This window comes from Teleopsis dalmanni, chromosome 1 (assembly GCF_002237135.1).
Source record: "Teleopsis dalmanni isolate 2A chromosome 1, ASM223713v2, whole genome shotgun sequence".
Taxonomy (NCBI): Eukaryota; Metazoa; Arthropoda; class Insecta; order Diptera; family Diopsidae; genus Teleopsis; species Teleopsis dalmanni.
Window position 1 is genome coordinate 79,005,737 of NC_051846.1, and position 137,601 is coordinate 79,143,337.

General features: G+C 28.2%; 4 protein-coding genes across 5 annotated transcripts; 2 read left to right on the forward strand and 2 right to left on the reverse strand.

Annotated features, from left to right (window-relative positions):
• Positions 1-3,333: 3,333 nt before the first annotated feature.
• On the reverse strand, positions 3,334-71,617 carry LOC119685622 (bicaudal D-related protein homolog). The gene is made up of 8 exons (XM_038099968.1): positions 71,224-71,617; positions 5,430-5,552; positions 5,160-5,333; positions 4,909-5,097; positions 4,181-4,246; positions 3,928-4,105; positions 3,560-3,816; positions 3,334-3,384 (listed from the first exon to the last, which is right to left on the reverse strand). The coding sequence occupies exons 1-8, from the start codon at positions 71,548-71,550 to the stop codon at positions 3,334-3,336; spliced, it is 1,365 nt and encodes a 454-aa protein (XP_037955896.1). The 5' UTR covers positions 71,551-71,617.
• A 17,813-nt stretch (positions 71,618-89,430) lies between these two features.
• LOC119667872 (dynactin subunit 1) lies at positions 89,431-94,404 on the reverse strand. Of its 2 annotated transcripts, none has more exons than XM_038077211.1 (4): positions 94,196-94,404; positions 94,003-94,096; positions 92,557-93,947; positions 89,431-92,120 (listed from the first exon to the last, which is right to left on the reverse strand). In XM_038077211.1, the coding sequence occupies exons 3-4, from the start codon at positions 93,913-93,915 to the stop codon at positions 89,733-89,735; spliced, it is 3,747 nt and encodes a 1,248-aa protein (XP_037933139.1). In that variant the 5' UTR covers positions 93,916-93,947; positions 94,003-94,096; positions 94,196-94,404; the 3' UTR covers positions 89,431-89,732. The 2 variants fall into 2 exon arrangements, with proteins under 2 accessions (XP_037933139.1, XP_037933138.1); XM_038077210.1 differs by having other exon boundaries at positions 94,016-94,096; positions 94,196-94,403.
• Positions 94,405-94,488: 84 nt separating this feature from the next.
• Positions 94,489-97,703, forward strand: LOC119667873 (G patch domain-containing protein 1 homolog; the record flags this gene model as incomplete). Its single annotated transcript, XM_038077212.1, has 4 exons — positions 94,489-94,619; positions 94,676-96,136; positions 96,201-96,429; positions 96,485-97,703. Coding segments are annotated over exons 1-4 (2,967 nt in total), but the record flags the coding sequence as incomplete, so codon positions are not given.
• Positions 97,704-121,722: 24,019 nt separating this feature from the next.
• LOC119685632 lies at positions 121,723-126,747 on the forward strand. Its single transcript, XM_038099978.1, has 2 exons — positions 121,723-122,156; positions 126,250-126,747. Exons 1-2 carry the CDS (start codon positions 122,154-122,156, stop codon positions 126,745-126,747), a joined length of 501 nt encoding a protein of 166 aa, XP_037955906.1. The 5' UTR covers positions 121,723-122,153.
• Positions 126,748-137,601: the final 10,854 nt, after the last annotated feature.

Consider the following 137,601-nt stretch of genomic DNA (forward strand, 5'->3'; position numbering starts at 1 on the left):
TTTTTTTTTTTTTTTTTTTTTTTTTATTATAAATTGTGTTATTATTATATATGATTTTAAAGAACAATAAATAAAACAAAACAAGACATAAAGCAACTAGTTATTAGATAACTAACAAGCAATTTAAATTTAAATAAATTAGGCGATTCCACGCAATAATAAATTAATTGTACTATATTTCAATGATTTAAGCCCAAAGATCGCACGGCTTTCGGCGCTTTAGACGGCGTATTGGCTCAGTTGTCGCTAGTAAATGCGCCTCAGCATTTATGTGACAACTAAGTCTATCTTGGTGTGATTTGGCTTTGGTATGAATTTCTTCCTGTACTGTTGTCACTCCAAGGTCACGGTGTAAGTCAGAATTTCTCACGTACCATGGCGCGTTTGTTACACTCCGTAGCATGAAATTTTGGAATCTTTGGATGATGGAAATTTGTGTTCTGCTTGCGCAACCCCATAGCTGTATTCCATATGTCCAGATTGGCTGGAGCATTTGTTTGTATAATACAAGTTTATTGAAAAGCGATAGTTTTGATTTTTTGCCGATTAACCATTTCAACGATTTGAATTTAAGATCTAATTCACTTCTTTTCTTTTTTATGTGCTCGCTCCATCTTAGTTTAGCGTCCAAAGTCATACCCAAGTATTTCGCAGTATTCGCGTGAGGGATTTGTGCTTCATCGATGTAGACAGGTATATGACTGATGCTTCGATTTGTGAAATTTACATGCACTGATTTTTCTTTATTCAGATTAATTTTCCATTTTTTTGTCCAAGCAATTATACTGTCCATACTATTTTGCAAATTATTAGCTGCTATTACTGCGCTTTCTCCAACTGCAAGGACTGCAGTATCATCAGCAAAAGTTGCTGTGAACGTTGTTGCACTCGTTGGCAAGTCGTGTGTATAAATCAGATATAAGAGGACCCAAGACACTACCTTGCGGAACTCCAGCGTTAATTTTATGCAGTTTACTATAGGTATCACCGTGCTTTACTCGAAAGTAACGATCAGATAAGTAAGAGGAGATTATGTCATAATACTCCGTTGGGAGAATATTTTTACTTTGGTAAGCAATCCGGAGTGCCAGACTTTATCGAAAGCCTGCGACACATCTAAAAACACAGCTGAGCAGATTTTTTTTTCCTCAAGAGCTTTTTCTATTACATTGGTAATCCTATGGACTTGATCTATGGTGGAGTGATTGCACCTAAAACCAAACTGATGTAAAGGTATTATGTTTTGACTTTCAATCAGAGGAAGGATTCTTTTCAGTAAGACTTTTTCAAATATTTTTGAAAGTACAGGCAGAAGTGCTATTGGTCTGTAACCACTTACGTCATTAATATCCTTTCCTGGCTTATGTACCATGATAATTTCAGATACTTTCCACAGGGATGGAAGGGTTCGCATTTGTATTATAGCGTTAAATATATTCGTAATTTTAACTAGGCATTTTGCAGGAATTTCTTTTAAAATTTCAGCACTTATCAATTCATAACCTGGGGTTTTTTTTAGCTTAAGTTCATTTTTAATAATCATCATTACCTCAAGCTCGGTGGTTGGTGGAATACATGATGAATGTGCTGTCCTAGGAGGGCAGATTACTGCATTGTTAACGTTTTCGTCTATGGAAAACACTTTTGACAGGTGTTTGGAAAAGACCTCCACTTTTTCCTCATCGCTTTTAGCCCATTGATTAGCGTGATTTTTAATTGGAGCTTTGTGTACTAAAGGTCGCTTAAGGTTTCGTGTGCATTTCCAGAGAGAATAGTTGGTAGCACGATCATTACTTAAGTTAGATAGGTAGTAGTTGAATTGATTATTTTTAAATTGCTTGATTTTTAGGCTGAGTTCTTTTGCAAGTCTGTTAAGAATGGCTTTGTCTGCTGGAAATCTGGATTGCTGCCACTTTTTCCGCATCTTTCTTTTTTCCCGCATAAGATCCACAATGACTTTTGGGTATTTATGAGGATAGGTTGCATTCCTTAATGTGGGCGTGCTGCACCATGCCGCATGTTGTAGTAAATTTGTAAGGTTCAAAATTTCGCTTTCAAGATCATTTTCTTCACAAATTTCTTTTGAAGCAATGGTGTTTTCATTAAGGATTCTTCTGAAGTAACTCCAATCTGTATATTTATTTTCAAGTTTTAGACATTTTTTATTTATTAAGGCAGATTCGAAGAGGGTTATGTAGAGAGGGGAATGGTCGGAGCTTAGTTCTACTCCATCTGTTATTTTTAAATTGTAGGACGAAATTTGCTTGGTTATAAGTGAGTTATCTATTGACTAATGAATATTCGCTAGATCATATGATTAAAAGTAAATAAATTTGTGCGTTTGTGTTAAAAATCATTAAATAACTAGGTAAATTTGAGGATTTATCAAATCAAATAAATTTGGATATGGTGAAATTAGTTTACTGATAAGACCAATCCTAATGTATGGGGCAGAGTCCTAGACTATGAAAAAATCTGACGAAAGCAAGTTAAACATCTTTGAACCCCGTATACTTGGTCCAGTAAGAAACTTCTATCGACTGAGAATTTGGTGAACCAACAATAAGCAAACGAGTCAAATTAAAGCAAATACAATAGGCTAATCATGTCCAAAGAATAAACATAGATAACCTAACAAATAAAAAATTTCAATCTGCAACCGGATGAAGAAGAAGAAGTCGAACAAGTTTACGTTAGATTGACAATGTTGAATAATCAGTGGAGTTGCTTGAAAGATGAAACTGGAGAACTGTAGCAAGTGAGAGAGATACAAAGAGGCAATTACAAAGAATGGCCAAGATTCAACTAGGATCGTTGCGCTATTAATTATAATGGTAATATTAGTTTCCTCATATGTTCATTACGAAAAAGTTGGGGATTTTATATAAGCGTTAAAAGTACTAGGCATAGTAAGTGGGATCTTGATAATCTAATCTATAGCTATACATTTACAATGCAAACACACAACCAAAAAAGTATTTTTAAGTGTATCCTACATTATCTTATTGTATATACTTATCTAACATTTATACTGATTTTAAATTATATATGTTAATGGAGATATATTAATAATCCAAAAACTTTTTGATATATTAAGATATTACTATTATGATTTGCTAACATTTAATATAATGGATCAAAAACTTAAAGAGCCTTATTCGAAAAACCTGGAAACAACTTGATAAGTGTAACTTAGAGAGATGTAGTATATATAGGAATATATATAGATTGTGCGTACAAAGCTACATAAAAGTAAGAGATAAGATAAGCAAGAGATTTATATAGTATATCTAAAAACAAAGGAAAATTATATTTAAGCAAGGTATGGATGCCTCATTCATTATTAATGGGTATATATGGTGCAAAAACAAATCGCATTATCACCTAAAAAATGGATCATTAACTTATATCATATACTAGTTTGGTATATATATATATTATATATATTTATACTGTTATATAATATAATATAACAGTATAAATAGTATTTAAAAAAATACTATTTATGTCTGCTTAATTGAAAAAAAAAATTTTCATATAAATTTTCATATTTTTGTACCTTTGCTTCTAACTGTTGAACAAGTTGATGGCTACGTTTGATTTCATCTTCTTGTTCCAATACAAGATTTCGCGTTTGGTCTAACATTTTTTTGAAGTTGCCAGCATCAAGGTTAAGTAATAAACGTGTAAGTTCGTCCGACATAGCTGACAACATGCCTTGCCGAAACTCAACAGCTTCACTGCATTCAGTACGTCCAGACGATGAAATTGTATTATCCATAGATTCCAGATCTAATGAAATGTCTGAGTTTAAGCCTATAGGAGAGAGCATATACATTATTTATAGATTATAGATTATTTAATTATAGAAATAAGAAATAGAAATTATTTTAGATAGAAATTAATTTTATATTAAAATTTTTTTACCTGAATCATCATCATGACTTATTTTTAGTGAATCAACTAAAGATTTTAATTGTATATATACTGAACGTGCTTCCACCCACATTTGACTGGGTTTTCCTTCGGAATAACTGGAATCATCTTCATCACATTCCATTTCAAATTGTAATGATTTTTTTCCATGTGCACTAGAGTTCGAATCCTTTAAAAATAATTAAGAAAAATATATATATTTTATAAGATTCAATTTAAATAAATAATCTATTAAGTTACTTACTGATCCAATTCTTTCACTAAGCACATTATTTTCACGCTGTGATCTTTCCAGAGCTTGCAAAGTTGTCTATAAATATTGGAAAATTTGTTAAAGTTAAATATATTTGCGTTTTGCTTATCATTTCAATTTAAATTATATATGCAAAAAATAAACATTAAATTTATATTAATATAAAGTTTTATTATATTAATGCAACATGAAGAGAAATATAATAAATCGGGTTCGGTACAAGACTGCTTTTGCTGTTCGTAGGGTAGGATTATCCATTGTTTTTTATAACTGCTTAGTTAAACAAATAATTGAAATATTATCTAGAGCTCCAAATTGAAAAAATCGGATTCTTGATCCGAATTTGATCATGAGGAAAAATTTTGTGTTTTATCAAGACGACGAAAACATGCACTTTCCGAGACCCGGGAAAAATAAAGAGGCTTAGCTGGAACACTTTGATGTATTCGTTATATAATTCTAATATTCTATCAACAGACAATCAATTATTCTTGTCTTTGTGGCGTTATTTTTGTGTTTAACTAAAAGGATGCGATTATTAAATGGATACTCGATTTAATCGAAAAATGTTAGAAGTAGTAGTTACTCAGGGTTCAAAAAAAAGCACAGTTTATTTAAAAACATGTCTAGACTATTTTTAAACATTCTATAATAAATTACTATATACATTTAATATATATTTAAAATACATGAAAATATGAATTAACTGTAGGGTATACCTCTAATTTTGTTTCTTGCTCACGAGCGTGTCGTTCCAGCATATGTATTCTATCAGAAGCCTCTTCAAGTGCAGATGTTAAGGACTCTTTTTCTTCTTGTGCTAATTGTAGTTGTCTTTCTAAGCCATGCCGTTTTTCTGTTGTGAGGTTTAGTTCGGTTTTTATAGTTTCTAAGCTATTCACATGTTCCTAAGATTAAAAAAAATTATATTAAATGTGCAATGATATAAAGTATTTTATCATTATCTTACTTGTAGACTTGTGTTTCTGTAACTGTACTGATCCTTAAGTTCCTGTATCTGTGACATTAGTTTCATTTCTGTGGCATGAGCTTCTTGAATTTGCTCGGTAAGCCGTGTGTTTTGGTGTGTTAATTCATCGATTAAAACTGTTTTTTCCTTTTCGGCTTGACGTATTGCATTATCCTAAAATAATTGTATGGTTTGATGTTATTTAATAAAAGCTTTATAAAATATTATTCTTAAATTAAACATGTAAAATTAAATTAATATTTAAATTACTTGCGCTTGTAGTTTATCCTTTAGTTCACTGAGATCTGATTGTAATTCCAGGACACGTTGATCACTTTCCTCTTCCGCTATGGCTAGTTTTTGGCGGAGTACATGTTTTTCTTGTTCCAATTTCTGAAAAAAAATTTAAATATTTTTAATTCGAATATTAAATTAAATAAAAATAAACAAATATATAATATTACTTTAATACTCATACGTATATAAGACGCTTACTAGCATAATAGATCATTTATAAGTCATAATAGATCCTTTATAAGAATACCATTTTATTTTTTTCTTAAACATATTTTCTTATATATTTAATAATTAAATTAAAAAAAAATGAATGAAAAGAAGTTGATATCTTAGATTTTTCAGGAAACTGCATTTATGCAGTGTTTTTTCTAGTTAGTAGAGAAGTTTTTTCTAGAATTTCCTCACTTTAACAAATTTTATTCAGAGTAGCTCCATATCAAGAGTCGTTCTTAATCATTTAGTAATATTTACTAATGTGGTCTGGTGGTTTAACCTAAGTTTAATATTACTACTCGTATGTATATTACTGTAATGTTTAGCAATTAGAAAATAATAAGGGGATCAGAAAACAATCTTTTGTGATATTTTGCTTTTGTTTCATGCAGGTAAAATTATTACTTTTTTTAACTTAAGAAATTCATAAAATGTTGAATTCACAAGAAGTGTTTTAAAAAATTTAAGAAAAAAAATTACAAAGTTTGCAGTGAACCATAGAATAGAAAAGGAATTTATGAATTAAATTAGATTCTCAGCCCCACGACCATATCATACTCTTTCTTCTCCAAGTTAACCCAAACAAATAAGTGCAAAAATTCTAAGTATAGCGGTGCCATATACACTAGTAAAGGTGATCATCCTTTATTAGCAATGCATGCTATATAAATCTGAACCTATTTCAGTCCTAGCTTCAAACATGAGACATCAAATTTAAAACATACAAAATATTTGTACCTCCGTTCTTAAGCAATATGGAAATTCAAGTTCACAGACTAAGAGCTTTCTGTATGAAAAGTACTTAGAAAATCTATGGCCCAAAGAATACATCTGTAGAATTCACTACAACCTCAAAGTAACACTGCCATAGACCTAGGAAACTTTCATTAATTTATTAAAAGAAGAACGAATAAGAATTAATCTGGTTTAACTATGTTATTTGAAAGACGGATGGCAGCATACCTAATTAGATTGTACAAGAAAAAGATTCTATGTTTGGACTTTTAATACATTTTTGCACAGTTTTGGTTTTATTGTTCCATTGTTTATATGGGGGTCTAACAATATCATATAAGTACTAAAGTCTACTCATTTTTAAGCGTTTCTTTTATATTATTGCTTTTAATTTTGAAATTGCCGTTTAGGTACCGACGATATCTACTCATATTTTTTTTAAATTAAAATATGTAACTCTGTGCACTTCCAAGGCGTCATAGGATGGTCATGTTCAGGAGACAAGATGTACACAACTGTGTCATTATTTTTAATCTTTATTCTGACACAAATAACAAAAGTGTGGTTCTATTAAAGATAGGACTTTCGTTATTAATTCTCCTTCTCCTAGTAAATGACACTAGTGCAGTTTTACTACAGACGATTTGCTTATTCGTAAAATAGTTTTTTTGCATGTCGGTTTACTATTATACATCACTAGGTTATCCGCGACTCCTTGAGTGAAAAAATCTAGATTATTTAATTCGTAAAGAACGTTTTCTTTTATTATAGTCTAGTGTCAAAAATTGAAAAGAGTACTTCCCTGTAGCATAGCTACTTATAGCTGTGATAGTTTCTAATAATCTTTCCAACTTAATATGGATAGCTCCACATATATTTTTATACTCTCTGATGTTCTAAATAAAATCCTATGAATTTTTCAAATTTCTGATTTATCAGATATGTATTTATCTGATTTTTTATTTATCTAGTTTCGTATTTATCTGATTTTGTAATTATCTAATTTTTTATTTATCTAATTTTGTATTTATGTGATTTTGTATTTATCTGATTTCTTATTTATCTAATTTTGTATTTATCTGCTTTTGTATTTATCTGATTTTTTATTTATCTGATTTTGTATTTTTCTGATTTTATCAGATATTCCAAAATGTAAACTTTGGTTAGCATTACTGAGTTAGTTATATAATCTCATTTTGATTTTTAGTGTGAAAGATTCTTATTCAGTTAAAAACAACAAGTTATTTAAATTAATTACTCATTTTATGCTGGTGTTTATCTAAAAAATTAATCTAGATAAATTTATCTATGTGAGTTTATTACTTTTATAAAACTGTCTTTTTCAAGGTAGGTTTATCAATTAGCAATTTATGACAGAAAGTAATAAATATTTTAACAGACATATATTTAATAGACATGCCGTAATAGAGTACCATTTACTGATATATATACGTATATATATTTATGATATGTATGTATTTAATAGCTGAAGATTAAATTGCAGATGAATTTGCAGTTAAATTGCCTTCTATTGTAGGCAGTAAAAATTCCATTCAAAGTTAATTGCATAGACAAAACAGAAACAATGCCATTTCGTTTACTATTATTACACAATCTGAAGAAAAAAAAAGTTTTACTCACATTTTATTTCAAAAATGGAATGTATCTATATAAATTTGAACAATTGCAGTGAAGGGTTTGAAACAATCACCTCAAATTTATTATTAACAGTATTAATTATGAAACCTTTATTGAGTTGGTTTTGGTATTTGAAATTATAAAGTTCAAGATATTTTTTTGTTTTTTAAATACTAGAATCTACAAAATCTACATTATAGTTATGCACTTGAAGAATAAACATAATCAACTGACTTGAATTATTTCAAAATTAAAATGTTATTCAATATATCTTAAATAAATTGACAAGAAACAATAAGGCTTTAAAATTCAACTTGTCACTTTTAATTAATTGCATACCGTGGCTTAAGAGGGGAAGGGTATTATGAGTATGAGTAATACAAATCAATTTGATTGAAAATACAATTTTTTGTATCTTTAAGGTTTCACCTCACATATTTCAATTGAAAAAATCTTAAAAAAAAACAGGTATTCAAATGGCAAATAAATTTGTCACGATAAATCCGGTAATTGCGGGTAATCGACAACAAGGTTATCAGAATTTTAAAAGTTATTATGTCGATGGTATATTAGAATGTTTGTATCGTAATAATCACATTTGTGAGAAATAATTGTCAAATACAAATGTATTTTATTATGATACTCTTAATATTTTGCAAAATCAAGTAAATCAAATCATAAATTTATATAATTGTTTTTAAAATTGTAATATTTAATATTCTTATTAATATCAATGTCATTATGTAAAATATGAATATAAAGCTCTAATAATTTAAAAATATTCTTAATATTTTAAAGTTTGAATTAAAAACAGTTCTAAATGAAAATTTTACAATTTCGATATATATTTCTTGAAGCTACCCTACTTAGCACTATGCACTCTCAGAATAATCTTTAGCCGCACGAGCCGGTACGCAGCTCTTAGATCAGTTATCGAATAATTACGAAGCTTTTGAGAAATACATAAATTAGACATTGAGAAGGGTGGGGTTCTGCAGAAACTCCCCAGCTATCAAAGAGTAAAAGTGCCCAGATGCACTAACTCGACTCAACATGAACATGAACAAACACATTGTATATAATTATAAATAAAGTTTTTAGCATAATAAACATATACTAGGTGGATTGATAAAAACTGAATTCAAAATAGGTTTTTACAGGATAACGCATCCGCTCACACATCAATGAAAACCGTGGCAAAATTAAATGAATTACGGTACGAATTGCTTGCGGACCCACCGTATTCTTCAGATATGGCTCCCAGTGAGTATTACCTGTTTCCAAACTTGAAAAAAGGGCTCCAGGGAAAGAGATTTGCATCAAATAATGAATTGAAATAGAAAACTGAGGTATATTTTGTAGGGCTTGATAATAAATATTATTTTAAAGGAATCCCAATGTTGAAAGATCGTTGGATTTGGTGTGTCGAGCTAAAAGAGGAATGCGGTTTTATTATTTAGGTCGGATATTTAACTATCCAAGTAGTATGTATATATATTTTTAATATTATTTACAATTATTTTAAATATTTTAAAGATATATGTATAATAATAGAAAAATAAAGAAAAATATCATAAAAAATGAAAATATGATTTATATATTTTGTTCTAACGTCGCAGTGGTTTATTTCACAAGTTATATATTGTAAATAGAAAATATATCATGACTTATAAGATCAATAATGTGAAAAGCATATTCGACAGTGTAATTTCATTTAGTGAGAGTGTAAGTTGGCAACGTCAATTTATCTAACTGTTGCAGGTGGTATTTGCATGGACAAGAATATTTAGAGATAAAATTTTTATTAAGTATTACCGGACTACTGAGATATTCGGATTACGGAAGTCATATATAAAATTCAGTAAAATCCAGGAAACTTCTTATATGTGTTTATATATTTATTTTAACAAAAGAAACTGAATAAAACTGAAACTCCACGCCCTTCACATATAAACCGAGCTCTTCCTAAATGAATACGACAATGCTTTTTGGTCTTTGATAAATTCTAAGCCTATATGCTCTTCTCTCTGTCTTTCAATACTGAAATGGGATCTTCCACAATCATTTCTAAGTGGTGGTTTTAGTCGGTTCTAGAATCACTTTCGATGCTTTCAAAAAAAAAAAACAAAAAAAAAACTATAAAAATAAAAACTAAATAATTCACTGTACTATAAATTATACCATAACTTAAATGACACATTCACATAATATATTAGGTGAAGCAAAAAGTACCCCCGTTTTTGGACACATTTTGGACACGTTTTTTATTTTCCGGGTAGGTTCAAAATTCCATCGATATAGAGCATGTATGTTTTATTGGCGAAAAATTTTGCTAAATAATTTTTAGCGGTTCTTAAGTCGGTCAATTTTAGAGAGTTTTGCAGTGACTGAAACAAATGGTAGTAAGATGGTGTTAGGTTCGGGCTATATAGTGGATACATCAAAACATCTTAATCAGAGGTCCGTCAACTTGTTTCGAGTCATCAAAGATGTGTATGGAATAGTATTGTTATGATGTACGCAACTTCTTTTTTGTTGATGAGTTCTGGTCGTACTTTATTGATTGTTTCGTTAAAGCCGTTGAATTTTGAGGAGTAGAGGACCGAAATAATCATTTTAACAAGCTGGAGAAGCTTGTAATAGACAATTTGGAGTAGACAAATTGGTGTAATAAAGAATATGTGGTAAAATACGCTATCTTCAATAAATAACACAAAAAACAAAGAAATTGAATACAGACTTGGATTTTAAGTCTTAAAGTTAATGAAATTTAACTTGTAAATGTACAAGTATGCCTCTGTACAAGTAAAGTACTTACTTACTTACTTCACAGATATATTAACAGATCAAAAATATTAAGTATATGTACTGAATATTTAGGTATCTAAGCGATGTAATTATTACACTCATGTAACAATCGTGACGCTCTCGCTATTATAACATTTATAGGTTAAATGATAAATGATTTTTTTTGAAGTTCTTAATAATTCACTATTTGAAAGAATAGAATGAACAGCTTTAGTAGAATAAAGAAAGACATACAATTATAAATTACGATAAATTTATTACTAGGAATCCTCCCATCGAGCTGGCGAACGATAGAGTCATATGTGATTCAAGTCCCTAAAGCAAAGAAATTACACCTAGAAAGGAGAACCCGAAATTAGGCTAATAAATATAGCAGACACCAAGAACATGCAGTGAAAAAGTGGAGATCTGGAAGCACATCGAAAATCACAAGAACATGGCTTGTAATGCCAAAGAGATCTTTTTCGAAGTAATGCGAAAGCAGTTCTGAGGGGGAATAAGTCTCGCTGTTTTAGTCCGTATACTACATATTGGACACACCATTCCGACGACATGCATACAACATTCCACCTCCTCACCACAAAAAAAAATAAATTACTTAGTATCTTTAATTTAGTGTTTACATCAACTGAAATAAGACATACATTATTCAGTGTATGAGTAAGACACGTTCAAAGTAAGTATGCCCAGGTTGTCATTCACTTTCATAGCATCTACTGTCGCGTACAGCACCCGCAATAAGAAATTGTGTCATACGATCATGTAAAACATTCATTGATGATGATTATAATTTTGATGATCATTATTTGGACAATAATAACAACGACGTTGTCAACGTTTACGAGGTAATCTTAGCTGATGATGTTAGCTGGTTGATGACTAAGTAACTAAGTGACTAAGTTGTATTTGCTATAGTCACACTTACTAGTAAGCAGTTACATGCATGCGTGTTACTATAGATAAAATTTTTTATGTGTCCATTTGTAGTGGGTTTATGGTCCGGTAGTTGTTGAATGTCGAATTTATGAAGAGAAGGAAAAGGAAAAATGCGCTAATTGAATTTGGTTTGGCACTTTTGACATCTGCGGTAGCACTTTTAAATTTTTTGTTGTAATTGCTGCAGGCAAGTGGGTCGTTGGGCATTACGTGCAAATACCAGGCTTATGTCAGCGATGAATTAAGCAAAAATAATTAAACTTAACTTACTCAATGCGTGAGCGAACCTAAGCAAGTGCGCATTTGAGGGAACTTTTTCCAAAAAGAAAAATTGAAATAAAATCATTTGTGAGAAATTCATTTATTTGCGTGAATCTGTTTTTATCTGCTCAAGACATTGACTGACATTTGATGTGCAATTAACCAGAGAGGTTTTGTTGCCAATTGCCTAAACGCATGAGTGTTTGTTTGGTTGGCAACTTCCGCTACAAAACAATGCGAACATAGCGAATTTCATTGTTTTGTGCATTGTTTTAACTGTGATTATTTACCATCAAGACATTTCATTGAGCGTGAAATGAAAACAGAGAAAGTATTACCCAGCTGTCTTAATAAATAGTAACAATTCGTGTTGTTGGTGCTGCTGCAATTGCTGCTGGTGTTGCTGCTGCTGATGTTGCTGCTGTTGGTTGTTGCCTAAGTGTGTAATGCAAATTGTTGCAATTGTTTTGCGTTTAATTTGTCTTAACTCGGTTTGAATTGTTGGGTTCACTTGAGTTTCTTACACCGCAGAAACATTTGCTTACCGCGTACACAATTGCCGCATCCACATGTCTTCTTCGATAGCAGCAAAAGTGTTATCAGCATCATTAGGATCAACAACATTTGTGGTTATGTTTCATCATCTCTGCAGCTATTTTCTGGCTGGTTTGTGGTTTTATTAGCTAATTCTCTACTGTTTACATATTTCATTTACTGCTAACTGTAATCAAGAGATAAATCTAATAGATGTAGTGCTAAGATTATACAGAAAGTATATGCCGGTAGTTAACGCAAGATGTGAATGGGGTATTTGTTGGTTCAAAGTTGTTTTTTTAAAGCTACCAAAAATTAAAAACTGAAAACTTAACTTAGACAATATATTCTTAAATTAATTATAGCTTGATCTAAGTAGCTTTTTATTTTGTGGTTAATGGATAGTCGGTGTTGCATTTTTAACTATTCCACTTAACTTACGTTCGGTCTTCAATGTTTTGCTTTCACATCATATTACGTTTATTCGTGTAAGTATGCCATAACATTTAATTGTTAAGTTTGTTTAAATAATTATTAAATTATAAACATCAGAATCAAAATACAATAAAAACTGTACACCATGCACCCTTAATGAAACGGAAAGCATACAATACTTCTTAGGCTGTTGTCCTATATAAGGGCCTTTTAGACGAATTTGTTTTGAAATAGAATCTTTAGGGGAAGAAGAAGTAATCAGTGTGCTTAATGGGGAAAATGATTCTGATTGGAAAAGATTGATTAGTGCTTTGAAATACAGACACTAATTATAAATGAATTTGATACTTTTTAATTAAAATTTTAAATATAAACTTTTAATTTGAATTCTTTATATTTTTATTTATGAATTGTGCATAATTTTAAGCTAGAAGTCAAATTAATATAAATCTAATATCTCGGACAGACGACTATCAAGTCATGTCATATTCTTTATTTTTCAATATATTTTAAAGTAACTCTAACCAATGTTTTTAGATTTAAGGCATAATAATTACTTAACATATGTTAAAAAATTTTGAAATTGAATAATAAAGAAGTATCTATCTATATATCTTTACATCGAAATCTCTCAAATCATTGTTAGAATATACTAATTTTTTACTATAGAATATATAAAATTTATATGGAAGCGAAATTGATTTCATTTTGATTATCTTTTGGCAATAATCAGCTTTAGCACTTTCTATGCATTATGGATTGTAAAACAATTATTCAACTTAAAATGTTAATAATTATAATCATTATGAAATTTTAATAATTTTTATAGTTTTTCAGTTTATATTTTATTTTTCACACAACACTAATGATGGTCACTCACCGTTAGTAAGCCGTTAAGCCCACAACATCCACACGTTTGCGCTGCATTATAGTCAAATAAATTATTTAACGTCATAGGCTTGAGTACACCGGTGTTTTACATTATGAATTTGAGGCACCAGATACTATTTTTGAGCTTTTCACTTTTGCGAAATTTTATTTGCTGGCAGTTTATTAAAATTTAATAATTCAACTATGTACACATAAACGTAAACTTTTTGCAGAGAAATAACTAATTAATTGCAAATAATTGTTTTTTAATTATAAAATTGAATTAAATTATTTGCATAAAAAATGTGGTATAAAAATGATTAATTAACTTGAATTGCTTGATAAAAAAAATATATAAAAACTCAATAAATTTTTTTTAATAAAGCTAACATATTAGATATATCAAAACTTTTTACTAATACCCCAACTATCATGATTAGGAGATTAGATACTTTTTTTTTGGAAAGCTAAAAGTCAATGTAAAACGGCAAAACTCGAATTTACATGAAGTGAGATGTTGTTAATTAAGTGTCCAGACTTTGAAAGGTTAATATGAGCAATTATGGTGCTTGTATTTTATATAGATATACAAAAAATGCCATAATCACTTTAAAGGTTAGGTTATTATCTGATTTTAATATAATATAAAAATAAAATTAATTGTTTTATTTGGAAAATTTCAAATGCTCAAAAACGAAAATAATAAAAAAATATAAAATAAAAGTGTCAATTGGTGAGGTGTCTTTCATTAACATATTGTATTTATTATTATAAAGCCTTGGTTGGGTATCTACAATTTGCCTCCATATTTGCATTCTTTCTATCACTTCTCTGAGCTCAACAATATTGATGTATGATCTGCCAAGGTGTGTGGATTGGCGGTTGATCTGCGCCAGGTAATCTTAGGCCTTCCTCTTCTTATACTGTCTTGTGGATTATACGTAAGGACTTGAAAACGAAGTTCACTTGATGACTTTCGTAAGGTGTGACCAATTCATCCAAACTTTCTCTTGCGGATATTTATGTTGATGTCGTTTATATTCGTTCTGTATCACAGTTGTTAGTTTGAAATTCGTTTTGGCCAAAAGATGCGTAATATTTTCCGAAGGCATCGGTTTACAAACGCACGCATTTTGTTTTGAGCCATGTTTCGCAACCATATAGCACTACGGATAAAACACATGCTTTGAAAATGTTAACTTTCATTGTTAACCTGTAAACGCTAGATCTCCATATTGTGTTCATCTTTGTAAACGCGCCAATCGCCTTTCGTATTTTTCCATTCACGTCCTGCATTGTACCACCATCATAGTGAGTTCAATAAAAATTAATCATCATTATAAAATTTGAATATTCGGTTGAAATGCGATAAATTGAAGGTTTGGTTATCAATTAGCAATTTTTCACAATTTTGCTACCACATTCCTCGCAAGAACCCTTGGTATATAAGAATAAATCCATTCCGTCGAAATTTAGCTAATTTAATAGGTCTTCCACCTTCACCGACGAACAATCTGATAAACTGTCAAAGAAGTATTTTCCTAAAAACCTATTTCTTCTGAATGCCAAAGCCGGACATTCATAAAGGAAATGTGTTATGGTTATTTTTTCCTGCAGGTTTCCACAACTTTTGCAGTGAAGATTATGAGGAACGCACAGTTCCATCGCGTGGAAATTGAAGGTTTATTCTGTTCAATTTTGGCCCATCTTTGATTCACGCATAGTTTCGATCCATTATCTATTTATTTAGTATTATCTATCTTTTTAATAGTTTTTAATTCGCATAATTCTTAAATTATACCACGCGATAACAAACCATCAACATATACTTGGTTTACCAATTAAAATATAATGGAAAAAATTATAATAAAAATAAATTAATTGTTCGATGATCATTTCGGTGTATCAATAACATTCTTCAGATGCAGTCTGCTTCTATTCGTCTAAGTTTTATGAAATTTAAACAGTATTTAGTAAAAGTATTAGCTTGTCAACGCATGAAATAGGCCTTGAATGGTCTCACTTTAATACCTATTTGTATTGCTTACTATGAAAACCACTTTATATTTTTAAATCTAATTTTGCATTAAAACTGCGATCTAGGTATATGTTTTCTTATTAATTGTAGGTTGTTAACTTAAGATTTTTTACTGGAGTTCTAAACGTAACCTAATTTAACCTAACCTGTGTATGTATATTTATAATTACGTTGAATATATTTTCCTTCACATTATCTAATTGTTTATGTTAAAAAAATTAGCAAATTCTTTAGTGTTTTTTTGTTTTTGTTATTTGAATGACGTATGAATAATATTAGATATAACTTAGTTATAAGCTTAAATAAATCAACAAAATATATGGTATATTGTACTTTTATTTATTTTCCTAAAATATACTGAAAATCATCCAGTTATTTGATATCATCCAGATATAACATCGATGTTACTTGTCTATCAACAATTACTGCTCTTAAAAATTTTGACAGGAGCAATAACTTTATCTAAGACAGTGTATATATACGACTGCGCAAAGTCATTCAAATTTAGTTATATTCTGGATGCCCAACTATCAGGGAATAGTAGGGAATGAATATGTTGTTGCTGTAAAAAGATATTTTAGTTAAGTTTTCTGTTTAACTCTTCTTCGATATTGCATACAGAACTTAAAAATATGTTATATATGGGGAGGCTTTAACCAGAAATTTGCGCAGCATTTATTTGTTTTAGAATCGGGCACATCTAACTAAATCATCAATATTTATAAGCGGAATTTCAATATTATTACATTTAGATTATTAAAATTTATTTCGAATTTATATATAAATAGGGGACCCGAAGATTTTTGATTTTCTGCTAGCTAAAGAAGGGTACTGATACGTGAGATGGAGCATGATCTCCTCCTCATACTCAGAGCCACAGCCGCGACAATTATCATTGTAAAGTAGACTCATAGTATACCTTCCTAGTTGAAGTAGCTTATTAGTGTGTTACTTGCCCGAATTAGACCTATTCAACCTAGATATCTGTTAATGGGGTTCATTAGTCCTGTATTGCTTGGCGACGCTTAGGTATTTTTATGTAATTGCCAATTTAACTGTAGCAAGTTTAACGCCAACATCTGAGAAGTAAATGTTAGAAAGAAGAGCGCCTGACTTGGCAAGCACATCCGCCTTGCAATTGCCCGAGATGTGCCTATGTCCAGGAACCCATGCTAGGTGCGTTAAGGTCCAACGCCTTATATCTATATCAAACAGATTTAATTCATAGCTATATTATTGTCTAATTGAAGTTCTTTTTCAGCTTAGCGCATTGACTACTAATGCTGTGAATTTATTTAATTTGGAATTATTGTTAATTTAATGAAAAATTTAATATGTTGTCAGTGGTCGTTTAATAATACAATATATTTGTATTTGATATGGTATATAAATTCTATATACTAATTACTGCTAAATATAGTAGAACAATATATTAGAGCTCTGAAAATTCTTATATTGAAAATTATATTTATTACTCGTCTACTTATTACTTGTAGCATTATTATTTTCATAATAAAATTTTTATATTATACCTAATAATATACATTATACATATACATAATAAACAACAATCAAGTGATGTGATGACCAGAAGTGTGTGCGGTGATGCATTAAAGGAGATAAAGGGAAGCCAAAGTAGGTTAACATAAACATGGAAAAATATTATAAAAACCACCACACTATATAGAAGCGTGAACGAAGACCCAACCCACGATCGTGTAACCTGGAGATATCGCATAAGAAGAGTTGGCTCCAAATGGAATAAAGCATTGAATATGTGGAAAACGGAGTTTGTTTTGTTTTTAGAGAACATGATAAATAATAATATTTCTTCCCATTTTATTTATTTTTATCAATAACAATTGTAAATAAATATTAATTATAAAATTTAATTATTGATATATACACTAAATCAGTTGGCATTTCTAATAATTAAGACCTAATAAATTATCAGCAAAAAATACTGCATAATAAATAATATAACATTAAAAATAATTTCTAAACATCAGATAAATGTATATTTCCTGTCTTTTTATCTCACTGCAAAAATAGTTATTATTTCATAGAATATTGTAGTATCTTATCTACCATATATTTAAGTGCATTCGAGAAAAAAGAATTTTAGTATTTATTTTTGCACATTAATTAAAACAAAAAAGAGGGGAAATAAAAACAAAAAAATAAAAGTAACAAAAAATAAATTGATAAAAATAAAAATGAAAACAGAAATTTTGATTTATTATGAAAAAAAAAAAAATTGTAAAAAATGCGCGTTCCAGATAAAAGTAAAAACCAAATGATAAGATAAAAGTAAACATTGAAGTGAGCAAAAAAAAATATATATATAAAATACTTCATGGTATGTATATGTACTATATACATATGATATAGTAGAGATATTTATATATATACATAGAAAAAACATTACATTATTAACGATTTTTTAGTAAATTAAGTTGGCTTGTGTGAGTTAAGGTGAGTCACTTAATTTATATTTGACTTAACTAAGTTTTTTCAACTTCACGATTTGATTATGAGTATTTGCTTCAAGATATGTAAAAACGATAAGTTGAACTGAAAATCGAATTACGCATAAAATAGTAATTACAAAATTAAAAACTTGTAAAATTATAGTTAACATTATTATTAAAAATGCTCTAGTTTTGCAATATATGATTGGCATTACACACAGATATCGCGACTTTATAATCAAATTATCAATTATTTTCAATAATTCATAATGAATCAATGCCTTTAATTCAACTGTAAAAGGTCATATAAATACAAAAAACCTGCAGACGATAGACAAAATCACTTAGGTTATTGTCTATTATATGAACATGTAAGAAGTTAATTGATGTTATGTGATATATTATTTTCGTGGTTGTGAAATATTTTCATTATTTCGAAACTTAAATAGGATTTCATTTGCCGTTATAATGGCTTTTCACACGTCTCAATGTCAAATTCAACTACAATATTAAATGTAATACATTTTTGAGGTACTTACAAGCCTAGTTTTAATTACGTCAAGAAAAACAAGCTTATCAACTTAGTTTGACAACACATCAAAAAGTTGAGTAAGGGCATCAAAATGTACAATTAAGCCGAAATTTGCACTTCATATTACATTTACAATAAATTTTGTCAAATGACTTTAAATTACTCTTTTAAAATTAAACATTTCTGTTATAAGTAAAAATAAAATACAAACTAAATAAAAGTTAAAGAAATAAAAAAAAAATATATATTCATTGTATTATGTTACTGTCAAGGTCAGAGGTAGCCGCAGTCATGTGCATCATTGGTTATTTTACAAACAAAACAAGAGATTATATATAACTAACTGGGTAACCTGGTTTATTTTATCTATGGTACTGTGTTCAAATTATTGTAGTGTATTCTAATGTCTTGATTAAAATATATAAAAATTACTATCGAAAACTGATTAGATGAAAAAATTTAGAACAAATTGTATACGACTGAATACAATAACAAAACTATTATAGTTAATTAATTTTTATATATCTGTAGTTTATGCGTTTCTTGTAATAGTAACATAACATAGCAAGAGAATTTGGTGATACCGTTTCACCCCTACTTGTAATGTTGGTAATAATGATATTAAATGTAAACTTTATTACATATTTGAGACGAATTTTGTAGGCGGGTGTAAATTTAATTAAAATTCGTATATGATGTGAGACGTCTTAGCTCATTCAGTCCGAATTAGTACTTTAAATGGCATTTTATATTATTTGAGATACCAGAACTACGTTATGTGGTGTACAATAATGCACTAATTAAAGACAATTTTTACAAGAAGTTAACGTAAGTCGAATAACACACAAAGTGATATACATATTTATATTTTAAATGATAGTTAATTTAATTTTTTATAAAACACAGATGTTCTTTATATATATTCTTTATAAAACAAATACTTGAGTGCAATATAGACAATAGAATAAAGAGGATGACGTAGATATAGTTTTATTAATATTAATTTATGTTATAACGTGATCTTGATGATGACTCTCAAAGAGAGTTAAAACATAGAATTAAATTATATTAAACAAACGTTGAATTATTTAACAAAATGTGACCTATAGTCGGATAAAAAAATATATAAAAACCATTACAAATACTTAATATTAAAAATTTTTTTTGTTCTTCAAACAAAAAGAAAGAGAGCGATAAAACAATAATTGCATTTCTATAATCAAGAACAGTTTTAAAAACTATGTACGTAATGCATTAATAATTTACTGTGTAAGAAAGCTTCTATAATCTATACAACTATATACCAATTCTAATTGTACATCATTTAAAAGATGCAATCAGTTCAGACTCTACATGAGTTTTTAGCTTTTAGAAAATATCTACATAGAAACTTCTTCAGTATTGCAATTTTCCTATAAAATGTAGATCCTTTACTTCATGTGAGTTACCATTCGTATGAACAGATGTAAGAGTTCTTACTTTAGCGTCAATTTTCATTTAGCCATAGAAGGTGACTTTGGGCCTATATTATTATATATTATATGTATTATTATATATTAAATGTATTATATTATATATACTATATATTACATTATTTTCGCAATTCAATATAACTTTCATATGTATATTAAATAACGTGTATTCTAATGTATTAAATTAAATGTTTTTTATTTTTTAATATATTTTCATATTTTTCATTTTTATTTTTCGTAATTATTCATATTCACATTGTAAAATTTTGTTTGATAAAAGTTTTATGATCATCGAACATTGATGTCATTTTAATGGTATTGATTCAATTATATGAGTATATGACTCACCTCAATTAATAATCAATATTTACTTTTACTGATATATAAAAAAAAATAATAAACATAAAAATATTCTGTCATACACAGAATTTTGAATATTATCAAGGTTTCGAAATTAGAGAATAATTCAAAATAAAACATCAACTAAAGAAGGGAGTATTAAAATCAAGCTTTTATTAACTAAAGAGTATCTTATATTTATTACTGATTATTTTATCAAAAATAATCTTTATAAGCTGTTGTAAATAAATTAGTGAGATCTATTGATAGGAGCTAGAGTACAATATCATTTTTAATAAAAATACTTTGAAATCAAAATATGAAATAATTTCATTTATATTTTTAAAATATCTACAAAGGAGTATTAAAATAAATGTAAATAAAAACATATTTTAAAAAACTCAATTAAATATAGTCTTATAAAGGTTATTCTTTTATAAGCAGAACGGATTTTGACAAACATTCAGCTCATCACTTCAGATTTGGTTAATATTTTTTTAATTAATTTCTTTTGTAAAATAAAAACAAACGTATTTTGAAAAAAAAATTTTAATTTTAGAAAATTTTTAATTTTGAATTTTAGACTACTTTTTTTAAAAAGGTATATCTCAGGCTTTATGAGTGAGAGAGACAAAATTTTTCGCGTTAAAAAGATGATTATATGAACTTATTGAAATAATATACACAATCATTTTTGTATATATTTAAGTCCTAATATTACCCATTAATTTAAAAAACGCATAGTTTAATAAATTTGCATTTTTTATTTTAGGTTTAGACTTATCATAAAATTTTTTTAAAATACTAGAATTTTTGCGATGACATTATCTTAAGAGTATTTTTAAATATAAATTTATCGGTTTATCTCATATAATAAGTATAGGTACAAAATTCCCATTAAATAAAATTTTGCAAAATATGTTCAAAATATAGTTATATATATAGTATACAATATACAAATATAGAAAAATTCTCACAAAGTAGTTCTTAGAGTTACTACATAACACTGTGATTAAAAAATAAGATTGTTCATAACTTTTTAAGTCTTTATTCGTTCTTTCAAATTTTTTTTTCATTACCTTCAAAGTACTTCTCATCAGATACAATACAAGTATGCCAAACTTTTTTACCAACTGTAAAAACAACTGTTATAATCGATATTCGGAACAGTTTACAAACCTCGCAGCGGTATAGTTTCTATCTCCTTAATCATAATGAAACGGTGACTTCTGAGTGGTCTCTTGATCTCAGGGAATAGGCAGAATCAACATGAGTTAAATTTTTTATGAATAATGTGATAATGTGAGATGGTGCATTATACTGATTCAAAAGCCAATAATTGTCGGCCTATTATTTTGAATTCCTTATGCTTATATGTTCACGCAAATGTTCCTTAACTGTTAAATAAAGTTAATTCTGAACAGTTGGGCCTGGTGAAAGGAATTCATAAAGCACCATATAGCAATAATCGATGACAACAGTTAATCTTATTTCAATTTTTGAGCGACTATGGTGCATTAAAAATCATTGAAGATTATTAAGATCTTCTTCAGCTTAATAAACTAAACGGTCTTGGTACACGCATATACACTAACTAGTCCTCACTAACTAACTTCACTTTAAAGAATTAAGTGCAGTTCGTAGCAGAATTCCAGTTGACAGGCAGTTTTCTAAATTTACTAGTTTTATTGTTATTTTATTTGTTAAGTTCAAATAATGGAAATTATTGGGTTGGAAATACTTTTGATTTTAAAGCGTTTTTTAATTTTTTGAAGTTTTTCACGTTTCAGCTCAAAACAAAAATAACAGCAGTTTACAGTATATATTTTGAATCTCATAGTAAATTCAAGCACCATGACAGATTTCTAAAAGTATTTTAAGAATTTTTTTATATATATTAAATTTCAGTTCATTTCATAATTAAGTAGGAGATAAAGTAGGAGACAAATATAAGATTTTAAAAGGTTGTATATGTAAGTATATATAACAAATACTGTGGATTTTATTTACCGTTCTACAAATAATTACTATTTTGTGGTTTTCGGTTTATTATTAAAATGCAAACAAGAAAAATAATTAAAACCTTTGCAGTGAACTCTGTTTTACAAATCGTAAATTTCGAGCTTCATTGTGCAGACTACAGCGAATAATAAAAATGCTGAGATGTGTTTAGCCCAAAGATATTTAATTTAATTTTGAACTTATAAGCAAAAATGCAATCAATTTTATAATAAAAAAAAAATAAAAAATTATTTAGATTTATGTTAATGTCGCAAATTTATATAAATATGAGGTCAATGAAAATTTTAAAATATAATATTAAAATTCTCTCGTATACATATTTTAATTATTATAATTAAAAGTTGTCAAAACAACTATTATTTTCATGTTTTTTACTTAAACTTTATTTATAAAACAATTATGAAAAAATTTTCAGTGTATAATGCATTTAAAGAAAAATATATTAAAAAATCAATTTTCGATCTATTGATAACACTGGTAGCAATATATAGTAGAAGTACAAATTATATGTATATAAATAATTAATTTTGTGCTTTTATAGAGCATTATTGTGGTACTGCAATTTTAAAAATCATTGAGATAAAACTATTATCTAACATTTCATTATAATATAAATGTAGTATAAATAGTAAAAAATAAATAGTAAAACTTAAACTAAATTATTAAAAAGGAAATTATAAATGAATTTAAATAATTATTAGTTTTACTTTTATATTAATTCATAACAAACTTCGGGTCATTGTACCGATGTCATGAGGTTTATTTGCCATAGTTGCTCTACCTTTCAAAGTAGCTTAAATTTTTAATACATTAACTCTTTATAAAAAGAAGTAATTTTGCTCGTCAGGTGTAGATGTAGAATTTCCAAAGTTTTAGGCTACCTGTTGCATCATAAAATATGCAGATTACTCATGACACAACGTCATTATTATTATTTTTAAATAATAGGTTATCAATGCACCCTGATCTAAAAGATCTATTGTGTGCCTAAATGCCAAACTAAAACAATTCTAGACTATTTATAAATCTCGTAATTGGTGTGGGTTTAATTTTACTTATTTGATTTGGGACTAAGATCCCGCTTCCAAGTTAGTCGAGTATACGTTTTGCCGCCGCTGGGCAATTTCATAGGATATGTTCTGATGTTTCCTTCTCCTTATGACAGAGTCAACAGGAATCATTTTCTACTGCACCTATAATCTTTATGTGGTAATTAAGTTTACAGTGTCCTATAAGAAGTTCAGTGTAGATTTTAATATCGTTTCTGCTAAGGTTAAGGATAGCGTCAACTTTGAGATGTTCAGGATCAGTGAATCTTCTTGACTGCTCCATGCTTATTTGGGCTTTCCAGTGTTTAATTAGATTTTCTTTCTCCCGTTTACATAACAAGTTATTTGTGAAGTTATGTGTTACTCCGCAGAAGGGCTCTGAACTAATGAAAGGAGCACATGCATCTTTCTTGTCAGGGAGTCTGCTATTTCATTGTCCCTTATGTCCCGGTACCCATAAAAGAGTAACATAGTTCCTCGATGCTACGGTATTAAGAAGTTGACAGCATTCTCAGACCAACTTTGATTGGAATGAAGAATTTGCTAAAGATTTTAGAACTGCTCGGCTGTCCGATAGAATGTATATTTTAGTACTTTCAGTGTCCTTGTGTAGGCATTCTCTAACACATAGCTCTAAATCATGGACTTTTGCCTGAAAAATGGAAGAGGTTTTTTCCACTGCGATACCTTTGCAGAATTTCGGTCCCATAATTCCTGCTTCTGCACTGCCATCTATCATTTTGGACTGATCAGTATACCATAATTGAGAGCCCTGCTTTAAGATAATTTCATTATTTCTCCAAGTTGATCGGTCACTGATCATTACTAACTTCTAATATTAAATTAAATTTAAATAGATGCTTCACCTGAGAGTGAAAAATCTCATATTGACAAATCTCTTTTGTAATTAAAAATTGTATTCTTTAAAATTTAGACAATAAAAGATGTGATTGAAAATTATAGTTATACTATAAAATATTTCTAAAGATTAGCAATCACAAGAACTTATTAGTTGTAGTTCTGAGAAAATTAAGTATGTTCGAATACTTAAGAAATTAACCGTTTTCAATCTCAGTGAAAGCGTGTTTAATGGGCATTTTATAAAATTTACTTATTATGTATGTAGATAAATATATTCTACATAAAATTAGAAATAATGTTTATGCCATCATTTTTAAACTCAATATCAGTACTTTAAAATTCTATACTAAGTATACAAAATATTGAACTAATTCAAATCGACATAAATCTACTAAAATTATATAAAGTGAATTTAATACATTTTTTTAGTTAGTAATTTTTAAAACATAGTTGACCTCGTCAACATTATTATTTATATAGGCTACTCTACTGAAAACAAAAACTCATTTTCATAGTTTTTCATAGAAAACAATAAAAAATCACAAATCACTGAGGTGAATCTATGCTAAATAGAAAGAGGCGTTCACTTTTTTCAGTACACGGCATATAATTTTTATTATTAGTTTTACTTCTTTATTATTTTATTTAAATTAGTTAAGTTTATTATGTGTCCTTCAAAGTCTTAGGTCATGTGCAGAAAAAGAAAAACATGAAGGTACTCGTACCACACATACTGGATGAGCCGAAGAGGTTTGTGTGGGCTTTCAAACCATATTTTATTTTGTTATGAGAACTAAATATTGAATAGTGTCTTCTGTCTTACGATGTTTTAAAACAATGGAAATATTACATTTTGTTGTGAAAAAAAAATTAATAAACATAGTGTGTATCTGTAAACAACAGTTAAATATTAAAGATATTCAAGTTCCAAGTACATCATTATTTCCAAATATTTGTACTATGAATAAAATGAATAAATGTTTACATAAATAATTATATTATTACTGTTTAATAATAATAAATTAAATGTAGTTATAAATGCTTTTCTTACTTATATACAGATTTGTTTATAACTTTTAAGTGTTAAAACAATAGAAGAGTAATTACACTTATATCGTATAATTGGGATCATATATTTTTAGGCAGTTTTACTCATTAATTATTAATTAAAAAATTGAAGGAATAATACGAGTATAAAAAATCTGTTAGTTTAGTACAATCACATTATTATAACAAAGATTGTTGAGACAGTAATAATAGGACCATAATTTTAAGCTTCCTATGAACAGATTTATTTGAAAGTCCAATTTTTCTTTAACGAGAACTAGCAATTTAATATTATTTGGTGGACAGTCACAACTCTACCAACTGTAGTAATTAAAATGCATTTATTCTACTGGCTTCTTCTACTTATCCAACATATATCAGATTTGAAAAATTCAGCGTGAAAAATATTGTTTCCTGTGAACTTCTTTCTTGTCGTTAGTTATTCATTCAAATTCAGAAATTTAACTAGAAGAGCCATCGTAGAAAATGATTCTTATCGGGCTATATAGAGTATCTTAAGCATGTTTAATTGTAATTATTATATACATCTATTTTGTTAAATAATTTTAGTGCTTTAATCTTTATTTAATTAAGGCTAGGTAACATAATGATTCTTCTTAATATCTTCGGTTCGAACGTATCACGTGGCAAACAAATTTCTCTTAAGAGAAGTATTCTGTAGACGCTGTTATTAATGAAATTGCATTGATTCAATTAATTAAATTGAATTAAATTGAATTGAATTAATTGAATAAAGCGCACAAAAAGCCACACAGCTGTATATAATAATATATTCTGTAGCAAAAGATCCAAAGTTTGGCTTATTATCGTTATTCAGAGTCGAAAAGCAGTAGGTTTTTTCGTTTCTACGCTTGAACTTAAATAAATTTCTATGTTTTAAACTTATTACTTTAAAAAGTACGAGCATACGTAAATAAAAATATATACTTATTTATATATTTAAATATATATAATATACAGAGATTTTTCGAACAGTAATAAACTATAACAACAAAAATTCATTTTATTTTATTTTTTAATTAATTAAATTTTTGGCTGACCATACAGCTGTTTCGAGTATTACCAAATACTTAACCCATCATCAGTGGTCTTTAAAATATTTCTTGTATTTAATGATTCTGTTAATTTGTGTTTTTACAATTTAACTTTATTCTTATCGGAAGTCAAAAGTTAATCTATTTCTATATTTTTACAAAATGTTAAATACAGTTAATCAAATAAGAATAGCCTACTATTCAATTATGATTATACATTTCCAACATTCTCTTGGACCTAATTTTTGAAACCACTAAAGTAATGTTTAACATGACATTGAATTTTGTTTATTCTAGATTAAAACGAACAGGTTGTCTTCTCCTTCTAACCGACCGTCTTAATTGAACTGGCAACTGATCAGTGTGTGTGGACCCATATCTGTCGTCGGACTCCGCTTTGTCGTCTTTCTCTCTTTGATTTTGTTTCAAGTCAGATCCAGTAGTGATTATTGTTTCATCGGTCCCCATTTTGTCGTCTTTCTCTGTTTGACTATGTTCCGGGTCGGATCCCGTAGTAATTGTTGTTTCCTCAACCGGTGGTGTCCGAATACCGAAATCTAAATCAATATCAATATTATCTGCCCTAAGCTGATTTGAATGCGATGACGATAAATTTCGACGTATTTGATTTTGATGTCGTTTTATGTAACCATTTTCAGTTTGAATAAAATACATTTTATTTCCCAGCAATTTCTGTATCACGCCTCTGATCCATTTATGCGATCCCGAATAATTACGAGCTAACACTTTCTCTCCAACTCCGAATTTACTTCTATTTTGAGTTTTCATAGTCTCCATAACTTTCGGGAACAACGCCGATAAAATGGTTCTTGGTTGCCGCCCATGTAACAACTCTGCTGGCGATTTATCAGTTGCTAAGTTTGGAGTAGTTCTATACGTTGTAAGATATTTATACAACGCTTTGTCAATATGTTGTTCCTCTTTCATAATTTTTGTTACTGCTTCCTTAAAAGTTCTCACATGTCTTTCCGCTAACCCATTCGAAGCCGGATGAAAAGGAGCAGACGTGAGGTGCTGAATTGTGTTCATTTCACAAAACTTTTGAAATTCATTGGACGTGAATTGTGTTCCGTTGTCTGTCACGATAGTGCACGGAAGACCTTCGATAGAAAAAATTTTTTGTAGAGCCCTAACTGTTGTTACAGCTGTTATTGTTGATAGTTCCACAATATATGGAAATTTTGAATATGCATCCACAACTATGAGCCACATACGTTTAAAGAATGGACCCGCGAAATCCAAATGAACTCTTTCCCACGGCCTACTAGGTTCTGGCCATGCAGAAAATTCTCGCTTTGGTTGACTTGCACCTTGTTGACAAGGTGAACAATCATCATGAATACGTTCTATGGCTTTATCAATAAGAGGAAACCACACATATCGTCTTGCCATCTGTTTCATACGACCTTTACCCCAATGACCCTCGTGTAACAAATTTAATACTTGAGATTGCAGTGCTTTCGGTAGCACCACTCTAGTATATTCAGCCTGAAGAAGTAACACTCCATTCTGAAATGATAAGCAAAATCTGCGATTAAAGTACGGTTTGATACTACCTTCAGATTTCGGCAATTGTTCAGGCCAGCCATCTTGTACATATCTGCTGACACGTTGAAGAGTGTTGTCATTAGCAGTCATATCCTTTACTAATGTTGCATTTACTGGAAGATAATCCACAGCATTTTGATAAACAGTATCGACATCATCTAACATCACAACTTCCTTTCTATCAAATTGTATGTCATCCCCACACGGCAATCTGGAAAGAGCATCAGCGTTAGCATTCTGAGATGAACTTTTGAACCGTATAATGTATTCATATGCTTGAAGTACAATAGCCCAACGCTGTAAACGATGCAACGCCATCACTGGCAACTTTCTATTCGGATTAAACAGTGTTGTCAACGCTTGATGATCAGTTATTAATTCAAAACGTCTTCCATAAAGATATTGATGAAACTTGGTCACTCCATAAATTATTGCTAATGCCTCTTTTTCGATTTGAGAATAGCGTTCTTGGCTGCTGTTTAATTTTTTTGAAGCATACGCGATTGGCTTCTCTGAACCATCAGCATAACGATGTGAAATTACTGCGCCGATTCCATACTTAGATGCATCTACTGCTAACACTATAGGCTTCTTATCATCATAATGAACGAGTTCCGTAGCTTTGATCATAGCATTCTTCAATGCTTGAAAAGCATCTTCATGATATGCTGTCCATTTAAACACAGCATTCTTTTTCCTTAGTTCATTTAAAGGAGCAGCTAATATGGAAAACTGTTTAATGAATTTGTTATAATAATTAACTTTTCCAATGAAAGCTTCAACTTCTTGAATATTACGAGGACGCGGCATTAATTTGATTGCCTCTACACGTTTTCCTGTGGGCATTAATCCATTCACATTGATTACGTGTCCAACATAATCTACCTGCTCTTGCGCAAAACTACATTTTTCGCTTTTACATGTCAAGCCGTATTCTTCCAAACGTTGAAAAATTTTTAAAACATTATTCAAATGTTCTTTATTATTTCGACCTGTTACGATTATATCATCTAAATAAACTGCACAGTTCGGTATTCCAGCGGTTACTTCTTCCATAAGACGTTGAAATATGCCAGGAGCACTGGCAATACCGAATGGCAATCGTTGAAACTGGAACAAACCAAATGGCGTATTAATGACTAGAAGTTCTTTTGTTGCGTCAGACAATTCTACTTGCAAGTACGCTTCACTAAGATCAATTTTTGTGAAAAATTGTCCTCCTTGAAGTTTATAAAAAAGTTCCTCAACTCTAGGAATTGGATACCTGTCAATCTCAATTTGCGAGTTCACACCAATTCTGAAATCTGCACAAATACGTAATTTTCCATTTGGCTTTGACACTACAACTATAGGAGCGGCCCAGACGCTGCTTCTGATAGCTTTCAAAACTCCAATATTTACCAACCGATCAATTTCGATGCGAACGTCTTCTCTTTTCGCAAACGGCAGGTTGTATGGTTTAAAGAATTTAGGCTTAGCATCTGACTTCAATCTGATTTCAGCTTTGAACAACGTACAACGCCCCAATTTCGAAGAAAAAATGTTAGCATGTTGACATCTGAGTTCATGTAGAGATGCGGTTAAACTTTGTTGACTGTCACAAGGATTATTTGCATAACATTCAATAACAGGTAACTGCAGTTTGAAATTTAATACTGTAAACAAATCCAATCCCAGTATGTTAGTAACATATTCATCGTTAACTACAAGTATCTCAAGGGTTCGAGTAATATTTCCATACTTGACATTTACTCTGAGAGAACCCTTAAGAAAAATAACAGCTCCTCCATACGCTCTCAGAACTTTATTCGTAGGCCCACAACTAGGTCTACCCAGTTGTTTATATGCCGCCAAACCAATTAAGGAACATGTTGCACCAGTATCTACTTGAAATGTTAAAATTTCGTTATTTATATTGAGGTCAACGAAAATTTTAGATGAACTAAGTTGCGAATCAACTGATTTAACTTCCGTTGTTTCATTCGCATTAATAGACTCAAATGAAACATCACTCATAGAATATACATCTCTTGCTCTATTTTGTTCCTGTCTTCGAACCTTAAAATTAGAATTCTGCTGAATACCTGTCACTGCTGATTGACAAACTGCAGTAATATGACCTTGCTTTGTACATAACCGACACTTTGTTTTGTTCTTGTAATGATAACATTGATTTCTTTGATGTGCTTTCCCACAAGCTGGACACGATTGTCCTCCCTTCACTGAATTTCGGGACTTATTATTACTTCGATTCTGTTTAACTTTCTTACTTGAACTGTGATTAACTTCATTAACTGTTTGACTGATTTCTTCACCTCTAATTTCGTTACAAGTTTTAACCATTGCTTCATATATTGCTGCTATCTGCAGTACTTCCTCTAGCGATGGGTTTGTTTTCTGCAACGCGGCACTACGGACTTTATCGTGTGGTGTGTGTATCACAACCATATCTCGTATACAATTATCTATAAACGATTGCTGGCAAGTTTCACTAGTACATAGGAACATGCACTCTTTAGCCGCACCACGCAGTTCTGCCACCCACTCAGCATATGATTGATTTGCTTTCATTCGTATTAAATGAAATTTAAAACGTGCTGCTAATATATGCTGTTTTTCCGCAAAATGATTATCCAATTTTGCTAGTAGTTCACCAAAAGACTTATTCTCTATATTATTGTCACATAACTTTTGAATAAGTTCAAATGTCTCTGTACCTATCCACGAAAGGAAACATGCGCGTTTTAATACATCGTCTTTCACTTGATGTGCCACAAAATGTTGATGCATCTGCTGAATATATATCGACCACTTTTCAACATTTTTCTCAAACCGTCGAAAGGTTGGAGTTGAATTAGCGGATTTTTTCCCGTTAATCACGCTTCTCAATACTTCTTCATTTTTGTTTAATATTTTCTCAAAAAATTCTTGATTTGCTAATGAGAACTCTCTTAGAACTGTCGCGAGTGCCTGAGCATCCATTTCCTCGTCGCCAACTGTTAATTTGTGTTTTTACAATTTAACTTTATTCTTATCGGAAGTCAAAAGTTAATCTATTTCTATATTTTTACAAAATGTTAAATACAGTTAATCAAATAAGAATAGCCTACTATTCAATTATGATTATACATTTCCAACAGATTCATAAATAATTTTTTGAGAATGCAAGTACCAGGAATCGAACTCGGGTCCTGCCAAATGTGAAGCTCAGAATCAGCGCACCTTAACCAACTGATCCAAAGCCGTACTTGACTTTTTTTTCGCATATTTTTCTGGAGTTTTGTTACTATTACTATGAATATTTTTATTAACAATTTTACTTGCTGTGTTTATATTAGAACGAAATCATAAATCAACTGTTGAATTAATGAAATAGTTGAATTATTTAAGTATATTTTATTTTTAATTGTTAAATTTCAATACTATTATGGTATTATTTGTTATATCATTTATATATTCTTTCTTATGTATAGAACCTAATCTAGGAACGTAATACGATAATGTTACTCTACGAGTCGCACGGGCTAGACTACTATTTTGTGAATATGAATATATATATCTACATATATATATTTGTATTGTAAAAAATGTTATAACTTTATACTTAAATAAAACTTTTAATAAATTATAAAGAAAAATTGCTTAAAGTCAATTCGTCTTCCATTCATCGCATCATTAAAAATTTTTTACAAACAAAAATTATTTTGAATTTTATGAAAAACAATACCAAAACATTCGAAATATTTTTAAATTTAAAAAATTTTGCATATGAATTAAAAACTAATTACTAAAAAATGTGTTAAGAAATTGAAATTTAGTCGCGAAATCTCAAGTAGTTGCGTCGTCTGCAATTTGTAAAAAGCCAAACAATTAAGTTTTGAAATGCTCCGTAAATTATATCTACGACTAAAACAATGCCTTGAAGCAGTCAACATTTTTCGATATGCCTTAAAATAACCAAAGAAAAAAAGAGGAAAAAAAAGAAAAACATTTCAAAACAATTAAATTGATAAACTGTTAAGTTTGTGAATTAGTGCCACACTTTGGCACATATTTTCAGATACAATTGGGAATAAACAATGCAGCTAATAGTCGTTTAAAGAAAGAAATCAACTTAATAACGTTAACGACAATGACAACGACTTGCAACACTGCATTTGCAGACAATTAAGAAAAATTTGTTCACTTTTTGTATGCAGAAATGTGAAGAAAAAATCCATTAAAAACGTACGGAACAGCCCACAACTGCGACAAAGCAGCTTACCGCCGACCAACTTAAATGAATTGTTTTATTTTTACGAGTATTGCACGGTGAAGCTATGCGACCCATTTGGACCGCTTACGACGACGTGCGGCTTCTGGCATTTTATGCGATTTTTTTACTTAAATTGGAGAAGAAAGACGTTGGTGGTTATTTGATGGTATGTCAAAAACTATACTGGCACAAAACTATTTATATATTTATTTTTATTTTATATTTGTTTACTCTAAATTTACATTCATCATTTTTGCCATTATTAAATGCAGTTCATTAAGATTTTCATCCGAAATTTAACTAAATTACACCTGTGGACTTTTGAGAAGTTCGGACGAAGTATGCGCTTGGTTTGAGTTTTTATATTGCCCACCTGGTACAAAACTTACCGATGTATTCCAGTAAAAGTTATATAATTTTGTTAGTATTTTTATTTTCATTTATTTTCTGTAGTTTCTTTACCATTGTTTAATATTTCATTATTTAACATTATTTTTGCTTAGTTTTTCCTTTTTTCGGTTTATTTGGAGATTTTCTAAGACATTTGTATTAAATAACTAACAAAATGGTAATTCCTTTTTCACTATAATTAAAGCATTTAACTTAATAAACAGATAAAACATATTTCAATGTAAATTGCTACTGCTGGTATAATCAAAAAATTCCAAAGTAAAATAAACGTAACAAAATACTATTACGTATTATTTGCTTACATTTTCTTCATTTTAATCTGACTATTTTTTATTTAAAGACAATGATTTTAAAAAATCTCCAATAATACATAAACTTCAGCACTACAGTTCTAAGAGTGAAAGTAATCATTTACTGTTTCGATTTGGAATACATAGAGTTCAATATCTATCTTAATATTGTTTTAATAAATCAACTTAATTTAATTTTTTAATAGCATTTATCTCTATTTATCTCATTTATCTCTAATTAATTGTGAATTGTGTTTTAATGGAGCTGGTAACAGCTAGCACCTTTATTCCTTCGTCTGGGTTCGCCCCATTACAATAATGATTTATTTACCCGTATACATATATAAATTATTATTTTATTTTATGCAGTGAAATAAAGAAATGATTGCCGAAATGAAAGACTGTTTTGATAACAAAGATATATCGTTCTAGGTATAACACAGAAATCAATAATTGAATTAATTAAAAAATTCGAATCATTCTTAAGACCTGATCACTGATCACCTACTCACTGATGATGAGTACTTGACAATATTTGAAACAGCGTTGTATGGTCAGTTAAATTTCAATAAAATAACTAAAATTTTTATTGTTGTCTTTTCATTTCTATTCGAACCCCAAAGTTAGAGTAAGATAAAAAAAAACAAAAATTTAATTAATAAAAAAATTGGAATATTTCCTAAGACCACTGATGATGTCTATTTGGCAATATCAGAAATAGCGTTGTATGGTCAGCCAAACTTCAATAAATTAACTAAAATTATTGTTGTTGTCTTTTCATATCTATTCGAACTCTTTAAGAAATCCAAAAGTTAGAGTAAGAAAGGTGGCATTGGAGCGAAAATTATTTTTCTTTGCTGAACGGGCGGCTTATTGATTGATATGTTAACATTAATTTAGATTTTCCCGTTTTTAATAAATTATTTTAATTTTATCAGCTGTCTAACTACTCGTATTATTATATATCGAACATTATTTGAGAAGTTTTATTATAAAGCATTTTATAATATAATTTTATAATATAAATTATTTGAAGTCAACTATGGCGTACAAACCTAATTAACTGATACGTGGGTTTTTAAATAGTAGTGAATTACAACAATAAAATTTTATATTAATTATTTTATTATTTTGGTTAGCCACACAACTATTTTCGGTGTTGCTATAAAAGTCTTTGGTAGTTCTTATTAATTGTTGGACTTCAGTACAAGCTTAAAACTCCGTATTAAGCGAATTAGATGCAATGACAACTGATATTTTTTAAACACTCGAGTTGAAGCTGCATGTAATTTCCGTTGTTTAATTTTTAAGTTTTTTATTATTCAATTTCGGATTTCTCAGAAAAAACTCTTAAATAATGCCATCCATTACCCATTGGAAAAATTATTTCTTAATGCAATTGAAAAATATGTAGTTGTTTTGCTTTTATTTACTAAATTTGAAAGGATTATGTTATTATATACTTTGTAGAAATTTTAAAAGTTAAGCTAATTACAAATGCAAAATAATTACTCTTTTAAGTTTGTATTATTATAAATTTTATTAATTAAATAATTTTTTAATGGTTGATAATCAGTTTAGGGTCCAAAATATCACTCATGTGAGCCTTGGTGCGCAGGGCTGTCACTCCAAGATAATCTCACTTATTTTGTTTAAAGTAAAATTATAATAAATAGTACGAAATTTAAGAACTATTACGGTTGATGAATAAATTTAGCATAGAAAGTTTTAAATACAAAACAATGTAGACTATAAACTATAATTTAATAAACATAAAGTATTTAAAAATAAATATTCATAATAACATAATAAATCATGATATAATCTAAAAGAACAACGTTATGTTACTTAAACTTAAGATTAAAAAAGTAACTTCTAGTTTCTTGGTCACATAAAGGAATTAAATCTTGAGTTCAGCATAAATAAAAATAGTTTATTTGGAATCCAGTCCATTCCAATAAGCATATATAAAAGCATATTTTGGTGTTTTCCAAAGAACAAAAAAAGATACTGGATAAGAATACTGATTTACTTGATGATATGTTAAATTAAATGTTTATATTTGAAAATGTTTTTCTTTTTAATTCTTGGATTATATAATAAATTATAAATTCATCATATTAAGATACTCTAAACTACTTGTCCAGCTTTACTTAGCATGTGCTCGGACTTGACACAGAAATATTTCATCATTACTATTTAATAGTAATTTAATGTGGAAATATTCATCTCTGTGATGTTTTTAGAATTAGAATTTAAAATTCATTTTACGCCGTGGCAAATTACTGATGCCAAAAATGCGCTTTTTTTGTAAAGCATTGCTATGATAAACTATCGTAGACTGCCGTTACTCTAGCACTGCCATTGATGGCTGATCGATAGTGGTAAACCATTGATAGTCTCAATAGGGTCACCGATAGTTTTCCACTTCTACCTCCAACCTATTCAGTGCTTTGTATTTGCCCGCGACTTTATCTGATCTGGATGACAGCCCTATAGCAGGGTTTATTATAGTAATTATATTACTATTATAGATAATAGTAATTATTATAAAGGTATATTTTATTTTTTGTTTATGTTACTGGTAATTGCTTAATTATTTACGTTATTATGTTAAATAAAACATTATACTGAATTAGTAGTTTTTTAACTTTAACTAACAATAATTTTTATATGTTATACGTGTAATTAATTTTTTATTTTGCAATTCCATTTCATGGAACGTATGTCATTATTGATATGAAATGAAAATTGTTAAAAAACGAAAAAAGGAAGTTAAAAGAAAATTTTCTTTATAACATAACTTTCTACTTAATTAGGGTTAATATATTTACATATTATTGTTTCATACGTATTGACATAAACATAAGCATAAGACTTTTTCACTAAGTGGCTAAGTTGAATCGCTCGATTTCTATGCACCCATAATTAATAACAAATTAAACGATACTCACATGCAATGGCAGGCGTTTTCAACTATAGACAAATAATTACTTTGGGATGTAATAATACACAATCCGAGGAGCAATAATTAAATATAAATAAACTAGAAAAATTAATGCAATAGTTATGTGTGTGTTTAAATTATTGTTTTATTGTTATGGGAGAAATATACTAAACATAATGTTTCACAAAATTATAATAATATAAAAGAAATAATAATGCTAAAAACTCCGACAATGCCAAGACAGCACAACAGAAAAAAAAATAACAATATCAGATACTTGAATTGCTGAAGGTGAAAGCATTTTCACTTTCCAAACTAATTTGATGTCATATACAAAATCTTAGCAAAGATTTACAATAGAATTCACAGACATAAAAACTGAATTGCTCCAACGAGTATATGATATAGTATGGATGGAGTCAAATAGCACAATGCTCGTGTAAATATTGTTTTGTGTATAAGAAATGCTCCGGCAAATTCAAGTAAAAACAAACTTTAATAACAATTAATTTCGAGTCTTTAAACTAGAAATTGTTTATTGTGTAATGGCACAAAGGTGGACTGAGTACAACGACATTTTTTGAGCACAAATAAAAATACGAAAAATTATATTTGCTGCTGCTGCGTTCGTATATGAAACATAAAAGTTAATTACAATCTGAGAGTTGGAGATGGAATTGTTTATTCACCAACGAAAAGAAATTTTCGATTTAATCCAATATTCATTTTCTATAAATCTTAACCGCTTTAATTAAAGAGTAGCCACAATATTTGTAATTGCTTTTCGGGTGCTAAGATACGAGTAGCGCGCATAAATAATTTTTTGAACCACCCCCCAAACCAAGCCAACAATTTTGGTCTACACAGCATTTCGCAAAATAATTACAAATGGTAGATGACTTTGTATTGGGTATTTAATTTAAAATAAAATAATATTATATATTTTTTTTTTTGAATTTATTAGTAGAATATTACTATGAAGAGGTTTTCTCGAACTACATCAACAAAAATTCTTTTTTTTTTAATATTATTTTAATTAATTTAACTGACTGACTATACAACTGTTTTAAGTAATGTCAAATACCCATCATCAGTGGTCTTGGAAATAATTCTTGTATTTAATTATTCGTAAATAATTCTTTTGCGACTTTAAGTAACAGGAATCGAATTTGTGCCCTGCCAAATTTGATGCTTCGAGTCTGCGCTCCTTAACCAACTGATTCAAAGCCGAACTTGACTTTTATGTGCGCACATTTTTATGGAGTTTTGTTACTTTGCTGTGAAAATTTTATTAAAAAATTCATTTGCTGTGTTTATATTAGAACGAAATTATAAGCCAGCTGTAGAATAATTAAATTAATTAATTATATATATTTATTTTTATTTGTTCAATTCCAATACTATTCTGCTTGTAGAGACATTATTTGTTGCATGATTTATATATTCTTTCTTGTGTATAGAACCTAATTTAGGAACATAATACTGAGAAAGTCATGCTATTGTTACTCCACGAGCCACATGGGGGATAATATTATTATTATTTTTTTTAATTTTATTTTGCTTTTTTTATTGAATCTTCTAAAAATCAACTTAGAACTAACAATATATTATTATTACTAATTGCTGTATTAGAAAAGATAATAGATAATAAATTGTCTTTAGCCAAAGCTTCGTCCAATTTCGTTTCTAACATATATCGGGCATTATTCTTGAATAGCCGGGTTTATATAGTTCCGTTTGAGTCGCTGGGTTCTAGTGCTTTGGGTAAGATTGCTTGCAAGTTGGTTTTGGTGGTTCCGGCGTTTGATTTTGTTTAATATTATGTCATATATATATAATTATTAAAGTAATTTTATTTTAAGACTTTTTGTGTTACATCAAGGGCACTGCATTTCTGCATATTGCTATAGGTTTTGAGATTTTGAAACTAAAACTGACAATCTTATGACATTCTAATATTTTAACTACTTTATGATAATTAATTGCAAATTTTTTAGTTTACAAAATGATTAGCAATACTTAAATGTTTTCAAAAGCTTAAGTAAAAAAACTTATCGTGACTCAATATTTTGCGATTTTTCGAAAGTGTTAGAGTGTCAATAGGCAACTCGAACGATGATTATTCGTATGGGAAATCAATGTGAAATCGAATTGAAGTATATTTGCAACTATTCATTAATTATATATTGCAAAAAACAAATTGCAAAGTATAAAACACAATATTATAAAAATATATTTTTCAATTAGCAAATTATTAATTTATATGCAATGCACGATTAAATGGTTAATTGCATGATGAAAACTGCGAGTGCGAAGCAATGATATGTGAATGAAAAATTAACATTTAATGCACAATTAACTTTTAAAATACTATGAACTCAGCAATTCCGTAGAATACAAAAATATTATATTTGTTAAGGCCTTTTAACAATTAATTTCTGTCCCTTTGTATATATATTTTTGAATGTAATGTATCCAAAAATTTTTTAAAGTTGTAGAAATTTTAAAAATGCATCATTAATTAAAAGCTTTTTCGTCAAGTTTACTATATAATTAAATTAAATATAGCAACTATAGAAATATTAATACAATTATAATTAATGATTTTATTACTAAATACTAATGATCAACAAAGATAATAATCAAAACATTATACGGTAATGGGAATTATTAAAAATTAATTAATTAACAGCAGGAAAATTAGATAAATTATGGTTGCCTACGTGCATTTACCCCCTAAAAACTATTTTACATCAATTTTTGAGCGCAGAAATCCAAAACACGGCGTATATTAAGAAAGTAAATCAACTACGCAACTCTACTGATTGACATTGAGCGGTACATCAACGTAATGTGAACATTAAGTTCCCAAAAAGAATATAAATAATATCTTATTATATTAAAAAATCTTTTTTATTTCATTAATAATAAGTATTACTGATTTAATAGCAATACTGGACTATAGAGTATAGGGTATTAGAGCAATAGGCACTTGGACTTACAATGGTCAAATGTTGGCACTTGAATATAAAAATTATTAAAGATACAAATTTGTTTAAAATAGAAGTTCAATCTTTAAATATAGTAACAAAGGATTTTTTATGTTAAATAGTACTGCATATATTTGGTTATATTCACTTTCAACTAGAGTACGTATATGTTCAGTTAATAAAGTGATAAGTCATAATAAGTGATATCACTTATTTCATGAAACTCGAAACAGTACCAATATTGTTTTATTGGAAAAAGTCTATAAAAATTCAAATTTTTCTAATAAAAGTTTTGACGTCTAGAAATAACTAAAACTATTAATCATATATCATATGATATTATCATATAAATTAATTACAAATAGTGAGAACCTAATATATCAAGTAAAATATTTGAATTTCACGGTTTTAGTATAAGTACTGTTATATCCACATCTATACTTCATTTGAGGAGTTATACAATCAGAAAAAGATTGTCAAAAAATTTTATTGAAAAAGTAATAATTACGTTTAATAATTTAGTTAAAGAAATAACTGTTTCTTCACTGATCTTATAAAGATCTATAATTTGTATTAACCGTGTGTTGAAAAGTGAAAAAGATAAGAGTCAACCTAGAGAACTGGTAAACGATAGAGTCATATGTTATTCAAGTCTTCAAATAAAGACTTGAAATTAGGCTTATAAAGTAGAACCAGAAACCAGGCTAATAAATAGTCTACACATCAAGAAAATGCGGTGAAAAAGTGGAGGTGTAGATTCTAATATTACAAGAATATGGCTTATAATGCCAACATAAAACAATACCTCCTCTAAGTAATGGGTAAGGGGTTCTGAGGAGGAATAAGCCTGTCCTAAGAGTGGGTATTTTAGTCCGTATACTTAATGTTATTAATGTTAAGGAGTCAGGCACAGTATTCTGACGACGAGCCGTCAAACGGTGCATAAAGCATTCCACCTCTTCACCACAAACGCAAAAAAAAAGAATTGTTCGTGTGTAATTTTCAATTTTCCTGACAACAAAAGATGTTAGAAATTGAACTAACTCCCTATAGGAATGTGTGAAAATTAGTTATAATATATATTTTCTAAAATCGGGTTTAAAGTCATACAAAAAAAATTATATATTATATGTGATGTATATAAATCATAACATTTTTCATCTCATAATATTAATAGAAAGTGAAAAGAGATCATATATTTTTATTGTTTATAGTGCCACTAATGAGAGTTTGAATGTTTCTATTATTTGAGCATATTCTATATCAAATCTATATTAGTTAGTCTATAAAAACTTTTATGGAAATTGTGACTGATAAGCTTAGATTCGTATATAGCTGTTAAATAATCTAATCATTTAGATGAATCTTTTTCTTTTTATTATAGTCTAGTACTTAGTTATATATATATTTCTGGGGAGTATTCTAATTCTATTCTAATTATTTAGTATTCTAATTATTTGATATGTATTGAAATTTGTATTCATTTGATTTCAATTATAAAATTAAACTTTAAATAATTTGTTATATAAGTTAAAGGTTGTGATACAACTTATCATAGGTAAAAATCTTTCAATCGTAAATAAATTATTAATAAATTTACATTATGTAAATAAGCAATAAATTGATTTTAAACCAGATATGATAATGAAATAAATCGATTTAGATACAGAAAAGCTGACACATTTTCAAGAAATATATGTGAAATAAAAGTTAATCTTTTTCTTTTTCTAAGACTTATTATGATTAAAAAAATTTTTGTTCGCATTAGGCAGTTATTTGCCTCAATCGTTATGTTTTACATTTAAACCCACTGAGATATCACAGTAAACTTTAGTTGTATTATTAAAACTTCGTTGCTATTTTATTCTTTGTTTTTAAAATCAAAAATGAACGTCTACACTTAAGGAATTAATAAACTATTTTATTTTTATATTTTAAATAATTTATAAGACTTAGAATCATACAAAAGCATTTTTTTGTATTTCCAATACTAGTAGTAGATATAATAATGATATGCTTTTTAATGTAAATTACGATGATATTAAAATTGAGTATATAATAAATATACATACATATAAATCTAATGTATATACTTACGTTAAGTAAATCTTATATATATTGAATGGGAATTGATTTACCTATAAAGAAAAAAATTTAATTAATTAGCACAGTTTTAATATTGTTTTTATTATAATTTTATTAAAAATAAATACAATAAACAAAAATTACAATAAATATAATCTGCAATGACAAATATACATTATAATACATTACGGGATATCTCGCATTAAACCGATGTGGTCGATTCCTTGAGAATAAATTCTATAAATGAATTGCAATATAAGCTGAAATGTAGGATAACAAAAATTCATCTAGCCGTAAAAAAATATTGTATAAATAAAACTACATAACTCAAATATTTATTCAAATAGTTTTTACTCTAGCTTTTAACTTGTTTTTGAAATATTTGAAATTTCATCGTTGAAGATTTATATCGTATAGATTTCTTTCTGATGCCTTATATCTTTAATTATTTTTTAATTTCATATTTTAAACTGACTGATAAAAAACAATTCTTATTTTGTTTTCGACCAAGGAATTAGTTTCAATTATATGGTTTTGATTGGAGACACCCTGTATATAAAATAAATTGGTATTCAAGAACTAATAATATTAAATATTAAAAATAAATATTAAATTTACAAATATAATAATTTTTAAATAAAGTATTAAATATACTTTATTCTGAGTGGACTTCAGGTTAAGCGTAATATTTAATATAAAAATTTCTTAAGTGACAATCATTCAGTTATTGGTATTTTGTTCATACTACAATTGTAGATAAAAATTAAAATAAACTTTTATATTTTTAAATTTTACTTTTTGCTATTGTTTTGGTGAAACTATATAACGTTTCGTAATAGATAATATACATAATTTCATATTAAAAAATAATACAATGTAGGTATTTTAAGTAACTAGTTTTATTTTTTATTAAATCGCAGCCCTTCTTATTTCTGCTAATTAATATTGCACATATTTGTGTATCTTGTTTTAAACAAAAAACTTTAATATTAACAATTTTGACCAAATATATTTCTATTCATATAAGCATTTTTACTATAAAAAAAAAATTAAATATTTTTCGAAATAAAATTAGTCATCATCATTGTGTTCACGCTCCGCTTAAAATATTCAATTTTTTTAGAGAATGTACTGGGCAATGTTAAATACAAAGATCAGATCATATATATATTTTAGTTGAGTTTTATTTGTTATTGTTTAAATTTTTGACCATTAAAATTATGTTTAATTAAAATAAAATTCATAAGCGTAAACGCTAATGCTTTTAATGACAATCAAATAAATTTTCAAGAATGAAAAATTAATATAAAAAACATTATATTTCTCGGTCTTAGACTCTACCACCAAGAGCCTTTCGCAATACCTCGTTTCGCTTCCGTAATTAAATTTTTTTATAACCAATTTAAGAAAAAAGTGTTTACAGACAAAAAGTTTTAGAGAATATTTTATCTAAACAACATAAATTTTTTTGTTTAGTTAGTTATAATATTAGATATTAAGGTTTGTAATATAAATTTAAATAAAAATTATTCTATTATGTTTTATTTTAAGTAACTTTGCTATTAATTTTTTTTTTTAAACAGCTTAAAACCTTTATAAAGAGGTTTTTCGAATAGTAGTTATTTCATATTATTTTAATTAATTGTAATTCCTATTATTTATTATTCATAAATAATTTTTTTGCGAGTTTAAATACCAGGAATCGAACTCGTGCCCTGCCAAATTTAAAGCTCAGAGTCAGAGCACCTTAACCAACTCACCCAAAGCCGTACTTGACTTTTATGTTCGCACATTTTTCTGGAGTTTTGTTACTTTGTTGTGAAAGTTTTATTAACAAATTCACTTACTGTGTTTATATTTAAACAAAATCATAAACCAGCTGTAGAATAATTGAATTAATTAATTATATTTTTATTATTTTTAATTGTTAAATTTCAATACTATTCTGTTTGTAGACGAAGTATTTCTTGCATGATTTTTATATTCTTTCTTATGTATAGAACCTAATCTAGGAACGTTATACTGAGAAGGTCATGCTAATGTTATTCCAGGAGGCCCATATTTATGTACTACGAAATATGGTTAAAATATTATATATGTATATTTTCAGAACATTGTTGTTTCAAGATAAATTGAAAAGATTGTAGAAAAAAGCTTATTACATGTAATATAATTGTTACTAAGTTTGAGTGTGGAACAAAATATCATGCATAAAAATATCACAGGAAACTATTTTAAATATGCACACAGGGTCTTCCACAGATATATTTAAAGATACATTCCATTTAACGCTTCGCTAATATTTTGGAAATTTAAATTTTAGATTTAAATATGTTTCAATTAAAATCAAATCTTTTTTCCTGAAGTATCCTTTCAGATGCACATGTGATTTATATAATGATAACAAGTGCAACTTAAACCATTTCAATATTGATGTGATTAGCTTGTGATGCAGTGAACTTATTCATTTATGGGCGTTATTTGTAATCTCTTCCTGTTTTTATTATTGTTAACATTGTTTTAGTGTATTTCTTTTACAATATTGTCATATTTTTTTTTCCATTACATATAAGTACTTCCAATTTCATAATATTATATTTAGTTAATTCCCCGAAGATGCCTATTAAGATAGTCGAAACAGAAGTTATTTTATTTATTGAAAATATTATTTGATAAACAATAATTTGAGTTTAAATTAATAAAACAAACTCAAAATTTAAAATATAGTCTTTTTATTGTATTGTAATTGTAGTTTCGATTTTGGTATATTTATGATTTTGGTATAATATGATATATAAATATAAATTAAGATAAAATGAGAATTTTCTGTGTGAACATTTCTTAATTAAATCGTCTCGAATGAGCAAAAGTCCAATCAAAATTATAATGATATGAGCTATGTATTTAAGTGTACTTTGTTTTCGTTTGTTAACATGTAAGTTCACGGTTTATATATATAGAGTTTAATTCTTAATACTTTTAGTCAAAGAAAAAGTATATAGAGGAAAAATTAATCCAATAGACGTTACTAAAAACCTTTAATAAAGCATATTTAGCAGTTTTCGAAAAAAATGGTCTGCTCAAGTATTCATTTCATTAAAAATTATTTATTTGATTTTAAACATTTCCTACTAAGTCCTTCATTAGAAAATAGATTTCAAAAATGGAAAATAGAACAAACAGTTTTTAATTAAACAAATATTTTAATTAAAGAATGTTCAAATTGATCAAATTTATTTTAATTATATATCAATAATACTTCTAGACATTGTATTTATATGAGATTGCAATTCGATTTAATAAGATTTATGAATTAAATATATCAGATACAGCATCTTTCCACTGAGAAGAAAATGTAATCTTAATCAATACTAAATTGAGTAGGTTTCTAAACGATAGATTTCAATTATTCAGTGTTTTTGAATCTGTTGTGCTCTTGCATTTCTACATAATATATATTAGTCGATATAAAGAAAAAAATAGCGAAGGTTCCTAGTACATTCTCCGGTCTTTCTTGGGTATGGTCAAATAAAACAATAAAACGTGAAACCAAAATTCAAATATTTAATTCCTGCGTCAAGTCAGTGCTAATCTATGGTAGCGAAACATGGTACTTAAAACAAAAGTCGATAAGTAAATTACAAACAAACATTAGATCTTTAAAACATCTAGTCGGTATTTGGTGGCCCCGTACGAAAACGATAACTAATGTGGTGAATATCTAAACAAATCTCTATTAAGAAAAAAATAATGCCCAGAAAATACAAGTGGATTTGGCATACCCTTCGGAAGGACGCAAACGAAATAGTACATGTAGCCCTACAATGGAATCTCCAAGGTGCAAGAAACAGAGGACGCCCCAAGATGACATGGCGTAGAAGCGTTAATAAGGAAGTGAATAACACATTTAATGAGTTAAGACATATTGCTAGAAATCGAGATTTGTGGAAATCCTATGTAAATAGACTAAGTTCTTAATTTAGTCCTAATTGATATAATGCTACAACATGTGAATAATAATAATATATTAGTTGTAAGGTTTCTAGGTGGCTGAATTTTCTGGTCACCGTTGTTCCACAAATGATGATGTCAGTTTACGTTTAATTTCAAATTGTCAAATTTAATAATAAATACGTCCACCTGTGTGAGGTGTACACCCCATGTACTTTTATGTATGTATATATCTTTCGCTTAAGGTAATTGTAATTAAGTATTTTAATTTATTATTTATTTTCTAATCATAAAAATAATGGAAATATATAATGAAAAAGTTAAAAATGGAAAAAATTTGAATTTATAACTTAAATAAAATAAAATTTCTCATTAAAGGCATTTCACAGCAGTTCAAATTACCTTTCTGATTGTAAGAAAAATGATTCACACTTTGATTGAAAAATTGCAAAATAACTTTTCTGAAGTTGAAATTCGGTTTCTGGTTCTCTTAATTTATACGGATTGCAAAATCAACCATTATTTAAAACGTAACGCTGATGCAACGGAATCGAGAGGTAGCATACAAAAAAAAGTTGCAATAGTGCAAAATGAAAAAAATTATAGTTGAATTAACAAAATCAACACTACATTTATTCAGTTTAAAAAATAGAAGAGAAAAATGGAGTGTGGGTTGCGAGAAGTCTACGCAACAGTTCCACAAAATTCAGTTAAGCGTCAAAAACGTATTCCATCAGTGAAAGAAGCAACGCTAAATGGAACGTTACGGACTTAACAGTACCGCGGGGGAAGGAAAAGTGCAAAAATCAGTTAAATGACCTGCAAAATGAGATCACACAAACTGCATGAATCATCGATAATTTAAGCAATGAACAAGTTTAAATTTATTAAAAATACTCTTGCAAAAAAAAAAAATATATATATATAAAGTATAATGTGTACATTTTTCATATGTTAACTGTTTTATAATATTAAAATGTTGGCATAAAAAAATTATGTTTTTATTTAATTGTAGTGCACTTGAAGTTAATAACATTTTGCTATACATAAATTATAATATTTTTGTTTTGCAAATATATAATTATCATATAGATAGATTTATAAATACATAAAAAACATTTTTACTTACATTACTTTACATTAAGACCGAAAAGTTTTCGGAAATTCTCATTTAAAATTCGCGCGCTGTATATTTTTCGATATTTTAAGTTTATGTAGTTTGGCAGCACTGTCCTTAATTACTATGCCAAAAATGAGCGCGATCTGTCAGACAGTTCGTTTACGGCAGCTGTTGAAACCAGTTCACCTCAGTAGGGCGTTGCGAAAAAAACAATGGAAAAAAATATTGAACAAAGAGTTTGCATCAAATTTTGTGTTTCGAACGAAATTTCGTGTGCAGAATCGTTGCGAATGCTACAAAAGGCTTATGGGGAATCAGTTTTATCGAAAACTCAAGTTTATGAGTGGTACAAAGCCTTCCAGGACGGTCGTACGACCGTCGAAGACATTTCGCAACGCACTACTGAGGTGAACTGGTTTCAACAGCTGCCGTAAACGAACTGTCTGACAGATCGAGCTCATTTTTGGCATAGTAATTAAGGACAGTGCTGCCAAACTACATAAACTTAAAATATCGAAAAATATACAGCGCGCGAATTTTAAATGAGAATTTCCGAAAACTTTTCAGTCTTAATGTATATATACGTTTCTTTTAAATTTTTATTTATAACAATAAATTAAATTTTTTTTATACGTAAGCAATTACGTATATGTTATATATTAATATTAAAATATTTTAATGTGTTTTTGTTATTATAATGTTGAATATGGACTCAATCAGTAGTTATAACAAAATATTATATAATTATGTATATAAATATTCGTACATAGGAGGGTCACTATTTATATTTTGAGCCTAATAAAGAAAAAATACTAATTTGTCGTTAAAAATGGCTTTATTGTTTCTCGAGAGTGTTCTTCTTCCTTTATGATTAATATACATACTTTTGCATGCGTTCGAACCATTTCTCAAAGCATTTTTTCCCATCTTCTTCAGCTTCAACAATGGCTTCTTTCGCCGAAATAAGTCTTCTTCCGTCCTTGTCCACGCAATTTATTCTTGACGTTCGGAAACAAGAAGTCATTTGGTGTCAAATCAGGACCGAAATCAGTACGGCTGATGATCCATTGATTCGATTTTTTTGATGTTCAAATGGTCGTTTGTTAAACGAGATACATGAGCACTCGAACTGTTTTTATGGAAAACGATTCGACGGCGGTTGTTTGTTTTTCGTATTTTACTGAAGACTTCCGGTAAACAAATGATTGTATACCATTCGAAATTGACCGTTTTATGTTCCTGGTATAGTTGCCACATGACCAGTTTTCTCGAAAAAAACAAGGACAAAGGATCATTTGTTTCGAAGTACTTCGATCGCTAACTTTTGTTGGGTCTGGTTCATCTTGAAATATCCATACAGTCGACTGCTGTTTAAGTTTTGACTAATAGGGATGTTATTCATGATTCTTCAGCTGTCACCTGTTACAATCTTATATATGTTTTTTCAAGCACCGTCGTTGAAGTATTTCTTGAGCATTTATGTGCACCAATAGACACGAGCAACTGTTTGATATTTTGTCAAATGATGATGGATGGGATCTAACGAAAACAAACCTTTCTCAGAGCTAAATAATCGTGAAATATTTTATATATACTCGTGGAACTAATGCTTAGAGTGCCATCGCAACCTCCATCACACAGTATGTCGCATGACGATCTTGCATTATCAGTTTTTGGAGAGCATCAATATTTTTTTGGCACAACAACTGATTTTGGACAACCTTCACAAACTAAGTGAACGAACTACGGCCATGATTGAAATCATTGCATCGACGTTTCACAGTGGCAAAGAATGGACATGGAGCTTCATCGCCAAACATGGAAGTAAGTTGACCGATGCACTCTTGTCTTTATAATCCTAAACCACGTTGATTTTTTACTTTCGTATGGAAATGTCAGATGACACCAGACAATAATCAGTGTTCAAAGAAAAACAAAAAAAATTTTGATTTTTTGGAACTTTAATTTCAATATTCCCAGGGAATGGGAACTATGCAAGAGCAATATAATTTTATTTGGCAATACATCCCATAGTGGACTGCTTTTATCTGTGTCATAACCTTATCTATCTGAAGTTATAATAAGAGGCTGCTTACAACAAAACCGTAACTTGTTAAATGTGATTTAACATATTAAATATCGGTTACGTGGATATGACATACTAAATAGTCAAACAATTGTTGTTTTCATTACTGTTTTGTTAAATGATGTGGAAACTATATACTTTATACGTTTTCTTTCATTACATTATAAATATTTGCATAAATTTAATAACACATTATGTTAGTAAACGTTAATAGTTTAACGCTGTATTTTATCCTTTTTTTAACACATAAAATTTGTAAGTAGTTTAGTAATAAAATAATTGATACTTAGATCACCAACCAGTGGATTTACTTTTACTAATGTTGCAATATTTAGGTGACATAAGAGAAAATTGAATCAATTTAACATAATTATTCAGTTGAATTTGCAATTCCGTTCACTAATTTTCTTATTTCAGATACTTTAATCTTAATCTCAAGAAATAATTTAATGATTACGGAATTTTAATATGAAATGAGTTCATTGTTTAATTCAATTGTTTAATAAATTTATTTTTTTATTTGTATCAATTTTTTATAAATTAGTTATACAGTATTATTAAGAAAATTCAAAATATTTACATATGTACGAATTATAATAATAAACTAAGCAAAATAAATTGTTAATTAAATTGCAACAAAGTAAAGATTACTTTTGAATAATTTAATTCAATATACTATATGTACAAGATTATGAAAATAATAGTATAATTTATATATTAAACAAATGTAAAGCAATAGAGTAAAAAAAAAACATTGACATAATAACAAATACTTTTGTATTCGTATTAGAATGCAAAAGAACAGCATAAAGTGATGTAAAATTTAGTTTACATTTTATTTAATAGAATATCAGGTCTATTAAACCTGATATTATCTAAAAATCATCTCGTATAGATTGGGTTAAAAATGGATTTAAGATAATTGCTAAATATTATAGGTTTAATATCAAATTGTCCATGTAACAAAAAAAAAAACACTGAGTACTTTTTATTTATTTATATAAAACGTCTACTCTACACTGATTTAGGGTTATAACGAATGTCAGTTTTACGGATGAGGATGTGTAGAATGTGAGGTTGCAGATACAGATATTTATTTTTAAATTTCGAAAGATGAGAAAGCAGATATCTTAATATTAAAAAATCTTGGTATAAAAATTTTGGGAAATATAAACAGAAATTTTTTTATTAAATTAGATTAAGCAAGTAACTTTGTAGTTTAAGCATTTTTTATTATAACTAATGATCCAAACATTATTTTGTTAAGCTGATAGTTTCCAGTAATATTGCTACACGAGTTTACTCAAGTATTTTAAAAGTTTTATGATTTAACAATAATTTCCTTAAAGTTACAGAGACTTGCAAGTGCATTTATATTGCTAAAACGTATTTGAATTTAAACTCTTGAACTTCATTAACTTCTAACATTATACCATAGATGTAACTGGGTAGCATCACTGTAATCATGACAGATGTTGACAGTTGGTATAAGGAGTCGGTCGTGTATAGTCAGTTGGAAAGTATATTTAATAAACAGCATTTAATAAAGATTTAATAATAAGCATATTATTATTATTTCTTACGTTAATAGGTTATATAAAATGTTTGTTTTATTGGGAAAGGCTACCAAGACTATCACAATCTAAAATGCTTTTAGGGACTTACAACCTAAAATGCCTCAAAAATTACATAGCACAATCAAAAAATAACCTATGAACTATATCAGGATTATTGACCGGTCACTGTAGATTGAATAATCACCTATCGAAGTTAGGAATTCAATCCAACTCAGATTACAGATACTGTAGAGAAAAGAGAAAAACTGCATACCATGTGCTTGGGTTGTGCCCGGTACTGATGCACAAACGGAAGAAACACCTAGGAGGGTATTTCATAGATCATAAGAGTCCAAGACTAGGTAATATAGTAAGTTTTAATATAATATAATCATAATTAAAAAATTTTTGACAACTATTTCTATTAGCAAAAATCTTTTAAATAAAAATTTTTTGTGAAAAATTAGTTTTATTATAATAAAAAATTTTTATAGGTGTATAAAGGCACTTAAGATGTGTTGTTTTTTGTGGTAATCTATTGATTTTTGGTTAAAATGCAACAATAAAAGTTGCTTGATCTTTTACTAAACATTGTCAAACAAAGTTCTGAGTTGTAAAAAAAGAAAACCATTGATCACTTAATTTTAATTTAATGTTTACTATAGAATATTTAATAAATTGTTTCCTTCAATATTCCTATAAATTAAAAATATTTATTTACTTAATTGTTGAGAAGAAAATTGCACAAAAACTAATTTGTCAAGAAAAGACCAACATACATATAAAAGCTAACCATAATAATTTAATTTACTTCATTTCATTTACTTTTGGATAAACTTATACCAGTAATCCATTTAAATTATAATCTTTTTATTACTTTAGTGAATGGCTACCTTTTTTGTCTACAAAGGAAACATAAATTTTACAGTTTTTTATTTTAAGCCCTGTAAAGTGCGAGAGTATTTAACAAAAGGCCTATTTGTTTATTTCAATACCTTTCCCACGGTTTATGTGGTAAAATGATTAATATTTAAGAAGAAATTAAAACATTTTTATGCTCTTATAAGTACCAACTTAAGTAAAATGTTTTTTAGCACTTTGGCGAGTTCACGTCGTAAATCAAAAAAAAAAAAAATATTTTACTCTAATGAGAAACTCTTGCGGAATACTTAAAAGAAATAAGAGTTTAGCTAAATGATGATTTGAAACAAAACTTATATTACGTTTTTAAAAAAACAGAAATTATTTGTAATTGTTTCATATTACATGAATACTTTAACTGTTTATCTGCAATATAATTTTATTTAAAAATAAATGTAGTTATAACTAAATTTGCCTATTAAAATCCTTAGTCTGATGAAGTAATAAACAATTATCCAGTCAAGGCGTAAAAAGGGTTTTTGAATATACAAGATACCTCACAGTTAATAGAGAGTAAAAGTGCTCAAGTGCACTGGCTCAAATAGCTACAACATAATAATATTAGCTTCTTAAAGAAACTTAGTACGTACTTAAAATCAAAATTTATTATATTTAAAAGTAGCCTTTATTATCCTCTTTTTATTGGTTATTTTTTTAAGTATCGAAGACTGTGATATATTTAATATTTTTAACTAAATAATATTCCATCTTTGAATGTATCTTATATGATTAATGTGCTGATACTAGTTATTAGCTTTATAATTGAAGTTACTAAAAATTCGCGTTTAATTATCAAACGTTTTGCAATAAGTAAGGGAATAAATAGGTAAGTATTACGCCATATATGTGCTCTACAAGTTTGTATAACCTCCAATTCGTTCAATGTGAGATGTCCTTTAAATAAAAATAAAAGTTGATAATTATTATTACAATAATAATTATTAGAAAAGTTTCGAAAACAGTGAATTACAACAACAAAAATTCATTTTATATTATTTTAATTAATTTAATTTTTGGTCTTGGAATTATTTATTGTATTTAATTATTAGTAAATAATTTTTTATTTTTTTTGAGACTGCAAGAACCAGGAATTGAACTGTCATATTGACGTTAAAATCAAATTTAATAAATTATAATTATTATTATAGCGCATTACAAATAATTTTTGTCTTATTATAAGAAATCTATTTGGAGTAGAAAATAGGGTAAGAGTGAAGAAATTTTATATCCAAAATTTTATTTTTTATCAAGGGAATTAGTTTTTACGGTTTTGTTTTTTTAAATCACAAATTTTTTGATTATTGTTTTTAAAGAAATATTTATTTTTAACCAATAACCTTTAGCATAAAGCTTCTTTTGTTTACTCTTAATGTATTGTATTAGTAACTAATCTCTATTGCATTTCAAGGTTCAGTTAAAGTATGACTAAGAAAGTTCGCTAAATATAAGTCTGTTTCTTTGGAAGTGTAAATTATATTCAAGGATTACTTTTAAAACCACACAACCACAAATAATAAATATTTATCATTTGACATATCGGTACTAACAAATACATATTTTAAATTAATAAAAATTGTCATTGATTGTTTTTCTAATATTTATCTTATATACAAATATTAGAATATGTTTAATAAAAGCAAGAAGAATAATAAGAATAGTCACTGTTTGGACAGAATCTTGACAAAGTAATGTTTGTAAAATGTAAACGATTCTTTCAGTTATAGGATTTCTTATAAAAATTAAAAAGAAATGTATGTAAGTCAGGAAAGACCGTTCTGATAGTAATATCTATTGCATAAGGTAGGTTTATATGTCAGTATCTTTCTATTTAAAATTATTGTAGAAAGAGTTTAACAGGTTTTAGATAAATTTTTTCGGAAAACTTCACTTAGTTTATAAAAAAGGAATTAGCTATTACCTAACTGGGAATATACGTCAATATATTCTGACTTAAAGGTAGAGAGAACTTTTAGATTGTAGGTTTTAAAATGAAAATATTCTGTCCGTAATTACTAAGTTTATAAAGAAGCTTTCTAATAGAAAATGGGAAAATTATGATATATAAGAATAAAATTATTCTAAACGTTTTTATACTTTTTATAATATTGTGATTACAAGATTCGTTAAATTTGCGAAAATCTTTGTAAAGCAGTTATATAGTGGGTATAAATAATAAATTCTCTTAATATGCATAACTAAACAAATTAGTTTATTAATGTAGATCTGTCTGTTTGTCCGGTAGTAGTAAACTTTTTACTGCGCTTTTTTTTTATCGAAAATCAACTTCGGTAGATAATGTCAATCGGTCCATCTTCTAGTATATCAAATTTTTGCAAGCCCTTTTTATGAACCCAATCAGATCAAATTGTTGATATATAATTAGCTTAATAAAATTAAATGATAAACTATATTTAGCGCTCAAAATCAAATAAGTTTATGGTTAGAAATATTATATGCATTATACATTATATTAAATTGAAAATGTAACTGAAAAACATATAAATTAATAGTAAATAATAAAGACGTGTGGGCAATATATCAAGTAATGAAAATTGAATCAATCGAAAGCGAAAACGTGTGGCTTCGGAATACTGTCATTTAGGAGACACAATTACTCCAAAAATCAACTTTTTAACACACGTAAGTAACAAAATTGTGTGTATTGAAAACAGCATTTACGCCACCTGGAGAAACTCTCTTTTGAACCAATAAATAGTACTTGAGTTCCAGCAAAACTATTGCACACAATATATTGAACAGTTTAAACATTTATAGCGCAAATTTAGAGCTTAGAGGAATGTTGACTAAGTATATTGTATAACATTTACCGTATCTACTTTCTAGAATTTCACATCGTAAAGAGTTTGGTTGGTTTATAATACTGAAGAAAGTGTAGACAATAGATAGTAAATACCTAAACGAAATTAGCTTTTTGAGAACACATTAATTCATATATTGAGTGCATGTTGAATGCTGCCGCAACAATACTGCAACAAATTCATTGAGAATATATAATCAAGTCAATTATCTCAGAGAAATTACATACATATATTGTGAACGCATAATATTCAATTTAAAATCTGTGCATTTTCAAAGCTGGATGTGATCCAATAGAACTAAATGCAAACAATATTGCTCTAAGTCAAATAAGGTTATGGTCTTTATGTAAGTTAAGTATGGAAGAAACTCGGCAACTTTTTTTTTTGGAGAGTTATCCGGTACATAAATTCTTACGTTTGCAGTGCTTAGGAAGTGTAATATTCTTTGAAATAGAAATATTTAATATTCTAAATCGTTTAGATAATAAAAGAAAAGATTTGGTAAAGAATTTAAAACAAGCTAAGTGATACAAAAATAAGTTAATTAACGATTTTAATTTTAAGTATAAATCAAAAATCATATAAAAATTTAAAATTAAATATGTCTCCACACCGTTAGTACCATGATTGGACTATAGTTTGTTTATCTTCAATATTAATTTTATATCACTGAATAAAGAACACAATCAATAAATAAATTAAAATAAAAAATAATTCACTACAGTCCAATGTGAACCTTGGTCTCCTTCTTTTTTAAAGAAGAATGCGTAGCGGGTTCTTTTTTTCGATGCAAGGCTGCTGACCTTGCGATCAACCCCCAAACGTGAAGAACCAAATCCCCTGCAAATCTGAGGATAAAATTGATGTTTGGTAGCTAAAGAGTTTCCACTCTGCTAGGTGTTTTTAAGTTATACCGCCTGTGCTAATTAATTAATTACAAAGTTGTATACAGAGTGTTAAAACTTGGCAACCTAACATTTTTATGTTCTTCAAACTATAACTCAGAAATATTTATGTGAATGAACATGCGTAATTCTCTAATCTTCTTAAAACTCTTTTTTTTACTGTGAATTAAGAACAAAATAGAAAATAAATGGAAAATATTTTTTATATTAATTATAAAAAATTTGTGTTAGCTACACATGATGGAGAAAATTGCAGTAATTCAAAATTATATCTTAATGGTTAATTACTGAATTATGTTATAACAGTAAATAGATATAAGTTTGATCTACTGTACTCTGTAATGAGTAAATTAATCTATAGTTTTATTTAAAATTGCATAATCTGATACAGTAAATCCAGTTTTTTAATACAAATATTTTTATGTGACCATAATCATTTCATGGTCTTAATGTCTTCATTTACACAAAAAAAAAAATGGTTTTTACATCTTCAATTTCAAACTGTGGAACTAATGGCGCTGGGCAATGCTCATATTAATTTTTCAGTATGAGTTAACGTTCAGAGCCAGTTAGAACAAGCCGCCCGGAACTCATTGAGACAAGCTATGAGCAAAAAAATTTAATTATTTATTATAATTTATTTATTTTCAAAAAGCGTTAATAACACAACTTGAAAGTTTAAAAATATTTATTATTATTATTTTTTTTTTTTTTTGCCTTTTCAAGGTTTACCGCTGTGGCTTGTGCGATAATCGCAATAACTTGATGGTAATAAACCGGACAAACAGTTCAACAGACGAAACGTCTAAGAGTCTAACAAATGGTCTAAAAGGCGGTCATAAGCTATAAAAAGTAACGATTTCGGTATGAACGTGTTGTGAATCATAACGTATACTTATTTGTTTTTGTATTTGAGTTTTATTGTATTCAGGTTACTATGTGCTAAAATCGAACAAAACATACTAAACGAAAATAAAAAAAATAAAAAAATGATTGTAATAATTATTTTTTGTAGTTTTAGTATGGAGCAAATAATATTGTTCCATTAATCAAAAGGTAACAATTATAAATATTTGCATAAAATGATGGTCGAAGCAATTCTGGAGCAGCGGAAAAACGTCACTTGGTCATAGTGTTTCTCCTATTAACTTTGCTAATCGCGTTTAACGCTTTACTAGGTTTTGCCTCACATTTACTTTTTGTTTTCATGTTAAACTTTAATTTCATTGAGGGAAGTAAATGCGATTTTATATTGTATTTCAGTTTTTATGGCAACTAATGTTGTCTACCTTCTTTGCGTTACATGCTCTCTGGCACTATGGCATATGCAAAACAAAGTCTTATACATTGTGACCGAAAAGCTTTCGGAAATTCTCATTTAAAATTCGCGCGCTGTATATTTTTCGATATTTTAAGTTTATGTAGTTTGGCAGCACTGTCCTTAATTACTATGCCAAAAATGAGCGCGATCTGTCAGACAGTTCGTTTACGGCAGCTGTTGAAACCAGTTCACCTCAGTAGTGCGTTGCGAAAAAAACAATGGAAAAAAATATTGAACAAAGAGTTTGCATCAAATTTTGTTTTTCGAACGAAATTTCGTGTGCAGAATCGTTGCGAATGCTACAAAAGGCTTATGGGGAATCAGTTTTATCGAAAACTCAAGTTTATGAGTGGTACAAAGCCTTTCAGGACTGTCGTACGACCGTCGAAGACATGCCGCGTTCTGGACGACCTTCGACCTCTACCACCGACGAAAACATTGAAAAGGCAAAGGAAATCGTGTTCAAAAATCCTCATGTGAGTGTTAGAGAGATAGCACGAGAGCTAGGCATCGGTCGTGAGATGGCTCGTTTGATTTTGGTGGACAATTTGTGTATGCGACGTGTCAACGCCCGGCTTGTTCCGATTCACCTCAATTTGTTCAACATTATCAACGATTTTAAGGCCAAACATTCAATAAATACCATCGAACAGCCACCGTATTCACCTGATCTTGCACCGTGTGACTTTTTCCTGTTTCCCAACCTCAAATTACCACTCAGAGGAACGCGTTTTGAATCCATAGAAGACGTAAAACAGAATTCGCAGAGGGAACTCAAAGCCATACCGGAAAGCGCCTATAAAAAATGTTTAAACGTTGGCATTTGTGTATCGCTTCTAATGGAGCATATTTTGAAGGAGATAAAATAAATATTGATGAAGATTAAGAATTTTGCGTTTTATTTAAAATTTTCCGGAAACTTTTCGGTCACAATGTAAATGGTCTAATGATGAATCAACTTTTGAAGCTTCGACTTGAACTCGTTTAATGGGTCTTTTTAGGTTTCACAATGCTAAATTTTATATTTCTTGATTTTTTTCTTTCGAATGAATAGTAGAAAAAAGTAGAAAACTGGTTTTCACCAGTATGACCAAAATAAAAAAGTATTTACAACAAAGTAGAAAAGAGCTGAGTGTCTTTTGTACCCTCGCATATGCAAATTTAAGTTGCTTCTTCTTATAAGTATCTCCAGTTTTTGCAATAAATTTATTTCAGATTTATTTTAATTTCTTTTTTGTTTCATTTCTCTAAACTTCAACAAAAATGACTTCATTCGCATGTATTTAACAAAACTTTTAACACATTTTTATATGTTTATGTGTATAAAATTTTTTATATAAATAATATATTAAAAAAATTTTTTTTGTTATTCGTCAATACACGATTTTTTTAAAAATAAACATGAGTAGTTTCACCAATTAAGCGTTTCAGTATTGCAAATTTTGTAATTATTTAAATATTTCCTTATTACTAATCATTCAATCAAAGTAATCTACAGGTTTTAAAGTATTTTTCATTATATTGAAGAGAAATAATGATTCTTTATGATTCAGTTTAATATTTTTTGTTCACTTCTTATATACTTAAGTTTAAAATTGCTTAATAATATTGTTAAATATATTAAAATTTTAAGCATTTTTAGAAATTTTATAGTTTCTGTGTTTTTGCATCATAGATTTTACTAACCATGACATCCTAAAATATCTTATATCCAAAATCTAAAATACATATGGTATTAATTTTAGAATTATATAATAGATTATATAAAGTGAAAATATGAATATATATGAAAATATAAACAGAGCAAAGATGAAAGATGTATATGTAGTTTATATCCTTAAACTAAATTTTCAATATCAACCGATGTACAGCAAGACAAAAAAAGTTACTTTAAAAAAATATATATTTTTTACATAAAAAACAAGCCATATCTTTAAAACTGTTCATGCAAATAGTCTAGTTAGTTAGTTAGATAGTTGTGGTGGGAGGAACGTGTTCACTTCAATAAGCTAAAAAAGCCGTTTTGAATCCACAAAACCTCGCAATAGTGGGTAGTAGAGAGATGGTCAAGCTAGAACCAGCCAGAGACATTTATAAAGGCAAGAATCTGGCCAATGCTAATGATAGAGATATGGCCGAGTGTATTGAAAGGGGCCCCAGAAACTTAAACCTAGTTCTGGCCAAACCTGAACATAAATACATCAGGTGTTCTGGTATCCTTTTCAAGTCTAGCTCCATAACGCCCTATGGTCCAGTGCCCTGTAAAGGCAGATATTAACCTATAAACCTCTAATTTGCTTCTATGTATTAAGCCAGAGGTTCAACACGCAAATAGTCTAATTCAAACACTAATTTTTAATACATTAAATATCCTTCATTTTACTTTAAACATATGTTTTTATTCGAAGATTAGTAGATTTTGAAAATTATTTTTTTCGATAATATTTGGGAAACCTTATTTAGGTCGTAACCTTGGTGTGTAGGTCGTATAATGGAAAACTTACAAGCTATGCACTCTCACTGTGTCACTGACTGTAAGATGCGAACAGGACTGCTTATAAGGGATTGTCTGCTACTGTGATATGTCCTAAAAACGATATTGATTGTGAATGACATAAGCAAAAATGCATATGCTGCGAGAAATGATGGATCATATTTATTGCCAGTGTTCAGTATTAATGAGACTAAGGCTAAAACAAATAGGCGATCCATGGCTTAGGTGATATGAAAAAAAGAGTGTTCAGACTGTTGCAATATTCATGTATTGAAAACGTGCCAATCTTCTATGAATTAGTAAAGACTATTTTCGTGGTAATCAAATCTAACATAACCTAAACACAATTTTAGTTGCGATATAGCTTTGGCCCACTTTTGATCTCCTATATAATTTTAATAATAAATATGTTGGAGCAATAAATTTTAAATTAAAAAATGTTTAGTATGAAAATTTTCAACAATATAAATACTATATTATATTTACTGCCTTTCATTTTTTGGTCGTTTAGAGGCAATTGTTAATGTCTTCTTTTAAAATTATTCTACTTTATTGAAAAAAATATTTATAAAATCATCACAAAACAGTTAATAGGTAAAAGTCAAATATAAAATCGATTTTAAAATTTAAGTATTTACAGTTCAAAGAGTCTTAGTTACATTTATTTGAAATAAATATTTTATGTTTGCTCTTTTCATACTATATTAACAATTAAATTTTATAGAGCTCAATAAGTATGTTAAAATAGTAAAAAGCTTTCTCAGATATAGGTTAAATATTTTTTAATATTTTCTTGAAGCAACAGTTGAAGCCTAGTTCAACTTCAGCTTTGTAGAATAAGCTGCTTTTCATATTGTTTAAGATAGAAATATTAGAATATTAAGAGATTTCCATAAATAGCACATATCTTTTTTATTCTAACATAGTTGTAAATTTTACGTAGGTGCTATTTTTTCTATGTAGTTCTATGTAGATGGTGTAAAATATAAATGACAATATGTTCACATTTAACTATTACTCGTACCATTGTAAGATACTTTTATCGAGGTGACCAACTAACCAAACATTATTTTGTAAGATTGTCATCCAAAAGTAGCTTTTATGTAGGTAGCATAAACTGTTTGTAAATGGATGTAGAAGTAATAATGTTATAAAAACTTTGTATAAAGTAAGAATAACGAACTGCACAGCATGAGAACTTAATTTAAAAATTGTATAAACTTTTTAAAATGATAAATAAAAATTAACAAAATTCTGTTTTGTATGAATCCGGATGTTTTTAGCTAAAATCATACATTTTGAATAAATTCAGAGTCATAGAAAATAGTTTAAAAGTAAGTAACGCCTACATAACGTTGGTTTCGATATGTATATTTCGATTTGTATATATATATATATATGTAAAAATAAATATATATAAATACTGGTATATCAAAATTTTCAATTATTAATAAAGTTATTTTTTTTTTTAATTTTTTAACGCTTGACTCTTGTATTGTAGATTACTACTTATTAATAAATAGAGACTAAAAAGCTGTTCAAATAGATTAAAATTAAAATAGAAAAAAATAATTAAATTGCGAATATAATTCATACACATTTGTATGGCATATATACACAATATTACATATTAAAAAGAATACGTGTTAATATTTTTATTTATATTTCATAGACGTAAATGTTGCCTGCTGTGCTGATATTCAAAAATATCGATAAATAAAAGTTGTTGACCAACAACAACAACTGTATGAAATGAAAGGCAACAAGAATTGTTACTATTGTGCTGCCTTTCAGTATTTAAATAAAGTTAGATTTTATATAGTATTAGAATATATTTTAAACTTTTATAGCTACTATTAAACTACTACATCAAACAAAAAAATAAAAATATTACCATAAAATACTATAAATGTGAGCAGTGACAATGGGGAGTTGTTCTTTTAAAACTAGTTTCTAAAAATATCTACATTAAAGCTCTGTGAGATAGTTTTTTATCTGCACTTGTACATGTGAATAAAATATATTATTGTTATTATTTTAATTTTATTTTCTAAATGATAATATATGTAAGTATTGTTGAAGTGCGTATGAATGAAAATATACTTTTTAATGAAAACATGTCGTGGGAAAACTTAAACAGAACATAAGTATTTTATAGGTTTTATATATCAAAATGAATGTGTGTTTATGTATACTTAATCACATGAAATACAGCACACTTTACACGATACATTAACACCATTCCTACACATTGACATTAGGACCTAAAGAAAATCTGAAACGCATTTTTTTTTCGGGTTTGACGTCAGTTGATACCATTTTTTTGGTTCAAGACTATTGCGAGTTAACCCACGTAGATGATGATGGTGCTTTTGCCATTTGAATAAAATTAATTAAAACTGAAATGAAATGAGAAGTTCGTGTAATACAATAACACGCGTTTTTAGACCAAACTAAACGTCCACCACAGAATACAACTAAACTATGCAAAATAACCAAAATATAAAAGGGAATTAAGAGCAAAAATATTAGCAAACCACAACTTCGCGTTATTTTTTGGCACATCTTTACACAAACTTATATATAAAAAATTGTGTAAGTTGACTAAGGCGATAAAACCTAAAAGTATCTCAAGGTAAATTCGCATAAATTCTCAAAACTTACCCATTTTTGCATTAAAATGGATAAAAATGGCTAAATGTCAAAATGGCACAAGTTATTCATCCCACGAGTCCATTAGTTTGATGAAAATATTATATTAAAATATATACATAAAATGTTAAAATATTTAATATAATATAAAACAAAAACTATCGCTATATTTTTTTACTAAAAATTAATTTAATTCGTAAACTTTTTCGAAACACTTGACGGACACGGAATTTTTGGTTATAACTGAGTTCACGGTCGTTCCCATGAGAACATTTTTCAACTTTAATGAAGACATAAATTATTTGCACAATTGTTTTAGTTTCATTTGATAAAAATATTTAGATTATTAGACATAAAATCTAGTAAATTAAAAAACAAAAGTCTTAAAAAAGATAAAGCAAGCAAACAAAACAACATTTTAGATGCGTCATAGCTCAGTTTGCACTTGGGTAAAGTCAATGGAACAAATAATTAGAATTAAAAAAAAAAAAAAATTCGCTGTTAATGTTAATTATTGCAGTCTATATCTTTAAATATGAATTTGTTAAAATATCTAACAATGATAAGAACAAAATTAAATAAAAACATTGCCTCTCCATCTGTTTTTGAAAACTTGAGAGCAAAAGTTCGGTTCATTGGTGAGGTAACATTTTTACATATTATCGAAAAAGATAAGGCAACAGAACAAGATGTGGAAAACAGACAAACTGATAATTGAATTTCAAACAATATTTCTCAAGTATCTGTTTTTTACCTAATATTAGTTTAAAATTAATATTTTCTTTTTCTCAAAGAAAATATTGTAAAACAGCAAAACCAGGTGCTTTCGAAACGTTCAACTTAGGAGAAATAAAGAGTAGTTAAGTTTTTAATATTTGCAAAATTTAGATAAGGTTGTCTGTAAAGCATTAAAAAAATTTAATTTTAAAGAAAATATATAAATATTTTCAACATTTAACATTAAATGTACATTATTTAAATAATTTACTTATTAAAATATACAAACAATCTGCATGTAAAGCATTTTAACAAAAAATAAATTAATTAATTAAAAAGTTAAGAGTGTACTTTTTTATATTATTCTTGAAATTGTTTTATCTATTAATATCAAATGAAGTGTTTTTATTTTTTATTTTTTATTAATATATTAAATATTTTAGTTAATTAATTAAAATTTAATTAGCGAGATGTATTGAGATATCAATATTTTTATAACTATATGGATGTTTTAAATCTCACGATCTCAACAGCTCAAAAGCAGTTCTTCAATTACTTGCGGTTTTTATAGGCATTATTTATTTAGAAACAATATCTAACCAAAACAGATTAAAGAAAATTGGATTAAATACAGAATGAATAAATAGGAATAAGCTTATTCTTGGTATTATAAACATATGTAAATATGGATTGTTTTTCATTTGAATATGTTTTCACTTCAGGAGTTGATTCTTTTATTTAAAAAACAAATAAAGGACTTTTGTTTCGATCTATATTGATTTTGTATTATAAAAAAGATACAAAGGGTTAAAGAGTCCCATATCCAAAAAAAACCTATGATCAAAAAACCGATTAATAACACTGTCTCTCAACAGAGTGAAGCACTGAAGCGCTATGGTTAATCTGTTGTGCTACAAGCGACCTTAACTGCCAACAGAGTGAAGAACTGCAGCATTATGGTTAATCTGTTGTGCTACAAGCGACTTTAACTGTAAAGCATAGAACGCATTTGTTAATATCCAATGGGGATAGAAGTTCACGGTCTAGTATTTACTATGTGGTGCAGAATAAAATCATAGCAGTCATAAAGAATGCGATTAAAACGTCTCATCTAAGACGTTTTATCTATCAGAAGAAGAATTATTTATTTATTAGAAGATATGATTGCCATTATTGTTTTCTATTCAATCTAAAGTGGTTACTTAGAATTTCCGACTAAAGTACAGGAAGACTAGTGTTCAATTAGGAAAAATTTTTAAATTAAATTTTGACTTATAAGACTTCATGTTAAAAACAAATTGCAATCGGGCTGCGGTGGAAACTGCTGTCTTTTAATAAAGAGATACAGAGGATTAAGATATACTGTCAACTCTAATAGTGTTGTGCGACAGTATCTATTATGTTAATACTTTTTGCATGTTATGGCATTTAATTATGGCAGCATATTATTACTGGTTATTTCAATTAACAAGGAATATATAAGATAACATGGGTCTGACCATTGTACAGTAGAAGTATAAGGGAATACCAGGATTTAGTCCCAAGCTCCATCGTGGCACATATGTAGTACATATAGTAATTTTTAATTCATTAAATATTTATTAGTGTAATATTTAATACGTGTTTTTACTGTAGTTTGTTCGGAAAATATAAAGGCCAGAGTTGATTTTTTAGAAGAATTTTCATCATCTCTCCTACACGATTTGTTTCTTTCTTAAGCCAAAGAATCACTTGAAAATACTTTTTGTAAAAAAAAAAGGCATACAAAACTTGAAAGCAAAAAAAAAGCTTATAACTCCCTCCATTAATCCTGTTGTCATTATACTACAGGATTATCTATACGATCTTTACTATAGAACATCCAAATCTTATGTGTTTTTCTATTACAGATACAAAGAATAAAAATGATATTTGTGAGAATAAGTAAACCTGCACAAATTAACAGAGATATAAAGTTAAATTATTGGGGTAAATATTTAGTTATTCAATATCACTATTAATTTCACAGTTAATCTTATAAGAAGCATATTTTGTGCAGATAATTGTGTAATATAATTTCATTTAATTATTTTAAATTAGTCACAAGAGTATCAGAACTGCAGTATATGAAAAAAATATAATTACTAAAAAATTTTTAATTGAAATTGGGTAAGAAAACATGAACACAAATCATATATATTGCACTTATTCAAGAGAGAGAGCCACGACCAATATTAATGGAATTTCTGTAATATTTTTTGTAAAATTTGCCCTAAATACAAAAATTATTAAGAAATTGAATAATATTTTCGGATAATTTTTGAAAATATGTTGCATAAATTTTAGTTATAGTTTTAAATTTCATCAAGAATACACATATTGAAAAAAGCATTTTATGAAAAACTAATTATATCTAAACATTACGACATCACAAAGAAGGACCGATAAACTTTATATAGTTTTCATTTACTTCTCATCGAATCATAGATCAACATATTATTATTTCAATTACCGATAACAAAAATTAAATTGCTTCTAGATTTTATGTTAGGAATTAGAAAATTATCCTGTTAGTAATAGAAAATTGAAAGTTTGAAATAAATAAAAATAAATTTTAGAAATAATGACAGCGTATGGGTTTGGATAAATGTTTATTGGTCGATGGGTGTCAAACTGAGAAGTAATGAAAGCCAAATTTTCAAGGTATCCAGGACACCCTTGATTTAGAACTTCTTCAAAAATAAAGTCTATAGTTGAATGTGAACTACAATATAGGTAAAGAAGTATTAAGTGTGGTATAAATAATGTATTGCCGACTTAGTCGGGAACAGATTCCTTGGTTGCCAAAAAAGAGTATAAATACATAATACATATCATTTAATTTAATTTGAAATTATGATGGTTCAAAGTTGATGTTTTGGAAAATGTGATTCTGCTAAAGAATTTTCCTTATATCATTATCCTTATATTACATTACTTTCTTTCCATCTTTGAAGCAAGTTAATTAATTAATGTTTTTTTTTAAATAAAATTTCTCAATTTTCCTAGTGCGTATGAGTACTAATGAATAATAAAGAAATAATGATTGCAGGTTTTATTTGAGGTAGAGGTGTCTTTTCCATACCCTGTTTATAAATAAATATTGAAAATACCTACTCCATACAAACGATTTTATTATTTTATCCACATACTGAGGAAACATTTACTCATATAGCACATGTCCAATAAAGTGGAAACGATTTCTATATAGATTTATGTGAGAAGTTTAGAAGAGTATATATCTATGTATTAAATTTCATATAAATATATTAAATTTACTTGACGATAAAATAGTGAATAATAAAATCTTTTAAGGACCTTCATGTCCATATAAAAATAGTTATGACCTTTACGACAATAATCAAATCATAAAATATTTATAAGATTATACTTTTTAATTACTTTATGGGTAAATAGCCGAAGGTCCCACGAAAACCACTACGAAACTATGAATTAACCCGCAGTAGCAGTTGTCAAATTACAAATATTCCCGCAGTTAATTCATTTTCCCTACTCACACAGTATAAAATATTGATTTATTTTCTGAAATATAAAAACAAAACAGTAAATATTTTGTATATAACTAATATTTACTGTTAACAACAAGGAACTTTTTGTGAAAGTATGAAGAAACTACTACTACTGTACGTGTGTAGTTATTTATTACTATTCTTTCCATCTAAAAAATATTTTTTTCATTATAATTTGTTTACACAAATGCAATTACTTAAAATGTTTCAGAGGATATATAATATATTCATACGTATAAGTATGTGCGGGAATACAGAGGAGGTAGAAAGTATATAAAACCTAGCACTTAGTATGTGTCACTAATTCAATATTAAATTTTTATCATTTCAGGAAAGTGTATAAAATAAATTTTTAATAGGCTTCATTATCAGTGTACATATATGCAAAAAAAAAAAACAAAAAAGATATAAGTAAATAGACGAACACCCACAGTTTTTATCAGACGAACGTATGAAAGTTACATAGCAATTTTTTCAGGAAGCGCATTTGCTAGAATTTTTGAATAAAATTTAATTGTTGGAACTGTTGCAAGAGTTCTTTTCGAAAATATTAACAAGATACGCCCCTGCTTGTACTTCATTACACATCAGTTTAAATATTCATAAAATAAACATATAACGTCATCCTTCAGTGGCCTTGAACTTTTACATTTACCTTGTTTTTCACCTTTACTAAGCAGAGAATTTCTCTGGAATTATTTATGCTGTTGATAGACAATTTTGTATTGTTAGTCCCAATCCATTAGGTACGAGTATCTCAATCAAATGACAATTTCAATGTGACACTTAATCGATGGTAAGTTGGTGCGTAGTTTTTGCTGGTTCAAGGAGTGTCAACAACATTGGTTCATGGTAGACCATCAGAAAATTATAGTTTATTTCAATAACTTTCCATTATATACATTTATATTACAATTTAATACATTCAAATGAAAATAGAAGGGTTATTCGTTGGTTTTGTTTTAATTTGGAGAATGTTTAAAAATCATGAAAATTTCATAGTTCAATGAACTTTTCTTTTTTGTCGAATTTCATACTATAAAATGAATTTTAGATATGCATTATATTTGTCCATAATATTGAACCTCTATCTATTAATATATATATATGCAATTTCAATTATTCTTATTCGTACCAAATAAACTCCAAATACCATATTTTCACTTGTCTCAATTATACAATGTGTCCACTAGTCGCATTTAGGCATTTTTATTCTGTAAAACCACTAATGAGGATAATTTACCGTACAAAGAGCTTTCATAAAAATGAGCTCATTATAAATAAATCAACTGATTTAAGACGAAAAATGTTCAAATGGAACCCGTAAAATAAATTTCTCACAAAAGAAATTTCCAAAATTTCAAATATTAGTCATATGTTTTATATATAAAATGTAAACAAACAAGCCATTTTACATGCATAAATTAGTTTATGCCAATGAAAACGACCAAATTTTAATTTCATTAACATAAATAGTTTTAGCTGCAATGTAAACATGATATAAGCCGCCAAAGGCATACATTATTAAAAACCCGTCAGGTGATGTATCTCTCTTTGGAATGTTCTATATATATACTCAATACTGTTATCAATGCAGATTAAGTTGAAAAATTATGCAATCGAATTTTTAAATTTATTAGGTGTTTCTGAGCTTTCATTGTACAAAATATTACTAAAAGCTGGAGGTCCTATTAATCTTTTGCGCATCATTTAACTACCTAAACTATATAATTGAACTAGATTAGTTATCAAAAATCTGATATTAAGTATTAGTGTGCTAAACATTTTGAATGGAATCTATGAGAAGATGCTGTTCATACCACCTATATCCATTATTTCTATTATTTATGTATTGTTATTTTATGAACCAGAAAGTCCTTTACATTTTCAAATATATCATTAGAGATAGTAACGAATATTGTGTATATATACAATGTTTATATACATATATAAAATATATGTTTCTTATATGTTTCATATATGTTTCTTATATATAATGCAAATTTTGTTAAAAAACTATTATTCAAATATCTAATAGAGATTCAGGTTTTTGGTATTTTGGTTAAATAATAACTTTGTTATTCATCCATTAAAGATTTAATTAAAAAATGCAATTCAAAACTAATAATGACGTATACGTGTTTAAATAAATTTATAAAATAAAACATGTGATAAACTTCAATTATCTAGTAAATAGACAGTAATTAACATTTTTTCAATAATATATTTCTCAAATAATTGTACATTAACCTAACATACACAGTATTCATTCTGCATTCGATTATGTATTTGTACAACCGATATATTTCTTATATTATTAAAATAATAAAAAAAAATATCATTAACTCATAAATAGTTTTTTTTAACAAGTACTTATATATTATACTAATATATCATATACATGTATATAGTATACATTATCAGGTTTGCAAGTTTTGCAAGGCATTTGTGTATTCAGAGCTATTTTTTCAATTTTTAAAATAATAAATATTTAATATTAATAACAAATAATATTTGTGTAATATTTTCATAAAATAATTTTAAATTAATTTATCTTAATATTTAATAAATATCTTAATATTTTTTAAATATTTGTAAAAATAATTTTTATTCGCTTTTTATATTTTTAAAACACTAAAAAATAATTTTACTTGAATAGGTTTTTGTTATAAATCTCATCCATAAATAAATATATAAATGGATATTATAATAAAAGATTTAGGTATTATTCAACTTTAGACAGCATTAAAGTTTATTATGTTTTCAATGTAGTCAAAATGAGTCAAGCGTACATATCAAAGGTATTAAACAATACTTTATAAGCAGATTAGTAATACTTAGTCTTAGCTGATTTTTAAGTATTAGTGTCAGAAACAATATACTATAAACACTACTCAAATATCCGTCAAAGTTAAACTTCTAGATCTAAAAAAATGTTTTTAATTTTTTGTTTTGGATATTTTTATAAAAAAAGCTTATTAAACAATCATATTCAATAAGAAATAAGAGGGAATATTATAATATATCCAATCTTATTTCTTGATTCTCTTCTGATTGATATGTGTACAAAGGTTGAGTACAGACTTTAAAAAAACAGAAGTACCACGTAAACTTTGGAATCTTATAGAAAATATATAGGAAGAATAAGAACAATAAGATATTATAATGAATATTATAATATATCCAATCTTATTTCTTGATTCTCTTCTGATTGATATATGTACAAAGGCTGAGTACAGACTTTAAAATTAAAAAAACAGAAGTACCCATTGAACTTTGGAATCTTATAGAAAATATATAAGAAGAATAACAACAATAAGAAATAAGAGTCAATATTATAATATATTCAAAGTTATTTCTTGATTCTGCACTGATTGATATATATATATGTACAAAGATTGAGTACAGACTTTAAAATTATTTTAGTTTTAGAAAAAAAAACAGAAGTACCACTTGAACTTTGGAATCTCAGAAAACATATGCATATAGACCTGCAGTAGTTCTGATGATTTTTAATAGTGATGCGCATATATAGGTACAATAAAATGTAGCATATGTTAACTCTATCAATTTACAATCTTTTAGAAAAATATTTTTAAAGTTGTTTCGTTTAAAGGTGTCATACATACATTCGATGAAGACGAAAACAGTCGAATGATTTGTTGAGATGTCAGTAGTGAATATATTCGATGTACACTCCATTTTATATTTATTAAAATAGAATTAATTTGTTTGTCTTTATCTTTTACATACTTGATACAATTATATAATGTCTTTATATCTATATGTACTAGTATAAAAATGTTTATTTAAATGAAATACTCAATAATATCGTTGTTAACTAAAAAAAAAACTAGAAAAGTCATTAAGGAAAGGCTTTAAAATCAGGAGTCTTGAATTCAGCCAGGCTACATATTCATATGACCATACCGTTTATATCGAATAGAAGACCATTAGGCCATGGGTGTCATTTATTCTTTTCAAATATATTACTTCGGTTATACTGCGACCACTGCACATATGCTTCTCTTTTGCTACGCTGAGAACTATAAGTAAAATCTAATACTTCTAAATTGTCACGTAAAATTGAAATTTAACAACGCGAGGTATAGGAAAATATAACATATATAAAAAAATTTGACAATTTTTTCTTTGTAACAAATTTATATAGCATAAGACTATATTCCATATTTGTATATATATTTTCTGACCTAATGACCAAATAAAAGAAATTATGAATGAAATTATGGCAACAAAAACTTAAATGCAGCATTGAAAAAATGTTCAAATCAATGTTTTACGTGTTTTATTCTATATCCTACCTAAAAACCTTTTTTGTTCTGATAATTAAAGAAATTATAATAGTATATGGAATATTTTGATGCTTATTTTGATTGACATAAGTATCAAAATACTTTAATATCTGGATGTATTTCACGATTACTATAGAACGACTCTATTAAAGTAATCAATAATGGTATCAGACTTCAAGATCGGCTAGAATTATGTACGGCAGCAGTTACTCTATGATAATTATCGCCGCTAATTGCTGTCATTTTCAGTTCCAACGATCAAGGGCTATAATAAAAACAACATTATGAAATGGAAAAAATTAACAAGTTTTTCAACAAAAATTATAACATATATATTTAAGAGTAACATATTTACTTAAATATGAGCGTAAAATAGTAACAGGCAGAAATGCAAATTGTTTTAAATAATTGAATCTTGTATATATAATGTTGTCGTCGATTTAAGTAATATCATTCTTTACATGGATGTAGTAGTTACAGAGGAAAACGTGGTGCAGTGAACTCAGAAAAAGTGTTTGCGAGGTAATATTTGATAATGAAAAGCGGACCCACTATAACGAATGATGACTAAGATATGGGCATATGAATTTGTGGCAGATCTATGCCACAATTACAACCAGATTTCTCGTTTTAATACAATAATCTTCACTTTCTATTTTTAGGGAATAATATAATGATTGTTAGGAAATAACAAACAGAATATTATTGAAATTCAACAATTAAAAATAATTATATATACACAGCAAGTGAATTTGTTAATAAAACTTTCACAGCAAATTTATAAAACTCCAGAAAAATGTGCAAACATAGGAGCGCTGACTTTGAGCTTTAAATTTGGTAGGACACGAGTTCGATTCCTGGTACTTGTAGTCTCAAAAAATTATTTACGAATAATTAAATACATGAATTATTTCCAAAACCACTGATGATGGGTATTTGGCAATACTTGAAACAGTTGTATGGTCAGCCAAAAATTTAATTAATTAAAATAATATATAAAAAAAAGGATTTTTGTTGTTGTAGTTCACTACTGATTGAAAAACCTTTATATGGAATAATATAATTATAGACTTCCTGCTGTCTTATTGCATTAGAAACTATGATTCCGTCAGGTTTTATATTTCTTGGGCTTCCAACTCACTTCCTGGACACGATAATGGGTTTTCGTGCCATTAGAGTATTTAGAGATATTAAATTATATTAAATATTAAATTATGTTGTGATAAACTAAAATTTGCTATACTTATGTATTCTATAATTATTTATAGAATGGATTATAATATGGTTTCATTAATACTAGTATTTTGTATAAATATTTAAATTTAAATACATGTACAGAATATATAATATAAAATAGCTTTAAAAGTCTATAGCGTAAAATATTTAATAAAAAAAATGAGAAACTCGACGACTAAAAATACTTTTGTTGTTGCCCTCGAATACAAGTAACTTTTAAAAATATTAAAATATATAAAAAAACTTCTCTGTTGATATGACTCACCTCTATTTTAGATGAATAATCTCCAATCAGTTTCTCTTGTTGTTTTACTAGTTCTTCATTTTTCTCTAGCAACGCTTTGCCAAGCTCAGCCGCTAACAATATATCTGATTCCTTTTGTTGTAACTGAGCCCAAACATCTGTTTCGTGTGAACGATCTATTGCCGTGTTACGAGCCTCCATTGCTGATATATAATCTTCTAAATTAATCGAACCAACACTTGAGTTATGCTGTGAAGCGCTCGTATTATGCGAATGCGAAGGATCTCGATCTCGATCACGTTCGCGATCCGCATATACCGAATTTGAATTAAATTTTATTTTATGCATTTTTGCCAATTGTTAGAATACAGATACACAAATGCAGTTAAGATACTCTTGATAGATTGATTCGTATATATATATATATATATGTAAATGTGATGATTTTTATATTATTATAAGATATATATTATGGAACCAAACGAGTTAAATACCAATTTAGAATTGGTAACATAAGAGAGAAAATGCATTTAGTTTAAGTTTTTTTGTTATCATTTGAATTGCAAACATTTTGATTATCAATTGAAGCGTTCCACAATATTTAGATCAATTTTACGTAAATAATTCATATTTAGTTTTTTTCTAAATTTAATTTATATATATGTATGTAGTTTTTTTTTAAGCAGAAAACCGTCACCACTTTTGTATGTATTACACTTAAATTCTTTAATGATTTTTTTAATGTATTACAGTAATTCCTCTGGGTTATTTACACTTATGGAATGTTTCTGTTTTTATTATACAATGAGAAATGTTAAAAAAAAAAAAGAAACTATGTACCGCATATCTGCATATGGATGTGTATGTGTATTGTATATGGTACGGTTAATTACAATATAGTCACACAGAAATTATAAAAATTACACCATAAGGCTACTCTTCATATGTATGTATATTTCTTTTATACTCGTATGTATGTACGTGTATATGTAAATTTTATAAAGTAAAGTTTTCTTTATTAAACAGAGTTAAAAGCAGCAGTAGTTGTGTTAAGGCCACATACAACAGCAACTTTAACAGTGGGAATATAACAGAAAAGGGGCGCGCAATGCAATCCTAGCAGCTAACAGCTAGCAGCTACGTAAGAAGTAATAAATGAACACGTAAAATGATACTTCTTAATTTTGTTGTTATTTTTGTTGTTGTTCTTATTATTGCAGTTTTCGTTGTTTATACGGATTTAGCTGCTTAAGCATGGCAAGGGGTAATGCACAGGTCACGTAGAAATTTTTAAGCACGATTGGTTAGTTGTTAGTTGTTGTTAAAGTGAAGCAACTTTAGCTGCTAAACTGATACTTGTGCACTTGGTGGGCAAGGGAAGTGAAGTTGGTCAGTTGCCTTAAACTTAAGTTTCATTTAAAAAATTATTTCAACATATGTATGTATTTTTTTGTTTTGAATTTGTTATTGTTATTGCTATTGTTATTGTTGCTGCTGCTGCTGTTATTATGTTATTGTTTGTTTGTTGTAGTTGTTGTTGTTAGTTTAAAGCTTACAGTTAAGTTTTAGCAAGTTTGTTTGCACTTCAAAGTTTCCTTTAAGCCAATTTTTTTTTGTTTGCGTTTTTATTTTGATTATGTTTTTGTTTTTGTTTTTTTGTCTAAGCTGAAATGTTGTTAACCGACACCTAAGCTGAACTCTGTAACGTGCCGTTAGTAGAGCAATGAAATTAAAAAAATATTATTTTTCTTTTTTCAATAAAAAAAACTATTTTTGTTATGAATTTTTAACATATGAGTGTATACAAGCACTAAAGCCGTTAAAAATGTGCTTTTGTAAAAATATTTAAAAATATTTAAGTAACTTTAAATAAAAAACTTGGTAAATCACAATTACTTTTTTTTTGTATATTTCACTTCACGGTTTGTTGATTAAAGTGTAACACTGCCGCCACTGATGCGTCGTCGTCGTTGTTGTTATTTTAACCAATGTTTTGTTTTTGTTTTTATTGAAGTCTTGTTTTGGTTAACAATTCACTACTGCCACCACTTCGTCTACGCCAATTAGATTTTTGCAGTTATAATATTTCCGTTACAGAAATTATTAATAAAACAAATTTTTTTTTTTTGATTTTCTTGTGCTCATAGAATTATTGACAAAACAAAACGTATTTGTATTTGTAGTAAAGCGTATGATACATGCATTTCTTAACTTATTCTATCACAAAATTTTATCATTTCAACTCATAAATAAGCTTTAGTCTCGTAAAAAAACCACAACACAAAAATACCCGCAATTGTTTTTGTTTTACATAGAAGAATATCCGATGTGTTAACTCTTCGTGCTTCGCTTTAACCGCCTCGATTATGTTGAGTTGCTAACGCCGCGAAGGTTTCGTATTAACTGAAATGGCTAAACAACAAGTAACCAAAGTAACATTATTTTGGCTTTAACCAAGCACATCACCACACACGTACACACGTACACACGTACACAAAACGAAGCTAATAGTTGCATTTGTAGTTATCATATTTTTTTGCTCTGTTGGGAGTGAGAGCGATTAATAGTTGTTGTTTTAAATTGTGGACATAAGTTCCACAAACTTTATATTCTGCAGCAAAGAGAGCAACGCACAAAAAATTCATAATTTTTATTGCACCAAACAAATCCAATAAATGCACATTTACTTATGTTCTAATTTTAATTCAACTTAAATATCCATTTGATGCGCATATGATTTTAATTAAATTGAAAAGTTTTTAATTAGAAATTTTTTTTATTTTTCTCACACTTTATTGCACTTTTGTTGCAGTGCGCTTAACTATGATGTGAACAGAGCCAAAAATGTCCTGTCAATAAAACTTCCGTTTTCTATTAAGAATGTTGAACACAATTACACACATTTTTTATGTGCATAAAATTGCAAATACAGGGTCAGACAATTGTAAACAGATACTGTGTATATTTGGAGATATAATTATCAAATTATTTTATAAATAATATAATATAATAATAATAAATATTAAAGTTTTAACATAATTTAAGTATGTACCATATTAATCTAATAAAATCGTGGGATATAATATCGATAGATTATTAGAAGGAATATACCGCTCTTTGATGAACATTTTGATTGACATACAACACTTAGGCCATTTGCGATTTCGAGTAAATTGGGGGAAATAGTAAATTATCGGTATGGCAGCGAATGTTGGTATTTACCAGAATGTCGAGTAGGGTAAATTAGATAAAAATTAGGTAAATTAAGTGTTGCCATTGTGAAAGTTTTAAAAGATGTTTAATAAATAAATAAATAAATTTGAAAACTTAAAAAAAAAATTAAAAATAAGTGCAATAAATAAATTTTTACTTAAGTGCAGTGCAAAAACTCCCTAGGGAATTTCAATTTACTTTACCTCAATTTACTTAAACTCGCACACGGTCTTAGTTAGAATCTAGAGGATTCTATGCAGAACTGTCTTATTTTTATGAAAATTTAATATAAGCTATATTTAAACATTTCTTTAGGAAGTAGTAACAGACATTCCGATAAATTGGGAACTGTTGCTATGTTGTCACATACGAGTATCCCACCGTTTCAAGAAAATGGGATATGTGACATTTTTAGTTTTAGTTGTTAGTGTTTGGTATTTTTTTATGAACATTACTTAGGGCCATGTTATGTAGAGTGTCATGGGCACGGCAAAATTAGCTCTTTCGTGCTTTGACGATAATGTAAGTTATATAGAGTATCACAACAGTATTGCAAATTTCGTGTGTTTATTACAACTTTTGTACTTTTTTTGGACTACAATCCTTCAGAAACATATATTTGCGAAATATTTTCTAAATATGCTGGCTCAGAACAATTTCGAATGAAGATCCACTGAGAGTTACCAACTAGCAGAACATTAATACTGAGAAAGAAAAACAGTAGTATGTGGGAATGGGTCATACTTTAGGCAAGAGTTATGATGATGTTGCTCATGTTATGCTAAATTGGATCCTACTAGATCCAAACAGCGCGAAGAAGAACATTTTCTACTGAAAGTATGAAATCGTTTAACGAACTGCAATTAATAGTACGCAAAAGTTCGAGCTTAATTTTTTTTTTTGAAATCCTTAAGCTTCTAACATAACAAAAAGTATGAAAGTAATAATAATGATAATTATTTTTTTATGCCCTTACTCAGTTTTTGCATTTGAAAATGAAGGCATTAAAACTTGACTCATGTCATTCGAAATTACGCAGCTTTCAGAGTAATTAAACACTGAACCAAAACCATTCAGAAATACTTACTATCAATTTCAGTTTCATATATTTGATCACATTATATTGTTTGTAATAATATTTGCTATTCAAAAGACCATTAAAAATTTAATATAATTTCTTAATAATTTTCATTATACTATATATATTACATCAATTTCTTTTTTTATTATTTTCGAGAACAGGTACTTATTTATTTCGATTTTAAAGAATTTGCGAACTCAAACAGAAAACTACTTTATTCGTTCTTTCTGGCTAAGTCACTGTGTCCAATTAAATACATATAATAACATGTTCGTATAGTTGTAAAAAAATACCTTTTGTCCCGAAAACTGTTACCACCCGTATAATCAGTTTCTTCAATTGTTCTACACTTTAGAAATGAAACTGCATATTTTGAATTTTAATAAAATTTGAAAAATAAGAAGACCCAATACTCGTTCTTGCAAAAAGGAAACTTAAAAGAGTTACATTGATTTACAAAGTCATAAGAGAGTTTGAATCTGTAACAATTTTGTGACTTCAAAAAAAAATATTCTTTCGTTTAATTTCGAAGGAATATCAGAAAATTTTATTGGTACGAGCAATATTATTAGACTTTAGTGCAGAATGGAAATAGGTAATGTCATCCAATCCATATTACTCTAGCATGGTTTTCTTGATTCAAATTTTTTAGTCAATCTTCTCATTTTTTTTGTAGAAAAAAACCGTAGAAGGTTGTATTTATATAACAGAATAAATAGAATAAATAGGTTAGTATAGAATATTACTAAATACGAAATGAAATTTAGACAAAAATACTTACTTATATTGACTAGGGAAAAAATGGAATAAATAATTATACATTCAATAATATTGGGTTTCTTTTTCAACAGCAGAAATAAACATTTGTCTTTACAAATCAAAATATCTTAAATACATTCCAACTGACATAATTTTTTTCTGCTTTAGACCTATAAATCACGCAAGTCACCCTGTAAGTCACGCAAGTCACTTGCATTGGTGCATAGAAAACCTTTAGCGAAGCAGCGCTTCATTGACCTTATTTTGGGCATGGGTTCTTCATTTCTTGCGTTTTTTCGTTTTTTAGTGAACTCTCTTCGGCGTAGCTGTGTTTCAGTTCAGTTCCGGTGTTATTTGTTCACATTCATTAGCTTAATTTTAGGCTATTGCTGGTGTGGTGGTGGTGCAATAGTGCGCCAAGCATGCTACACAGTGTAGGAAATTTTTCTGAACGCATATGGCTAAACCATCAGTATATTTCAAAGTACAGCACTTTATGGCCACAACGCGGTCTTGTATAGACTGGCCTAGTCTACTATAAACAAGAACAAAAATAATGAAATTTAGTAAAACAAATGTGCTGGAAAGGTGAATGTATTATTTAATTTTCATGAATGTCCGGTTTTTTTTAAGAATTTTACTAGTTGTCCGGTTTAACTTTATTTCTCACGAAATATTTTTATTTGTCCATCTTTCGCTGGTAGGTACGAGAGTCAGGGTTCACAAGGTTACTGTGTCGCATATTGCACAATTAGTAATCAGGAGTACAATGCATTAATCCAAACGAATATTATTATTAATGAAGCTTTACGGTTCTGCTGAAATATTTATGGGGTAGCTTAGGTGTTAACAATTCCAAATATACCTACGTAAAACTAAAATTGGTAAATAACGCCGGAATTCGCTAATGTTCTTTAACTGGTATTTATTTTAAGTTATGAGAAATAATTATAATTTTATGGGCTTTCTTATGAATCAAAATATTGATTATTTTCCTCACTTAAAATAATTCCAATACGCAGTTTATTTAGTAAAAGTCGCTTTCATTCCTCATATTAGTTTAAAAGACCTTTTGATTATATGTTATAAGGGCTGTACCCAAAGTTTTGCACTTAACATAGAAAGCAAGGTTTTTCCAATTTTTATTTTTGTTAATATTTTGAAATAATTTTTCCTCAACACGAAACACTTTTCTCAATACAGCTCGAACTTCTTCAATCTCTTTAAACAATGCATTCAAATAATAGTATTCATTTATGAGAGATATCACTTCTTTATTTGAAGAGAGTTTTTGCCAAATAGTGTCACAATTCCGATTTCCCGAACGTGCCCATTTACCATATCTGGATTTAAGTGAAACGATTCGTATTCACAACTTTTTACACTAATCCAAATGAGAATATATGTAGTTCAATTTTCAAGAAAGCAAGGTTTAAAGTTACACATTCTACTAGTTGGATTAATTAGTTACTAGTTGTTTGAGTAATCAAAGTAAAAATTATATGCACTAGTTACCGCAGCCTTTAGTTAATATAATCGAATTAAAAATATTCGATATCTCGAGAAGTAAGCTATATCGGCGATGTGTTTTCTATATCTTTAGCAAGTTCTCCAATTTGTAAATAACGAGAAAAATACATAGAGAAGAAAAAAACATACAGTAAAAAAATACATATGCTTTACATATACTTACCCGCATATCTTGGGTGTTGCTGCAAATGGTAAGACCCAAAATCTTCTTCTGACTTGATCCCAAACAAAAATTGTTCTATTTTTAAAATATCTTGAAAATCAAATTTTAGTAAGATTCTAACAATTTTAAATTGATACGATATCTAGAACTGCAATTATATAAGTTTCAGTATATTCCGGGTATTAGGGCATTGCTACAAAGGTATCAGTAAATTCCGGGTATTAGGGCATTACTACAAAGGTTACAAATGTTCGTTGAAAGAATTTCAAAAATTATTTTGATTATTATAGATAATAATTATTTAATTAATCAATTCATTCAAGTATTATATATCATTTATATATCAGTGTACTGCACTCTTCCAGAATGAACTTCGCCATTTCCTCTTCCCCTTTGCAAATACCTACAGATTTCCTTACAGGACACAAGCCTTACATTAGTCATAATATTATATCAATATGAAGATATTTCTTATAAATTGTTAAGTTGTTTTAGAATTATTAAACTATTATTATCATTTTATGAGGTGAAAAAGGTTCACTCAGACCTGTATGATCCATTGTGCTATCCCAGAAGTGAGTCTCCCTGCTAACCTGTACAAATTAAGGCAATTATTAAACCTAACAATAACTCTTTGGATCAGTTTTGGGAGTTTTCTACGCGTTAGCGACAATTACCGCATCCGAATCAATCGTAAGCTGAACGACCTTTATCACGACATTGATATAATTCAGCGAATCAACATCCATCGCTGGCTTGCTCATGTCGTGGAAGTGAATGAAGATGTTCCAGTGAAAAAGGTTTTTGAAGAGGTAGTTAGAGGAAAAGGTGTAGATGTAGAGCGTGTCTACGGTGGAGTGATTTATTTAAGGGATTACTAACCGGATTTGATGTATAAGACTGGAGAGAGCGCGCACACAGCAGAAGCGCCTGGAGAGACATACTGCATCTGCCCGAAAACCGGTATTAAGTTGTTATGGCCTAATAAGAAGAAGAATATCTCTAGGGTCTAGATATAAGATCCCATTAAGTTCAGTAATATATAAATTGAGGAGCTAGATTTTTTTCTTAGGAATTTTTTACTTAGGACGAACGGAAGTTTCACTCTTCACCTTATGTAATCTGAAGGTGTAGATGTTTGCAATTTAAAACTATTGGAACTATTTATTCTAGACACATTTTTATTGATATTCCTTTTAAGAACTCATAATCTGGTCATGCAATTACTTTAAAACAAATTCTTCTTCTTCCTTCTTCGCTACAAACAACAATTTATCCATGCCATATCAAGTTGACTGATTAACTATTAATTATCTGGTCGTTGGAATATTGTTAGTGTGCTTATTGTTATTGTTTAATATTGTTTGTTGTCATTATTGTTGTTGCTGTTTGTTTACATTTATTTCTCTTTCAGCAGACTGTAACGTTCTTGAGTTACTTTGGCTGCACTTTTTGCCGCTCGCTGCCTCGCTCACTTGTGGGTTTGTGCTTCGATTTTGATTTTGGTTGCTTTGTTCGTGTCTTGTCGTACTTCGTTTTGTAAGACAACAAAGTTACATGTTTCTCGTTGATATTGTTTTCTTTGTCTTTTTTTTCTTTTTTTGGTTGATTGTTGTTGTTTTTTGTTCTTGTTTGGTTGTTTCAATGCTATTTCATTTGCATCGCACGGAAAATAAACTCTTTTTTTGTTATTGCAATTACCGTAGTACTTGTGGCAATGCAACATGAATCAAGTCACCAGCAACGACAACGAATTGAAAAACTACAACAACAATAACACAAACTACAACAACAACAAGACAAACTATAATAACAATAAGACAAACTACAAAAACAATAAGACAAGAAATTGGATATCTGTGTCAGTAGCAAGTTTTTGGCGTTACGCTGTGATAATTATAAAAACTTTCAAGTCTATGCGAATGAAAAACCCCAACATATAATATAAAAGCTAACCTTATATACATACATATGTTACATTCGCAACTGTAATGTGAGGTTGTCTTAATCTTGATTATTTGTAATTAACAAGTTCGCGCAAAAATATGTTTAATATAATTTATTAATTAAAAATTAAAATTATTTATTTTGATTAATTGAATTTTTGACTGATCATACAGTTGTTTCGAATACTGCCAAGTACTCATCATCACTGGTTTTGGAAATATTTCTTATATTGAATTATTCGTAAATAATTTCTTGAGACTGCAAGTACCAGGAATCGAACTCGGGTCCTGTCAAATATTAAGCTCAGAGTCAACGCACCTTAACCAACTGACCCAAGGCCAAAAATACAATTAAATAAAAATAATATAAAATTAATTTTTGTTGTTGTAGTTTCACTACTGTTCAAAAAACCTTATTATTTATTTTAATTAAAAAAATTTAAATACTATCATATATACTCGATTATTAAAAATCGTTAACATTCTGCAGGCTCACTCGAAGTAGGGTTCAATTTGAATAGCTTAAGTTCTATACTTTCTGCTCAAATAGTATCGGAAAATATCATGATTTAAAGTGATATTTATTTAGAAAATATTAGATTAATTTTGCAAAAAACTTTACTTATTTTAAAATTTTTTAAAAGACATTTTTGTTCGTTTTTCATATAAATAACTTATCTTAAGAATTATTTTTGTTAAAGAATTTTATTTCTATAACTTTTCGTTTTGCTGTGATTGGACTATGCAATGAGCTATTTTTTTGCTACAAAAATTCAGAAATTAGACACGATTTATGAGTTCTTAAGAATGAATTTGAACGTTTTAGTTGATAAAAGTAACTTAATAAAAAGAAAAGATTTACATTAACACTATCAGTTTTTCAAAGTCTCATACATGTACAGGGAGTATGAGTGTATACATTATTAATTAAAGAATGATATAGTATAAAATACAAAATTCAGGTTATTAAAGACAGGCTTGGGGACTCCTTAGGGAGATGTTATATGAAAAATGGTAACAGTATTTTCATGCTCTTTTTGGTCATAACCAAAAGCCATGTTATTCAGAGAGTTATATCACTCTCTATATATATAGTTAATTTATTATATAGTTATATAGTTAATTTTCTTCATTTACTGCTATTTTGCTACTAATTTTTTTTTTGCTTAATTTTAAAGATTTTACCTTTAAAGCACCCAGCAGGCGAAAGAATCGATGCATCAGCGATGATTAATTTAATATTATATAAAAAAGAAGTAAAAAGAAGTTATATATAAAAAAATACACAAAAAAATTTTACAAAATATTGAGATGAATACAGCATGAAGCAATTAATTTTGCACAAAGAGTCTTCAAAGCTGCTTAAAGCACCAATAAAGCATCGATGCCATTGTGATTCTTCTGGCATCAATACCACTATAAGCTGCTGGGCATATCTACAGAAATATACACTTACTTACTCTTGATTGGCGCAAATTCTAATATTTATTACTGAGCAGGTCGTCACCATGTCCAATTAATTATTCTGTTTTTCTCATTATCAATTTTATAATTTACATTCAATACAATATCAGTTTTAGATTTGAAGTTACCGTTACTGTCGGTATGACATGATTCCTATATTATATATTAAAAACTGAGGTTTTTTGATATATTGTACCGAAAAGTAACAAAATTATTTGAGTTTCAATTTATATATTTCAAAATATATTTCTATATATTTCAGAAATATATAAAAATTAGTATTCTGTTTACGAATATATATTTCGTTATACTAATTATTGAAAAATTGAAGAAGTAGAAGAATAAGAAGTGAAGGATACTTTTTTTTCTCTGAAGATTATATATAATTCAATAAAATGAACCATTGCAACCACATCTGATCTTTTATGTTGTTAATGCCAAATTTTCAGTTATTGAGGATATCCTATTATATGTTAAGGCAGGTTTAGAAACTGTCAGCCTAAAAATGTTCTCCTGTCTATAAAAAATGTTATTAGAGCTCTCCTCTACTTCCAAGCAGAGCCAAGTGCTTATTTTCTCAGATACATCCAATTTATTATGATTTTGAAGGAGGTCATCAGATAATCTGCCATCATCTGCTCTGTTCTACGACTTATCATAGTCGTATAAATTATATCTTAAGCAACTTATTTTGATTATAAATCACTTTTTATTAAAATAACGAGGATTTTAAAAGAGTTAACTTTATTCTTCAGTTTTACTCAATTTATCTGCTTGAGTTAAAGAAACGGATCTGTGAAAAATTTCATAGGATAAGGCTAAAAATTGAGAGAGTATTTCGTCAATGAAAACATATTTTCTAATGCATTTTAAAAATCTTAACAAATGTCATATACCTTTATACCTTATACCATTTATAAGATTCCATAAAAAACTTTTTCAAATTATAATATTGAAATATTCATAAAAATTTTTAAAGCTGCAGGATATCACAAAAATATTTACAATTTCAAGTCAATGATTCTTGGTTCATTCTACTGTGACATTCTATTGTTATAAAATCACAAATATTCAAAAAATCAAATTAAATGTCTCAGAAGGTATCGTTTCAGTGCGTGTCATTAAACCACATTAAATAGTGTAATACGCACCTTTCGCGATGGTACTGTAGTAATTATTAATAATATAGACCCATAACTGGCAATCTATGAATTACAAATTTATCAAGATGGCATTTCTAAGTTGCTTGATAAACTAAAAAACAAAATTTCTAAAGAAGGAAGCTTCTTTTTCATGGTTGGATTAAGTAAACTATGATAGCACGATATAAATCAAAAAATTATATATGCATATCTACTTAAAATTAATATAGTTGCTACATATAATTATATTTCTTTAATGATTAGATACGCGTATAATATACTTAATCTGTATTGAATTAGAAATAAAAAATTTCGATTGTTTCGATTCAAAAAATATAATTATAAAAATATAATCTCAAAACTCTTAACTAACATCACCATCATCCATAGCTATATAGTCCATATAGGACCTAAGCTTGTTTTATGACATTCCTACCGAGGCTGTTATTTTATATTCATGGCTCGATTGATTTTTACTGGGTTAGGTAGTTGACCTAGCCCAAATAATATATCTGGTTTTATCACGCCTGATGCTAGCGTTTGCCTAAGAAATTGACTTACCATGGACTTCAGAGATATAATCTGAATCCAAACCCATGCTTTTAACAAACAATATAGTCTTAGATTTAAATGTTGGAACTCTACGATCGTTCCAGTCTAAAAACTCTCAAAATTGTTAGTAATGAAGTTTGTTCTTACATTGCATTAGCCGCCTATGAACACAGAGAAGAAAGAAATTAAATTGAAATTAGTTTTTTAAATCTTTGATAGTCCAATAAGATTTAGCCATTAAAGTATTCAAATCTGATTTACATTGTAACTAGTGAATGATTCCTTTAATATTTTATAAAATTAATAATATTGCTCATTATTAAACATATAAGTAAACTGATTGCAATATCAACACTATATTACAAAAAAAAAATTAAAAAAAAAAATATCCTGTCGGAAATCAAATTATAATCCTTATCAATGGATCTGTACATTGTCTACTTGCATACAGTAATCACCGTTTATGCATCCTATTAAAATGAGTCCATAATACTAAACGTTAGTTGAAAATACCATAAATAAAATGACTCATAAATCGTAGTAATAACACAGTTTATGTACCAGATGATCAAAGCTATTTAGCATCAATCGCGGATGTACAGAATTCGTCCAATCTTTTACTTATTTGTTAAGGAAGTGAGACAGTGTTTTTATGTAGAATGATCTTATTATGCGTAACAGTACAACATTTCGATATCAAGCGTCGTCTGAAAAACATCATGTGAAACAGTAATTGATACACCCATTGCTCTATAATTAGAGTGGAGTACTAATAATAACTAAACCGTACAAATCTGCGGATGCATAAGAAACTTCATTAGTATTGAATTACAGCAGGAAGGAATAAGTTTTTCTATCGATCGTTAAAAAAAGCATAATAAGTAAATTGCCTTGCATATACTTGTATTTCCAGCATACATTTTTTTGTTCTCTTAAATTATAGGCTTTGCCTGGGCCTAACATTTTCTAATAAAAAACAGTTCCGTTTGAGTAAACAAAAAATTATTGTCTTTTATGCACTTCCATAGGGTCAGAAAACTTTTCGTTTGTTCTAACCTTCCCCATTTAAAGATTAACTAAATTAAAAACAAAAAAAAATGTTTTAATAATAAATACAAAAGTGGAAACAAAGGTACAAACTCACGAAATTATGACTTCGAAAAACAATGGCAAAAGAACAAAGCGATACAAATTCCTTCCCGTAGTAAGTCTTCAGTCTTCAGTCTTCAGTCTTCAACTCAACTTGAATTATTGCCTATGATACATTTTTTATTGTTTTTAGCGGATTTTTAAGATTTGTTGTGCTTGATCATCTATCTTAAACGAGATAACAAAATGATAAAAGTTTATTGTTGCAATCGCAATCATTGTTTACGGTTTGTGTTAGCCAAAGTCACAAACACCAACGCTCAAGATCGGTCGACTTTGTGGAACTCATTTTAGAAGAGCGAACGAAAATTGTCTCTTTATTTTAAAATCGGCAGAGTTACCAACTAAACTTAATTTGAAATTAATGAAAAAATTCTCTGAAAATGTTTACACATCACAATGGCAAGTAGTTAATATAACTAGATATACTTTTAAAATGTGTTTTACAGACCCAGCTTTGATAAATTTAGCTTGATAAATACTAAGCCTATCTGCTCTCCTTTCCGCCCTTCATTACTGGAAAAGGGTTACAATCGCTAAATGCGGTTGTAATCTTCGATAACCATTCTTAAGAAGTGGTTTTAGTGGGTTCACATCTTACACTGCGACTTTTGATGCCTTCCACCTACTGTACAAAAAGAAGGGTTTTAGCGATGTTGTGTCTTAAAATACATTTATTTTAATACTTCAATAAGTAATCTTCAGAGATGTTTGTAAACATTTGATGACATATAGACTATTATAGATATGTTCTGTATGTTGCTTGGACATTCGTTTCTGGCAGTAAATGACTCCATTGAAACAGAACTATGCTTCGATAATATCAAAAAAGCTTATGCCCCAAAAATCGGTTAACATATACAGGTATGGTACGCCTAATATATTAGGTGTACCGGTATGAAATGAGCGTTTCTCGGTGAAAATAAAACACTAATTATTAATAGGAAAGTAAAAAACATTTTATTCAAAGTATTGGCCATTGCTTTCTACACATTTTGACCACCTTTCTGGCAATTTGTGGATACCACGCCAAAAAAAATTGTTCGTCTTTTAAAGCAAACCAACTAGACACCCAATTTTCGACCTCCTCGTAGGAATCAAAGTGCTGCTCAGCCAATGCGTGTCCCATCGATGAAAACAAATGGTAGTCGGAAGGAGCCGAGTCTGGTGAATACGGTGGGTGGGGTAGCAGCTCCCAGCCAAGTGTTTTGATTGCATCCTGAACCCGTTTTGCTTTGTGTGCAGGTGAACCAATGCATGGTTCAAATTTATTATTTGTTGTTCATAGCGACCAGCATTGACGGTTTCACCAGGTTTTAGGAACTCGTGGTACACCAAACCTTTCTGGTCCTACCAAACACACAGCATTGTCTTCTTGCCGAATCGATCTGATTTTGCAGTCGATGTTGATGGTTGTCCTGGATTAACCCATGATTTTTTCCGTTTAGGATTCTTAAAATAAAACCATTTTTCATCGCCAGTAACAATACGATGCAAAACCGATTTTCTTTCGTGTCTGAAGCAAAATTTCACAAGTGTTTTTTCGGTTTTCCATCTGTCTTTCATTCAATTCATGTGGTACCCATTTTACACACTTTTGGATCTTTCCCATAGCTTTTAAACGGCCAGAAATTGTTTGTTGTGCAACATTTAACATTTCAGCCATTTGCTTTTGACCCAAAGTGTCATCTCCATCCAATATCGTTTGCAATTCGGCTTCCCTGTCGGAACATTTGTATCTTTACGCTCACTTCATACCGGTACACCTGGTATACCGAATAGAGTACAGGATTAAATATTATATGGCATTGATACGTTTAAAAAATAACGGTAGCAATAAAAAACAGTGTTCAGGCAGTGTTCACCTATAAATACAATGCATTGATCACAACTGCTAGTTCAAAAGAAGAATGTTTAAGTAAAGTATTTTTATTTTAATAATATACAAATAATATTTACAGCTTGCTAGTCTTTGATTCATTTAGGCCCAATGATTCATTTAAGTCGTGCTAAAGTGATAAACTTTGAAACTGAAGTTATGACTTTTAAATCGCACAATTTTAGACAAACAATATTTATTTATAGAATAATGAAAGTACATGTTATCTGTAAAATATTTTTTTATTATAGCGGCTTATACTATTAAACTTTTTCGTTTTTGGCCCCACAGACAAGTATAAACTTTAGCTGCGTTGAAGACCAATCCTCATTTTGCAACTTCTATTTGCGCTGATAGCAACTTCTATTTTTTGGTACTTCTAGTACATTATTATTTTTAGGGCTAAGTGCAGAGTTTTTAACTGCTAAAAACAAAATCCAGTTAAAAAAATGTGGCTATATATATCATTAATATATTTTCTTTATTCTAAAATATTTTGTAAAAAACATACGAGTATTGTATTAATGAAAATTTAATTTAAATAAATGCACTCCTTACGAATATGTTATTATACCATAAAATTACTTTTCTAAAGATTTGGAGGCATATAAGCAAATGATTAGACAATTTGAGAAGGCTTGATCCAAATTTTTTTTTCAATATTTAAATAGAAGTCGTACTTTATGAAAACTATACGATCTAAAAGTATATTGTAAAAATAAATATTATATAGTAAATATATAAATATTACCATCCAACTAGTATTTGAAATAGGACCTGCGTGACAAAAAATATACATTCACAAACCTTTTCGACTAAAAATACTAACTTCAAGCAAATACCAACTTATTATGAAACTGATGTTTTCTCAATTGCTGACGAAAAAATGTCGATCTCTTTGAAAAGTCCCGCTTTGATATTAATTGTAACGAATAATGCCATTTAGATTTTTAACATTTTGCATCGAATGCTCCTCGCATAATAACTTCACAAATATAGTGCCTGCATCCAAAGTATTAAAGTTCCAGTTCGAGTTTCTTATCTAGAATATCACAGGAATACCATTGTAGTTTGGTATGTCTATGCAATACATTCCTACGACTTTTTCCAAAAAATAAATTTCCACAAACCTAGTTTCTCAATTTGGCTGACACATAACACCCACTACTACTACTGGGAACACCCAGTAGTTTTTGAATTTTATTTTTGCTAATGATAATACGCAGGCTTTCCATTTCTCCATGATTTGTTTATCTCGGAATAACTTATATTTTATTCCTTTTTGAGTTCCAAGTAGTTTATCTGTGTTTTTGGTATATATTTAATATTACTCATTATTGAGAGAATTTTAATTACGAATACAAAAATGCGCTGAAAAGGATTAAAATAAAGAATTAAAAAATTAATGTATTTTGTACCGAAAACCCAAATATGCTTAAAAGGCGCAATGGCATTTCTTACCATACCTATTTCGGCAAAACTTTAGCTACAGCATTTTTTGTTGTCAACGTCATATTTCTAGGTGGCGTCCTCATATTTTTAAAGCCTTAATTTTAATCTTACTCTGTATGACTTGAACCTCATTAATAGTATATGGGTACTTGTATAATTCTTCTAATTTTTTTTCTTTCAATTGGTATGACTTAATGTTGCTAAAGACAATAATCCAACGCAGACCAATTTAATTAGATATATAGCTATTATATATAATCCATCGAATTCTCATTTGCTAATAAAGCTAATATAATTGTTGAACTTATCTATATCTCAATTCAGTTATAAAATATATATACTTTAGATCATCTGTTACATAGAACATTATATATGATTCATTGGTTTAAATTTGTTTAAAAGAGCATAGTTATTTCTCATTGCTACTGAAAATCGTTCAATTCAGTATACTTTTAGCAATAAATATGAGACAATTAATAACATTTTGCCCTGTGGTGCTTTTGAAAGATAAATCTGTTACTTATTATGCATATGTTGTTCCAATATGTCTTCAACAATTTTCTTATATTTGCTTTATTAAAAATAATTAAACCGACATTACCTAAATTTAAATAATTGAAACTATCATTAAAGAAGATAAAAAATAAATCAAATTAATCAGATTATAAAGGCATATTGTTTTGAAACAGCGTTTCCGCTATTATTTTAGAAACTAACGAAAATATGGATGTGTGAAATAACTAATGTATGATGATATCAATGTACTGATCCTTGCCTTACGACTTCGAGCAATAGACTACATATCACCAATTGAATGGATGATAAGGAACTTTCATCTGACTAAAATTTTTTCATTTCATTTTGTATTTTCGAATTTCATTTAATTACATTCATTGGTACAATTATAAATAAAATACTTTTGGTTTTATCTGATGTCAAACCGGAAGTATTAGATCAGAAGTATGAGACTTTTCCTTCTCTTAGCTTTGAATTACATTAACTTTGAAACGCTTAAGTGCATATGACAAATGTTTATTTATTTGAAATAGGACATAAACGTTGATGAATACTTTACTGAGATTTAACAATACACGACCGTACATACATATGCTGTAAAAAAATGTGATTTGGTTTTATCAACGAAAAAGCATCGTCTCTTTATGGTCATACTTGGATATACACATCTTGATGATTTTCTAGGAGCCGTAGTCATAAAATTGATTACCTTTTGTAAAGCCGCCATTCTTTTTAGTCATGCTTTATTATTGCAATGATGTATTATTTAGGTTTTAGAGAAATCTGGTTTTAAATGAAGAATATAATTAGACGAGCGAGAAGACTTATTAATCGTCGTTTATATTACTTCTACTAGTTGCCTTCAGCTGTTTTTTTTTTGGACAAAGTTTATAATTTTAAAGCTACTACTTCGAGAATCTTACTATATCTACATATCTCTCTCTCTCTTATCCTCATCTTTCAGTGGAGCAGAGGGCCTAAAGATATAGCGTTGTGGAAAAACTTGCTTAGAATGGCAAACATTAAAAAGTAAGTTGTGAAAATACTATACTTTCAGTATTAAAATTGAACTCACATCTCTGATGAGGCTTAAAAATTGATAGATTTTTAACGATTAACCAGACAAAAACCTTTCGGTAATTTGTGTATTTATTCTTTAAATAAAAATTACGGTATAATTTTTATAAACATAGTCTTAAGGACGAAAACTTTTAATAAAATCATTTAAAACCAAGAAGTTATTGCCTGAAATAATATTATTTAAATATTAAATTAGTATTTATTATAAAACATTTTTATTTAAATAAATTTAATTTAAAAAATCGAATACATTAAAATTTTTTTGTTTTTATAACTTGGAAACGTAATATCAATAAGTAATCAAGTCTTAAATAACGCAGGAAAATACATTGCCTGAATACAAAATAAAAGAGCACGTAAAGAACAAAAATACTAATCGCAATAATATTAGAGTTTAGATATTTTAATAAGTTCACAATAATATTACATGTTTCTTTTAGAACAGATACATAACTTATATAAATTTAAGCGCATTTAGATTATAGAGCTTTAAGGGTATACAAAGATACTTGATATAATTTTCCTAAATATTTTGTTATTGGTATGTAAGTATTTAATAAATTATTTCAAAATCAATGATACCAATTCCAGTTTTGATTCAAATCTAAATTTTTAACATCTGCTTTACCTCGATTGTTGGAAAAGCAGCGAATTCACTTGACGCTGCTCGATGTGGGTTGCGTTGGAAATACTCAGTTAAAATTTCCGATGCTAAGTTGTTAGCACGCGCTGAGATCTCGGTCTTAGCTGGTAACAGTTGATTTTTCCGTTGCATAGCGATACAATTGGAAGTACTAACAGCAGTTTTTGGCACGGCCTGTAACAGGGAAAGTGCCCACGTATGCTTCATTTTAGTTAATTCACTTTCAAGTTCTGTAATACGTTTATCCTTGGGCTGTGGGACAAAGATGGGATCAAATTTGTTGAGTTTCTCTCGTATTTGTTGCGCTTGTAATCGTAAGCGTGTGTTACGTTCATTATTAAGAACAGTTTTCAGCAGCTGTAATTCCTCAGCAATAACTGGTGAATCAGGTGCATCACTGCTGAATGAAGTTGAGGTGTGCGCAGCTCTTGCTGGTGACATAGATGAATCTGCTCCACGTTTGGTGCCGGTGTTCAACTTTAATTTCTCACGTAGTGTACTCTTTTCGCTCTCAAGTGCCTCAATATCGCTTTGTAAGTGGTCCATAGTATCTTCGAATTCCTTTTCTTTCTCTTTCAATATTTCAACAGTTTCATTGTACTGTCGTTTCCATTTCTCTACAGCATGCTCATATTCGCTTTGCAGTACAGATAGTTTCTTTTCCGCTAAATCTTTGCGAATTTGCATTTCCGAAAGTTCGTTTTGCTTTAATTTAGCAGCCAACTTCAGTTGTTTTATGTCAGCTTCGCGATTTTCTAAGGTAGCCGCTAAAACATTCTTCTGTTCAAGCTGCTTTTTGATGACCTGTGCCCGCAAAATAATAGGCGATATTTGCTTTTCTTGCTTTTGATTGGCTGTCGAATTAATTTCATATTCCTTATCTAACAAATATTGTGCTATATGTTGTAAATCACTGTTAGCTTGTGATAACAAGCCTTTGAAATTTTGTGACGGTCCACGATCATCCTGTTCATAGATACGTTCGCATGATTGCGCGAGCAGATCCCAGAATTTTGTGTGATCAATTGTATGCTCGGCAGTATTATCATTTTCAATTGAAGCCACAATAATTTGCACCGATTGCTTAGTAGCTTGATGCATTGCCGACATTATGCGACTCAATTGTTGTGTCACAACCCGCATACCTTCAAGTTTGTGTTGTGAAAGGCCACATTTAATAACATGCAAATCTTGCGGTAAGCGCCGTTTGATCAGCTTCACTTGCTGCTTAATGGATTCCGTATTCTCGTTAAGGAATTGCATTAATAAAATAGAATCGCTTGTACTACCGCCCTCACGTATAATAGTGCGTGCTATGGCTGTATCATTTAGTATGGATTCACAGGCCGATCCAAGAGACGCAACACAATCTCTTATCATTTGAGTTTCATTTAATAAGTCTTCACCTGCCAAAAGTACAGAATTCATTGCATTAAAGAATGCCACACACTTTTCAATGTTCTCAGTGGTCGAATTCTCATCAAGTTGATTTGATTTCAAAAGCTCAATTATGCCATCGATCGTCTTTTCTTGAGCTACCATTTCTGGTAAGGAACTACCAGCACGAAGTAAAGTATCTGGCTGGCAACTGTTAAGTCCGTAGAGTATTTGATGCAGTGCACATTGCAAATTGTGTATATAGTGCATAAGGCGGCACTTGAATGCATACTGTTGCACTGCGTGACCTTGTATTATTGTTTCACGTGAAACGTTGTCAACTGCAGGGAAACGTTCACGTGTTTGACTAACAACAATGCCACATTTGAAAACAATGCGTGAGATTAACAAAATAACCAATATCGAGTCATGGTCACCACCACGACTCATAAACGATTCGGGCATAAATGCTGATAACATCTGTACATGCTCATTAGCTTGTGTTACTTCAATTTGACGTAACTGCACATCAATAGCACGTGTGTAGGCTTTCGACTCTGCGAACATTTGTTTATAGTCAATCGTTTCTGCAGTAAATTTAGTATTGGGATCTTGTAGAGATTTTTGATCATTCTCAGCATTACGATCACGTAATTGTAGAAGCTGCTCATTAAGTTTGTGTACCAATTCCCTGAATTTTATGATTGTTTGATCACGGTCAAATATTGTTTCTATAGCAGCATCTCGCTCACGTAATACTTCTTTTTTGGAAGCGTAGGCCATATCGAGTTCCTCACGTAAATCCATTTCGAGCTCATGATTGTGTTCCACCAATTGCTCATGCACTTCTTCCAAAGCTTCTAATTGAGCAATCTCCTCTTCTAGTAGCTTTACTTTGTCTTCCAATTCCATTTTTTTCTCTGCTAGTTGTTCAACCATCTCTTCTGCTCCTAGTGCAGCATCAACTTGTTCCTATAACAAATACAAAAAATTATTAACAAAACTTAACTGGCCTAATCCTAATAAATAAAAACAAAAATAATTTTGTATCCTAATGATTTGTGTTGGAAATGAAATAACAAAACCTTAAATTTAATGTGAAACTTAAATTGAAATTTTGTTACCTCCTGCACCCCATTGGTAGGCCAGAAAAGAAATAGAGAAATGCAATTAGGCACATTGCCATATTTAATGATATCTTTGAAATGAAACAAAAATTTTAGGATAATGAAAATCGTAAACCTGGGAGTTTAATTTTCTAAATAAAAATTTTAATTTTAATTTATTGGAAATTTTGGAAATTTTGGATGTCACTAAAAGCCTATTATAAAAATCACAATAAACAGAAACTCATTTATCAAACAAAACACTCTGATTTGTTAATAATTTCAAGAAATAATTGTTTTACCTGCAAGTCAGCGACTGTGGCTTCGAGTTCGTCAATTTTAGTTGATAGTTTCTCCTTTGTCCGTTCCAATTCTGTTACTTCTGATTTCTTCAATTCCAGTTCCTTGGTAAGTTTTTGTATGTCGTGTTTATCATGCGCTGACAAATCACGTAAACGCACCAAGGTTTCCTTGAGACGCGAATTTTGCTGCTCCAGTTGTTTGAATTCATACGTCGACATACCCGAACTTTCGTTCGAAATATTTCCTATAGAAGTTTCAGCTTTGTTTTGCATTTCAGAACGCAGAAGCTCTAAGTCTACCTGTAGCTCTTCAACCCGCTCCTTCGCCGACTCCAGCTCAAGTTGCAGGGTTTCACATTTCTCCTCAGCCATTTCTTTGTCTAATGTAATGAGTTCAACATTATCAGCCAAGTCGGCCATTTCTTGTGCATGTCTTTCACGTGCTTCGATTGCATCCTTAGTTTCTTGCTTAGCTCGCTGCAGTTCCTTTTGTAAGAGTGCCTGTGCAGACATAATTTTTGTGCGAAATTCTTGCATTTGCTCAAATTGTATTTTCATTTTATCAAATTCTCTCAAACGATCTTTATCTTCATTACGACGTTGCTTCAATGTTTCCAGCTTCTCGTTGAGGTCACTCATTTGAGTACGTAATTCTTCAACAAGTTTTTGTTGTTCCGCAAGTGCCGCCTTATCTTCTGATGAACTCGATGGAGGTGCTGTAAAGGATGGTGAACGCATAGGTTGCGATGATGTAAACTGTGGTTTAAGAATCTCCAAAAAGCCAGTTTCAACAAAAGATGCTCTTTTTGAAGCTGAAATTGAAGGGCTTCCACCATTACCGCCATTGTCGCTTGTTGGTATGGAGGTATTTGAAGCAGAAACGGCTATTTTGGAAGTGGCCGTCGGTGGTTGTAAAGTTCTACGTGTATTTGTGCTAGCTGTACTAGCACTGCGTTCTGTTAACGAAGTGGATAGTTGTGAGCGTGATCCCAGCAAAGATTGGCGACTGGATGAGAGCGATGCGCGTGACCCGCTCAACCGTGCCCTAGTGGGTTGCGCGGCGGTAGGTGCAGTTGCACCGCTGGCATCTGTAACATCCTCAGATGATTTTTTAACATCTGGTGCAGCTGCTATAACTCGTAGCTGCGTTGGACGTACAAACATGCCACAATTTTCAGCGCACTCAAAGTACGATTGACCTTTTATTGAACCATTATTTTTACCTTTCGGTTCATCTAACACCACGCCCACCCACTTGCCAACGGCAAAGCTGGTCATGCCCACATAGGCCACTGTGCCTTGCAGATCTTTACCAGTGAGCTCGACACGCGCGCCCACCTTTAAGCTCTTCTCTGACATTTAGGCCAGTTTTAATGTCGATATTGCGGACACTAAAAGAAAATGTTTCATAATTCCAATAAGTAACTTTCAAAAAAAAAAACTTACATATTTTACTTACACAACTTAAACAATTTTAGATAGGCAAATAATTTAGTGCTGCAACGGTAAAATGACGTAGTCCAGCCAATAGACGATTACACTTTTAGCCAAAATAAAGAGAAAATAATTAGTCACCAGCTCTCAAAAATTCAGACATGAAAAGTGCCACTACCCTGTTCAGCTTTGAATAATCACTTACCGTATGAATTCGTTTATTTGCCGCTTCTATTCCAATATTATAATATTTTTTGTTAAAGTACTAAATATCAATCATATATAATTTATAATATTAACACATAAATGAAGGATGGTACAAGACTTGCAAGTTTGACAGTTGCTGCTGGTCTAATTTTGTCTGACGTTTGTGTCATTTGGCATTTCGCCTAAAATACCAAGAAACACAGCTACAATTTGACGTTTCATATTGTTTTGATTTTGCAATGTGAAATTGATAAAATTATAAACAGAAATTTGTGAAAAATCATAATAATTGTTGATAACAATTGTTGATAATAATTGTTGTAATGTAATAGTTGTATGCGATTAAAATATAATTATTATCAAAATGGAAACAGAAGATAATTTACAACGCTATGGCACACCGCTAGAACCATTGGAGGAAGGTGCGTTAATTTTCACTTATTTCACATATTGACCACTAGTGATAATTTTCTTTCAGATGAAGTACCTTCTAAAAAGCCAATAACTGTAGAAGAACAAATTGTTACAGATGAGAATGGTAAAAGACGATTTCATGGTGCATTCACAGGCGGCTTTAGTGCTGGATTTTGGAACACAGTGGGTTCTTTGGAGGGCTGGACACCGCAAAGCTTCAAAAGTTCTCGTACTGAAAAAGCAACAGAAATGCAAAAGCAACGTCCTGAAGATTTTATGGATGATGAAGATTTAGGTGAATTTGGGATAGCACCACAGCGTGTGCAGGCTCGTGAAGATTTTGTGCAAGATGACAAAGGCAATAGAAAACGAAAATTTTTGCAACCTAGTGCTGGATCAATACCTGGTGTGCCAGTTTTGCAACAATTACTTAAACCTGTAAAAGATAAAGTGGCTGTGCGTATCTTAAAAAGCATGGGCTGGCGACCAGGACAAGGTATTGGCCCAAGACAAACACGAAAGCAAAAGAAAGAGAGTAAAAAGCGTAATGAACGTGAATTGTATTTAATGCAACGATATGGTTGCGATATTAATGAACAAGGCAGTGACTCAGTTTTAGAAAAACCAAAAGGAAGTGATGAATCAGAAGTGGACGAGGATGAGGATGACGATGATGAAATAACTTTTGCACCTGATGATTATGAACCTTACTTTTGCACCATTAAAACTAACCGTTATGGTTTAGGCTATACCGGCTTGAACCGCACACCTGTGCTATCCAAAAGTACTATAAGCATTGGTAGCGGTCAACATTTTAATCTTTTTGGTCCATTAGAAGTAGTGGATAAAAATAATAAAAAATTATCTATTACTGGTCAAGCTTTTGGTGTGGGCGCATTGGAAGAAGAAGACGAAGATGTATATGCACGTGATGACATGTCTAAATATGATTTCTCTTTAGAAAATAAGAAACACGTGAAAAAAGTTGAGAAAATTGTACAAAACAAAAAAGTTATCGATGGGTTTGATGAAGCAACAAAGGGTATGCAAAAAGGTACTACATTCATTCTTGACTTACCTATTGATTTTAGACCACGTAATTGGTTGGAGCGTAGAACTCGCTTTGCGCCCCTAGATCCAGTTAGGGCACAACAAATAAATATTGAGAAAAATATGAAGAAGTCCGGATTAGGTAGACATGACATGAATCCCGAACAGCGAACACAACTTTTAAATGAAGAACCTGCATATTCCAAACAAAATAAAGCTGAGCATCCAATAACTTCTGAAAAGGAAACAACATCGTCTTTAAAAAATGTTCAAGACAATCATAAAAAAAGGAATGATAAGACATTAAAACTATTGGAGCAAATAAGTGCTAAAAGCAGTAGCTTCACAAGTGGCGGTGTTATAACTTCCGAAGGAGAGGAAAAAAATGATGTACCAAACATTCAAATCCAGCCTGAAGTACAAAAAGAAAATGAAAATATGATAGCAAAGGTAGCGAAAAAGAGTGAAAGTTTAGGTATGTCATTATTATTTCATATTATAATAGTATATAATTATATTATTAACTATTTTAAATTCAGGAATTACGCAAATAAGTGGAGAATTCAAACCATTTATTAGTGATCAAAGTAAGCAAAATCGTTATGAAGAATTTTTAGCGGCAAATTTAAGAGATGAGGACGAAATAACGGAGTTTCTTAGAAAAATTCAGCCCCTGCAACTTTCAGAGTTCGATCGTGAAATGGAGAAAAAAGAATTTATACAAGCACGTAAAATTTATAAACCAAATGTAGGACTAATGTTCGACAAGTAAGTCTTACAATTTTGAAACTACATCAAATAATATTATATTTTTATATTGCAGATTTATATCTGAAGCTGCTTTAGATGCCGAAAAACAGGCAAATAAAATAACTAAGGGTGATGTAAAAAAAATAATTATAGAACGTACAAAAACCATGTGGAAACCTAATGCACTCTTGTGTAAACGCTTTAATGTGCCTGAACCTTTTGGTGGCAAAATGGTAGAGGAAAAACAACCGCAAAAACCAAAAATTTCAATTTTTGATTACCTTGAAGGTTCAATTAATACAAAAGCAAATTTCGAAACGCCTGTTATAATTCCAAAAGGAATTGATAAACCAAAACCAATGAAAGAACAAAATGAGCCCTCTTACTACGCAGAAACTGATATTAGTTTATATACTCAAACTCCAAAAATCGATGTGATTGATCAAGTTGAAATCCCAATAACGGAAAATAAATCTATAAGTCAACAAGTAGGGTTAGCAACTAATCGCACCGTTAATCCGCCAAAAACAGAATTGGAAAGAAAAGTGATAGAAACTAAAAACAAACCAGCATCGGAGAAAGTAGAACTATTTAAAGCTATTTTTGAGGATAGTGATGATGAAAATGAAGATGATGATGATAGTAAAGAATGTGAAGAATCTACAAAAATTGCTGACGAACCCCAAACAATTTTCACTAAACCAAATTCTTCCGCTGCTCTTAATTTACTAAGGAATAACTCTCCACCAAGAGGCATTTTTGCAATGTTTTTTAATAAACTAAGTGAAGAAAATGAAAAGGATATAAAACCTGATGTAACAAATACAACAAATACAACAAATACAACGACTTCAACGATTTCTGAGGTTTCAGCGATTGGCAAGGTAAACACTGATAAAATAACTTTCAAGTCAAAGAGTGAACGTATGGAAAGTAGTTCTTCGCAGAACGTAGAAGAATCTGACTTCTACGGGCCAAAAATTCCAGATAGATTAAAGAAACTAAGTGATAGTGATGACACACATAATACTAGTATTGACGAAAAAATTCTACAACATATAATGAACAGAAAAATGAGTAAATACGAAAAGAATATTGTGGAGGAATGGGTGGAGAAGTCAAACTGCTCAGATACTGATACTAATAGTAGTAGCAGTACTATAAGCAGTGACATTAGCAGGCATAAGAAAAAGTCTAAAAAGACAAAAAAAAGTAAAAGTAAAGAACATAAAAAGCAAAAGAAAAGAGATAAAAAGAAATTAAAAAAGTCAAGAGAAAAATCACATAAAAGTAAAAAACATAAAAAGTAAAAATAAATAATTATAAATAAAATTATATGCATTAAACATTGGCAAAATATAATTAAAAATAGTATTGCTCTTATAGTTATTGGTTAGTAAAATGAAACCTACACTTGTCTATCATCGAAAACTGACTTTATACAACTAAAATTGCATAACTGATTCGAACAGTAAACTTTGTTTTATTATTATTTTTATTTATTATTATATTATATTAATATATTATAATATTCAAAAACTAGCGATGGATTTTGGCTTCAATAATTTCAACACGAACAGTTTTGTTACATATTAGTCTATATTATAATTTTTGTTCACGTTCTTTCTGTGTTTGTAGTGCTGTTAGCTGATACTTTAATACAGCTATTTTTAGCACATTTTTATTTTATTTTTTAATTAAATTTTTTTAGTGCATTTATATACAGATTTTTATTATATATTTGCATATATATTTCATGAGACTTACATTATATATAATAATATACATATATAGATATCGAAAACAGTTTTCATATTTCCTTAAAAGATTCCATATATCTAAACTTTAACAAATTGCTTTATTAAAAAAAAAATTCATTTTAAATGTATATATTTAGTATTTTGTTTTTAGCGTATACTATACTATATAAAGAAATTAATCTAATATGAAGAGAATATACGTCTATCTGTAATATAAGGCTAATCGGTTAAAACACTTTTCAAAAATTCCGTATTAACGGATTTTTTAAAGACAATTTTGATAAGATGCTTTCGAAAATAAAGAGGAGTTTTGAGAAATTGGCAATAAGATGCATCGGTAAGAGCAACTACTTCAAAAGGATCGTATCGACAAACTGACAGGCAACTCTTATGATATGAAGCACTCATTGGACATGATTACACACTGTGGAAATCAGTGTACTGAGTTTAGCATGGGTTTTCAATCTTTATAGACAATTCTTTTAACAATAATTAGTATGAATCAAATTGTAATGAACTTTTTTCTATCAAAAAACTATTTCTTCAGTGCATATATTATAACTTATTGACACAAAAAATTTTTAGTTTTTAAAAAAATATTGATTTATTCTAAAGCGGAATACCCAAGTCAACGGGTATTCTTAAATGTTGAGTTTGCGCGACGTCCCTTGCTATTACACATCATTCACTGTCAAAATTATTTTGAACACTTATCCACAAAGAATACTACAATTACACAACAAAATAAAATCATGCGCGCAAAGAAGCGATGTTTTCGCTTCCATGACTGAAAGCGGATTGAAATTTGCTTGCAAGCCGACAAAAATCCGATTGTATACGAAAAAAAAAGAGCACGATTGACGAAAAATCAAAATATATATTAATTTTCATCCAACTTGTGAGACCTGCAAATATTGTTATTACACATCAGATTTGGCACAAAATTAGCATTTCAATGGACATGTTGTTGTATGACCAAATCTGAGTGTAATACGTGCTCGCTTAAGTTACTTTTTCTTAGTTATATATATAATATATATAGTCTTATTATTATACATTATAATTTCATTAAATAATTTAATTTTTATATTGAATATAATTTAACTGTTATATGTCATGATGATTACATATCAAATAATCGTTATTTATTTAATTTTTTTTTTAAGTACTGTATATAAACCTATTAAATAAATAAATATTAGCTTGCAGAAATATAAATGAACATATTTTAGTATTAACGGTGTTATAAAAGAACAAAATCATTTTAATAAATATTAAATAAAGTTAAAAATAAAAATGTGATATTTTTTTTTAAATTTAAGTCAAATAAAAATCCGAATATTAGATTATGATAATGGCAATAATCGAAAAGAATTATTAAACTTATGAAAATTGTAAAGAAAAACAGATTTTTAAATCTTTATTAGCAACTTCCAATTAAATAAATATTCGAATATTAGAAGTGTAAATATCAGAAATTATTATATATAGCCATAAAGAGAAAGTAGCAAATATGCATAAATTTACATCTTACAAATAAATTATTACTATATTTACACCAGTACCACAATAGGAACACTATTCATGTATTACAATTGAAACATTTGCGCCGAAGCTATAAATGAAAACGTTTCATTTTAATTTCAAAGAATTGTCAAACTGATGAGAATTATAAATAAATATAGATGTATAACTTTTTATGAACACCGAATTAAATAAAAATTCGAATATTAGATTATTGTAAAAATTGATTTTATATAAAATATGGAATATTATATTTAAAGTGTAAATATTAGAAATTATTATACAAAACCATAAAGAAGCAGTAGTAATATATGTATTTTAGGATATACAAAATAAGTGTTATTGTTTAAAATAATATCTAAATATATATTTATAATATATATAAATATATATATTATAATATCTAATATTTAAAATAATAATAAATAATATTTAAAATAATATCACGCTATCACTCTTCAACAACGGTTAATTACACTATATTAATTTATTAATTTTAAAAAACTTAATGTTAATGAAGTACATTTACTTTTATTATGATACTCGCTTTTATTATAATACTCTTTCCTCTTTCGGATTTCAAGTGTATGTTAAAGCTGTTAAATATTAAAGCTTCAAGGTACGTTTATTATAAAATTAGAATATGCTTAGATTTATTTTTTTGTTTTTATGACATTTAAGTGAAAAACTTCAAAATGCAATTCTTTTACAATTTTTATGCATCGCACATTGTGAATAGATCCATAATTGAGTTACATTCATATATTATGTGTATATATTCATATTCTCTTTGAAAAATATCCAAAGAGTAGTTTCAATGATCTTTAAAACAATAACATGAAGGTATCTGAAAATGTGAGCGCACTCAGCTGTGCGCAAACTGCCAGATAAAGATACAAAACCTCGCTTGATGTATTGAAAGCTACAATACATCGGCAAGTGCATGGCGTGAGATTTGTATGGTGGTTTTGAACGATTTTATTGTTTTTGGCTAAAAAAGTATCTGTTGCTTATAAAATTCTCAAGAGATATCGGCGATGTGAACGTTTTTCAGTCGCAAAATACGTGTTTAAATGAAAGGTCGTAAATGCTGACGAAGCGTATCGAAGTTTGAGTTTAAGATATTGAATAAAAAATGGCATTTAAAAAATTTGAAAAATAATTATTTGCATTTCTGTGAATATTTAGCGAAAAAGGTAGTTAAAAGGTAGTTTTGAAGTGAAATATTTAAATTTGTGCATATTTAAAACTAATTAATAAAACAAAAAAGAAATGAAAATATGTGTTCATACAAATATATATAATTAAAATAAAAAGAAATACGAGTATGTCCGTCTGTAGTGAAAACACTTCAGTGAAACCAGTTGGCATTTTACTGTTTTGTTGCCAATTGTTAAATGAAAATGTTAAATAAATTTATATTATGTTTTTGCTCTTGCTGCTGCAGAAAAAAAGTATCTAAGCTACAAATGCACACCTTCAGTTAATATATTTTAACAAAAAAGAAAAAGTTTGCTTGAAAGGAACAAAGAAAAAAATGTAGTTTAAAGAAAATAACCAAATTTAGTTTGTTATGTGATAATTCTCACTAAACTATGAATAAAATAAGTAGATAAATATATAAAGAAGATTTTTTTCACACACCATATAAATACTTATATACCGTTTTTTATGTTTTGAAGATTTGGGAAGTGAGACGACGTAATTTTAAGCTAATAAAATCATTTTCGACAAAAGCAGTAAAAAATCAAACAATACTCGGCCAATTCAACAAATAGCCATGAACCAATCAACAAACCATTCGGTCAGTCAAACCTTGTGTGTGAGATCATACAATTTGTACTGGAGTTCCTAAATCACGGCTCCATAATTCATAATTTCTACTCTCTTAACTTTTCTAATCTACTCTTTTTAAATCTTTCAATTTTTGCTCATTTAAGATTTACGATCTTAAGTGCAATTCAATTACGTGAAGTATATCGTAAAAATATATTTATTGTACGAGTATCTTGTAGTTTGAATCTGCTTTGTTGTTGTTTGTTTCCCTTTGTGTCTACGAGTATCGTCTCTTGGAATATTTTCATGTTTGTGAAACAATCACGTTCGTCTGATCAAACAAAACAGGTAGCATGTAAAGTAGTTGTTATTCGAATTTTATCTATATTTGTAATTTTACGTTACATGGTATTTATTATTTTTTGTCGTTTCAATATCAGGCACCGTTGTCATTCATGCTTTGGCGATTTGGCATGGTTTGTCCGTCCATTGGATTTGTCCCAGTTATTCACTGATACGTTGATGATACTCATCATTGAATTTTCGCATACAAATTCGTATATGACAGAGGAGCTATACGTAGCTAATTTTTTCCCCATCTTACAAATTCTTCAGTCTTTGTCTTCTGTTCAATTAACTGTCATTTTTGCTTCTTTTTTTGTGTTTATTTCTTTTGTAAGATACAACATGTAAACGCTTTACATAGAGTACAAAACGTCTATGGACGTAAAGGAAATCAAAAGATATTATATCTTTAATATTAAAAAGAATTTAACATTGAACTGATTGGAAGTTATTTTGCTGCCGTTTTTAATAGCTGAAGAGAGTTTGAAATAATTAAAGCTTTTACATTTTTTTTTATTATTTTGTGAATGTAAAAAACCAATTTCTTCTTCAATGATTCTTTTAAGATTATACATTTTATCATCAGACGAACGATATTAGTTTCTCACATGAAGAAATTTTTGTAAAATAATGAATGTAATAATGATAATAAATAGTGTAGCGCATAACACAAAATAACTAAAGTAATAAATAGTAAATTTATCTTTGGGAGCAAAGCAATACTATAATAGTGTGGACTATATTGGATAATTAGGCTATTATGGCAATTATAGGATTCCTTTTCTGCTTATTGAATCTTGAGTTGTCATTATAAAGTAAGGGGATTTATGATTAATTTGAATCTTTAATAATACATATGTTATGCTGCTTTTTTACTAGAGTTTTTACAGTTGATTAAGATGTTTTGGAATAATAATTAAGCATATATTCGTCTTGCTCACTTACACGGCCAGATTCATGGAATTGAATTATGAAGCATATCTCCAGGTTTTATTCAATATAACGTTTATCATTTGACTGTGGAATCTATAATTTTAAAGGTCTTTTGTACTACAAGAATATTTAGCACCTACTAAATACGGAACTGATTGAGTTAAGTCAGAATTCGTCTTTTGAGAAATTTGAGTCTAGAATTTTCATTCTTTCTAAACACGGAACTGATTAAATGATTCGTCAAAATTTAGTTAAATTGTAACTATTCGCCTAAAACGTTTTCAATATCTTATAATTTAAATATTTGTTTTTAATTATTTGATTAATGCTTTTAATATATGTAATGTCAAAATGACTTTCAGCATAAAGGATCTTGAAAGTTGTAGTTAAAAAATTTCTTGAAAAAATTATTTAATTAAAAATAAATACTTTAACAATACAGATAATAGCATTCTAAGATGTTTAAAGTACATTAGCTGTTGTTATTGCTTTAGGAATATTAGATAGACATTTTAAACTGACCAGCTGTTATTTGTAGATTACAATATTATTAAATAGCTTAATTAGATTATTAAGATTATTAATATATTAAGATTATTTTAATTGTTTAACTTAAGAATTTAAAAGCTATTATATAAATCAGTATTGTAACTGACGCTGAAATGAATCTGGTCTAGTTTGTTTTCCAGATGCTATAGAAGGTTACCGTTGATTTGAAAAATTGCGTTTCTCCAAATTCTAACCAAAGATTCGGGTTTATGTTTGATTACATTAAAACGTAGTATTGGAACATACTATTATCACATAATTTAGACATATTTATAGTATACGACTAACTTTGAAGGAGTCTTGAAACTAAAAGCACCATAAACTTATATTTGTTCAATGAATAACATTAATGTAACAGACTTAGTATTCTATCTATTGAGAGTATCAATATTTTTGTATTTTCTCAGTTATCTAATTAGAACAAAATTTATTAGAAATATACTTTAATTATTCAAAAATATTAATTAATTATTGTTCTTATATGAGCATTATGAAACTATAATCTTACATAAGCTAAGATAACCTTTAAAGATCTTCCAATGTCAAATCGAATACTCGTAGATATATATACGGGTATTGATATGTAAAACCATCATAAGACATATTAATATGCTATTAATGTTTAACAGATTAATATAAAAGACTTGTTGCAATTATTATAAGCGTTTGACTGTTTACGGTGAACATTACATATTTTATGGTTAAATTAAAATAAACAAATACATATAAAAAATTATGTAATTATCCTTGACATAGTATAAATCGCAAAAAAACTTTTGAGAGAATAAAATACAATTTTTAATTTGTTAAAAATTTGTGCTAATTTGTTAAAATTTTCGTTGTTTCTATAATTGAAAAAAAAAATTGCTTCACCAAGTAAACAATGGGTGTACCCCTGAACTAAATCATTATAAGAAAAAAAGGTTAGCTGGAATCCTCACTATGAAGTCATATTTATATATTATAATATGTTGAAATAGTTTACTTCGATGATATAGGAATAATGAATTGGTGATTAATGAAATTGATAACATCTAGTACTTTTACTCTTTCCTTTGGGATTGAAGATTAAAAGTATTCCAATTGAATATGTTGTTTTATAGACTGACTATTAAATAAATAAATATTTAAATTATAATTTTTGTTCAGTGCATTTCAGAAGTTGGTCATTTCTAGATAGTTAAAATATTTCTCCATTAACTTCTTATTTTATTTAAATTATTTAAAGACACTTACGACGACAATAGTTAATTATGATCTATTGTTACGTAGAATGAAACAAGGTTTGTTATTCTTGATACAGATATTACGAGTATCATCATTATTATAAATTATTATAAATTATAAAGCTTCACAGCTTTATAATATATTATTATAAATGGATCAATCTGCACGATATTGCGATATTGTGACAGTACTAAAAAGGAAGTTACCTATATCCTTTATTTGACCTTGTTTGTTGCTATTTTTTTCCAATTTTGTACTTGTATATCTCTCATGTCATTTACTATGTAGTACAACCAACCTTATATGATTTTATGCTTTATCTGCGTCTGTGGGCAGATTTCTTCAATTTTACCAACATGTCCCAACTATCACAGACGTTGCACTTATATAAACCTTATTACATATTGTGTTTTGCGTTGGTCTAAAACTTTCTGTTTGATTCTTCTTCGTTAGTCGCTATTGAGATCTTGGTCAAGGTTATTTACTTTGCGTAGTATTTTACTTTTAAAAACATGTAGTAGATTTTCATTCATTGTTATTAAAATGAGAAGTAGTCTGCACTAAAACGCCAATGTTCTTGAGGTCACATGGTAATAATCTTAAAGCAATGATACTTTTTTATGTATAAAAAGTTTTATTGACAGTAATTAGTCTATCCTGAATAGAGTCTCTGATTTCGTTGTTACGCTTTATTTGCAGATCAATGTATTTAAATCTGTAGTTACTTATTTTAATACTTTTCACTTTATATCTGCCATTTGATCTTAATGCTTTCATATACTTTATTCTCGTCTCGTTCCATACAAAGTCAACTTCATGAAGTTGATCAGAGATGAAATACAAAATATTTTTTACTCCACAAAAGCGATATTGCGATATTTATTGAGGGTACTTTAATAACTATTCCAAGGAGTAAGAAATTAATTTTATTATCATTAGTCTCTTCATTATTGCGAAGACGTGTTCATATACCTATCCTACAAATATTTTTGTAGAACTATTAATTCTATGAAAGTCAAATAGAAAATATATTATGAGATCTAATTAAACGCTTCTCATTGTTTCTATAGAGAGCTAGTTATTGTACATATTGCGATGTTTATTGAATTTAATAACTCTTCCAAGGAGTAAAAAATTAATTTCATTATCATTAGTCTCTTCATTATTGCAAAGACGTTTTCATATATCCTATAAACACTTTTGTAAAAGTATTAATTCTATAAAAGTCAAATAGATAATATATTATAGGACCTAATTAAGTGCTGCTCCCTGCTTCTGTAGAGAACTAGAAATTCGGTTAATGCCGACATAAATAACTTTATCAGTCTTGTTTTTTATTTTTATTTAAGTTATTGGCTGGTTGAATTGGTTTTATTGGTTAAAAATTGCTGTTGTTGTTGCTATTAAAGCTGACGTTGGTATGCCAATATTAACTGCTTTTGTTGTTATTTTAGTTGCTGTCGAACACTTTCTTTAACAACAACAAAATTAAATATAAACGTGTTACTATGTGAAGAAAATATATATGTATTAACGTTAAAAATGCAAAGAAAATTATTTATGTAAAAAATTGTTTAAGTAATTAAAGTTTTGAAAGAAAATATGGAAATATTTAAAAATAAATTATTTAAAAAAATATTTAAAGTTCAATATTTTTGTTGTTTTTTTGTAGCCTTAGAGTTGCTTTAGAAATGAATTTGGTGCAAAATTAAAAATTATGAGAAATACGAGCGAGTGAAGTGCAAATGTTTTCAAAAAATTGCAGCCACGCCTTATGATGTTAAGTTGCAGCATTCATGAAGCAAACAAATTCACTAATAAATTGCGATTATCGACGTCATTATTAATTAATTTAAAATTAACACCGAAAGCAAATTTTTCAACTCAACAGCAACAACAAATTCAAGTAAAAAAATGTATTTATCTGTGCGTGTTTTACTTCCGGAAAAATTTACCAATGAATTTATTTTATTGTTGGTTGCAAAATAATGAATCAAAATGTTGCTGATAGCTTGGTAAGTACAACACATCAGCTGCCTATTTAAGTTATTTTTGATATTATTTTATTTATTGTTTTTTCAAATTTTATTCATAACTTAATTGAAATATAGTTTATTAATATAGAATTATATAATTTACACATAAATATAAATATCAATTTATATAAATTTAAAAACAACTTTATTCGGTTAGAGAAAGTAGGAAGTTGAAACATGTTTAGAAAAGTCTTCAAAACCTATTTTATAAAATAATTTAATGGGCGTATTTTAATGTCACATTAATTTATACTCATATGAAATGTTTTCTCAAAATTAACTACATATTTTTTTTGGACTGACAGTGATTATACATATTTATAATATATATATATATTTATATTTATATATAAAGATTATTTTTTATATACTCGTTCCCATCCTATAGAATGATCAGTCAAAAAACTAGATTTTACGAGTGTAATTAAAGGTTGAAATCCAAAAACTGTATGGGTCTTTGAAATAAGTTTATAAAATATATAATCTATATATAAATACATAATTCAGCCTTATAATTCGAGTGTGGATAAATGGAATTTAGTTCTGGTCCTATAAATATAAAAATAATTCAATGCATCTTAGTACTGCTAAGATAGAGAAAACTGCTTCCATTGCGTTTATATCCAACTAAACTCAATTTGACCAATAAGTTTTATCCAGAAAATATAAAAATATGTAAGAAAGCAGCATGGATGATCTGAAAGCAATAATTAGTGAGATAATTTTTAGGCAAAAATTATTAAAACACGTATTATTGATACCAAAAGATATCTTGGTAGATTATGTCATCCCACAAACGTGTTTCGCATATGTCTTTGAAATGACAACATGGAAAAAATAGGCCTAAAATATCTCATATTTTAATCATACCATTTAAAACTTATAAGTCAAACTTATAAGAAATAATTATTTAAGAAAAAAATAACAATATTTCTAATTTCCTTCTCATATTACATTTAAATTAATTGTTTTAGTTTATTTTTATATATTTTTTATATATATTCATTTTCTTATTTTTATTGAGTTTAAAATTATCTTTAATAATTCCTTTATGACAGTTATATTTATAGTTAAACATTTGTTAAAATACAATTCTTTTATAAAATAGCACCTACTATTGGTTTAAAATCTAAGCATGTTTAAGGTACAGACTGCGGTTAGATATATATAAATCGATCATTTGCTTTCTCCATTATTTAAGTATATTGCATATAAAATAATAATTTAATAAATATATATGTATATGCGTTGATTATATTTTTTTTTATATATGTGTTTGTCTATTTGGCATGTTGATATAATGCATTAGATAAATTAAATGTAAATGCTTAAGTAAGAACATTTTTCATTCTATCGGTGTTTTCACAAATGGATCGTTTCTTGAAATCTGATTTTTGCCTTGGAGATAACATCAAGCTGATTTTTTCCACCACAACAACATCGACATATCACATAAATCTGTTTGAGTAAGATTGATATTCTTTATTCTGTGATTTAGTGAACATTTCATAGTCACCCATTTAAGCATTTTCAACTCAGGAGCACAAGTAGGCTTTTATCTTTCCGAAATAAGAGTAATATAAGTTATAATACATAAGCCTTCTATACACCTGTAAAAAATATTTTTTAAAATTGTATATATAATAAGCACAAAACAGGGTAAATCATTATTAAATTGGATTCTAGAATACACATTGATTCTTCACCTATATTAGGATAATGGAAAATTTTATATCTTTATGTATATACATATAATATGTATATATGATTCCTCGGTTGTTTTTAATTCAATTTTTTAATATTGCTGAGTTTTTTAAAAAGGTTTTTTAAATTTATAGAAAATGCATTTTATAGTTTTTATTTTTGATTTTTTTACACAGTTGATTTTTATATAAAAATATTGCTAACATTTCGAGGTGTTTTTAACTTCTTCATACCCCGTATCCCTTCGAAATGTTGGCAATATTTTTATATAAAATTAAATTATATAAAATGAATGAAAAATAAAAACCATAAAGGATATTTTATATGAGTTCAAACATACTTTTAAAAAAACTCAGTACATCTGAAACTTCATTCTTCATTATAATCATCAATAATGATGTTTTTATCATGAAAAAATGTCAATATGCAATACCATAAATATATAATAATTTGGAACTTTGCCTTAGTGGATACATAAGTACTACTTTCCCAGTAAGGTTTTGGGGCGAACGGCCTATACCACGTTCGTTTTCGATCTTAATGAAAGAATTGCTTTAATCTATATTATCAAGTACATTTGTGTTTTAAACAATTTTTATTAATTGCAGGTACGGAGAAAACACATTTTTTGCATATTATCGGTAATTTTTCATTTGTTTGCTACCTTTACCCTTGGACAAACGTGCTTGAAGCAGTCCATTTTGCGTATCAGTATCTAAAAATTAAGGGCTTCGGTCTTGAGGACTAAATTGAACATTCTGCATACAAAATGAGATTACTTAGAAGAGTAATCAACTAAACAGGCATTTGTAAAATTAGGTCAATATAAATTAATGTAAGAAGTAAGCAACCTTAAACCTTTATATTTCAAGGTATAATCTATATCAACATATAGCGTAGTGGAGAAAGTTGTTTAAAATGCTTAAATCTGTTGTCAAATCGGTAAATCAACTTTCCGCGAAACTTCGGTACACGGAAAACGAAAGTTTAAAAGAGAATGGTTGAAAATCAACTGAAGATGTTGAACGTTACCATTGAGAAGATACTGAAACGTATTAATCGTTTTATACTGAATCTCAAATAATAATAAAAAAATTATCAAAGAATTAGTAGATATACATACTTAAACTAATTTTATCTTCAAAAAACAATAAAAGCAATCTTAAATAATTAGCTGATGTTATTTATTTATTATTAAGAGAGGTTGTGGCGCTGCAACCATCGGGGCTATACCCTTTTCTGGGCTTAAAGTAAGTTTCTAAGCCATGTTGCGTCAATGAAATGTTGTATAGAACTTACTTTATGGAGTCTTATTGTGTTTTCCGTAAGGATACCTTCTACTCAAAAAGAACTCGGATTTTGTAAATAAAACACAAATATTTAAATTTTATTCCAAATATATTTTTCTTCTTCAAAATATGCTTCTTCTGAAGCGATACATATATGCCAACGCTTATTCCAATCTTCCATACACTTTTCGTAGGCCCGTGCAGGTATGGCTTTTAGTTCCTTCAGCGAATTCTCTTTTACCGATTCAATCGACTCAAAACGCTTACCACGAAGCGGCAAGGAGCAATTTGAATTTCGGGAACAGGAAAAAGTGGCACGGGTCTAGATCTGGCGAATATGGTTCCTGAGCGATGGCAGTGGTGCCGTGTTTGGTCAAAAAATTGCGTATAACAAGAATTGAGGTAGTTTCACATTAACAGCTGTAAACAAACTAATTGACAGATTGACAGATTTGTTTTCTTTTTTTATATTAATATTTGCTAAGTTGAATTAATTTATCAAGAATAAATATATGGTGGTTATTTGGACAGGTGACGCCATCAGTTTATTGCACTTGGTGTTATTATCTCTACCTACAGCTTTGAGTTATGAGTAATATTTACGTTTTTACAAAAGTACAAGTGCAATATCTTTTAGGCAGGTGTTTATTAAATTATATATACAACGATTGACTTGATGAGATATAGTACAGTGATATTAGTCTAACTGAATGAGCATGTGTGGAATCAATCTGATTTCAAAGTATACCTCAATAAAATCATCTGAATTATTATCAGAATTCAAGGGAGTTCTTAGTCACAAACAGTATTGAGTAAAAGTGCTTTAGATACTAACTCGAGTTTGATCAAGTAAAGAAGAAGAACAATATTTTGCCAATAAACTTGTTGCTGTTTTCAAGACTAGATGAAGGTTCAACCATATCTGTTCAAATCTTCAGTTCAAAATAAGTATACAAGATATAAGATAAATTATTAGTTTATTATGTATAATTTTACTTAAGGTTTCTTAAAGCATATTCTTTGTAATATTAGCAGTGCTATTTACATAATACTTCGAATTAATTTAATATTAAAATATTAGAATTTTCTTTTGGTATGTGTTTTTTCTTTTTTGCTACACTTCTTATAACAGAAATAAAATTAATTCCTATATTATTATTTTAATCAATAATTCGATAGATTTCTTGAAAGGTTTAATTTAATACAAATCTCACTATATAACCACTCGTTGGTATAAAATTTTATAAAGCAATTAAAAACAATTAGAAATTTAAATTTAATATTAATATAGTACGCTTTATAATTTAAAAAATATATAACACACAAAATTATATATATATTTTACTTCCTCTTGACTATTTGTTTCCTTTACAACGATAAAGTTACATATCATTGGTACCACCATACATTATACAAATTAATGTTTATTATTTCTGGATTCTAAAATGTTGACTTAGAATATTTATCTATCTTGACTCGTATGAGTGCACATTTCCTTGTACCGATTATGTGTAATATTTCTAATGATTTTCATTGTAAAATAACACTCGCCTTTAAATAATACAAACAATTTAAATGGGTATGAAGTAAGTGATTAGTGTATATATATACGCGATCACACATATGTATTATATATGCGATTATGAATAAAATAACAAAAGAAATGTTAATGAAAAATGCATAGATTAAATATTTGTAAATGGTTTCTTCGGCATGAATAGTGATTAAAATAATTGAATAATAAAATGTTTTTATTAAAAACTAATGGTTATGAATTTTTTTTAAAGCTTTAATGTAGAGATAGAATAAAATAGAAATGAATGGGGTACTAGCTTCCAACGGAGTGGAGCACTGCGACCAGATTAATGTAGAGATAATAGAAAACCATTTAATTGCTAAGCACAAGACCTCATGTAAATTTTTCATTAAATATTCTGTAATAATTGTTATTAATAGTTTTAATTTTTTTTATTTTTTTTTTGAAATAAAATGTCATTAAAAACTTAATACGTAATTTTCAGACAATATCATTTGTTTACCACAGCATCTACGATTATTTATTCAAAAAAGTTTTTTTTATATATATAATTTAGTTAATAGAGTTTAAAAAACCATACAAAGTAATATTTATGCAGTTACACAAGTTAGTAAGTGAAGTGTTAATGTAATGTTAAGTTTATGTAGCAGTCAGTCCAATAGACCAATTCATTTAGACCATACTGGCCATTCTGATATCATTACTTAGTGAGAGCGTTTTAGTATGGATTTGTTGAAGATAATATCTAATATCATGTTTTTTAAACACGAATAGTACAATTTTTTTCTAAATATTACAGAATGAATTAATCATGAAATACGGTAATTTTAGTGAGATATAGATATGTTCTTTTTATTTCTCATAAAATATTTAACAATAACCGATTTCTATACAAATTATTAAAAATAATCTTTGCAGTTTAATGGTTAAAACAATTAAAATTTATATGCACATATATAGTAAAATTTCTTAAATATATAAATAATGGTTTTATAAAAATTAACCTTAAAAACTACTACTTCTTTCGATTAATATGAAATGAAGAAAGAGGAAAATAAATACATATAACATAAGATATATATCTATACAAAATATATTAATAAATAATTATAAAATATATAAAAAATTGTAATGAGAGAGAGTTTTAGTACTTCTCACGTATGTTTAGTTAATAGAGATTTTGTAATTACAATAAAAACATTGGAAAGATAGCCATTAATATAGGTACATGTTTATTTAAAAATATAAAGTAAGAAGATTCTTCTTAAAATTTGATTGTACCTTAAGTACAAGAAGATAATGATCTATAAAAAATAAATTATATATTTTTATATTCTTCTTAATTATTTCTAATTATTTATGTTATTATTCAATTATACGGATATTTATTCACAAGTACTTTTAACCAACAAAAAATAAATGTATTCTAAAAGTGAAGAAAAGTTTAGTATTGTATATACCTATAGCAATCAGCTTCACGTCAATTATTTGATTGTAATTGAAAATTCTTCCTTATTTTACAAGACTATTCCCAGTAAGTTAAAATTCAGACATTCATCAGAAATTATTTAGTGACTTATCACCATCTTATTTTGTGAATATAGATATTATATGTATTATTTGATTTTTAGTAAGTTATTCAATAAGTTTAAATATTGCCAATTTATTGGTCAATAGTAGAACCAAAACTTCGATGCCATTGTATTCCTTCTTTTATAAAAACAACCAAAATTTTATTTTTCTAATTGGGTGTTTGTTTGTAAGAAGTTATCGGGTTTGAGTACTTTTAACAATGGAAAAAACTAAACACCTTTAGTACATAAATTATTTCAAAAAATGTTTCAAGAAAATGGATATGAATTCCGGCTTGCTTAATGGGTGAGGTAAATGTGATTTTTAAAAACAATGGATTATGAGTGGACAGTTTATTTAAAAATCGTTCTACAAACGTTAAAGGCGATCTAAGTGACGAACTTTCTACAATTGCAATAACACCAGAAATCGTTGCAATAATACTAAAAGATCATCTAAAGAGTAATTTAGTTAGAGCTCTAGGTATTTCATTATACACAATGATAAATACTTTATGTCAACTTTTTGGTTTTAAATAGCTGTATACCCGAATACCCGATTCGCTTTAAATTCGAACTCGAACGTGTGGTGGGATAGAACGAAGCTGGAAAAAATAATTTTAATAACAGAAATTTATTTTTATAAATTATAGTAACATTCCCTTCTAAGAAGTTGAAGGTGTTAATATAAAATTAGCCTTGCCTTTACCATCGATTTATTACAATCAAGAGCACCATTACTTTTTATGTTCTTTGTTGATTAAGGAATTGATGAGTTTTAAGTTTGGGTTAGCTTATTATGCCCTTACGATATGCAAGAAAAAGCTTAAAAACTAAGGTAAGTTCAAGAAAATATCATATAATGTCTCTACTCAGAAAGCATTGAATTTTGTTCGGCTGCTTTGAATTCCGACACATTGTGAGTTTCTCAGCAATGTCTAAAGCGTTGTCGAAACCATTAAAAGGATTTTGGGTATGGTTTCAATACTATGGATCAAACTTCGGATCATAAATTGAAACAAATGGTTAAGGGATGTTGTGAAACTTGCTTTTTGACTCTAAAGCAACTTGGTGTTTTTAAAAAAGTTCATAAGAGTTTAGTGTCTTTTGTGTTCAATTGGTGTAAGAAATCACATTGTGCAGGTCTTTGGTATGAAATGTTACACCAACCAGCCTATATTCATTAGAAGTAACTCTCTATATTTTCTGTCACTTCTCACACTTAAAAACGTTCTTACGTGAAAAATTATTTTCATCCTACGAATAGGAAATATCTGCTTTAGAATGTCATTTTGTCATTTAAACATCTGTTTTTTTTTTACCTTATGGAAACTGTGGAATATCATATAATACTATATATACTGATTTTATAAATTGACGTCATATTCATAATGAAAAGAATTTATTACTAAGCCAAATGACTAATGACTGTGTTTTCAGGTCCCCCGATTGAAACATGAACAAAATGTTTGCATAAAAAGTGTTGCATATTTTTATTAGGGATTAAAATAAGAGTGGATAATATGTAAATATATAGTATTATTAAAACTTGTTTGTCTTAAAATGATTTTATTCTAAATTTTTAATTTAAAAATATGTTATCGTTTTAGTTTTACTTAACAGAACCTCAGTCGTAGGTTCAAATATGTTTGTGTTAATGAAAATAATCCTAGATATTACATTTTATATATTATTATTTTTAAATTTGCATAAATATTAAAAGATAAAATTGAAAAAAAAATTCAAAAGTAACAAATCATATTTTGTTAAATTTTAAGTATTTTATGTTATCTTTGAAAAATTGTTTCACATAATATACCAGATATAATAAATATAAAGCAAAAAAAAATTAAGGAATAAAAAATTTAATAAAACAAAAGAAACTTTTAAACTTTTTTTTAAAATTTATAATAAATTTAAATTTTTTTTCAAAATATTTCGGACGTTGAATGGGAAATTTTTTTGTGCGTTATATAGACTTTTTGTGATATCAAAGTATTCACGTCTTTTACTGAAAGGAGTCCCAAAGAAGCCATATAAACGTTTAAATCACCGAATAAACTTTTTGGTATTCACGCACTCAACCTTTTTAACTTTTTGTTGAGGCACTTAATGACTGCATTTTTGGTGTTTGTTTTTGTATTAAAAAAGAAAATAAAAAACTCACAAAGTAAAGATTTTGAAAGCGTTTTTCAACATTTTGAGATTACATAATTTTTTTAAATATAGTTTTTTATTTATATCATAAAGTTCACTAAATTATATGGCCATAAAGTCGGCATTTGTATGCAGCGGAAGTAATGCATATTTTACGCTTTCCAAACAATTATTTTTTATGGGTTAAACTTGCACTAAATACGAAAATTGATTCCATAAATAATATGCGTATATGATGTTTCAAAAAAAAAAAAAATTATTGATTAGTTCTGGAGTAATATTTGAGTTTATAAAAAAAAAAAATTTAACTATACATAAAATTAAATAAAGGAAATTTATTTCTTTTAGTGCAAAATATATACATATATTAATATATATTAACAGTTAAAATTTAATAGAAAAATTATAGTGATAATGAAAAAAGTTTTTTAAAAATCAATATAACTTCACAGATAGGTTTATAAATTTGATTGAAGTATATTTTTGTTTTAAAAACGTACTTGTGAATAATCTACATATATATCTGAATTACTTAGATACCAATTTTTACAAATAATATGTACAAAATACACTATTTAGCACTAAATTCTCTTTTATAATTTTTCATTGATGTTAGATAAATTTAGGCCTGCTGAACCACCTTTTCCCCTAGGTTCTCTAGCAATAACTAAAGTTAAAGCTAATAAATTTTAATTTTAAGATATATGAATCTTGTGTTCAGTTAATTCTCTATAAATAAATGATACACATTTTTGCTTTAAATATCTTTTCTCAAATTTCCCTCAACTAGATAATCCTTTTACTATGCTTTGCTCAGTCAGTTGTTACATTTGCCTAGAATTTATTTCTGTCCATTTTACGCTAGATATAATTTTCAATCAAAGTTTTTTATATAAACTTTGAATTAGTTTTCAAAACCACACTCAAGTGAGTCTCTGTATACATCACTGGTAATGATAATTTTTCATATAAGTAACCAAACACTTGACATAAGCATATACAAGTCAAAAGAAGCAGTTACGCTAAAACACTGCAATGCTTACAACCACTTTTCAAACACAACAACCTCAGCGCGAAGAACAGAAAACTGATCTGTAGCCAGATAATTAGACGAGCATTACTTTATGGGTGTGTCGCGTATAGCAAAGCTGCCGACTCTACTATACAAAAGCTACAAGTTGCTCAAAGTTAGGCTCTCCGAAGACTCTTCAAAGTGCCCTGGTACATCCGCACAAACGACATGCTAAGAGACCTTAGAATAGACCTGATCAAAAAATACATAAGGGACAGAGTCCTGAAGTTATATGCGAAAACTGACAGGCTATTTACTTAGCACTATCTAATCTTAGAGTAATCACTCTCCGCACGGGGAGGTACGCTGATCTTAGATCAATCACTGAATAATCATGAAGCTTATAGGCAATACATAAATTAGTCAATGAGATGAGTGCCCAATTGCGCTGACTCGAAAAAAGAATCAACATACATACTATTATTCGTTAAACCAAAATTATCAACAAGAAATATTATTTTTGTTAATTAAATTGTACTTTAATGAATTATTTTTATATTTAAATAAAAACAAAGCATAAAGATTTTTTATTAAAAATTTATAAATATATGAAAATCTGCTCATTTTAATTTCAAATGCTGTGGTACATTCAATTTAAATCGATCAAATTTTTTCCATATCCATTTTGAATAACGATTATTAATGATGCAATTTATTTGATCAGAATTTTTTGATGAACACAAATCTTCAAATTTCTTATCAAAAATCTACCTTACACTTATTACAAAATCAACTAAGAAAAATCCTTATTTCTGCTTCCATGACTTCGGTAATATGATTTCGATAATATACACAACTGATTTCTCATAGAAGGCTTGAAATGCTCTTAGATAAGAAATAATAAAAAAAGGACAGGACACCTTTATCTAGTCTTATATTCAGTTCTGTGGATTGTAAAATATTTATTATTAAGAAATAATGGTTTTATATATATTTCAACTCCCACTGGTCACTTTTATTGGACTTTTAGGAGTAAACCCCAAGCGGAACACATATAGGAATATTTGAGCAGTTTCATCTTTAACTTGTTTTAATTTTAATGTACTTTTATTAATATAAAGCCTGATAAAGAATTTATCTGCTAATATTATATTTTTATTAAGTAATGTTTGGAGAATTATCTTTTAAGATTAAAGATCTTTTAAAAATTCATTCAAGCATCGTTTATATATTATTCAGATATGTATCCAAAATAATTGTATGGCGATTTCACACTAATTACTTAAAAATGAAGAAAATCGTAAATTTCACAGTAAAAGGAGCCCGAAGGAGTACAATAATTTATTTTTCCATATGTGGTTTAATAGCATTGGATGGCTTTTGGTTTCAATTACACTGTGTCATCGTGTGTCATCGATTTATAATAGACTAACATATATTCACTATATTGACCATAACTATATTGTCTCTAAAAATGGAACTGTCTGACTTCCAGAGGACATATTTTCTTTGCATTGTTCTATGCTTACATATCGAATTATATGTATATGTAATTATGGTGTGAGTTCTAATGTCAAAGAGTAATGGGCCAGAATAAACAGTGTCGCTATAGTGAATATGAGTTATTCAATTGTATTAACGATTGCTTGAATTTCGAAAACATATGTTAAAATAAATATAATTTATTAAATTACTCAAAATTGTATTTCTTAATTGAAGGGAGTTTCGATTCAATTTTACACAATATAACATTACAAAGCAACTTAAAATTGTATAAAAATTTTATATTAAATTGAAATATAAAGCTATAATATTTGTAAGAGTATATCTATTTTCGTAAGAACCGCGATAAATAAGTCTCTAATGATGCCAATTTTGGAGCAAAAATATATTAATTTTCATTGCACCAATGGTCTTCAAGGTTAATTATTTGTGGTGTATAGTATTTGTGCTGATATATATACGGACGTAGTATATGATATTTTTCATATTAAAAATACAATTAAATTAGACTTCAAAAATTTTTAATTAATTAAATGTTTTTATGTTTCGTAAGGTCATTTCAGTAAATTGCGAAAAGGTTACACATTATAGTTTTATTGATGCTGGGAAATAACTTAATTACATATAATTAAAAAAAATTAATTATTATTTTTATTTGAAGTATTTCAATAGAAATATTTCACACCAACTTAAATTTCATAAAAAAATACTGTTTCACTAAATGGTAGCGAAGTACTCGTATGATTCAATTTGAATATATATATATTCTCATTTTAATAATTCTTAATGCGGTTTTTATCACCACTTTGTAAATAAACAAAAATTTGAAATATTTTTAAACGAACTACGGTTTTCAAATAAAATAATTAATTTAAATTTTTTAAATTAGAATATTTTAATTAACAGTTGAGGAATTCGGATATTAACTCTTTATTATTACTGATAATAGATGTGTTGATATTATATATAACGATAACCGTAGGTGCGTCGTTGGGGTCATAAATGAAAAATTTCAGAAAAAGATGAAGACCGTACCTCAATTAGCATAGCAAAAATATATGGAGGATGGAATCATGTGTTTACAGCAAGATAAATTTTAATTGTTTGAATTGTTTTTTTGAATTTTGTTTATAATTTCGGATACTTTTTATCCCGAATATACATTAAACGCCCAAACGAAAGAAAGGTATTTCGAAGGTATGGAGATACTATGAAGATCTGAGGATAAAAGACTCGCCACATGCCGAAACTGTGGCAAAGAGTATAAGACCTACAAGACTATTTGAAAAAATTCTATCCGGGGTTTCTTAATCTAACTACTGTTGTTGGATTAACTGTGTCCTATTTTAGTTGAAATTTGAAATAAAAACATAATTTTTTGAATTATACAGACATTTGTATTGAAATTAACATACTATCGAAAACTATCGATAGTAATCGACGGTTTGGAGAAAAACTATCGCTCACTATCGATGGTGCCGATTGTCAGTTTTCCACCTCTAGAATGGAATATTGAAGTCTATAAACTCGACGTTGTAAATTTAATTCAACGACATACTTTATTTGTAAAAATAATATAAATGTTTATAAATTTTGACCCTCTATACGTGCCCTAATAATATTCTAATGAAACTATAAAACTACTATTTTTGTTTTAGTATAGATGTGAAATGTGTACGATATAAACTAAAACATATCGATAAGGAAATTCTGAATGCTTTCTTCGGTTATGGTGTTATCTGCTCGAAATATCTTTCCTCATAATATATTGATTTTTAACATCTCTTTTAACGAAAGAAACTAAATTGTTGACATAAACTATTATTTTCAATAGAGACATATTTTGAATAATAGTAAATTCCAACAATAAAATTTTATTATTTATTATTTAATTGAATTTTTGGCTGACTAAACAGCTGTCTCTAATATTGCCAAATACCTTTCATCAGTAGCGTTTGAATTATTTCTTATATTTAATTAATCGTAAATAATTTTTTGCATGTACCGAGGGTTGAATTCATGCCCTGTCAAATTTGAAGATCAGAGTCAGTATTCATTAGCCGACTGACCTTATATTATAAAATAAAATATGGTATTTCAGGCAGTCTGATGAGTTTGTAGATAAACAATTCGTGGAATTTTTTATAACATAGGCCGTTGCATACATCAAACCTTGCAGGCAATTACATACCTCTCGGTAATTACGAGTACCCGTATCTCATTAAATAATAAATAAATTAGAATAATCAAATTCTCCATATACGACACAAGATAGATATTTAAATATACTTTTCATCTTTATCTTGTAAAAACTTAAAACGAATAATTCGTTAAAATAGAATTTTTTTAATATTTAATTCTGCTGCTTTATTCAATTGAAATTTTTATCCTTAAATTTGGATTTAAATTAAGAATATAAGTTATACAATTACATTAGAAATACTTCAACACTCCAAATTGTGTTCTTTTGATTATATAAAATTAAGTTCTGGATTCATTTTATTTATTTTATTTTATTTTATTTTATTTTATAAATATTATAATAAATGTTTTATTTTACTTTATTTTTTTATTTACCATGCACTGCACAAATTAAAAAAAAAGTTTTATTTTACTTTTTTTCTAATATATCGATAAATCTGAACAATACATCGTCTTCCAGCTCTTTATAGTTTATTAGCATATTATTTGCTTTGTCAAACTGTTAGTTTAAATTTATTATTATTGTTATTAACTATTTTTGTTGACATCACGCAAACAGGTGTTGAATTCTTTTTGTGTTGAGCAATTGAATACAACATGGGAAGACTCAACGATATGCTGGCATCTGTGTGTAAGTTGGCCGCATTCTATTGAGAGAAACCCCAACATTCTTATTGAGATACCCCATAAAGATAAGAGTCTTGTGGTAGGTTTTCTGATGGGTCACAGGTAAATGGGGAACCATATTAGAAGATTGAATTTGCCGTTTAATCTATCCTGTCGCAGTTGTGAAGAGGATGATGAATATGCCACACATTTCATTTGTTACTGCCCATCACATTTATCAGTATTAGGATTCTTTTAAACAGCATTTTTGGTTTTGCCATATGTTAAAAGTGGTTTTTAAACCTTTACAATATTATAAGATAATACAGTGGGCCAATAAGCCTAAATGTGTTGTTTAGATCGCTGGAACAATCTAACCGAAACTGTTTACTAGTTTTAGTATTTAATACCACCCCTTATTTGTCATCTTTTACTTCAAGTAAAACACAGGTCTTACGTGTATATTGTTTTTGTATATTTTTAAAACAGTTTCTACCTTATAAGCTCATAAATACTTAATTCTATGTAGCATATTCTAAACTCAAGCAAAATGATGTAATTTCCTTTTATTTTAAATTTTTTAGAAAAATTTATGGTCAATGTTATTTATGAATTTATCTATTTTTTTATAAGTCTCCTGTGATAACGTAAGATACTCTTAGGAAAATACACAATTGTATGTTAAGAACCTGCTGTATATAATACTTATTAATGTAATTTCTAGTTTTAAGAAAACCTAGTAAATACTAAAAATCATCAATAAAGCAAAATTATAAAACTAAAACTAAATCTAAACTCAAGCAGTAAAACTAGGTTATATATATATATTATAGTATATGTGTTATTATAATACTTTCTATGTAATATATAACGTAAATTAATGTATCATTATTGTTATTATAATCATTATTATTTTAATTCAATAATTAATAATTCACTTTTTAATTGCAAGAATCGCTTGATAATAGTTTGTATTCAATAACCCAAATATCGTACGATATGTGCTGTTCAAAAATTCAAATTTAAAATTAAAAAAAGCTTTCGACTTGAGAGCTTTTATTTTGTAGTAGAATATAAACAAAGAAGATAAGTAAAGCAAATAAACAATAAACAGAGAAAATAATAAATAGAATTTTTGTATATGGAGAACAACGCACGCGTTTGTTCTTCAGTTGAAGAGTGCATAGCCAGTCAAAGCTCTCGGGCCAAGCAAATACGGGAAATTGTGGGATGAATCACACCAGCGCAACCCTCGGCTAGTAGCGCTGTTTGTTGGTTTGTTGTTGTATAGAATCTGAGTAAATTGAGTTCAATTTCGTAGTGCGGTTTTGACATTTGTTGGCGTTGGTCGTCGTCTGAGACTGTTCGCAAATCAATTAGATTTATTGTTGATTTGTTTATCAACAATTTCATTTTGGATTACCATTACTTTATTATACAATATAAAGTTTTTTTTTAAATATTTTATTGCAAATAATTTAAGAAAACAAAAAAAATCAAGCAAATTTTATGCAATATAAAATTTTAAATTTGGAGTGTTATTTTTGATAAAAAAATATTTAGAAATATAATAAAATTTTATTCAGTACAAAAGAATTAATAATAATAGAGTGCAGTAAATAATAGCAATTTGTTCTTTAAAACACGTTTTATATATGAGAAGAAAAAAAGTGTACGCGGAAGTGCAACGAACCCTTGACTAAAATAAAATCGACTTTTGTGTGAGAATCGGATGATTACATTGTAAAGCAGGACATTTGTCCTGTGAGTGCCGTCTGACTACCTTGTTGACTCAGTGTCCTCTTACCATAAACATAAACGGTATTCCAAAACAATTTTATATTGGCGGTGGTTGTTAATTTGGTGGATATGAGCAAAAGATGTTAATACTTAAAATCGATATTTCATGTATTTTAATGAACTACTAGTGATGAATTTTACAAATATTTTCAATGCAATTTTTCATTTCCTTTTTTTGTAATATAAAATAAAATACGCACGTCAATCTCAAATGGTAAAATAAACCTCCTTTATTTATATTTTTCCCCCTACTATAAATGTACAACGATTTTACATTTATTTTGTTGGAAAAAAAAAACAATAACAAACACAATAACAAAAACACTAACAACAATAAATGAACTTTAGCTGGCATCAAAGTTTATAAATGTCAGCGCGCCTACTACATGTTCATGAATATTTTTATTATTTTTATGGTTGTTCTTGCTATTGTTGTTGAGTGTTGTTGTTGAGTGTTGTTGTTGTTGTTGTTGGTTTCACAAATGTCAACAAAAATGCATGGAAGCATGTACGGGCATATCAACAAAAATAAAAATAAAAATAAAAAAAAATCAAAAACAAAAACACAAACAAAGTGAAAGCGATAAAGTATATGCAAAATGACTATTTAGACTTGTTCAACTTCTCAACGGATGTTGCTGTAGTTGTTGTTGTTGTTGTTGTTGTTGTTTATATTGTTGTTAATAATAGAACACAAGCATTACTCGCAAGCCCCGCTGTGCACTGGAGAGCATCGCTGACTATGCAAAGTATGCAAATAAATTACTTCACGTATTTATTTTAGATATTTTTGATTTGTTTGCTATAAAACAAACAAATAAACAATCAAACAAACGATGAACGAACAATTTCATATCAACTTAACAGCTTATTAAATTTATTTACGTTTATTGTTATAATGCAATTTAAACAATTGTTTTCATTTCAAGCAATTTTCATAATACATATTTCATATTAATAAATGTTCTGAATGAATTGAGACGTGTCATCGCTTCAGTTTCTAAAAGCTTCGATTACAGAACATTGAAATCAAGGACTAGTAGTGCTTTTAGCATATGAAAAATATTATACACATATACAGGGTCCTCGGGGAGGTGTGCAGATCTGAGATCAATTATTGCTTAGTCTGGTGAAGTGATAAAAAATAACCCAGTCAAGGTGTAGGGAGGGGTTATGAAGAAACCTCAAATAGCCTCAACATAATAATATACTATATCTTATTCATCTTCAATCTTAACCTCATCTACTAAAGTAATTAAATCGAACATTGAAATTATTCTTATAACCTAGTCTGGACTTACCTTCCTACTAATATATACAAATACGTAGTAATAATGCAAATCAATAATTAACTTACAAAATTTTTAAGGAATATTATTTATTTATAACAAATAGTTTGTTGTTGTTGTTGCAAATTTGTTTTTGTACACATACTTTTTGAAGTTGTATTGTAGTATGTTAAGACTCTTGAAACCCGCAATTCTATGAGGCTTTAACTCAACTTAAAGGCATACATTTTAATGAAAATATAATGAATAAAAATTGGCGAATAAGAGTATTGGAAATTTCTATAGAATATCTCAGTAAACATTTTTAATATTAAAAATACATTGCATATCTGATTATGCATATCTGAAAGATTTGTTATTAAAATGGTTAATCTAATTGTAGATAATCTAAATTATATAGTGGGCTACCATAAAAATGGTTATAGAGCGATTACAGTTAGCAGATAACTAGAGGTTTGGACACACAAATCAGTTCAAAAATTAAACCTTGAAAGGGTTTATAAGAAACTTTTAGTTTTAGAGATACGAAGTTCGTGTTTACAGTAAATTTGTGATATTTACTGTTATCTATTTATAAATAGATAAACATAAATTATATGTTAAACATAGATAAATTCCGTTTCTTACGGAATTTCCTAATTTAATTTAAACATAGATTCTCCTAATTTAAACATAGATTTATATTTAAAATGAGCTTGTAGAAAAGAACCGTTTTAAGAAGTATTTTATAAACTCTTATTTTTTGATAAGTAAGTAGGCGAATTTAGAAAAAAAATGTCAAAGACAGAGAGGGTTATCTATTTATTCGTAGTAATATTACTAAAAACATATATCTTAAAATAAAATGTTTTTTATTAACAATTTAAAACCTCAATTTTTGAACTTTAACCAGTTATTACCAGAGATCAGTATGTCTAATAAAAAATGGGTTGCAGATTACATCTTAACAACCACCAATTAACATTACACAATTGAAAAATCCAAAAAGAGAATTCGAAATCACACAGTGTTCCGAATTCAGCTTCCGAATTGTGGAAATTTCCTTATTAAAAAATAAATCTGTTCGCGAAGTTTATAAAGCACTTCATCGTAGAATTATGTGTAGTGATGACTTGTATGTGTACATAAAAAAAGTCAACTATGGGCTTTGGTCTCTCATATATTAAAGAATAAATTGTATCTATGAACTGGCGAAATAAAAAGTTGTTATAAATTGATATAAACGATATATAGTAGTTTGGGTCTATCGTATACTAAAAAATACTCGTAGTTTGTATGTATCAAATATAAAAAGATTTTATTTTTTCTAACCATCGGTTTCTATATATTTCTGATTGCAAACGACTTTATAAAATTGAATTCAAAAGTTTTGGTGATGTTGCCACAATCTGGTAATTTATTTTTGTTTGTTCGGTGTAATTTATAAAATTTTATTAAATTGCAATTTTTTATATATATACATTATATATATATAAATATATATATTTATATATATATATTTTTTTTTTTATATATATTTTTATATATAATATATAATTCCATAATTTATAAATAAAATTTATAATGCATTTTAGAATAAAGAAGAGTTCTATGTCATTCATCAATTCAAAGCCTGAATTTTGTATACATAAATTAATTAAAACCCACGAAATTGCCAACTCATATTAAAAATATGTGCTACCTGAGAAGGGATAAATGCGATGCATTATATATATATGTATATATTATATATATTTTTCGTGATTATGTGTTTTGTGTTTGAAATTAGAAACAAAATTAATTTGAGTAGAATTCGAGATCGTTACTTTGGTAATTAGTGAATCATGGTTTACTCAAATAGAATTTCAATGAATTTTCTTTATTTATTGCTAATAAACATAGACCTACAACAGGGGGTTATAGTATGTGGTGTGTATATTTTCCGCTTAAAGCATAGAAAATATGTTATAAATATTTTAAGAAAAATGACGCTTTCTACTGTTTGTAGCTTATATGGTTAAAAGCAGAAACAAAACATAACTCAACAAAAAACCATTTAGAGCTAAAATTAGACTTAACCAAAAACAAAACTCGACTTGGTAATTACGGCTTCAACTCAGACACATAGATACAAACAAATACAAAGAAATGAATATAGTTATTTATTGTACACGTTTTAGTTTTGTGATAGCATATCATGTTGAAGAGTTATACGAATAACTTTCGCTTCGTGACAGCAATAGGTTTAGTTTTCGGCCGATGTCAGTAGTGGCGGGGACTTGTAAGAGAAATATGTAATTTTTGAGTGTAAGCGGCTCAAACGCCACTTAAAAAGTCAATTTCAAGCCCGCATACGTGCGCGGTCGGTCTGTTGAGTCAACAACTGTTGAGTCTTATGCCAAACAATAGATCGCGACATGGAAATGTCGTTAAACAGAAATATTTAAAATGTTTTTTATTTATTTCAATTTTTTCATTGTAACAATCAACAGCAAAACATCTCAGCATTTTTTAACACTATTTTTGGCAAGTTAATTGTTCAAATAAAACAAATGCCAAATAAAGAAAATAAATTAAACAATTGAGTATACTTGAATCTATGTATTCAGATGTATACAGAAGCGATACACAAAGCATTAAGCGAATTTCAAGTAGTCAAGGTCAGGGCCTGCATGCGAAATTCACAAGCTATTCGACAATACTTGGTAATTCCTTGTTTCTTTGGCAACAACAACGCAACAACACAACAACATATCAAAAATTTCAATAACGAAAGTCAATGCACCCCTTTCTATGTATAATTTGAACTTATTGATAATATCTAGAGTTCAAGTGGTGTATTGTATAATATTTACAATAAGAAATATAATAAAAATGTATATACGCAAGTAGAAACTTCAGCAACATTCAAAATTGTTAAGGGTAACAACATTTTTGTTGACATTTTTGTTTTGTTTTTATAAACAAGAACTGTTTATACAGTTTCCTCGTGAAAGGAGTTCGTTGAGCAAAATGCTTAATTAATTGAGGTTTTTACAGAATTTCACAACAAGATCTACCAGCGCCTATAAAAAACAACAAGAACAATTTGATAAAGAAAGTTCAGAAGTGAAAATTATTAAAAGCCATAACAGTGCTTACCAATTGAATGATTTGGCTTTGAATCATCGCAATAAAGCTTTAATGCCTTCTCTGGATTATGAACAATATTCAAAGAATCTGCAGCATTACAACGCAACCAAAGAAAAACCACAACAAGGTTATTTTCGTCATAATAAGTCCTCACCTTCGATTGCTCCGTGTAAATCACATACCACCACTCCGACTTCAACAATAAAAAAATCGCGTCGCAACAGTTCTTATCATTCTTGCGATGATCTCGACGCAACCAATAATTTAAACAATTCCGAAACAAAAAAAGTTGTCTCCAGCTTAAAATATTTATGCGCGTGCACGGGGGCTACTCTTCGAAATCTCTCCAAGAAAACAAAAGATTTACATGCAAAAAATTATTACTCGTACACAAAGGTAAATTAATTTTTTTAAAAGTTAATTTTATTTTTAAAAATAAATTTTATTTTCAAAATTTAATTTATTTAAAATATAATCGTTATAGTATGGTATAAATAATTTATATATATATTGATGTATAATTTGAACTATTTTGGAATATTTGTATATATATAAATAATTTTATATTAAAATTCAAATTAAAATATTTTTTAAGCTTTGGTCACATTCTTCTTTCAGAGCCATGTTATGTAGAGTGTCATGGGCTCGTCAAAATTGGTTCTTTTGGATAATGACAAAATTCATGTTATGCAGAATGTCACAGAAATTGTAATAATTTGCTAATAAAAGATACAAATGTTGACATTTATTACGGAATAACATTGCTTTGCTTAAGTGTGAGGGTATTTAAAGTTTCGGGTCTTATGATCAATTTTGAACCGACATATTATTTTTTCTCTCACTCTCAATCTTATAATTTGCATTGAAAACATCAACAATTTTGCTCATGACGAGCTCATGACACTCTACATAACATTGCCCTTAGTATACAATTATTATATTGAAAATATAGTTTTTAATAAAGTTTTTAATAAAACCAAATATGGTTTGAAATTGTTGTCTTAGTTGTAGTTGTCCGCCTTATAAAATCAATCACAAAAGGTGTCTTGAAAAGCGGCGATTCTGCTGAAATTTCCCAGCTATTAAATGATTTCGAACAATAATTATTATATTTCAACTATAAATTTCTTTCAGTTTAAGCTTCATTAGAAATCGCCAGGAATATGGTAGGGTTTATGTTATATGCGGACAGAACCCGCTTAAAGTTAATTATACACTCTTCCTAAATCATAAATTAAAAAAAATAAATGGTAGCTTTTTTGGAAGATACATCGATTATGACACCAAAGTAAATAAATTTTTAATGATTTTAACTTCTACCACATTACGGATATTATTGATTGACATAATATAGATTTTATGAAATTATTTGATAAATTCATATTGAATTTAGTTTTCCATAACAAAACTCTCTAAGAATCCATGTATATGACTAATTGATAAATATGAATAAATTCATTATGTGAAAATATATTCTATGATAATAATATATTTCATTTGCATTATTAATAACGTTAATCTTTGAAGTACCTAATGAAAATTTAATTTTTCTATGCAAACTAAATGAGAATTGTAATTTGCTGAAATGTTTTTTTGTGTTGAAATGAGTTTTTTTTTATAGATAAATAAATAAATTAATATTTTTTAAATTTATTACTTTTTATTTAATTTTTTACTAAAAATATGATAAAATATAATTTTCTGATTATTATGATAGATAAATATGATAGATAATTGTGATTGATAATTATTTATAAAAACGATACTTTCAAACGATACTTATAAAAATTAAACTGGTTTAGTCAATGCTTTATATAATAATTAATAATGTAATCAATGTAATATATGAGTATAATTTTGTATCTAGTTTAATTATTCTAACACATATAGTAAGTACAATTACTATAGTTTTGATGCCCTATTTTTCGCATATTAAGTATGGACTCTGTCAGAGTCGAGGATTTATAAAATATTTGAATTATGGTCTCTAGTTCACAGCTCTTACACATAAAGTAATTTTTAATATTCTGGCTACTTTTTCACTTATCGATTTATCTTAATTCTCGAGATATGTGGCTTTAAAGTAATAAATATTAAATTATTAATGAGTATATGTAAATTTTTTCTAAGCTACTTAACGAAACTACTCAACATAAAGTATTGTGTTGTGGAAAAGTTGCTCAGAATATTGGATGTTATCAAAACCAGTTGTCAAATCGCGGAATCTGTAATAGTGGTGGAAAATTCTATGGTTAAAATGTGAAATACTATATGCTTTACTTGTAGTGGTTAACTGTTCATTTTAGAATGTGGCCTTATCAGCTTACTTTTTATTATTCTTTTTTTTGTATTATAAGGATTTCAAGTATGCATATAACAAAGTTTGTTAACACTACAACTAGTTACAAGAAAATTAATAGTATATAGGAAAGTCTTCTTTCAGGAAAGTCGTCGGTGTAGCGCTTAGGCACAAATTGCTTAGCATAAGCTGTCGCTTAGAATAAGCTACAGCTTATCCCTTAATTTCCTCAGCAACTATTGATATGTTAAGATCTCGGTGTATATATATGTAAGTACATTACGAACGTATCGTGATACGTTTGAAAAAGAATTTTGTTTCGAAGCCTTTGGATTATATTGATATTGCTTTGGGTAGCACAGCCTCAAACTTTTGCAACATATGATCATATTGGCTTTAGAATTTATTAGTAAATTGTAATTTTATTATATTTGAAGAGTTTTGATCTTTGCCTGATATTATTGTGAATAAAAAATATACATTAAATAATGAAGAACCCAATATGGGTTGATATTAAATATATCAATCATTGAAATTATAAGTTTTACTTTACTATTAATATTAAAGTTCTTGAAAATAAAATTAATTAATTAATTGACTAAGCTCTAATTCCCCAAAGAGTTTACTTAAAATACAATAAGCCAATTAAAATTAAATAATGAAGAAACCAATATGGGTTAATATTAAAAATATCAATTATTGATATTAGGTAATTAATAGTAAAGTTCTTGATAATAAAATTAATTAATTAATTGGCTAAGATTTAATTTCCCAAGGGGTGCACTTAAAATAGATTTGTATAAAAAATTCAATTAAAATGTTAAATGTACAAGTATAACATAATCTAGCGAATTCATTGCAAGTAGTTCATCAGAGATTATTGTAGATTCATGAATTCGCATAGAAACAATACTGAAAATCAAATAATATCTCTGTGTACATACATTATTTTACAAATTAAAAATACAATTAACCTCAACCTTAAACTGGTTCCATTCTTGGCAATTTCATTACTATAATTTTTAGAATAGATAATTGAAAGCAAGTACGAGTATTTAAGACTTAATATACGTTTGAGCATTTATTTGCGTTTACAAAAACAAAAGTAATTAGAATTTCCTGAGAATAATCAATTTAATTTTTTACTTCAACGATACATTGAAGTACATTTGATACATTCAAGGGTCTTTCCCGCTTAGAACATATTGAGTTTTTTTGTGAAAAAAAAAATAAAAACAAAAAAAAGAATAAATAAATATAAAAACAAAGACAAATTAGCGACATATGATCGCACAGAAATATTCTTTGTAATATTAGAAACAGAACGGCAAAGCTCAGTGGAGCGCCATAAAGAGCAAAGGGAATTATGTTTATCAAACAAATTATAAGCTTCATTGCTTTATTGCTCTACTGTTTCATTTCATTATTACTTGTGTAACATTTTTTTTTTTGATGGATTAAGCTGGCCCCCAGCATTCATCACTCACAAAACGTAAATTTCTATCAGAATTTGAAGAAAAATTTATTTTATTTGTACACGCTTTGTCTAATTTATTTGAGTAAAATTCAATAATGCGTCATTCCTCATTAAATTGTTAAATAAAATAAAAATAAAAATTTAATAAAAAAACAATAGATATAAAAGCAAATACATCCCATCAATGAATAATGAAAAAATAAATTCAGTTTTTTTAAGAAGCGGAATTTTTGGCAAATTAAAAAAATACGTTTTTTTATGCAAACAACACAAATAAAACAACTAAATATATTTATATACATACATACTTATATATTTATACTTATTTACAAATGCAAATATTTGCTGTTTAATTCGTAGTGTTTTAGATACAAATACGACTCATATCTATTCGAAGTGTGAGTCTTAATGAATTAAAGTTGAGAAAAGTTGGATCCCTTATAAAGATTCTACCGAAGTTAGGAATTCAATCCAACTCAGACTGCAGATACTGCAGGGAAGAGAGAGAAACGGCATACCATGTGCTTGGGGAGTGCCCGGCACTGATGCATAAGCAAAGAAACACCTAGGAGGGTGTTTCATGGATCATAAGGATTCAAGACTGGGGAAGATAGGATCCATACTGTCTTTCATTAAAGAAATCGGACTTGGAGAAATACTCTAACCCGACAAAGGGGCACAATAGATCTTCTAGGTCGCAGTGCACGATCCCTTACTCAATAATAATAATAATATAAGGATTCTAAGAATAAATAGTTTGTTTCTCCAAACTTTGATAATATTTTCAAGTAATTCTTAACTAATGTTAAGAACTCTTAACAGCACAATAAACATGCTCCTCAAAATAATATTTATACCTATACTAAAGTTGACAATCATACTGAAGTTCTGAATTTATCGAAGGAAGCAGGTAAAATTTAATTTAAATTTTTAGACTTAAATATCAAAATAGCTGAAATCACATTTACCAAGAAACGTTTTTAATATAACTTCTCATAATTGCCTAATTGCATATAGAGTATAACGACATAGGCAAACGACAGAGTCGACCAATTTTGATTAGATGGCCGAATATTTGTCTATACAAATGATTAAGTGCCGCTTATCACTCCCAACAGGAACTCAAGAATGAAGGTCATCTATTGTTTGTTTAGCTGTAACAACAACAAATACTTTCGTATTCTTCGTAAAGATTTTTGTGAATCGTATATACCTCGAAAGTGGTTTGATTTATTATCTAGGTATAAATCACATAGCCTCGCACTCGCACTACATTCTCAGTTTTATATATTTATCATGGGTATATCATCCGTTGATCACGTTAACATAAGAACCTATACGGTCAACTAGATGGCGTACTACGTTATAGTTTCATTTGCATATATAAGATCTTATAAAATAATGTGTATCTCATCCGCACTAATTACTTCTTCAGAGTTTCCAGTTTCAGCAGGAAATGCATTAAGATCTATATATTTTGTTTATGCAAGAGAAAATGATTGTCCATATATTGACATGCTCATAATAATATATTAACGATTAGCTACATCTTGTAAGTAATAAATTGTATAGGTTATAGTTATAATATCGGTTCCTTAAATCATATATATTCAAAAAGCGAATGCAATTTTTTCATTATTTTATCTCAACTCTTGTTCCGAAAAATTTGTCTTTCGCAAATTTCCTTCATGCATATTTTGTATCTATTTAAAATAAATTAAGATGTTTGTCTTCATGTATTTTATATTTTTTAAAAATGTTCACTTATTTCTAAACAGGACATTAACAATGTCATGAAGTTCATGATCAGATGTAAACTCAAACGTGATTTCAGTTGAACTATTTTTATATTGACGCAATCCAATATACGTCAGTTGACATGAACTAAATTTATGCACTTCTTATATTATTTAAATTATTTAAATACTTTAAAAAATATGTTTTTAAAACACGCGCTGCACTTAATTGACGTTGCATATTAATTGGATTAGATCAGAATAGGTGATTGACTTCATACCGAAGTAGAGTTATTTTAGTTTTAAGCAGCCCGTTTAACTTAGATTGACATGTTTAAGAATTTGCAATATACAACTTTGTTGGAGTAATGAAGAATATGTGGCGCCCCTATCGAATAAGATATTCATTAGCCCTTCATTAGACTTGACAATATTTCGATTCGTACGATTTGGTGCACTTCGTTGTATCTATTATTTTCGCTGTTCTTTAATCTCCTTAATCTTATGTATATTTTGTTCACAGAAATGAATTGATCCAGAAATTCAGTTAGTTTATGTCAAAACATTTCCCAACAGTGCGAGCAGAACACCAAACGTGATATCCGTCCTGCTGGCAGACCCCATTTTTGTATACTTCTTTACATCAAATTAGATTAAATTGGGATCACACTATTATTTCCCCTTATGGTCATTTGAAAAGTCGCATACTTTCACTCGTTGATCAGGTTTAAATGATATCTGGCAGAACAGACCGTTAAATCTTTTAAATATAACATAGATTTATAGTAATTGCATGAAATCAATTTTTTTATTTTGTAAAAAAGATAAAGATAGTTAGCTTTAATCGTCTGCAGCACTGCTTTTAAACTGTATTCTGCTGAGCACTAAGCAAATTATCCAATATTCTACAAAGGAGCCCGTAACGTAATAGTTTACACTTTCAAACTTATCTCGTTGAATTGTAGTTATTGTTTTTATAAAAATTTTCTGGGTACTACTGAAGTGGTAGAAATCCGTTGGTGTTTATTGATAGAGCCATCAACGAATATGGTATAACGGACATCTAATGTTTGATTCCATCAAATAATAATAATATCATAAACATGTCTTGAAGCTATCCACACTTGAATGTGAAATTTTGATAAGAATGATATCAGTTAAGAATTGAACGGGACTTTGAAAAATATGTGTGCTAAATACAAACATGGATGTTGATGTGATTCGACCACAGCAACCAATCTTAGACTTTAACCAGCACAGATTAGGCGCAGAAACATATCATTGATTGTATTGATGAAGACAGTAGAGACGAAACAAAAAAATGAAAGAGAGAGATACATAAGGGAGAATGACGAGTAAGTTAAATTCATTTTGGTTTGTGACGATGAAGATGGATTATAAAATTTATTTCTTTAATGCGTTTTTAATTATTAAAACAATATACATTATTTTTACTCAAATTAAACATTATTATTAGAATTATTAAAGTCTTAATTCCTACAAAATTTGTATAGTTTTGAAATTTTCTTGATAAAAACACTTTTAGTAATTGTATTCGCATATATTAATGATATTTATCATATTAGTAATTAATAGTATCTATATGTACAGCATTCTTTACGTGTATGAATTTTATTTTTTATTAAAAAATTGTTTTTTCTATCAGTGCACTGACTTAGTCATATTTTTCCATCTATGTCATTAAATATTTTAAAAAAAATGTTTATTTCAACAAAAAAAAATATATGCGAAGTAATTGTATTGCATATGAAGGCAATTTAATTTATGTTATATTTAAATATTTTGAATACTTTATGCATAATTTATTAAATAATAGAGTTAATAAATAACAATTACTTTCTTCACAAATACTAACAAACATGGGCGTAGTCAGGAAGCAGATTTAGGGGTTTGCAATAACTAATTTTTGTACTGAAGACTTTTTTATTTAAGGTTTTCTCTTATTGAAACTGAATAGAGACAATTTAGACAAAAAGACGATTCAGGAAATAATGAAACTTAGTTAAATATATATTATTATTATATAATTATATCAAAGAATAGGTAATAACATTGCAATTAGGAGTTTGTAATATTTACCTGATTATAGATGTAAAAATTAAATATTTAATTATGAACAAAAATATAGTGATATTAATACATGTAAAAGTTAAATATTTAATTATGAACAAAAATATAGTGATATTAATGCATGTAAAATTTAAACTCAAAAACAACTTCTAATACCGACTGCTTACGACCGACTACTGCTGCCGATTGCCTACTCTCGACTGACTACTACTACTGGCAGTAGCCTTCTGCTACTATTTGGCTGTTTGCCCAACTTCTACTTAACTGCTTAGCTGACTTCTAGATGACTGCTTAACCGGCTTACATAGATATGACAATACTTTTAGCAACGATCGGTGACGAATACACTTAGGGGACTTATGGTGTAGAGGACCACTTAGTGGCCCCTTTTTATAATGAAATATTACTTTGGGTATAATATTTTGAGGTTCACATGTCTAAAATTTTTCAAAAAAAGGGAGATATGTTTTATTCCTAAATTCAGTTATATTTTCTAACTTTATAGTGGAAATTTGAATTTAATTGTTAACTTGGTGTTTACTTTATAAGTTGAAGAAGTTGATGGTTATACACATTTGAGGTTCATATGTTAAAAATGAAAATATAATAAAAAATAAAATAAAATAAAAAGGAGTGATATAATTATTCTGCATTATTCAAAAGTAGGCATTGTGCTTTGTTATCTAAAAGATCTATTGTGCCCTTTAGTCAGATTAGAGTGTTTCTCCAAGTCCGATTTTTTTAATGAAAGACAGTAGAAGACTTAGATCTTTGTGGTCAATGAAATACCTTCCTAGATGTTTCTTCTCCTATTTATTCTGTAAATTCAGTTAAATTTTCTAACCTTATAGTGAAAATTTTGTGTTTTATAAGATAAAAAATTGTAATATAAAGTTTTAAATAATTTATTGTTGTTAGGCACTTTTTAAAGAAAGATGAAAACTTTTATTCCTATAATAAACACTTTGTATTTCTTGCTGTTTTTGGTAATTGTAAAATCGATAAATTTTTATAAAGTCTTGATGTTAATTTTCATATTATATCGTCTATAAAAAAGGAATTAAGCTAAGCATTATACAGAACTGCTATTGAGATTATGAAATTAATTTAATAAATATTCGGTATTTTGCTGGAGCATATATGAAACCGGCCAACAAAGACCTGCAAAATTCATAGTGCCAAGCAGAATAAAAGTATTCATCTCCAAGGCATATAAATCCCTTAAAAAGTTGAATTACTAACTTGTATTACTTGCAGTACTAGATACTAAATTTAACAATTCAAGAGTCTAAAAAGAAAATCAATTCAACAAAGTTGAAAGTTAAATTTCTTTATAAATACGATCTGCAACATTCAAGTTTTGAATGGAAATCTAAATCTAAAACGAAATTTATAATCGTGCATATCCCTCGTTAGCTACGCTCCTGCCAACAATTGTTGAAATAAAAATAATATAAAAGAAAAATAGCACTACGTAAACATGAAAGAGGCTGTTTTTCTGCGGTGGCTCAACAACTATAGGCGCATGCAATTTATTTGAGCTCATATAATACATAAATGTTTAGATAAAACAATGTGAAAATGATTTTACTATGCTCATATTTCACACAAGTTAATATGTTAATCAAAAGCATGATATCTTCCACAGCGTTCCAGTCAAGCATGAATAATTTTGCATATGCCTCAGTGCAATGAATCGTCCAGGCTTTGGAAATAAAACCCACAGATTTGTGGCTACTCAGACCAGATGCTGCGAATGTTTCGTTTTATTCTAATTTATTCTAATTAATTGTGAATTAAATTTTTTGTTTTTCGGATCGTGCTCATTTTGACTTAATATGAATATCCGCAATATATAAGACATTGAATCTGTTGCAAAAGTGTGTTAGGCATTAATTATTTCAAAATAAAAACTTAGAAATACGATCAGAAATTATATAAACAAAAAAGTTTTGGCGCCTCAGATTTTTGCTTATTGAAACAAAAATGAACTGATCGAGTTTGATAAAAGAATTTATTTTTTAAGTAATTTTTAAGTACACGCACCTTCAAGATTACAAATAAAGATGCAGATATTTTTCTTTAATGATAAAATTAAGTAATTTTGAAATAACTTAGTTGAACTCTCACCTTAAAGAATGTTTCTGTGTACTTTTGTTTACTTAACATTTATAAATAAACAAAATGTGAAGTGCAATAAAATTGCTAAGGCATGGCATACACGTACGTACGGATATATGATTTAAAATGTTTATTTATTTATTTTAAATCCTCGTGATTCTTTTAAATCGTTTATTTGGTCTTATATAGGAAATTCAATAAAAATATATACAATAAAAAATATTTTTGTATTTTTATTGTTATATATTAAAAAATCCAATGTTGTATATTTTTGATTAAAAAAGAATTTTGTACATATTATATACTTTACTGAAAAATTGCAAAATTCACATACAACATTTAATAAAAAATTGGTATTATATTATACACTACTAGAAAATTATTATATGTTCAAAAAATTAAAATATATGAATTCTTAAAATGAGTCGGAGGTCCAAATTTGGTAAATACAGAACATAAAGCCTGAGATTATACGGACTAGTGTAAAATCAATAAATATATTCAAAGACCACTCACAAAGAATATTTGTCGATTATTATTATTATTAATATAGACAAGGGATAGTACACTGCGTCTTACAAGATCTATTGTGCCCCTTAGTCGAATTAGAGTGTTTCTCCAAGTTCAATTTCTTTAATGAAAGACAGTATACGGCCTATCTTTCCTTATCTTGAGTCATTATGTTCCATGAAATACCCTCTCTGGGCACTCTCCTAGCACATGGTATGCGGTTTCTCTCTCTTCTCTACAGTATCTGCAGTCTGAGTTGAATGGGATTTCTAACTTTGTTATGTGACTACTCAATCTACAGTGACCGATCAGTAATCCCATAATAATTCGTAGGTTATTCTTTGTTTGTTTTATGCAATTGAAGCGTTTTAAGTTGTAAGTCCCTAAAAGCATTTTAAATTGTGAAAGTCTTGGTAACTTTTTCCAATATATTTGCTGACTAAAAAAATAAAAAACCCAATTCATTAATATATGATAATATTGTTGGATTTTTCTATAATTTACAGATTTACCTTTTAGACTTTTTAAGACTATAACCTTTAAGACTATTTAAATGTGTATTACTTATTAAATATTACAATTTACTTAAAAAGATGAAAAAAACTTTAAGGTGTCGCATATATATCACTTAGAGATATTGAAAAATTATAAAACGTTTCAATTGTTATTGCAGTTATTATAATTAACTTTTATAGTATAATAACTTAAATAATAATAAATAATAATAACTTTTATAGTATAACTTTTATATTATTGATTGTGGATGAGCATACGCAAGAATCTGGACAGGGATGGATGCAAATAATTATAAGTCGGGAAGAAATAGAAATATGAAAATTTCTGAAATGTATGAATTAGCTAAATTAAAGCAATAATATCTTGTCCGTGCATTTTTTTGTATTGTCACATGGTACCACCAAATGAATTGTTCACATTAGCTTTAATTGGTGTTATAGGTTTAACTTAAACAGCCACAGAAGGAAGAAAATCAAAAATGAATTATTTGTTTAGTATGAAACAAGTAT

What these genes read in the sequence shown, in the direction of transcription:
- LOC119685622 (XM_038099968.1), bottom strand. Translation starts at nt 71,550, where the DNA reads ATGCATAAAATAAAATTTAATTCAAATTCGGTATATGCGGATCGCGAA. An exon ending in ATTATTCATCTAAAATAGAG is followed by an intron (nt 5,553 to 71,223) that starts GTGAGTCATATC and finishes ATTTTTTTTCAG; the next exon opens with AAATTGGAACAAGAAAAACA. An exon ending in TTAGTGAAAGAATTGGATCA is followed by an intron (nt 4,106 to 4,180) that starts GTAAGTAACTTA and finishes TTATTTTTAAAG; the next exon opens with GATTCGAACTCTAGTGCACA.
- LOC119667872 (XM_038077211.1), bottom strand. Translation starts at nt 93,915, where the DNA reads ATGTCAGAGAAGAGCTTAAAGGTGGGCGCGCGTGTCGAGCTCACTGGT. An exon ending in CCACAGTCGCTGACTTGCAG is followed by an intron (nt 92,121 to 92,556) that starts GTAAAACAATTA and finishes TATTTGTTATAG; the next exon opens with GAACAAGTTGATGCTGCACT.